This window comes from Clavelina lepadiformis, chromosome 6, assembly GCF_947623445.1.
Source record: "Clavelina lepadiformis chromosome 6, kaClaLepa1.1, whole genome shotgun sequence".
Lineage (NCBI taxonomy): Eukaryota > Metazoa > Chordata > Ascidiacea > Aplousobranchia > Clavelinidae > Clavelina > Clavelina lepadiformis.
In genome coordinates this window covers 2,469,607-2,589,534 of record NC_135245.1, presented here as the reverse complement: position 1 = coordinate 2,589,534, position 119,928 = coordinate 2,469,607, and the positions used below count along the sequence as shown (strand labels likewise).

Here is a 119,928-nt window from a genome sequence, read left to right as displayed (position 1 = left end):
CACAGTTCCGATACTTTTTAATAATTTTGAGACTTTGGGTTGGTTTGGGCAATTAGTTAGTTTTGAAATAACATGGGCCGCTATATCTGCACCTAAGCAGTAGGAAACAAGAAAACGACGCAGAGGTTTTGAGCAAAGTAAACCAAACGTAGTAATTTTCCTGTGTCACTAAAGAGACCGGTCTCTAATGAAATAGGTCTCAAGTCACGTGTTTTTACACTTTTGGTGGTGACGTCACGTTTAGTATGGTGATGGAATTTTTGTGAATGACTGCATTCTGTTTTTTTGAAACCAGTTCTGCATTTGGAAAACAAGCATGTCATAAGTTTTTTGCATAAAACGAAAAACTACAAATAAAAACCAAAACCCAGTATATGACCAGCAATCACGAAACGTCCTTATTTGCAAGCGCGGATCTCAACAAGGGCTGTGACGTGCGTTGTTCAGCAAGAGCAATGTTGTGCAATGAGAAATATATATATATGGTTATAACCGTGAATTCCCGTTCTTGTTTATCCTGTCAAAGTTAATCATAAGTCGACTTATTGTACAAACTTACAATGAGATTAACGACACTGGCTCCGACTCATTATTATAATAACCGAGTTTTTTTAATTGGTGAAAATATAATTAATCATACAACATGTACTTGATAAGTACTTTTTACTGAACATGAGTGGAATAATTACAACATGAAAGCAACATATAAGTATTTTAATGAAAATACTGCAATAAGTATTGTTAGACAGGAAACACAATTGTACAAAAAAATGTTTAGGAAAATGCAAAAGTTAAGCTTTATAACTGATGATTATAAACCTCAAGATACTTTTCGAAAAATATAATGTTACAAATTAATGAAAGCTTCTTTTATTCAGCCAAGAGGGTGATTACTTACATGCTACTTAAAACAAGATGAAGATACCTTGTAGGCTAACACACACAGTCAACTGTTCGATGGAACCCTATAAAATCAAAAGCAATTACGAGCAGGCAAGAATTAGGGTTAAATAAAGACCAAGCTCTTAACGACTAAGACTAAATTAATCCAAAGCAGATAAGGTCATGGCAAGTTAAAATAAACAATTTACGGAATTGTTTATGTTTAATTAAAGGAATTCATTGAAATTACATTGAAAAATTACAATGGAAAATACACTTTATCACTGAAAATTTAAAAGGGAAGAGAAAAACTGTAAAGAAGAAAAAGATAAAGATCTTTATACATTCTTGTCTTCATACATCTGCTTCTGAATTTTGTCCAAATGTTTGCATTGGCTGGCCCGGATAAGCTGCTGACTGCAACGCAACAAGGAAAGAAAAATGAAATTTCAACCCAATGTGAGGGCTAAGTACAGCTTCCAAATAACCTCACCTGTTGCATTCCACAGCAACAAGCACAGCAATTGTTTGGCGACGAGCAACATCCGAAGGAGGTGCTAATGATCAGAAGAATGAATGCTATGAAACCCAATACAGCCAGTACAACATGGAGCCAAGCAATGGTGGCCAAGGGACCAACACCAAGCTGAAAGGAAAAAGAACTTCAGCCCAGTTTAGCAAAAAACGTATACGCAAGAGACGAACAACCAAACAAAACACGTCAAGATCTTTATAACTTTTGTTTTGAACATACAAGAAAAAAAAAAAAAAAAAAAAATTAAGGTAAAAATATAAAAGCAAACGTCATTAAAATGAAAAACGATTTGCTCTATATGACTTACAACTGCTGCTAACAGCAAAGGACTGATGATGGCAGCGGAAGCTGTTAGTAACAGTGATAGGATGGCACCGACAACACCAAATCCAATATGGCAGTTCACCTTGAAAAAAGTACTTAATTTAAATAATGGATTTTATATTGTAAATTTTTTCACAGAGCAGCTCAAAAACCGAATAACTGCCCTGTACAAAGTATATAAAACTCACGAGACAAACTGAGGATCCACTGCCACCGGCAGCTACAGCCAAAGCACCGGATATGAGAATCTATAAAAACACATGTGACGTTTTCATGACAAATAAAAACTCAATTTGATTAAAAACGTGTTTCTTCAACATTGGTCCGGGGACGTAAAATTTTGCAGCATCTCATTGAATGTATTTGCTGGACTTTTCAATGTTTCAACGTTGTGCAGATGCAGGTATGTTAGCTCGTTAGAATGATTCAAATAGCGCAGACGAGTGAAAGTGATCGTCTTACCCAGATTCCACACCAAATTCCAGAACCGAAGTTGAATTGAGGGTTGCCATAAAATCCAAATGCATTGGTATTGCTTATTAGTTGTGTGCTACCTCGGTAGCTCACCAAGCTTGCAGATGGTGATGTACTTAATAAGGCAGCGACGGTTATTCCAATGACGATGCAGATAATTGCCACGATGATTTCTATGATCTGTGTTAAAAAGCGTATTCTTAGAAAGAGTATCATAGCCTACCTCCACACCATTCATATATTGTGTCAATGCAAAGAAGTTTTGTTTTTCTTTTAAAATATGACACTTGCAAATACATTTCAATATTACGTCAATATACAACACTCCCGTTTTATACCTGATTGCTATTACAGTTTTTACATCAGCAACAAAATTTTTTTAATATTATCCTTATACTATACATCATATCATGTCATAACAACGACATAATTTTGTAGCTACTTACTCCAAGTATTCTGATGGCCTTCTTGTTTTTGATCTCTGGTTGGACCACTGTGGTCACTGTAACTGTTTTGCCTTCAAAGGATGACATGTTTGTTTCAACTTCAGCAAATAATATCCTAAACCCTTGTAGAAGGACTGAGTATAAACAGAGACTATAGTGTTAGGTAAAACGCAAAATAATGAATGTTGTAAGTTTTCCGTATAGCTGTCCGGTGCCCATGAAAGACTTTGCTTATAAAACGTGACTATACCAGTTGTAAAAAAATACATAAGTTTTCCATTATTAATCTAAGCATCACGCGTCGATCGAACGATTTCGTTAATTATATTTTGCTTCGAGTTTTTACTTGTTAGATTTTAGCGTGGGTTCAGGTAATACAGACTCGTACATTAATCAGTACCGCATGGGTCTCTGCATATCTGAAAACTTTATGACTTTGAAATAGAAGATTTCAAATGCTAAAATTTTGATTAAAGTTGAATTAAACGGTTTACGTTCGAACAAGTGCAAATATATGGAAAACTTAATGTATTTTATTAATAGTTTGCTTACTTTAATGTCAAAACTTTTAAATTAAATTTTCTTCATTAAATATTTTCCCTATGATTGTTGTACGAGTCTTCCCTCAAGAATTCAATTCTCAGTTTCCTAAAATATTAACTCTAAAAGTTATCATCCGCTGTTGTAACACAATAGAAGAAAACGGATTTCGCTGAAAAACTGACCTGACTTATATAGAGTAAAATCTTTAGAAAAATTCCATGACGACATAAAAGGAACATAGAACTCAGAGACAAGTCGCATCACAAGACATGCCTTAGTTTGCTACAAAGTGTAAGACAACTGGAAATTACTAGGATTTTTTAGTTTCGAACCGTTAATATGAAACTTTTGCAGAGACGGTCTGCATTGTAATTTTCGACTTCTGCTCTGACAGAGGCACGACTATCGGAAATGACGTCACTGAGCGATGCCACGTTTCAATCGTAAGAATTACATATACGAATGCGACTTTTGAAATTATTGTGTCTGGGTGTTTTGCTTACATTACACAGAGGCGGAGCAAGACTGTAAAGGCAATTTTGCTAAACCGCAAGACAACGTATAGCAACAGCAACATTCCGGCCGTCTCTGAAACGCCGTTAAAATTAATTGTGCTATGGCTTGGTATAGTGATAAAATATATTTTGTTTGTTGGATTTTGGTCGCACCTAAAATAGATATTAAATGGTATTGCCAACTTTAAATGGCTAAAATAACTTTGGTCACGTTTTTACAAATCGTGCGTTCAAGATACGCGTAAAAATCTATATCACAACGAGTTCTTTTACTTCGGCAGCAATTAATCGTGATTGAGAGAAAGGACTTACTTGCTTGTATAGGCCTATCTGTAATGCTGTTATAAGTGTATCTGATCAGAATTTAGTTTTTGAAATTAACTGCATGGTTACAGAATTATTTGCAATCATTCCGTTCCGATTGCCTCATTCTTCTCCACATTATTATGCACACATTAAGAATATTCCTAATATATTTATGAAAACATTGTTAAACATGCATTTTTGATGTAAGCAACGCTAAACGAAAATTAGCAAAAATATAATTTTCCTGATATTTGCCACCATTTAGATTTTAGAGGAACAATGTTGAAGTATTTCATTTCGAAAATATTTCAAGTCTGTCAATTTGGCCAAAAGAAATGCCCAATCTTGATCCGACCAAGTCAGCAATTCGCCAGGAGATGACTATATACCTTAACGGTTTACGTCCAGAAATGAAGTTTGAAGTTCAACAAAACCAAAACCATGTCAGCAGCCTTCCATCTTAACAAGAGGGGTGCAAAACGTAAACATCAACGTTGCAAGGGTTAAATCTAAGTTAACATCAACGGGATTTGTCTGCCCTTCTTTTTACGCCCAAATTCATTGCTGGAAAAATTTCGGGCCGATCGCATTTTCTCTTGCACTAAAAATCACTACTCAGGAAACTTCTAGATGTACACATCTCGAGTCTGGTGGGCTCAGACTGGGGCCTTGGGCTGCTGCTCATCGTACAGCAGTCGTCGTTTAATCTATGCTTAACCGCTGAGTACTGTGCATTTGTCTGGTGATGCAGGACACACACCAACAAAATCGACATGGTCATAAACGATGCATTGCATACTGTGACTGGATGACTGCGTCAAACACCACTAGATAACCTTTCTATTCTCGCGAGCTTTCACCTTACCGGGCTTTGCCGCCATAACGCCAATTTTTCCCAGTTTTTGGGGTGATGAAGCCACTCCACTTACTCCACTCGAGATGTTTTGCTGCTGGAAAGAAACAATCTGGAAGTCTAAAATTAAGACAACCATTTGTGCATACAGGCCGCACTGCAATTGCTAGAACAAGCCGAAAACCCAGGCTTCTGTGCGGCTTGTTGAGCGGGTCATAAATTACACGTGGAATGGCAGGAGAGTCTTGCTAGGCTTTTTCATCATCGACGCCGACTCCCACCCCAACAGACTTTCTCTGCCCAGGATGCCCTGGGTATGACTTAACCGTCTGCAAATCGACGTTGGGCGCTTCAACTCAACCCCGTGCAAATCATGAGTGGCAAACTCTGTGACGTTTGAATCTGGCGCGGAAAAAACAAACGTAGACCATGTTATATCCGATTATTCTATATACCTCATACCCGTAACGGAATGAATGGCTTGCGTGTTTTGATAACAGCACGACATCATAGTTGTGCGACACGTGCCCCGACATTTTGCCTGGATTCCTGAATAATGTCTGGCTCATACGACGACCAGGCCAAGTCAGTGAAGTAATTGTACCACGTGGTAAGATGAATCATGTTCGGAGCATGTCTATTTAAAGAATTAGCAGTGCGAGTTTTATGGATACATATTATGGTTGTAGTAGGGCAGCAACGCCATCGTACGGTAGAGGAAAAATCAAGTAGACGGTCACAGAGTTTATGGAATAAAATATAAGGGTGTTGTAGTCCAACGAGAGCACAACAATTGTGTAATAGAAAGATGAAAGATGATTGTGAAATGATTGAAATGAAATGAAAGATGAAATGAAATGAAATGAAATGAAATGAAAGATGATTGATTGTGAAAGTGAAAGATTTTGACTTGTCAAAAGTTCTATCGGAGAATGGTTTTGATTTTGAAAACTTAGTATTTGCAACTTTTGCAGAATTAGTAAATTTTGCAACTCTCGTCTAAAATTTTGCCAAACGTTTAGTACTTTTAATTGCCACAACAACAACAAGGAGATGCAATTTTAGTTATACGAAATAACGAACATGGAGTTACGCATAATAAGGTACCGGCCGATTCGTGGACTTAAACGTTTTCCTGAGGCAATTGTGTTGACCAGTTGTTTTCAAAAGGTGACACTTTCGTGTGGAAGTTGTTGGAAATGAAATTCAAAAGATATAGTAAGACCTTGAGTATGAGCAGACTGCACCCGAAGGATGAAACGTTATTGATGGACGTTAACGATGAAATTGCCCAAGCTTTATAGCTATTCTCATTAAATGTGATAACTTGAAACCACAACACCTAACTTCCTTAACGCAAATAAATTTATTCATCAAATGATAAATCATATTGCTTTTATTGTTACGCTTTTTGCCTACAATGCCGAATGTTAGTCTACATATATAAGAAACGTCTTAGTCGGTTTTGGAAATGAGTTTTAAAAGGTTGCCTCCACGGATGTCCCTTGCAAGAGTAAAGTTTGTTCACGATATTGATTTTCCTAACTGGCATTTCTCCGAGATATAATTTTAATGAAATCTCTCATTAAAGTATAAACTTAAATTTCTTTTCAAAGAATATTTACGTTATAGCACTTGCTGTTTTCTTGCACAAGCATTGAAGTACGGTGAACTTGTTGGACCATCCTATATACCACAATGTAGCTAATGCAGCTTCAGGTTTCAATTAAGCGCCAAAATGCAAAAAAAACAGATCTTTTAAATTTCCTTCCAATCAAAGCCGGGTAGTTTAGTCTTATAGATCGAGATGCATTGAATTAATGACTCGATACATTAGCAAAGATTGGTTGACGATTATATTACTAATGGTATCTTTCTGAATTAGCCTGTAATCATATATATTTGTTATTGTTACACTTGTTTTTGCCCTGTATATGTTGCGTTTCACCTTTGCCGCCGATTGCGCGTTTTCGTGGCTAATTAAGCACATTTGTCTTTTTATCGACGTGTGTCCGACAAGTAGTTGCACGGACAGTTTTGTATTGGAGCTCCTGAAATAAGCTGGGTCAATGGGAGTTGACTTAAGTGCTTTTAAATAAAAGATGTGCCTGTAATTCTAAGAGTGAGGACAACAAAACGTAACAAATGCACTCGTTTCATTGTATAAAAATTTACTTTTTTTTCTCCTCCTTTTTGAAAAATGGAATGCCTCGCTTATTTATACATTTACGTAATTTCTTTGTAAGTCATAAATCTTTCTTCTGTTCATTTCGTTGTTGACTTCGAAAAGTTGCACCATCTTGGCTAATTTTGACCTTTCAACTCTGACGTATGTGTTTTCAATTGCTGTACCAGTTCAATCGAGGTAAGATCTGTTATCTTTGTATCTGATCACGAGATCTTCACATGATCCTTTCTGATGCATATGTTTTTCCACGCGTAGGCTTGTGACGTAACATAGAGTCACGTGGTTATGGTTCGATTGTCACACTCTAAAATCTCAATGGTGGCAAATATCAGGAAAATTATATTTTTGCTAGATTTTGTTTTACGTTGCTTACAAAAATGCATGTTTAACAATGTTTTCATAAATATCTTAAGAATATTCTTAATGTGTGCATAATAATGAGGAGAAGAATGGGGCTATCGGAACGGAATGATTGCAAATAATTCCGTAACCATGCAGTTAATTTCAAAAACTAAATTCTGATCAGATACACTTATAACAGCATTACAGATATACAAACAAGTAAGCCCGTTTTCGTTTTCTTCTATTGTGTTACAACAGCGGATGATAACTTTTAGAGTTAATTTTTTAGGAAACTGAGAATTGAATTCTTGAAGAAAGACTCGTACAACAATCGTAGGGAAAATATTTAAAGAAGAAAATTTAATTTAAAGTTTTGACATCAAAGTAAGAGAACTATTAATAAAATACATTAAGTTTTCCATATATTTGCACTTGTTCGAACGTAAACCATTTATTTCAACTTTAATCAAAATTTTAGCATTTGAAATCTTCTATTTCAAAGTCATAAAGTTTTCAGAAATGCAGAGACCCATGCTGTACTGATTAATGTACGAGTCTGTATTACCTGAACCCACGCTAAATTTTAACAAGTAAAAACTCGAAGCAAAATATAATTAACGAAATCGTTCGATCGACGCGTGATGCTTATTTTACAACTGGTACAGTCACGTTTTATAAGCGAAGTCTTACATGGGCACCGGACAGCTATATATAAAACGTACAACATTCATTATTTTGCGTTTTAACTAACACTATAGTCTCTGTTTATACTCAGTGCTTCTACCAGGGTTTAGGATATTATTTGCTAAAGTTGAAACGAATATGTCATCCTTTGAAAGCGAAGCAGTTGCAGTGACCACAGTGGTCCAACCAGAGATCAAAAACAAGAGGGCCATCAGAATACTTGGAGTAAGTAGCTACGAAAGTATGACGTTGTTATAACATGATATGATGTATAGTATAAGGATAATATTAAAAAATTTTGTTACTGATGTAAAAACTGTAATGACAATCAGTTATAAAACGGGAGTGTTGTATATTGACGTAATATTGAAATTTATTTGCAAGTATTATATTTTAAACCGAAAAAAAACTTCTTTGCATTGGCACAATATATGAATGGTGTGGAGGTAGGCTATACTCTTTGTAAGAAAACGCTTTTTAACACAGATCATAGAAATCATCTTAGCAATTATCTGCATCGTCATTGGAATAACCGTCGCTGCCTTATTAAGTACATCACCATCTGCAAGCTTGGTGAGCTACCGAGGTAGCACACAACTAATAAGCGGTACCAATGCATTTGGACTTTTTGGTAACCCTTACATCAACTTCGGTTCTGGAATTTGGTGTGGAATCTGGGTAAGACGATCACTTTCACTCGTCTGCGCTATTTGAATCGTTCTAACGAGCTAACATATCTGCACCTGCATCTGCACAACGTTGAAACATTGAAAAGTGCAGCAAATATATTCAATGAGATGCTGCAAAAATTTTACGCCCCACATCAATGTTGAAGAAACACGTTTTTAACCAAATTGAGTTTTTATTTGTCATGAAAACGTCACATGTGTTTTTATAGATTCTCATATCCGGTGCTTTGGCTGTAGCTGCCGGTGGAAGCGGATCCTCAGTTTGTCTCGTGAGTCTTATGTACTTTGTACAGAGCAGTTATTCGGTTTTTGAGCTGCTCTATAAAAAATTTAGAATATAAAATCCATTATTTAAATAAATACTTGCTTCAAGGTGAACTGCCATATTGGATTTGGTGTTGTCGGTGCCATCCTATCACTGTCACTAACAGCTTCCGGTGCCATCATCAATCAGCAGCTTGGTGTTGGTCCCTTGGCCACCATTGCTTCACTCCATGTTGTACTGGCTGTATTGGGTTTTATAGCATTCATTCTTCTGATGGTTAGTAGCGCCTGCGGATGTTGCTCGTCGCCAAACAATTGCTGTGCTTGTTGCTGTGGAATGCAACAGGTGAGGTTATTTGGAAGCTGTACTTAGCCCTCACATTGGGTTGAAATTTCATGTTTCTTTCCTTGTTGCGTTGCAGTCAGCAGCTTATTCGGGCCAGCCAATGCAAACATTTGGACAAAATTCAGAAGCAGAAGATGTATGAAGACAAGAATGTATAAAGAGCTTTATCTTTTTCTTCTTTACAGTTTTTCTCTTCCCTTTTAAATTTTCAGTGATAAAGTATATTTTCCATTGCAATTTTTCAGTGTAATTTCAATGTATTTTCCTTTAATGAAACATAAACAATTCCGTATTTTTTATTTTTTATTTGTGATAACTTAATTTGCTTTGGACTAATTTTAGTCGTTAAGAACTTGGTCCTTATTTAACCCTAATTCTTGCCTGCTCGTAATTGCTTTTGATTTTATATAGGGTTCGGTCAAACAGTTGACTGTGTGTGTTAGCCTACAAGGTATCTTCATCTTGTTTTAAGCAGCATGCAAGTTATCACCCGCTTGGCTGAATAAAAGAAGCTTTCATTAATCTGTAACATTATATTTTTCGAAAAGTATCTTGAGGTTTATAATCATCAGTTATAAAGCTTAACTTTTGCTGTTTCTTAAACATTCTTTTGTACAATTGTGTTTCCTGTCTAACAATACTTATTGCAGTATTTTCATTGAAATACTTTGCTTTTATTTTGTAAATATTCCACTCATGTGCAGTAAAAAGTACTCATCAAGTACATGTTGTATGATTATATTTTCACCAATTAAAAAAAACTCGGTTATTATAATAATGAGTCGGAGCCAGTGTCGTTAATCTCATTGTAAGTTTGTACAATAAGTCGTCTTATGATTAACTTAGACTGGATAAACAAGAAAGGGAATTCACGGTTATAACCATATACGTATATTTCTCATTGCACAACTTTTCTATCGATTAAAGTTGAGCTAAATTATATTGATCTTTGTGGCGTAACATTTGTATAATATCAAAAACAAACAACAAAACTACCAAAGCTCTTTGTGCTGTTATACCGCGTTTGTGAGTTTTACAATTGACAATTGTTTGAAGAGTTTAACCAGTTGGTCAGCGGCGATAGTTACTACACAAGAAAACGTTTCAAAGATTTTCAACTTTTGCATTAAATAAATCTTTTAAAGGAAATGTTCCAAGCTCTTTTAAACAAACAAACGGCCGGATTAAGCAAACAAATGATATAACTCGGTGAACAAATGATATAACCTGAAATGATATTTCTTTCATGCTGTGGTGTGTTAGGTTAAACCAGGCGTCACCAAACTTTTTTCACAAAGAGCCAGATTATCATGAATACTGACGATCGCGGGCCAAATTCCCACTTTGATAAATAAGCTGCCATAGAATAAGCTCATTTGTGATTCTGTGAGGTGGGACAAATTAATCTCGCGTGCCGGATCTGGCCCGCGGGTCGCAGTTTGGTGACCTCTGGATTGCACCAAAAGTATGAAATAGGGCCGTTACGTTTCCAAATATCCAAGAATCAATCAATGATGTCTGTGATGTTAGTTTGAGCTTCAAAGAATGATTGGCTTTTATTTTTTTGTTAGAATATTGGATGGTGAAAGCAATTTGAGGATGTACAGTTGTTTGTGTCGATCAAAGTGATCAGCATTTTCTGGATGTGAAAAAAGAGCATAATAACTCTTTAAATTAGTAATATCAATACAAATGGAAACAACCGCGTTTTCAAACTACAAATTTGGCTTCATGATAATCAGCTGTATTTCAATAAAAACCGTTTATGTTTTATCAGAATGTTTACTGTAAAAATAGCGGTGGCTAGATATGCTGGTCTTGCATGCATGATAATGTCTGTTACGTAAAACTTCTTAAGAATTCTGGAGCAGCTCAAGTGTAGGATATGTGCTTGCCCTGGAGAACTTACAGTTGGATGTTTGTTGCCAAGTAAAACATTTATCAATTTAAGGGCATCATAAAATTCACGTAACTTAGTCTTTTTCAATTTTTTGTAAGCTTTTTTCTATTGATTGTGTATTGCCCGCTGTTTATGTAGAACTTAGTAGCATTTCGAATACAAAGTTTGCTTTGAAACAAACATGTCATCCTTTCAAAGCATACCAGCTGTCGAACCAGAAATAAGGAACAGGAACGTCATCAAGATACTTGGGGTAAGTAGCCATTAAAACGTGGGCGTCACAAACGTGTAAAAGAAGGTTTTCTCTGCTGGAAGGTAGTCAAATAATTATTGCGTAAAAGTAGTGTAGAATTTGAAACCAACATCCTTTAAATTGACCAGGCCGTAATTTTTAATTAGATGACATGTACTGTATGCATTAAAGTCATGTCCAACTTAATAAACTATACAAATCTCTACAAAATCGATGTATAGATTATAGAAATCATCGTAGCCATTATCTGCATCATCATCGGAGTAGCCATTGTCGTCTTGTTCACCGTTACATCTACTGAAATAATTCGAATTGCCGGCAGCACAATAATAATTACTGCAAGTGTTGTCAGAGTTTGCCACTCATGATTTGCACAGAGTTGAGTTGAAGCGCCCAACGTCGATTTGCAGGCGGTTGAGTCATACCCAGGGCATCCCGGGCATCCCGGGCAGAGAAAGTCCGTTGGGGTGGGAGTCGGCGTCGATGATGAAATTGTGAAGCCTAGCAAAACTCTCCTGCCATTCCATGTGCAATTTATGGCCCGCTCAACAAGCCGCACAAAAGCTTGGGTTTTCGGCTTGTTCTAGCAATTGCAGTGCGGCCTGTATGTACAAATGGTTGTCTTAATTTTAGACCTCCAGATTGTTTCTTTCCAGCGGCAAAACATCTCGAGTGGAGTAAGTGGAGTGGTTCCGTCGCCCCAAGAGCTAGGAAAACATTGACTCTATGGCGGCAAAGCCCAGTAAGATGAAAGCTCGCGAGAATAGAAAGGTTATCTAGTGGTGTTTGACGCAGTCATCCAGTCACAGTATGCAATACATCGTTTATACCCGTGTCGATTTTGTTGGTGTGTGTCCTGCATCACCAGACAGATGCACAGTACTCAGCGGTGAAGTATAGATTAAACGACGACTGCTGTACGATGAGCAGCAGCCCTTGGCCCCAGTCTGAGCCCACCAGACTCGAGATGTGTACATCTAGAAGTTTCCTGATTAGCGACTTTTAGTGCAAGAGAAATTGTGATCTGCCCGAGATTTTTCCAGCAATGAATTTGGGTGTGGAAAGAAGGGCAGACACATCCCGTTGATGTTAACTTTAATTTAACCTTTGCAACGTTGATGTTTACGTTTTGCTACCCTCTTGTTAAGATGGAAGGCTGCTGACATGGTTTTGATTTTGTTGAGCTTCAAACTTCATTTCTGGACGTAAACCGATAAGGTAGGTAGTCATCTCCTGGTGAATTGCTGACTTGGTCTGATCAAGACTGGGTATTTCTTTGGCCAAGTTGACAGACTTGAAACATTTTATCAAAATAAAATACTTCAACATTGTTCTTCTTATGATAAATATTAGTTCGTTTGTATATCACTTGTGTGAAGTATTACACAACAAACACATCTGTCATAATGACCGCGTATGCTGGCGGCTTTTGTTACAGGATGAGCGAGGACGATTGATGGTTGATAATTTGTTTTGCTTCTGCTTCGATGGTATGAGTTCTCATTTCTCGAACGGTGTGATTATGCAGTTAGTTGCTTAATTCTATCTATACATATTACTATATGATAAAGTTCCCATTTTATTTATTATCAGAAACGAAGGCTTTCACCTTCGGGCAAAACTTACTGAATGTTACATTGCGCAGTAGTAACTAGTGAAATCGATAACATAAAAAGAAAGCATTGCAAACATAATTACATCGGTATATATATGGCACACCAGTTCAAGCGAGGTAATTTATCTGAACTTCATTACGGAGAATTCAAGTCCGTTCAACAATTGAATTGCAAGATCCCAAATTAAAATTTCAGCATTTCGAAAACAACTCGTGACTCGTGACGTAACCGTTACATAGCCTCCCTTCTCAGAGGGAAGCTTGCGTGAAAAATGAAATTGAAAGGCAAGCTGAATTCTACAAAATTATTTCTGTGGTTATAAACTTATAATATTGATCACAGTCATTAAAATAAGAATTTAGTGTAGAGTACATTGACAGAGCTCGGCAAATATAACAAATATCGATACACCATTTCACTTGATATACAAAACATGAGACATAAGTTTACAGAAGTGTCGTATTTCCCTTGCATGTCGAAGATTAAAAAAAATGAGCGATCACGTCGGCGTGTGTCTTTCCGCGGCTGTAGCAAGCCTTGTTTGCGGTAGTAAGATGCAGTTTGTTGCGATGTCCAATGGACTTTGTTTCTTGATGCGTAAAAAATATATACAATATTTTGCTCATGCTCTTGGAGATGTATAACACGTCGTCGGTTAGGCGATCAAAATTTTATCACATCAACCAGGTATCAATGCCATTAGTTCTGTTGTTTTCGAATTGGTCTTGTTGCTTATATTGGAGATGAATTTCCTAAAACTTCCTCGTTGACTAGCGTTCGTAGTTGGTTGATCTTGCTGCTGAAACTTGGTCATTAAAACTTCATAAATAGCTGGTAACATTCTTTCTTGCTCAATATATATGCATCTAACTCAGCAAATTCGAACTTATCAGGGCACCAATTTATGACAATTTAGGTTGGTTTCCTAGTCGTATTTGACATAATCATGATGTCACTATGACTTATTACGACTTAAGCAATGTCCACAAATTGTCACAATAGATAGCTGTCTTTGATTTGGCTATCTTCTTTGTCGGCTGATGAGTCTCTCTCTTCTGACCATGAAAGTTGATTGTTCGTTTTACATCAATATGTAAATGCAATTTAACGCACACTTAATTATCGATTAGATTGTCTGCAAAGAAATGAACACCACAGCAGCAAACAGCATACACTTTTATTTACAGCTTCCAGTCACCCGATAATATAATCGAGGTAATCACGTTTGCTTTGAATGCACTCGTTTCATTGTATAAAAATTAACTTTTTTTCTCCTCCTTTTTGAAAAATGGAATGCCTCGCTTATTTATACGGTTACGTAATTTCTTTGTAATTCATAAATCTTTCTTCTGTTCATTTCGTTGTTGACTTCGAAAAGTTGCACCATCTTGGCTAATTTTGACCTTTCAATTCTGACGTATGTGTTTACAATTGCTGTACCAGTTCAATCGAGGTAAGGTCTGTTATCTTTGTATCTGATCACGAGGTCTTCACATGATCCTTTCCGATGCATATGTTTTTCCACACGTAGGCTTATGACGTAACATAGAGTCACGTGGTTATGGTTCGATTGTCACACTCTAAAATCTCAATGGTGGCAAATATCAGGAAAATTATATTTTTGCTAGATTTTGTTTAACGTTGCTTACAAAAATGCATGTTTAACAATGTTTTCATAAAAACCTTAGGAATATTCTTAATGTGTGCATAATAATATGGAGAAGAATGGGGCTATCGGAACGGAATGATTGCAAATAATTCCGTAACCATGCAGTTAATTTCAAAAACTAAATTCTGATCAGATACACTTATAACAGCATTACAGATATACAAGCAAGTAAGCCCGTTTTTGTTTTCTTCTATTGTGTTACAACAGCGGATGATAACTTTTAGAGTTAATTTTTTAGGAAACTGAGAATTGAATTCTTGAAGAAAGACTCGTACAACAATCGTAGGGAAAATATTTAATGAAGAAAATTTAATTTAAAGTTTTGACATCAAAGTAAGAGAACTATTAATAAAATACATTAAGTTTTCCATATATTTGCACTTGTTCGAACGTAAACCATTTATTTCAACTTTAATCAAAATTTTAGCATTTGAAATCTTTTATTTCAAAGTCATAAAGTTTTCAGAAATGCAGAGACCCATGCGGTACTGATTAATGTACGAGTCTGTATTACCTGAACCCACGCTAAATTTTAACAAGTAAAAACTCGAAGCAAAATATAATTAACGAAATCGTTCGATCGACGCGTGATGCTTATTTTACAACTGGTATAGTCACGTTTTATAAGCGAAGTCTTTCATGGGCACCGGACAGCTATATATAAAACGTACAACATTCATTATTTTTGCGTTTTACCTAACACTATAGTCTCTGTTTATACTCAATGCTTCTACAAGGGTTTAGGATATTATTTGCTAAAGTTGAAACAAACATGTCATCCTTTGAAAGCAAAACAGTTACAGTGACCACAGTGGTCCAACAAGAGATCAAAAACAAGAAGGCCATCAGAATACTTGGAGTAAGTAGCTACAAAATTATGTCGTTGTTATAACATGATATGATGTATAAGGTACCTGTACCGAATAAGGCCCGGTCCCTAATAAGGCCCATTGCTCATATTTCGCAAACCCGTGCAAATAAATAAAAGATTTTGTCCCTACATAAAAACTAATATAAATTCATGATGGTTTACCAGATTTCATCCTTGTCACGTGATCAACCGATTCGCTAGAGCACAACAAAAATTTGATATTTGCAGTTAAGGTGGTTTTGTTAATTTAGAAAAAAAGTAAGTGAGAATTTGGCCGGTTAAATGAACTGTTGTCAGCCGGCTGAAGTTTTCATGTAACAACCAACTTAGTATTGAAAAGGATAATGCACTTTTTTTTGCTAAAATTTTTCTGATGATAAAAATGTGACATTTTTTTCGTGGATGCCACATGCGCCTAATAAGGCCCATACAAGATGCTTGGCTAATTGATGTCCAGCTGACTTCAAGAGTGGTTCCAGTCATCAGTTGGCAAATTGTTGCAGTTACTTTGATGCGCCTAATGGAATCTTTTTTAATGTTTGTACAACTTAAAATGTGAAATTTCTAAAAATGTTATATGTTGTCTATTACTATGATTTGAATCAAAATACTCACAAAATTGGTGGGCCTTATTAGGAGCCTATGCTCCTAATAAGGCCCATTTTTTGGAATTTTTAATTTCTTTATAAAAATTTTTTGGGGGGTTGTCAGGTATTGTGGTTTTAATATGTTGTAGTCATATACCCTCACTAATAGAATACGATTTTTCAGTCTATTCTCATTTATGGTTCTTGAGTTATTTTCAAAAAAGTGTTAGGTGGGCCTTATTTGGTACAGGTACTTTAGTATAAGGATAATATTAAAAAATTTTGTTGCTGATGTAAAAACTGTAATGACAATCAGGTATAAAACGGGAGTGTTGTATATTGACGTAATATTGAAATGTATTTGCAAGTATAATATTTTAAACCGAAAACAAAATTTCTTTGCATTGGCACAACATATGAATGTTATGGAGGTAGGCTATAATACCCTTTCTAAGAATACGCTTTTTAACATAGATCATAGAAATCATCGTGGTAATTATCTGCATCGCCATTGGAATAGCCGTCGTTGCCTTATTAAGTACAACACCATCTGCAAGCTTGGTGAGCTACCGAGGTAGCACATAACTAATAAGCAATACCAATGCATTTGGACTTTATGGCAGCCCTTACATCAACTTCGGTTCTGGAATATGGTGTGGAATCTGGGTAAGACGATCACTTTCAATCGACTGCGCTATTTGAATCATTCTAACATACCTGCATCTGCACAACGTTGAAACATCGAAAAGTGCAGCAAATACATTCAATGAGATGCTGCAAAATTTTACTTCCCCGGACCAATGTTGAAGAAACAAGTTTTTAATCAAATTGAGTCTTTTTAGCCATGAAAACGTCATATGTGCTTTTATAGATTCTCATATCCGGTGCTTTGGCTGTAGCTGCCGGTGGCAGTGGATCCTCAGTTTGTCTCGTGAGTCTTATATACTTTGTACAGAGCAGTTATTCGGTTTTTGAGCTGCTTTGTGAAACACTTAGAATATAAAATCCATTATTTAAATAAGTACTTGCTTCAAGGTGAACTGCCATATTGGATTTGGTGTTGTCGGTGCCATCCTATCACTGTCACTAACAGCTGTTAAGCTGTTGCTGTTAAGAGCGGTTGTAAGTCATATAGAGCAAATCGTTTTTTTTTAATGACGTTTGCTTTTATATTTTTACCTTATTTATTTTTTTGTTGTATGTTCAAAACAAAAGTTATAAAGATCTTGACGTGTTTTGTTTGGTTGTTTGTCTCTTGCGTATTAGTTTTTTACTAAACTGGGCTGAAGTTCTTTTTCTTTTCAGCTTGATGTTGGTTCCTGGGCCACCATTGCTTCGCTCCTTGTTGTACTGGCTGTATTGGGTTACGTAGCATTCATTCTTCTGATCATCAGCACTTCCTGCGGATGTTGCTCGTCGCCAAACAATTGCTGTGCTTGCTGCTGTGGAATGCAACAGGTGAGGTTATTTGGAAGCTGTACTTAGCTCTCGCATTGGGTTGAAATTTCATTTTTCTTTCATTGTTGCGTTGCAGTCAGCAGCTTATCCGGGCCAGCCAATGCAAACATTTGGACAAAATTCAGAAGCAGACGTATGAAGACAAGAATGTATAAAGATCTTTTTCTTTTTCTTCTTTACACTCTTTCTCTTCCCTTTTAAATTTTCAGTGATAAAGTGTATTTTCCATTGTAATTTTTCAATGTAATTTCAATGAATTCCTTTACATAAACATAAACAATTCCGTAAATTGTTTTTTTAACTTGCCATGACCTTATTTGCTTTGGATTAATTTAGTCTTAGTCGTTAAGAGCTTGGTCTTTATTTAACCCTAATTCTTGCCTGCTCGTAATTGCTTTTGATTTTATAGGGTTCCATCGAACAGTTGACTGTGTGTGTTAGCCTACAAGGTATCTTCATCTTGTTTTAAGTAGCATGTAAATAATCACCCGCTTGGCTGACTAAAAGAAGCTTTCATTAATCTGTAATATTATATTTTTCGAAAAGTATCTTGAGGTTTATAATCATCAGTTATAAAGCTTAACTTTTACTGTTTCTTAAACATTCTTTTGTACAGTTGTGTTTCCTGTCTAACAATACTTATTGCAGTATTTTCCTTAAAATACTTTGCTGTTATTTTGTAAATATTCCACTCATGTGCAGTAAAAAGTACTCATCAAGTACATGTTGTATGATTATATTTTCGCCAATTAAAAAAAACTCGGTTATTATAATAATGAGTCGAGCCAGTGTCGTTAATCTCATTGTAAGTTTGTACAATAAGTCGTCTTATGATTAACTTAGACTGGATAAACACGAAAGGGAATTCACGGTTATAACCATATACGTATATTTCTCATTGCACAACTTCTCTATCGATTAAAGTTGAGCTAAATAATATTGATCTTTGTGGCGTAACATTTGTAGAATATCAAAAACAAACAGCAAAACTACCAAAGCTCTTTGTGCTGTTATACCGCGTTTGTGAGTTTTAGAATTGACAATTGTTTGAAGAGTTTAAGCAGTTGGTCAGCGGCGATAGTTACTACACAAGAAAACGTTTCAAAGCTTTTCAACTTTTGCAAAAAATAAATCTTTTGGAGGAAATGTTCGAAGCTCTTTTAAACAAACAAACGGCCGGATTAAGCAAACAAATGATATAACTTTTCTTTCATGCTGTGGTGCGTTAGGTTAGACCAGGCGTCACCAAACTTTTTTCACGAAAAGCCAGATTATCATGAATACTGACGATCGCGGGCCAAATTCCCACTTTGATCAATAAGCTGCCATACAATAAGCTCATTTGTGATTCAGTGAGGTAGGACAAATTAATCTCGCGGGCCGCAGTTTGGTGATCCTTGGGTTACAGCAAAAGTATGATATAAGGCCGTTACGTTTCCAAATATCCAAGAATCAATCAATGATTTCTGTGATGTTAGTCTGAGCTTCAAAGAATGATTGACTTTTGTTGTTTTGTTAGAATATTGGATGGTGAAAGCAATTTGAGGATGTACAGTTATTTGTGTCGATCAAAGTGATCAGCATTTTCTGGATGTGAAAAAATAACATCATAACTCTTTAAATTAGTAATAACAATACAAATGGAAACCACCTCGTTTTCAAATCACAAATTTGTCTTCATGATAATCAGCTGTATTTCAATAAAAACCGTTTATGTTTTAACAGAATGTTTACTGCAAAGATAACGGTGGCTAGGTATGCTAGTCTTGCATGCATGATCATGTCTGATTCGTAAAACTTCATAAAAATTCCGGAGCAGCTCAAATGTAGGAAATGTGCTTGCCCTGGAGAACTTATAGTTGGAAGTTTGTTTCCAAGTAAAACATTTATCAATTTAAGGCTATCATAATTTTCACGTAGTCTTTTTCAATTTTTTGTAAGCTTATTTCTATTGATTGTGTTTTGCCCGCTGTTTATGTAGAACTTAGTAGCACTTCGAATACAAAGTTTGCTTTGAAACAAACATGTCATCCTTTCAAAGCATACCAGCTGTCGAACCAGAAATTAGGAACAGAAACGTCATCAAGATACTTGGGGTAAGTAGCCATTAAAAGGTGGGCGTCACAAACGTGTAAAAGAAGGTTTACTCTGCTATAAGTTGGTCTAATAGTTATGGCGTAAAAGTAGTGTAGAATTTGAAACCTACACCCTTTAAATTGACCGAGCAGTATGTTTTAAATTAGATGACTGTATGCTTTAAAGTAATGTCAAACTTAATAAACTATACAAATCTCTACAAAATCGATGTATAGATTATAGAAATCATCGTAGCTATTATCTGCATCATCATCGGAGTAGCCATTGTCGTCTTGTTCACCGTTACATCTACTGAAATAATTCGTATTGCCGGCAGCACAATAATAGTTACTGCAAGTGTTGCTGAGTTGTATGGTTACACATTTTACAACTTTGGTTCTGGAATATGGTGTGGAGTTTGGGTATGATAGTGTTTCAAATTTATTTTTTACTTTTAAATCACCTTAAAGATGTCATCTACAGAATAGAAAACGTCAAAAAATTCCCCGAAAAACTTTTCCTAGTATTTTGTTTAATCATGAGTAGCCATTGAAACTTCAAATTGAAATTCTTACCGAATATTTGTTGCCTTTGTTTCTGTAGATTCTCGTTGCCGGTGCTTTGGCCACAGCTGCTGGTGGTAGAAGGACTTCAATTTGCTTGGTTATTCAAGCGTTTTGTCATAACTTGCACTTTATACCGTTTCGATAACTTTACAAACTAACTCTGTAAATAAGTCATGTCTGCCATTATTCGTTATCATTTACTGTACTGTACAGTGATAGAGTGAGTAATAGTAATAAAGCCTTTATCTCAAGCATAAGTATACTTTTTCTCAGGTGAACTGCCACATCGGGTTCGGTATTGTCGGTGCTGTTCTATCACTGATACTAACTTTTTCAGGTTCCCTCGTGGCTGCAGTAACATTGATAGTAAGTCATTTATGGCAGAGTTTTGCCTAACTATAGACATAAAAGCAAGACTGAGAAAATAATTACAGATTTTGTTAGATTTTTGAACATTCATGCCGGTTGATCGAGTTTAGTAGAAAAGGTTCATGTGATTGTCACTTGAAAACTTTTTTGAAAATTCCGAGAAATACTAGCCTATGTATGAGCAAGAATATGAACTGTACAATAAAACTTATAAACGAATATTGTAGAAAGTGTTGACCATCAAAAATATGTTGTTGGTTTAAGTTTCAGCCAACAACATAAGTAACCGTATTTTTTTTGGTCTATATTGTATAGCCAGACAACTATTCTTGATTTTTGTGCCGAATTCAAAATGATTAATTTTTCTTTCAAATCCAATAGCGTGATAATTAGGAATTAAATAGAAACATAAAAAGCAGGTTTAAAATTTTAAAGTGAAACGAATTGGAATTGGCAACAGCGTTAAGTTTAGCATGGTTGAAAAATCGTGATACAATCGAAACAACCGAGCAACTATTTCAAACCGTTTTGAGATTGTGCGCCAATTTGCTTTTTGTATAATCCGTTGGAATATCATTTTCGTCTCAGGCATAAACTTGCTGATAAGTCGGATTGACTCATTTTCTCTTGACAGAATGGGATTGGTGAAGGTAATGGACCAATTATCACGTGGCTCCATATTGTACTGGCTGCATTGGGCTTCGTAGCATTTAATCTTCTGATCATCAGCACTTTCTTTGGATGTCGCTCGTCGCCAAACAATTGCTGTGCTTGTTGCTGCGGAATGCAACAGGTAGGATTCTGTATAGCAACCTTCAGGTGAACCAACAGTTGCTGTATTTTTTTAAGTATAGTAATTATTTGTGTGTTGCAGCCGCAAGTTGCGCACTACCCAATGCAAAATTATCAACAATATCCGACAACAGTGTCCTAAAAACAAAAATATGAGGAAACTTTCTTCTGAAGTCCAGCAAAAAATGTCGCTTTTAAAATTATGCAGTACCTTCCATAAACTCGGCTGTTTATAAGTCTAACGTTGTGTTTAGCTAAACTTTGTCTTGGTTTTTCTCGAGATCGACCAAAAATTTGTCAAGGTGTTGGACCAAACAACTTCTAATTTTTATAATTCCTTTCATTTTTTAACTTACTTTTTAATACAAAAATTCTGTATAACCATGCCTATGTGTGCTGGCAGAAATTGTCTTTGTCGATACATCGTTATGTTCACACAGTCTTCTGACTATTTTAACGCATTTTTTAATCTGAGTGCTTTAACGCAATTATTGCTATTCCCACATTAAAACCTTTCATTGTTCTCCTATCGTACATTTCTCACACTTAATAATATAAAGTATAAACATTGAAAACAATACTAATGTATGGTTGCTATGTCGCTTTAGTTCGTGAAATAAATTTCGTTACTATCGAGACCTTAACTCAAGTTTGTTTGTTGTCATGGTTTACCGTGAATGAAGAATTGGCCTGGTATATCACTGATGCAGCATTTCGTTACAATAACAATAAATATTACAAAAGAATAACGTTCGTTGGTTTTAACATGAAATTTACTTCGCTTTTGTGATTAGATTGAGTATATACCGTTTCAAACATAACTCGTTCTTATAGGAAGCTTTTAGGTACAAACTGGCTGCAGCAAAAGTTGTTGTAATCAGCAAAACACTATCATCTACGAATAAGAAAATTTATGTTTCACCAAAACTCACATGCAAGTAGTGTTTTTTATTTTCCAATAAATATCGTGACACCAATCCCACAAAACTACTGTAGCAAAAAATCTTGTGAAATCTATTGATAAGCTACTTGTAGATCAAGTTTGACAGACCAAGAAAGGTATGTTGCCTCAGGTAATAAAAATCTTTGAGCTATTAAACCAGATACGCAGTGTTGTTAAGATCCGGTACAACGAATAGTTTAAACAGAATAAAAAGTTTATAACTTGTAATGCAAATAAAAAATACAAAGTTCAGTTGTTTTAGGTTTTAAGAGTTCAAGGTTAAGCAATTTAGAGAATGAGGTCTAGGACATGATATTATAACAATACGATCAAGTAATATTTTAGGTTTGGCTTTTGCAATTTTTGCTACAAAGTGTGAAACTAGTTATTTTCTGTGCAAATCCTGGCGGTACATTTACATCTTGAGCGATTTGTAAACGAAAAACTACAAAAATCAAAATGAAGGTTGCCAAGGTTGTTCTTGTTCTAGCGGTAAGAATAACCTAAACATATGTTTTTCACATTTTCAGTTTTGCTTTGTTTACGTTCCATCTATAAACGTTGAGAAACATCAATGCTTATTTCAGTGTTTTACAAACATTCTTTTACAGTGAGTGTATACAATGCCGCCTGTGACGTGCGTCCTGCTTATGCTTACGTCCTCCTACATGTTTTAACGCAACATAAAGCGTTATTATTTTCTTACAAAATATATTTACTACTATTACAGTTGATTGAAATGACGTTGGCAGTAATTTGCGTCATTCTGAAAGGGTTCGGTGTCGCAACAGCATTGGAGAACACTCACATTTATCACGGTCAGGGCTTGGAAGAATTTTTCTCTAATGTACCAACAATTCCTGGACTAACGGTAATGCAGGCCTAAAACATAGCCAAAGTTTGTCTTAAAATCTTCTATCAACAACTCCTGATAATAGTTGACGTAATATCGGCAAAGAACTTAAAGAACTTTGATTACTATTTCTCTCATAGGCAATGACCGCCCGTGTGCTCGGACTGTGCATTGGCTGTGGAAAAAAGGCAACTGTATGTTTGGTGAGTTTCTGCTAAAGTAGGCTACATGACGTAAAGATATTCTGATGTGATACAAGCATAAGTTGTTGAATGTTGCTGTAGGCCTACAACAAATCAATAAAGAGTATAGCACATAGCTGACAACAATCGCAGCTAGGTTTCCAAGACAATATATCAAGCGATCTTTCCTGAAGAATCAAGCGATAACATAAGCAACATAGCCTAACTTGTATTTGAAATTTACAGTTTTGCTCCATTTTTTTATAACGATGAAGATCTCTGTTCATGTTGTGTGGTCAACTTATTATCAGTATTTGTTTTAATGGCTTCTACATAAAATTAATCACAACTGCAGCCATTAATATCGTTCCAACTTTTCAGATCAACACACATATTATTTGCTGCATCGTCGCAGCAGCGATATCGATCGGCGCGATTTACCGAGATGTCTTAGCTGCAATAACCTTATCCACGTCCACAAATGTTATCCCTTATCATTCAACAAAATTACTTCTCGGAGTTGATATTTGCTTAATAATCCTTCAACTGAACTCTTTTGGTTTGTTTTTGATGAGTGCTTATTTTGTTTGCCATTTTATCCCAGGAGCATGTTGCAGCTGCCGGCAATGCTGTGGTGAGGTACGGTCATAGACATCATATGTTTAAATATTGAAGCATAGTTAAACTTGTCCGTGGCTTGTTTGAGCTCCAATTGCAAAAATATCACTCGAAGCAAATTAGTTGTGGCAGTTTGATTAATTGTCCATGCTCTTTGATGTATTTCCAGGTTGAGTATCAGCAACTAAAAACGACCGATGACTCAACAATATAACTCCTTGCTGGTGTAATTACAGTACATGGAATTAAGCAGTAAGTAACCTACATTACTTATATTGTACAAAACGGTAATTTGAAAAGAACTGTGGTGGCCTCACACCTTTAAAGTTAACGTTTCGCATGCAAAAGCGTCCGAAAGTTTGGAACTGAGATGACCTAAATGGAATTAATATTCCAGTTGGACTAAACCAAAACTTAATAGGGTAAACGTTTTTATTATAAAGCAGTTTCGAACAGTGCTTGTTATAACTGTGTTTTTTGCAAGGAAGTGCAAAGTTGTGCCGCAAGGAACCTGAACGGTGAGATGGGAAACGGCATCTGCTGCCACCAAGCGTGTGCGTCTCAAAAGACTCGATGTTGATTTTCCGACGCTAGGTCGCGCACGTGAAACATGTACCAAACACAGACATGGGAGAATGTGCCAAGAACATCGTTGCGTTGTCACATTTTAAGTATGTAACAGATTACGTGACGTGACTGACGTACGCTGAATAAAACATCGCTCAAAATACCTCAGCTCTGTGGTAAATGCTATGAGACAGCATGTCTGAAAGGAAACTTAGTGTTATGTTTTTGCACCAGTGGTTGATGCGTCAACTTTATACCTCGACTGTGTTGTAATAATTACGCGTATGACGTATTCTGGTAGACCGCTCGGAGCTAAAAGGAAATCTTCTTTGCTTGTCTATCTCATTAAAACAAGCAAAAAAAGTTAGCGTATACCGTGCCATAGGATTTCCTTTTGGACGCAAGCTCATTTAGACCTAAATATGGTTTCGCTTAAGAAGGTCTGTCGTGAAATTTCAAAGTGCGATTTAAGTTTTACTTTAAAATTTAAATTCGAGAAAATGTGACCAACAACTTTCTGTAGCGTGATTGGTTCTGCGTTGTAACCCAGTTGGCAAAGGAAAGCGTAAGACAAGACACTTTAATGTCCAACAGCTTTATATAATCAGCAACTTTATATATTTTCTAAACATGTCTAACTATTCTAGACTTAGAAATTAGCAGCGGCCAAAACATGCTTAAATGGCAGATGTTGGATTCTATTCATCTGGTATGTTACAGAAAATAGAACGTAAAGAAATCTATTTTGAAAACGATTGCTCTTTCCAGCAGTAAGAAAAAGTTAATCGTTGCATGTTTTAACATTGCAAAATGCAACCGAATATCCCAAACCACTATAAAATGTCACGCTTTGAAAGTTAACTAAAGTTTACTCCGCTGAATTAAAGAAGCGTCAAATGCCACAACATTTCCTTGCAGCGTGACACGTCATTTGTCTTTTGCTCACATCATGTGCCAAACTTATAGTATGACGTCATTTTCAAATTTTAGTGCATTTGAAAATTTCGAAAAAAGATTATTGTATAATGTAAACAGGAAATGTTATTCAAGGCAAAATGAAAAATTGCCAAACATAACAATGATACTACATGAGACATGTCCGGTAATTTAGTTGCGCAGTTTATATAAACAGAACTGTCTGGGAGACGGTCACGTGACGGTAAAAACAAAATCACGTGACCGATTCACAAGAACTCGCGCGACAAAGATTTTTAAAAGCATTTAAAAACTTTTGAAATTGTTACCGACTCATTAAAGGTTCCAGTACTCGGCAATTCCCCGAATTCATTAAGGAAATTTCAACGGTGCAGACAGACCCGATCAATTTAACATGATGTGACCAAACAAAGAAATAGCAAAAGGCCCCGGTTTCTAGGGCAATTTCCTTTTGGCATTACCATCTGTCTCGTGTTATTTCAGTTCGGTTTGGAAAAACATGTCAATGAATATATAACGATCTGCAGCAAATCTGTCTGTGGATATTTCGCATTCGGTTCCGGTGTTGGCGAAAAAAAATATTATTATTTAAAACACTTTCACTTCTATAAATAGAAATGTTTTGGAGGCTGCAATTGAAGGCATTTGGCAAAAGAAGAGTGACGATGGGACCAAAGTCGTTTGTCATAATGCAAGTGTGACTAAATATGGCCTCAAGGGATAAAGAAATTTGATCTAATTTAAGTGTCGTGCACAGCTGAGTTTTGAAATATGATTCTGAATCATCACTATGTGTTTGTTTTGAAAAAATATTTCAAAACAACAAACTTTTGGCAATAAAACCTTATTTAGTTATATCACTGCAAAGTAGCTTGATATAATCCGAGCAACTAGTAAAGCAACTACTCAAATGCATCCACATCACGTGATCGCCTTTCGGAAATCGGAAACTCAATGAGAAAGTTAAAAGATGTTATTATTTTCACATCTCAACGAAACTGTGTCGTTTTGAATCTGACAATGGATGACGCAATCTAATTTAAGGCGTGGTCCAAAGCCACTCCCATGACAAGTCATAACTTTTGCCAGATTACAAGGATTTATCACACTGTAGCGCTGATGTTAAAGTGATTTATCTTCCTCAAGCGAAATGACTTACAGAAAGGAAATAAAATTAATCTTTTAACTCATTAAATTTTTCTTGATTACTAATTGGTGATGAGTGATTAGCAAAATTTGATTTCATGTAATGCCATTGTCTCAAGTTAAAAAATTTGTCCTAAAATTAACTGGATAATTAGCCGGGCGTTCACTTATTGGTCACGGATAACTTTCAAAATATGACGTTTCCTCCCACGTTTATGACGTAACATGCAAGATCAGGTATATGCGTAATGACCAAAGGTTACCAAGACCGGAAACGCAAATCCTGTTTTTCGAATTTTGCGCCAACTTTACCTCATTAATTAACAAATTCTATGAAAGGGTGAAATTGACCGTATACGGCAATAAAATGCTACCCTTTTGTGACGTAATAATGTGTGATAGTGATGCTATATAGTATATACCATTTGAAAAAGCGTGCATTGGATATGGTGCCATGCTGTCACTTATAATCGGAAATTGAAAAAATAAAAAAGAAAGTTATAAATGTCAGGATAAAAATAACTATGGCACACTTTTTACAAAATAAATCCCGATTTAAAGAGAAGATATCGCAAAAATGAGCATAAGAGTTATATCAGATAACGCCCAAAAGCTTGGGTGAATCAAAGCGCTTTAACGATTCACTAAAATTTCCTATTTGTGGTTGATCAAGATTTTAAACAAATTTAAAGCCTCAACTCTGACGCTTACCAGGGAAAATCCCGCCTGTGAAAATGAGAAAAAGGCTAAAGCATTAGTCTGTTACGTAAGCAGAGTATGAGCCAGCGCATATAACTCGTTGAGTCACGGATTGACACGACGTTATAAAAGACACGATTGCACGCAAGAGATTTCAGAAATCAACCATCGTTCTGAGGAACGCGATTATTGTAAGGCAGAGAAAAGAGAAGGTTGAATTAATTGTGGAAAAAAATTTAGGTTTGGATAAAAATTTAGGCATAAAAACTTTACGTTGATAAATTAGTATTTGAAGATAAATCATATATTTCTTGCAGAATTTATATTTATTAGTAATTCAGGTCGTGATGACTTTGAAAAGGATATTCTTGTCTTTTTTTGTTTTGCTCTGTTTTGTTTACGGTAAGTAAAATGTTTACAACAAAATATTTATAAAACAAAGTAAACAGGTTTGCAAAATTATCAGGTTACCGAATACGCGTGACGCAATGCCTCCAGCTAAACTGTGGCAAAGAAAACAAAAAACATAACCGTCGTAAATTATAAATTGCACCCAGTGATTTTCAGTATACTCTCCGCTGAAGGCTAAAATAGTTTTTCTGGAGTTTATAAAATACTTTATATTATTTTTTCAGCGTCGAAAGGCCAACAATGCCCCCGGCTGCGAAAAACAAATATTCTGGAATATTCGTAAGTTTAACGACTAAACACTCTACAGTTTTGGTCATTTTCGTTACTTTCATTACTGTTTCCACTAACAATTTATTGATGTATGACGTGATGCAGATGTTCGAAGGCAAGATCGCGCGGTTCGCGATGTTTCTATCGATGTTCCTATGGTTACGGACTCACTAACCCAGATGGAGATATGAGAATTTGCAGGTAAGAGCTAGACCTCAAGTACCTGTAAATTCAACTAAACACGAGTCTTTGTTTACAATGTAAACCGGTCTGTTTGGTTGTTATTGTAGTTTTTACTAACTGACGAGCACTTTACAGAGACTTATCTGTGATGATTATGCGTGAACTTTGAACTTTTGATTTCTTGTGGATCTCTCACAAAGTTTAATATTTTTTTCTGTTACTTAATTCATCAACAGATGCTACGGTAACCGTTGTTTTTGGACGGGCAGAGAAAATTATTGTTCGGCGACCACAACAACAAGGTGACATTACAAATACACAAAAAACCAGCGAAAGTGTCAACCGTCTTTGTTGCTTGAAATTTAAAGAAACATCGATTCAAATTTGGGAAAATACGAAAATAGAATACAAGTAGAATTAAAATATCCACGGAAATATCACGTATTAATTTCGGATATAACAGTAGACGGGCGGACCTTTTAACAGAAATTATAATAATTTCAGACTCGTGACAACAACGCGACGAACCACAACGACACCACGTCCAACACCGGCAGGTATAATGAAGAATACTTTTGTTTAAAATTGATATACAGTAACTTTTACTCATTTAAACGGAAATTCGTTTAAACTCATGAGATTCATAACCAATTTAAATGGTCGCTTATACTAACCTTATGTTGGTTTATTTGTTTTGTGTTGTATTCTTTACGATGTGCAATTAATTAATATTTTGCCAGTAAACAATCTTAAAATTAAGGCCCTAATATACGCCACCGTATAATATGACCAAAAATTCATATCTTTACAGCGAGAGCGAGTGAATGTTCATCTCTGACTATTCCGTCCAACCTTCGAGTTAGGTGAGCGTGAGAAAACGTGTCAAGAAACTAAAACATTTTAAAGCTTGTCTGACAACGAATACAACTTGACTTTAAGTATATGTCAATTAGTAGATGCTTGTAAACAAACAGGTCACATAAAAGTGAAACCACGAGAAAGATAGTTAGTTTTAATTCTTAATTGAGTTTAATTGTTTCACGTTTCTCTCCAGGTGTTCCCGGGGGCGGCGCCAGGGCTCAACCTGCTACTTCTCATGCCCGACCGGTACAAGGCTGAGCAACCCACTTGGTCAAAGAAGAACTTGCAGGTAACTGAAAGTGCAACTTCTGATGTCAATATAATCATCCCACAAAATAACGTGTATACAGTATATATACAAACTGTCTCTGAAAGACGTTGGACTTATACAGTCAATATACTTCTATAATTTACAACAATTTGTGATATCAACCGTGAATCCAATGCCTATTTGACCGGTTTTCTGCGGCATTGTTCTAGATGTGAAAGGAACAGATGCACCTGGAGTGGAGTCAGAACGAGCTGTGCTAGGTAAGAGAGTTATCAGGTTTCTCGTGCAATGTATCAACATGAAAAACCCACTCTGAAATTGGCAAGTATTTATACAACTTTTATAGAAATTAAACCATGATCTTGTTTTAGATCACGAGTGACCAACACAAGACCAGCCACCACCAGAAGACCACAAACCACAAGAAGAACCACTACAACCAGAAGACCAACAACTACGAGAAGAACCACCACAACCAGAAGACCAACCACTACGAGAAGAACCACCACAACCAGAAAGCCAACCACTACAAGACTGACAACCACAGCACGTACAACCACAACGACACTTCCAGCTACCGTTCCAACCACGACCAGACCAGGTTGAAAATATATCGAATAAAAAAATTAGGCAGTTCTGATCCTATCTTAACCGTGAACGCTTGCACTCTAAACTGTACGAGTTGGTGAAACTAATTTCTGAGTTGGGTGCAAAATAACGATTACTTATGCTAAAGGTAATTTATCTTTTGCACAATTATCGCAAAAAATCATCGATAAATAAGAAAGTGGCAGCTTTGTTCCGCTTCGGGCACGGTAATTGAAAGAGTGGGCAAAATGTTTTAGTTTTTTTTTGAATAAGGTATAACAACAAAATCGCTGTTTAGTTCGGGGATTTTCCGACTTAATCAGATACCTAAAGTTGTTTAATAATACTACAAAATTTGCCAGATTTTAGCAGGATTGGCCCTGTTAGGGGGAGTGCCGTGAAAATTAAAATTTGTACTTGCCCCATCACAAGAGATCTGTCGATAAAAGTGTTTGTTGATAAATTTCACCTCCGTAAATCTGCCCCTCCTGACAGATAAGACTTCAAACGGTCGCATGTAAAAATTACTCCTTAAAATTCAACTTTGAAACACTTTTACGCTTTACCAAAACATTGCGTAACCTTTAACTTTTTTACAGCTCAATCGGTACAAAACGAATGCCCTGTGCCGGACTTCGGAAGGCATTCTTATCAGGTGGGGAGAAAAAAGTCACAATTACCATTGAGATAAGAAAACAGTCTAATTTAAGCACCACGTTTGAACTTTCTAATGATGTTTAATGTTTATTTGAAGATCGTAGACACGTGGCCGAATGGTGCGGTGATTCGCATCGTCATCAAGAAACCTCATTTGGTTGTTGATCACGGTTGGTCGGTCATGCTCACGTTTGCAAAGTGAGTAATCAACGAAGTAGTCGACATTCGTTCCATTTTCGGCCAAGTAACACACATTTTTATTTGTCTTATTCAGGAATCTTCCCGAGCACGCCAAAGTGATGTCCTGGAACTCGGACATGGTCTCCATGCGTAACCGTTTCGTGAGTTTAAACAGCAAAAGTCATAACAGCGACTTAACCGGCCTTGAAGAATTTACGTTCACTATCGTCCTGTTGAACGCAAGCATACACGACATGGCGGGTTACACAGGTATGAAGTGAGTTTGTCTAAATGCCCGGGTATTTCTTAGCTTAATTGGTACCTTTCACTGTTGGTTTTAAATAATGTCTCAAGGACCGTTGACAGTGTCCGGACGCGTTAAGTTTTCGCTTTCGTTATACCAAGTTAAGCTCAAACAGACAGGCTTCACTTTCCATCACTTCGGTGCTTAGTTGTGCGGAAAACGACCGTCAAGTATCGGATGTTGAACCCAAATTACAAAGAAGTTCTTTTAAATATGGATCAGGTTAAACAATCAATTCTAACAAGGTGTTCACACCGATAAAATACATACCTTTCCACAAGGAAATCGTAACTAATTAAACGAAAACTACTTAATCCGTTCGTAACAACCACACACCGGTAATGTCATGAGTACCGCCAGTAAGCAAATCCGCCCTTGATCGTTAACGCTGAGTTGTAATGTCTCGTTTGTACAGATCAAACTAAGAATTGGTTGACAAAGACAGGCTTGTTCCAAAATAATGGATAACAGTAGCATACAGTGCGGTTAACCACCTTGACAGCAAAGTACATTGCATGGGAAGTTCCCGCTTTCAACGATGTATTACTTCAGGCCAATGGCATAGGTTTACGCCTAAGCTAACAAGCTCTGCGGTCAATAGCTGCAAATCATTTTGCGGTCGCTTATTAACCGTTTCCGCCTTGATTATAACCAATGATGATCGTATTCATACTTATAACCTTGCTAACCACCATGTACCTGTGACTAATTAGCCTGCCGGTTATAACAGTTAAATGATTGTAGTAGCACCAATTATACATTGATAATTTCTCGGCAATGATGAATCATCCCTTGTTGCGAACTGATAACCAGGGGTCACCAAATTAAGTTTTAATTCTAGGGTTGACCCTACTTCGTAATTTTCCGTTCTTGATGATTGATTCATATAAAAAAATTTTAAATACAGCTTTGGTTGCCTTTTATCCGGAACAAGTTCACAATGCTTCCTGCTTTGCTCTTAAAAACAACGGCAACCCTGGCAACGTACTTACGCGAAATCGGGTAAGGCAGAAAAGAAAGGATATTTCAAGGATTTCTTGGTTGTGTATATAAAGATCTAATATCAGACAACTCATGTGATTTTCATTGCAGGTTGTTGTCAGTGGTGTTGGAAGGTCCGGCGTCATAAGAAAAATCGATGACGGGTCAGAAGTTGATCCCACGGTTAGTTTTTTATTGACCAACCGCCTCGTTACCTCGATAGGCAAAGTTACATAGAGAATAGAATTATATTGTGTGTTAAAACTGGAACGGCAGTAGTTTGAGAGTTTAACGAATCCGTACACTCTAAAACGCGCAGCCAACGAACCCCCCTAAACCGACAACTACCCAAAAATCGAAACCAATCCAAAGACCCAAACCAACGCAGCGGCCCACCCAGAGACCGACCCAAAGACCCAGGCAGATTACACAACCACCAACACCAAGACCTACCCAAAGGCAAACGACAAGGTCGACGACCACGACAACAAAAGCACCCCAGACAACATTAGCGCCAGCCCAATCGGACAACGTCGAAATAAATGAAGCAGCTGTCAGAAGCCACAAAGGAAATTGCAACGGTAAGTAGCTTAGGGCAGAAATATGCGAGAAACGCGCAACATTCGTAAAAATTTGCAATCGAAAAGTGTGGTTTTTAGTGCAGCTAACGTACACATTTTCTCTTTGCAGTTCTGCGCAACAATATTCAGATACGAAACGCCGGGTATGAAGTGGTTGATAAGTCTTCAAATGGACCGGCCTTCCGCTTCAACGCAAACATCATGATCAAGGGCGAACGAAACATGATGAACGATTGGACTTTGAAAGTCGTTTTCTCCAAACAGATCAAAAACATTCAGGTAGACTTCTCGTAAAACTCACCACATATAACACGAAATCGTAAAATTACGTTTGAAAGTAGAAAGTTTACGCTTATCACAAGCGAAATTTCATCGGAATTTTAAGGCAGATGTTTATTGTAAGGTCTGGGAAGCAAGACTCGGTCAAAAGTCGCAAGACGGTACCGTCTATTTGTTCCATCCAAACACATGGAACACAAATTTAGAAGAAGACTTCAGTTTTCTCATCATACCAGAAATGGACTCGCCTTCCGTTCCCAAAGGTAAGTTAGATACTTCTTAATTAAATTTGGTTTCAAGATGGTTTTAACTTTGGAGGTGTGGTCTTGTATATTATATTGTGGTCGGTTGTTCACTGTATTTTATCGTCGAAATAATTGTAAATATGCTTATCTATAACTTTCTTTCTGATTCAATTTTTCTCTCAGTGGTGATGTTTTTGTGCCCGAGCGGCGAAACTCCCGATCTCGACGGAAGCGGAATTTTCAGTAACGGGCAGAATCAGAATCAAAATCAACAACAGCAGTCTCAGAATCAAGGCGGTAGTGAACAAAACGGTAAGTGGGTTGTGGCTAAGACCAACTTTGGTGGGTGTAACAGTAGGAGAAGTCCACAGCAAGAAACGGATACTTTACGTCTCAATCACGTGTATACGTAGAAAGTGAACGTGAAAGCTCCGTCGATGAACAGGACAAGGATCGCCAGAGGCAAGAGGAGTTGCAAAAACGTCAGGAAGAAATCGCGCGGGAACAAAGAAGACAAGAAGAAGAAAGACAGCGACAAATTGAGCGAGAACAACACGAGAGAGATGTAATACGATAAACTAAAGTCGCTTTGTCTCACGCATATTTAATTCTATTCTGTAACGAATACGTTAATGTGTAGACGCAAACGAACAGCAAAAGCGAACAGCAAGGCAACGATCCAAACCGACCAAATCAAAACAACAACAAAAATAATAATCAAAATCGTAACAACAACAATCGGAATCCTAATAACAACAAACGTCCTCCCAGTAACAACAGGTAACAATTTCAAAAGATACCATGATATTAAACTTGACGGGTCAGGACAATAAAACCAAGACTCTGCAACTAAAAGCTAGAACAACTACAGAATGAAATATTTTAAACCTTATCATGCACAGATCACCATCAAATTCTCCGAGGTGCAATAGACCGGACGGCGTAGTCCCAACTAACCCAGGCCAAACGAGACCCGCTTTTAAACCTTCCCCTCCCAACGGTGATTACAATTTTCTGGGACATATGTTTGAGCACTAAGCAGTAATATAGCTGAGTGGTTTTTTAAAGGATAAAATTACCAAACTAATCAACTCAAGTGATTACAAGATTTCTGTCTATACCAGAGCGAGTCCCATACGACTACAACGAGGTCATTTCCCTCTCCATCCTCTTCTACGAAGCTCAGAGATCAGGGAAACTTCCTCGAAACAACCGCATTCCGTGGAGAGGAGACTCTGGCCTTCGTGACGGATGTGATGTGAACCGTGACCTCACCGGAGGATGGTACGACGGTGAGCAAAATGAGTTTGATTGTACTGTACTTGAGTTTATTTTGAAATGCTGATTTAAATTTCAAAGACTTTGAAACTTGCTCTATTGACGTTTCGACGTTTCTACTAAAATCCATCATTTGCGCTGCTGTAGGCCTACTTTCCTGTAACTTGTAATCATTAAGCAAGAAGCTGTTATTGATTCATTGCCCAACTATATTACTTAACAACTGATACCAATCGCAGCCGGAGATCACGTCAAGTTCGGTTTTCCTATGGCTTGGTCGGTCACCACACTTGCCTGGGGTGTGATTGAATTCAAGGATGCTTACGTCGACTCTGGAGAATACAGCAACGTTATTAACTCATTGAAATGGGTCACTGACTACTTCATCAAAGCCCATCCAACCAAATACGAGCTTTATGGCCAGGTAAATATATATACAAGCTAACAAATTAACTGCCACATATCATATACACCGGTCGCAAAGGATGTTTCCGACTTGCTTAAAGCTTACGATAACGTTTCTGATCAAACTTTCTCAGGTTGGTAGCGGTCAAGCCGATCACGGATACTGGGGTAGGGCTGAACAAATGACCATGAGCAGACCTAGCTATAAGATCGACAGAAATAATCCAGGAACAGAACTGGCAGCTGAAACCGCGGCCGCCATGGCCGCTTGTTCGGTGATTTTCCGAAAAAGATACCCGGGATACTCGGATCTGCTCGTGCGTCACGCTAAAGATTTGTATGAGTTTGCAGATCGATTCAGGTGCATTAATGTTAAGAGAAAAACATATTTATTTATTTTCAACTTTATGCTATCATTGGTTATTTAATTAACTTGTAAATTCTCAAATCAACAAATTACAAAACCTCTTTCAGAGAGCAATACCAGCTGTCTATGCCTGCGGTAAACGCCTACTACAGATCCTACAGCGGGTATAACGACGAGCTCGTATGGGGTGCTTTGTGGCTGTACAAGGCTACAGGGGAGAGAAAGTATCTCGATGACGCAAAGAACAAATACGTCGAGTTCGGAGGAGGAGAAACTCCGATCATGTTCTCGTGGGATGATAAGAGAGCCGGATCACAGGTACGTTACACGATGAAGTTATAATCGGGGTCGAAACACATTCTTATTGAACAAATTCATGAAGAACAAGGATATGTTCTTTAATGAGAATCTTTTATTGAACTACGCAGGTGCTTCTTGCCAACTTCACTGGCGACTCAATGTACAAGGATCATGTTGCCGCTTACCAAAACTTCCTCAACGGCGGAGGTGCTCATAAGACACCGAAAGGACTTGTTTGGCTTGATCAGTGGGGATCGAACCGTTATGCAGGTGAGGATAAAGCCATCGAGCAGCAAACTTTAAGCGATGATATTAACATGTAAATAACCACAAGTACTGTCATTTTTCTTGACTCGTTTGTTCCGCTGTTGCAGCAAACGCCGCTTTCATCGCACTGGCAGCAAGCAAGGTTCCTTCGATGCCAAACGCCCAGCGTTATCGGAGATTCGCGGAATCCCAGATCCACTACATGCTTGGATCAAGTGGCAGAAGTTTCGTCATCGGTTACGGAAGAAATCCCCCGACAAAACCTCATCACAGATCAAGGTATAGTGACGTATAGTAAGAAATGGCGAAGATAGTAAATATCAGCAATCAACGATTAACCCAACATAATCCTTCTTGAAGTAGAATAAACCAACCCTTTCTAACTATAAAAGATTGCGATTTTTAGCTCTTGCCCGCCACCTCCGGCCGAATGTGCCTGGGGTTCATTTCACAGCTCAGCCCCCAACCCATATATGTTGTACGGTGCTCTGATTGCTGGACCCAGCAGGGACGACTCATACACGGATGATCGCGGCGATTTTGTCTCAAACGAAGTTGCCACTGACTACAACGCTGGATTCCAAGGAGCTTTGGCTGGTAAGTGAGGACAAAGTTTTAAACCTTGTAGATGTATTAAGTATCATAGTATATTAGTATTGCACTGTATCAAAAAATAAAGATTAAACAAGCATTTGTCTTGGTCATTTAGGTTTAAAATACTTCAAAATGCAAGCAAGAAGAGGAAACAGCAACAGCAACAACAACAACAATCAGAATAACAACAACAACAACAATCGCCCTCCTTCATCAAGCAGACAAACGTCCAACAGTCGTTCTCCTTCACCGAGCAGGCAAACTACTAACAACCGTACTCCGCCAAACAGGCAAAGTTCTGGCAATCGCGTTGTCAGCGGAAAAAATCAAATTCAAAACAAGAACAACAATAGACGTCCAGCTCAGCCACCGTCTGGTTCTAGGATAAACCCAGCTCTGGCTCCCAAGTAAGAGAAATAAAAATAGATTTTAGCTCGTATTTTTCACATGAAATCTTTGTCAACGGTCTCAAAAATAATCTATAATTATAGAACGGATCTTAGCTCGAGCAGATGCAGCGGCTCTGCAGGCAGGATGCCATCCAATCCCCGCCAAACGAGACCATCATTTAAACGATCACCTCCAAACGGTAAGAAAATCGACAAACTTTAACCGCAAGGTAGAGCGCAAGTTAAGCAAGATTTTTAACACTTGGCATTTTTCACTGGGACGGTATAGAGCGAGTCCCATACGACTACAACGAGGTCATTTCCCTCTCCATCCTCTTCTACGAGGCTCAGAGATCAGGGAAACTTCCTCGAAACAACCGCATCCCGTGGAGAGGAGATTCTGGCCTTCGTGACGGATGTGACGTGAACCGTGACCTCACCGGAGGATGGTACGACGGTGAGTGTCCTCTTCGGATTAAAACATTATTAACACGATGTAAATTTATGTGATTGAAAAACTAAATACTTTTGAATGATTTGTGTATTATGTATTTATAACATTTTTTGTTATTTGTGTAAGAATAAAGGCGAAAACGCCAGTTAATGTTTCAAATCATTATACAGCCGGAGATCACGTCAAGTTCGGTTTACCCATGGCTTGGTCGGTCACCACCCTTGCCTGGGGTGTGATTGAATTCAAGGATGCTTACGTAGACTCTGGAGAATACGGCAACGTCCTTAACTCATTGAAATGGGTCACTGACTACTTTATAAAGGCTCACCCTTCGAAATACGAATTCTACGGCCAGGTAAGATTGCAACGATATGAACAAGCGTGATTCTGTGATTGTTCCTGTCGCTTATGTCGTCGTTTCAACTTAGGTTGGAGACGGCAACGCCGATCATTCGTACTGGGGCCGACCGGAGCAAATGTCGATGAGACGGCCGAGTTACAAAATCAATCGCAGCAATCCCGGTTCCGAAGTGGCGGCTGAGACTGCTGCTGCCATGGCCGCCTGCTCCGTCATCTTCCGTGAGATAGACAGCTCCTACGCCGATCTGCTGGTACGACACGCGAAGGACCTTTATGAGTTTGCCGATCGATTCAGGCAAGTTTTGGCAGATTTCGTTTTTAATAAATTTTAACATCATCAAGTTATTTGAGAATTAAGACACTTGTAATATTATCTTCAGATTTATGTCGCATTTAGGCTTATGTAGTCTTTTTATATAGGCTTATACTATCTTTTATTCCCTTATTTACGATCATTATTCTACTTTTGCAGGGGAAGTTATCACAAATCTATCCCAAATGTCAACTCATTCTACAAATCGTACAGTGGTTACAACGATGAGCTTATCTGGGGAGCTCTGTGGCTGTACAAAGCGACTGGAGAAGGAAAATATCTGGATGACGCGAAGAGCAAATACAGGCAATTTGGAGGCGGAAATATTCCGTATATGTTCTCGTGGGATGACAAGAGAGCCGGATCACAGGTAAAGATAATTGACGGAAAAATCGGATATTTGATTGGCAGGAGCAGTCGCTTGTGACTTTTAATCAAACTATTCTTTAAAGAGAATAAAGAACTTTAAAGAACTGGACAATGTCTTTAATTAAGCAATGTTTTAAACATCACAGGTTCTTATAGCTAACTTAACCGGTGAGTCGCAATACAAAGACCACGTAGCCGCGTACCAACGCTTTTTGAATGGCGGAGGTGCTCGCAAAACACCTAAGGGTCTGGTGTGGCTTGATAAATGGGGATCAAACAGATACGCAGGTAAAACAATTGGAAACACTACCATATACGCATTAACATTTGAAAAGAAAAGCCTGAGAAACTACACAAGTTTGCTTTTATCAGTTAGAGTTCTTCAAATTTATGTGCTTTCATAGCTCTGTGTATGAAGCAGAGAAACTTATGAATAACTTGCGATAATTTACCTTCTTGCAGCAAACGCCGCTTTCATTGCGCTGGCCGCAACTAAGATTCCTTCGATGCCGAACGCACGAAGTTACCGAAGATTCGCCGAATCCCAGATCCACTATATGCTCGGATCTAGCGGTAGAAGCTACGTGGTCGGATACGGAAAAAATCCTCCGAAGAAACCACACCACAGATCGAGGTATAACGGCGTAACAAATAAAGATTGTGACGTCACGCTGACAGACACGTCATTTTTTTCTCCTTTTTGGCCGAAAAGCACTCAGTTTGAAAAATTTCTATTCTAGCTCTTGCCCGTCACCTCCCGGTGAGTGCACCTGGGGAAATTCCTTCCACAGCAACAGCGCCAACCCTTACACTTTGTACGGGGCTTTGATTGCCGGTCCGGATAAAGACGACGGTTACCAGGATGCCCGAGATGATTACGTCGCCAACGAGGTGGCCACTGACTACAACGCGGGATTCCAGGGGGCCTTAGCAGGTAAAGGTTCAGTCATCATCAATACATTAGATCATTGCGAAAGCTGTAGTTTACAAAAGCTTTTAACCAACTAATGTTGCATTAGATTACACCGTGATATCTGCATATTAAAAGGCGTCATGTGTCTTACAGGTCTAAAGTATTACAAGATAAAGGCTCGGCACTGAGTGCTTGCAGACGATCTTTCATCATTCTACTACCAACTATATTTATTGCGTTTAACGTTTTTGTTTTGTTAATCAGCACAAATGCCGTGAACTTCTATGCAAGTTAGTGGCAGGATCAAAAGCATTTAATAATAATAAGACGGTAATCTGCAAGCCATAAATTAATGACGTATTGACAAATGTGTATCGTCGATGATTGTAGTAAAATATGTTTCCTCCCATTAGGCTTACACAATTCCTTACTTGGTCAGTGTTATAGCCGCATGGTAAAAATTACTTTCTTAGCGCTTAGTTGCCCGTCGCTAATAATGAATGTGCTTTTTTAATTTTGTTTTGCACGCATTAAACTTATTGCTCTTAGTATTATCGTAGAACTTATGCTACATCGCAATACACAGGTCCAATGTGCGTACACAGTTATCTGCGTTTTTTGAAATAAACTTTTGGTTTTCACGTTACCTACGTCTATGAAAACCATGAATATAGTAGCAGCATTTAATCACGAAGTGCATCGACATTTGATGAACGTTACACGATAGAGAATTAGCAGAACGACGGTATCAGATTGGAACAGCACCTTTCAAGGTCTATTCGTGCTGTTTGCTACTGAAAGTAATTAGAAATTGAAAACGGTGCATTTAAGAAATAATAAATAAACTTTCGATAAATGATATATGAAACCAATATGAATTTTTTTAACGGTGGCACACAACGGAGCCTCACAAGCGAGGTACGAAGTGCAGACCCGAAACGTGTTAAACAAACAATCGATTCACTTAAAAACACTGAAGAATTTGGTTATGACGTGAGGCATCCTAACATTCGATGCATCAGTTGAATTTAAGGGGCGGGTGTTTAGTTTTCAGGGAGAAGTTTTTCGGGTCAAAAGGCGGACGAAAACCTGAACTTCGATTGCGGTCACGCGCACGATCCTGTGGCTTGTCTTCCTACAGAAAAGAAAATATTCTGAAGTGCGTGATGTGGTGTCTGACGCACAAGGCGGCGTAAACTATGCCCTAACGGTTTGTACACGCCAGCAGTGAAGAAAACTGCCGGTCGCCCGAAACCGTACCATACTAACGGAAACAGCAACATGCCGAGCATGCATGTTGTAGAGTCTTCCTTGCGTTAAAGGATCAAAGTCATTTGGGCTTTAACGGAGTACAAAACCTGCTAATTTAGGTGTACACTAGACATATATAATAACAATTAGGCAAAGGCTGGTTGGTTAATATTCATAAGAGTGGGAGTTACGGTTCTACCTTTCGGAGGCAAGCGGCCATGGATGCTAAAAGGCCTTCTTGGTACTCGGATCTTTTCAGACTTGTTTCGTAACATTTATGATCTCTGTCGTGGTGAGGATTCGAACCCGGGTTCAACTCCAGTCGTATGCAAGCTTCGTGGTACACGGTGCCGCAGCTGAATCAAGAAAAAAGTGATTCAATCTTTTTTCTTCATGTGTTTTGTTGTTTTTTTGGATGAAAAACAGCGAACTAATATGAATTTCGTTAAAAATCGAAAACATCGCCTAATACCGGTTTCAAAATAACCAAAAACAAAGGCATTGTCACAGACTGCAGAAAAGTTTAAAGGCTGACCTAAACACAACTAAATTCTGACGTTCCGAGCCCAGCAAGTGCAGAATAGAACGACGACACAGAGTACAAAACTGTGACCTTGGAGCCACGCCACGAGTGACATTGCGACGTAGATTGACCAGCGTTTCATGACGAGCCCTGAAAAACAAAAATTATTAAAGTTAAAGCTTGAACTTGTTCAACGTCTACTACGTGGGCACTTGCGAAGCACCGATGATTTCTATGACGTCATTATGAAGTGAAACGTTGGCTTTCTAGAGGTTTACGTCAGTGCGGAATCCTTAAAATTTTGCCGGAACATAGAGACACAGTCATTGGAAAAGCCAGCTAGGCTACTTCACTGCGCTAAAGCCGTAAAGTGACGAGATTTGTGCGCAAATATTAGGCTGGTGATTGGCTCTTGTGATTCAAATCTTACCTTGCCAATAAATTCAATGTAGTGCCCAACAATGTGCTTTCATATCTATACGTTTCCAACATGCCTAGTAGTAAATCTTTAATCTCGGCGAATTTTCCACCTTTGTACGCGGGATCCTAGAAAGTAGAAATACCAACACGTGATTCGGTAGAACAACCACGTTAGATTAAATGTAGATCGAAAATTCCAGCAGTCTCGGAAGAGAAATGAAATGTCTTACGAAATTAATGATTTTTCACTTGATTGCAGGCAAAATTTTTAAAAATGGAAAAAAGCACACAAAGTACATAACAATGTGGCCAATGACACATGCTAGAGAATATGGTAGGATGGTCGACCTGGATTATTTTCTGCAGGACAGCGGGTAGGGTCATGTGACCTATCATTGACGTCAGTACGTAACGAGCCAATCGCTTAGCAATGACGTCATCGGCATTGCGTGCTCCGTGGAGGGATTGGAGCACAACGTCGAGAAGAGAAAACCAAAATTTCTGAAAGTTAAAAGAAAACTTGTAAATATTAACAAATCGAAATAATCTCGCAATGAGACAGATAGTAGCACATAAACCAAGATTTGTCAAAAAATAATGTCATTTTCAGATAATTCTGAAATTTCGGCGTTAGTATTGCATAAATCGGCAAAAGATTTTTAGTTATTTGTCTTATTACAAAATCTGCTCCTCTATGGACTATTGTCTCGGTAAAATCCACTTCCTCCACAAACATACCTCCCGTTGTTTCTCCAACAGCTTACTTGAGTTCCTCTGACACAACCTCACAACATCTCCAACGGCTGACATCACCTCTTCCTCCAACGCCATAGTTTCTGTGCATGTCAAAATTATCATGGGGGGGTTTGTCCAGCAACGCGTTTATTATATACTTGTAAGTCGTAAAAAATTATCCCAAATCTTGTTGCAGCGTGATGGAATAAATTACAATTAAGCAACTGCCACAAAAACATCCTTGTGATAAATTCAACCATCTGTCAGCAGCAAACAACACCCAATGGTACCTTCTTCAGCATCCAAAAGCTTCATTTTATCGCGAGTCATGGCAAGTAATATGTTAAAGGCCCCAGTGATGTCACCACTCTCTTCAAGAAGATAAGCGGTTGCGTCATCAACACGATGACGTCGAACAATCTAGGAATGACGTCACAACTGTCTAACGCTGTAATCAAAAATGCTAATCAAACCACTTCGTAAAGTAACGTTGTTAACTTACCTCAAGCGCTCTGTGACGTCTCATGACATCACAATCCTGGATAAATGTAAGCACTTGGTCACGGTCGAACTGGCACATGAGTGACAAGTACAGCTCGCATGTGTCAGGGTCGGAAGGCTGTGATGTGTGTGTGTCGTCATCACCTGTGGATAAACAAGACTTGAAATAGCAAAACTGGGCATAAAATCTCTCTACGCAGTGTTGGTGCTTGGAGTACTAATACATTGCGATGTACTTGAAGCGTTAATAGTTTTAACTTACCAAAATAAGAATCTGTTATAAAATCGTTAACGTCTTGTTTTTCGTGACTAAACAATCCTTGCAAAAATGTGAACAAGATGAACGGCTCATCCTGAAATATATTTGGAAATGAGTGATTTTGGCGGAAGCTTGTAACTGCATTGACAACAACAACAGCAAATAAAAGACCCAATTACAGCGTTGAAATCTATAAAAATTTACAGGTTAAATCATGAAAGAAATGCTTACATGAAGCTTGGCAGCAATGGTCTGTATCGATCCTTGCAACACTGTTGTTACTAAACTGGCCGCTTGCTTCCCATTTAAAGAGATAAGATCCTGCAAGATTTTGAACAAACGTCTAACTAGGCGGTGATATTTATGATTTTTAGTTACTGGTTCCGTAAAACCTCTTTAAAGGAGCAGGAGCCATCAACATTTTAACAACTGGTTGGCAGTTAGTTTGTTTAGTAATCGATTCAAGCAAACTGGAAAAATCTCACAACTAATTGCTGGTTTCTAGTAGTTGCAGAACACGGTCAAAATTAAAAGAATTCTTTACAAACGATACTTCTACTGCAACGTATTTATTGTCTGTATCCTGTACAACCAATCCTTGTGTTACTTTGTTTATATGTAAACAAATTTGCCTGAATTGACTCTATACATCAAGCAATTACCTTTATGTGTTCTAGAACCGTATCCTTTGTCTTCTGTTTCTCCACATCACTGTAAGCTGAGCTTCCAAGGACATCACGGATGAAAGTAAAGACATGATCCTTCAAGATATGAAAACTGGTGAAAAAGTATTACAATATTTCTTGATTTTTGTTTCAAGTTTTGGATCTAATCTTACTCCTTGATCAAAATATTTACTTTATTGCAGCAACTTTGACTTGACCATTCTGTCATTTCAAAAAGTTCTCGTGACACTTCATTAACTAACTTTCTGTCTCACCTTCTGAGCCGGATCTCTCAGATGAGCAAGAAAAACGAGATCGTATCTTCTCCTCTGGCTGTTGAGAAACCTCAGGACTCTGTAGAACGATGCTCGTTCCGCAAGAGTGATCAAGCGCGAATTATCACTGTGTGCCAGGATACCGCACTGCAAGAGGTCAACCAAGGCCTGCAAGACATAGATATCACACAATCTAGTGTCAACAAGCATGTTATGTCGTATACTGTGAGTAGATCACGCAAAACAAGGATATGCATTGAGAGAGCAAAGCTTTGTTGTTTGTAACCATATGTAGATGATAAAACACTCCCAATGCCCAGCAACATAGCACTAATAATCTGGTATATTTCACTGTACAGTGTACCTGTAAAACGCGTAACGTACGTAAAACTGACATTCCATGTATAAATAGCCTGTATATCTCTGCAAATATGTCATATCATTTTTTATTTGTTCTATAAACATGGGAAGCAAGCAATATGCTCAGCTTAAGCTCAAGCACTGAAGGTACCTGCTGTCTCTCCTCGTGATCTGTGGCTTGATCACCAGGGGTTGTCAGAAACTCCACAACCTGATTCTTGAGAGTTTCGTTCAACTGCAACCTTGCACCTTGTCGAGCAGACTGGCGCGCTAGGAACGTGAAAAGGGAACCCACCTGGTCCGGCTACAAAAATTGTCCAAATTGAAGAAAAACTTAATTAATTTCGATGTCATTTGATGTAACGTCATTTGTTAGTTGTGCTTCACTCTGTTTGCTTCATACCTTGAAGCCTTCATTTTCAAGCATGACTTGCAGTAGAACATCGACAAAATTTTGAACTTTTGAAATACCTTCGCTGTCTTGAAAGTCAGGCTCGGAAAATGACTAAGAACAGATTTACATCGCATTGTTGTAAATAAACAGTACTACAGTAGTAACCTTCAAGCTTTGATGAGATGAATGCACAAATACATTATCAGCTAATAGCAGACACAGACTTACCAGTGACAAGACATTGAGAAATTCTTTCGTAGAAAAGCGCAGCAATATGTTTATGATGGGATATAACCCACGCATGTTCTTTTCGTTCAAATGAGGCTGCACTAAGCAACTGAACATCTGAGAAAAATTCAAATTCAATTTACTTGCTCGTAAAAAATAGCAAATACAAAATTGGTAATGTGCAAATGGACTAAAAAACAATGGCGCCAAGAATGAAAGTGAGAACTGCAATAACAGCAAGCACAGGAAACAGTAATGAAACTATTGAACTGAAGGACTTGAATTACAATAAGCTCTTGCCTGCTGCTTTACACGTTTTGATGTTTCCTGGTCCATAATGCCATGGGGATAAGCCAGTCCAGCAAGACAGCAGCTGACATAAACCAGTAGTTTGTTGCCCAGGGTTGTAATTTTATCTGTAACATGAAATCTACTTCCTTGTATATTGCATAATATTGGTGGATATAACAAAGTAACTGGCATTAACACATGATTTATTTGGCACCAGATAACAGTTGATTTTAAAACGTGGGAAATTTTAATATAAACACAAAGCCAAAACATCCGGACAAAAGAATACATCTGAATGTTAAAATCTAAACACTCAGAACATTTACCGCTTAATGGTATCCCAGTATCAAGCGCAGATTGCAAAAGAACCAGCAATTCACACAGTGGACCAATGAAATCTTTCATTCCCCTGTTGTGGATGCTAATTATTGCATCATAAAGCCCATGGGCCCAGCACATATGCATGACCTGTAAATCATTAACGACACTGGTAATGATGCACTTCGTGTTGTAAACAACACGATATAATCAGTGAATTAGAGTGTACGTTACTTCAAACATGAAAGCTTGATTTGTGGGTTATACTTTGTGTGGAAATGTGATTATACTTATGTTAAGTACATAGACAATTAAGTTTATTACAGATAGCACAAAATTGTTCAGGTATGTTACCTGATTGAGGTCCAGACTTCTCACATCGAGATGAAGAAGACAATTTTCAACATTTGACAACATATCTTTGAAAAAAAAAACATGTGTACAGGTGATAGATGATGAGATAAGGTAATTGAACAAAACCGAATTGTAATCAAGAAACATAATTTGATATATAGAAATAATCAATACAGGGCATTGCAATAACGGTATGATTCAGAGCAATTAGAATGCTATAACATTGAAACAAACCTATATTTTTGTGATTGAAAACTCAGCAGTGGCTTAGTAAGATAAACAAGATCTATGTCAGTCTACCATATGCTATACTTTGAAATGGTCTGAATAGTAAGCAAATTGTCTAATCGCATCCAAAGCACAAACCGCTATAAAACTCACGCTTAGCTTGAAAATGTTCTATAAAATCCTTCATTACTACGGGGCTGATTTCTTTTAACTTGTCTTTTAAGATGTAAGGTTCTAGGCACTCGAGAAATGCCCCATGTGCAATGCAATCAGGACGAAATCGTTCATAAATTCTGAAATAAAATCAACCCTTAATCATAAAATTATGAACACCTTGATGAGTTTTCTGACCTAAATAGTGCTTAGAAAATATGTTAATTGTATCGGTTGAAACGTTGTTATTATTTACTGGTGACAACGTATGTTATTGAACTATTTTACAGCAACCCGTTCGTAACACATACTACTGTACAATTACAGAGCGCACATAATTCATACAATACATGTGCCTAATTCATATCAATTGTGGTAGATAATATTGTCCTTACCTGCCAAACAATACATCCACCCTATTCAATCGCAGGCAGTGATCAACACAAATAGGAACAACATTGCGATAGAAATTGATAAGCACCTAAGAAGACACCCAAGCTCAGTAGAACGCAAAGATCAGCATAACACAATTAAAAGTTTACAATAAAATGATGCCAGCAAAGATATAAACCTGAAGTTTTCCACTATCTGGACATAGTTTTGTCATTGCAAGGTCAACGTATTCAACTAGGATGTCCAACATCTAAACGTAAATTTTACATTGTATATCCATGTACTGTACAATTACACATTGTTATTAACTACAAAAAGGTAGAACTTGCTATACTTATTCTGAAATCTACACTGCTGATTAATTCAGTATGTTTGCTAGAAATATCAGTTGTATTAAGTTTGAAATACTACGCTCCATTAGAAAACATAACTTTGTATTTTATTGTATGTGTATTATTATAGAGTTCAAGGTCTCTTTACCACATCAGATATCACTCGTTTTCTCTCGTTTGGGTCTGCAGGCAAACCTAAAGTTGAAGAGTTGCAATTAGTGGGAGACTTTTTACGTCAGTATTTTATTTGGGGGGGGGAGGTTACCAACGATAGCTTTCGCCGATCCATCGTAGAAGGTGAGTGCGAGCTTGAGCGCCTGTTGGTGGCCACTTCTCAATGCAATGTTTATTCTTTCTCTCCATGTGTTGATTGTCGAAGTGAAAACAGCTTCAATTCCAAGAAAAGCGACACCTTTGTTGAAAGGAATCATCGACTGATAGCAAGCATGTTCACCGATCATTGCCTGCATGAAAAATGGTTCAATTCTCAAACCATCAACCATAACCAAAATCCACTGCACAAAATTATAAAATAACTCATTTATATTACTTCCAATGTCATATTATCATTTCTATGTCAACCATTAATATGGGATAGATTTTCAAAGTTCATTAATGCAACCTCTTCAAATAGATTTTTAATTATTGATAGTTCTGATACAAACACATGGCACGGCACTGGTTGCAGAAAAACAAACACAAAAGCTGAGCAGGATGTTCCTTAGAACAGGATGCAGCTTGCAACAATTCCCAGCAAAAAGTCACAAATAAAACAACAACAAAAACCGCGAAACTGAAGAAGTTGATATTATCTCACCAAAGCCTGACTGACATTTCCACCAGTGGCAATCGATTTGAATGTTGCGCTATTATAAACCAAATTGATGTGATCAAGCGGTTTTGTTTCTAAATTTGTTTGGGAATCAACATCTACAACATGAGCCCTTTCTCGGATATCAAGAAGTAATACCGTGCGATGATTCAGCCACTGCATAAGCAATAAATTAATTAACTGATGCATACCGTACAGAAGTACCAGTGGCAGCTATAGAGTTGCACACATTCAGCTTGAGTGCACTTAAACACACATGTACTTACACACGTGTTTATTAATTTATAAGTAAGGTTCATTGTCCTGAGATGAACAAAATTGAAGACATCCCAGCTTTGGCTTTTGACCTGAAAATTGAGAAGTGTATTACAAATAGTGGGGTCTTAGCTGGGAGTTGCTTAAGAAATCAAAAACAAAATGTTACACGCAAAATGATAATAAATGTTGAGATTGTACCTGGAAGAAATAGATAACGTCGCCACGAGCAAACATGAGGATCACATCCACAGAAAAGTTGCCGTCTAAACGAATTACAGATAATTGCCATGCCAACAGCGGGACGCATGTTGGGTTGATCTACGTCAGCAAAGAAAAAAAAGAGTTGGTATTGCAGAGAAAAGAGTTGAATTGAACTAGACTTAAATGTGATTCCAACTGCAAACACTTACAGCGAGCTTGTGAGAAAAGAGAATTTTGATTTGAGGTCGTAAGGTAACAACCAGAACCTATTAACAAGAACAATGTTCAGGTAATAAAAACATTTCCTAGCCACATACAAAAGGAAATTGGAGTCGAGAATGGTGTTGAAACTACTGATGTAGTTGAAGTAAAAACACTTAAATTGATCTTTAAATATTAAAAAGTTTGCTGCAAAAGCTTTTTTCAGTATATTTTCAAACATACCTTGGAAAGGGTGCCCATTGCAAGTAGATGTCTATCTCTAAATGGGTGATCGGCAACGTTTTTGCCAAGATGGAGGGTTTCTATGGCACACACCTCACCCCGACTTTGAAAATATTTGTTAATGTTAGTAAATACGTTTAGTTTTCTTCCTTCATTTGTAAATAAATTAACGCGCTGATATTCACAGATAATTAAATTACAAGTAGTCACCTTCCTGAGAAAAGACATCTTGACTCACACGATCGTACGCCCATTACACGGCTGAAGAAATGAATAGACACAATTCAAAATAAATTTAAACTCAAGTAGAAATGAACTAGCTAGTGAAAGAAGCTGTTCAAAACCGAAACTTACACGGAAAGTAATCAATATTTAAGTTATTAAAAACAGTAAGGCTTCGATTTAAAAGGAAAAGGAGAAAAAATTTCAGAAAATATATTACAAAAAAATAGTTGCAATTTGACATAAAAAGCTCTGCTGTTTCAGATTACCCGTGTTAATGCACTCACCGAAAGTTAAGTTCAAAAACTGAGCCTCCACTGTCATTGCACACTGCTAATGTCGGGTCATCTGTAAACTGCAGACAGAATAATGCTGACAGGCAATCAAACAACAGCAACAAAACAACAGCCAATATCAAATATAACTTATTTTAAAAGTTTAACAAGTTGCGACAAGTATACAACTGGCCAACTGCGCACCCATATCAAAGAGGTCTTTATACATGATTATTGCGATATGGTATTTTATGATTCTCAGAAATGTATATGTATACTTGACTCAACAAGTTTCAAACAAAGACAAATAAACTCACTTTAACATGCAAGACAGCTGACCCAGGGGGGTGGGCATCAGTTATAGTTCGTAGAAGCTTTCCTGATGTGATGTCATACATAAGAATCTATGAATTCACAAACAATTTACAGCTTGACACTATGTTATATAAGATTGGAAATACAGATATTTGAAACATCAAAACAATACTTGCACGAGGCAACATAAGTGATTGTTAAAACAGTGATTGTTAAACAAACACAACACAAAACAGACAACATATGCTTGTAAAGCAATTCACAATGCAACACATTAGTTGAAGAAGAACATTTCTTCCTATCAAAGTCAGAAGCACAGATTGTTTGTAAAAGCTTTCAATGAATTTTTGTGACTTGTCAATTATTTACAAATGTTTGTTGCAATCTCGTGGCCACTGCTACATCTTCTTGCCATAGATTCCTTCTCTATTGACACGACTCATCCAGTTTTTAAATTGCATTGTGATTGCATTATGAATTGCTTTACAAGCATATCGTATTTTAACTGACTTAAATTATCTCTTTCACAGTTGGTTATAAATGACAAACTATATTATTCACCTCCCCTTTGGCATAACCAACTAGCATTCTGGTGCTATCTGAATTAAAGGTTAAAGCAGTAACTGAGCCGTATTTTGACCCAATCTTTGTACTACCAAGACAGAATTTCATGGCTTGGGATGCATCTGTGAAAAATAATAAGCTGTTTTCCAAACTTATTCAACATAACCATGCTTAAAAACATACAATAACTACCACACTTCAAAATAGTTGAGCATGCAAAATATAATTTATTTCAAACCTGTGGAAAACTAGGAAACGAAAACTTTAAAACTAAGAGTAAAATCAGAAATTCTTTTCAAGGGGAATTAATACACAGAGAAGATAAAGCAAATCAGCCCTGGATTAACTGATAGCTCATTTTATAATCAAGGACTTACCAAAGAGAAGAACGAGGCCTCTCGCAGTTCCAACAGCAAACATGGCCGAGGCTGCCTTCAAAAAATGTAAATCACCTGACTTAATAAGGCATCAACATAACCAGTGTTTACATAGCACAAAATTAATGGTCTCGCTTCAAGTGTAACTCACAAGTGTGGTTGGACGTCCAGCGTTAACCCGTTCCATCGCATCGAGCATCTGCCGCGATAGACCTTGCTCCTTTGTCAATGAAAGAACACTGCCGTGTTGATCCGCGTCAATTTCTCTTTAAAATAGTCAAAGGTTAAATACTTGAATACAAATCAAGAAGATAATAACGAAAAATGTATTGCAGTATGCTGTTCCTTTTTTGTGGTGGGTGTTATATATATTCCGCATTACCTAATTTCAAACAGCTTTTGGTAGCATGTGTTAACGGCGAGCAATAACAGTAAAATAATTTCACCGTTAAAATGTACAAATAGTTTAAAATAATGGGTTTATGAAACCTTTTTTTCTTGCTATCAGTGCTTGCAATTGATGTTGTTTCCCAGTTTTTTAGAACATTCAGCTCAGGAAGTGTTGGGTTTTTCGCAGGAGACACCAATGTGCTTGGGTCTTTATGCAAACACGTTCATGTTATGAAAACAGAAACGGATATTAATCAAAAAGAGATGATACATACGCATGCATTACATATATATATAGGAAATAATACAATCAGTATCCTGCCAACACAACAAACAGGAAAACCAGGAGGTATTTAATGCACCATGCATGTAAATACCAACACAAAGCACTGCAATGATAGATGGTACAGTTTGCAATTACACTTATGGATTTTTAAACAGTTTTATCGTACAATCTAGTGATCTTTAATTGTTTAAGATAGAAATCTTGCAATTTGTCACTGTAAAAAACTTCATATTGTAATTAAGCCACACCATTGTCTGATGGATTCAAGCCCTGGTCTGTTACATCATCCAGCGATATCAAAGGGTCATCATCATCGTCTGACTGTACAAATAAATGGAAGTTTAACCCTTGGTTCATTTAAGCAAGACACAAACATTATTAAGCAATATAGAAAAGCTTCTAAAATTTATGAAGGCAAGGTTCGGTAGCATTATCAATGACTGGAGGAATGATGTGAGATTTTAAAAGTGAAAAATTACTTCATTTAAGATGCTTTCCAATGTTGGCGTTTCAACTTCAGGAATATCAAATTCATCAGCATCAAGCTATGAGATTAGAAGAAGACATTAAAATAAAAATACTGAATAAAAACATAACAGAGCGAGGTTTTTTAAAAACTTTTTCTTTTCGTTTTAAAACGATCCTACCATTAAACAAAAATTATTTCATATAAATTTCATATTATTTGTAAATTGTAATCATCACTTTGCATATACCTCTTCCAAATCATCATTATCTAGTATATCCATGTCTAAATTCAGCTTTTTTCACAAAGATATAGAGCAGGACAAGAAATAAGCACACAATCACCTTATCCAAATTACATTTTAATGAGTTAATACAGATCTGATGTACAACTAAATAAAGATGGGAACTCAAAATAATAAAGTATGAAGTTTTAGAAGAAGTTCGTTCTCGAATACAAAAAAATACATTCATTTGAAAACCTGGGCGTTCGTTAGAATACACGAATGATGAAAACAATTGAATCAGTGCACTGCAAGCATCTTTGCCTGACAAACAGGATTAAATTTGCTGAATAATATGAAGCATACATAATTATGAAAGCTTGCATATACTTTACCAATCCACAATTTTACTCAGCTGAACCCACAGTACAAACAAGTAGTTAGAAATCAACCAACAAGACTTAAACAGGATGATACCTTTAGAAATGTACATGTAGGCATCAGTTCACTTTTCACGCATATGAACGACGCACCATTCACAGATGTTTTTCCAAAAACTTAACAATCGGTAACCTAGATTTAGTCATATTGTCCCAATATTGGAGAAGCAGACACAGCATATGTAAGTTTTATAAATCACACAAAGAAAATAAAACAAAAACAAAAACCTACTTTAAAAGTCTATTGGCATACAATCAATGCCAAACTCGTTTACAATAAATACTATAACCACTTATGCAGAAATAGACAAAACTTGTGATGGATTTGTTAGAAAAATTGCAGCATAAATACATCAACTCACATACTTGTTGGTTACATAAACACAAAACTTCAAAAAATCAACACAATTTGTACCACTCAATCACAAATCCAAAACACTACCTCTACTAAATAGCACAATATTCAATGGCACGTGAGCACTACCTGACACGTTGTAACAACAGCCACTAACATCAGTTGAAATAATAAGACATGTACTGGAGGCAGATTGGAGATAACATCCTAAGCAGTGACAAAAAATTATTTGAGAAAGCAGCACAAAAATGAGTGAACTGAGTATATAAAAAAATGATGACTTATACAACTGTTGTCCAACACTAACATACCATGGTACTGATATATTGCGATATATATACCAAATACACTGATGACTATGATAACTAGCTTCCCTTGTCATAAAAAGATATGTAAATTGAGTTCAATGTCATGCATTAAAAAGGTAGAAATAGAAAATTGGAATAAAAGCCAAAATTATTGCCATCACTACTACCCAACGTCCATAAGATGTCGAGTTTATTGTTTTCATTTTTTCTTCATGTTCAATACTAAGCTTTATGTATTGTGCGGACGCTTGCTGCAATTCAGTGTCTTTAAGTTGCAGAGCATTTTCCCATCTGGCTTGCTCCTTGGCTGACAATTCAGTCAGTGCTTCACTATGTCCAATTTCCTGCTTCAACGAATCTTTTAATCTCACTGTTTCATCTTCTAGAACTTGCAAGTCCTTCTGAACAAGCAGTTTTTCCTTTTCGGCTTCAACCAAGTTATCAGCTAGAGCACCAATCTCTGATTCCAAAGCACTTTTCTGTACGTAGCAATGCTCCAACTCATGTTGAAGTTCAGTCATCTGATTACTTGTTTCATTTAACTTTTCCACCGCAGTATTCAACTTTTGGGTGGACTCTTTCTCCTGCTTTTCGATCTTATCAACGTGAAGTGCTTGTTTCTCAAACCTAATTCTTAGTTCTTCGGCAAGTACTGTTTGCTTTGTAGCTGTAGCCTGTTCTTCTGCCAACTTGTTCTTTAAGAGACCCAACTCTTGTCCTGCTGTTTGAAAACTTTTTTCAGCACGTTCAAGCTTGATTGTGAGGTTTCGACAATCCTCTTCCCGGTCACGTACGGATGATTGAGCAGCGTTTAGCTCATCTTGTAAATGGTTTAACTTTTTCGTAGCCAGCCTAGATAGGATTACTCCATCTTGGGCTTCATTGAACTCACTTTGTTGAAACTGAATATTTTTTAATGCTTTTTGAGCCTCTTTTTCAGCAGGTGATGCTATAGAATTAGAATGAACTGCTTTAGATTCTCCGATGTGGTTAGTATTTGCTTGCTGACAGAGAGAAGAGTCTTCTACAGCAACAACATTAGAGCTAGGGTGTTCTACAATTACACTTCGTTTGGACTCAAGTTTTTCTTTCAGCTGGTTATTTTCCAGTTGAAGACTTTCAATATGTTGATCAGCTTTTCTTAATTTTCGATGTAATTCTTTAAGTTTAGCTTTAACAATTACCAAGCTTGGTGAAGAAATTTCAGTTTCATTATCCGATTCATCACTCTCACAGCGTGAAGTAGACTCGCACAGCTGTAGTATGCGTTCACTTTCTTCCACAACAGAGCGCACGTTCTCTTCCCGTTGCATTAAGTTCTCACGATCATTTAAAGCAGCCTGTAGCTCCTTGCTGGTTTCAGTGAGGGCAATATTTTGTCTTTCTTTTTCCTCTTGCAGTTTTAGTAGTTCTTCTTCAGCAAGTATTCTTTTTTCCTGATCCAGTAATTTTTCAGCATGTAGCTGATCCAATTTTGCTTCCATATCTGTCAGTTGAGATTTTAGGCCCTCAACACTGTCATCTGGGTCAGTGGTGTCACCATCTTTTATTTGACTCGCTATTTCCTGCAGCTTTTCATTTTCTGCTTGCAAAGTCTCTATGGTTTGCAGCTGCTTCTGGCCACTTTCAAGCAGCTCATCTATTTTATTTTGCAATTCGTAATTTTCTTTTTCCATACTGGCCTTCAATTGAGCATGCTGATGCTCTGCATCCTGAAGTTTTGAAGACAGTTCTTGCAATTTTGTTTGGTGAGACGTGGAGAGAGACTTAAGCTCAGTCTGTGTTTGCTCATACAAAGTACGTAGGTGTGTGCACTCATCCTCGGTATTGCTTAAGGAACGCTCCACGCTTGCAAGCTTTCTTGCAGCTTCTAGTTTTTCCTGCAAGGCTTGGCGTAGGGTTTCTTTGGAGGTGTTTTCATAATTGTATTTCTCCTCCTGTACTTGCTGAAGTTGGGTTTGCAGACTACCATCAGTCTGGCCTTTATTGAAAGCTTGCAGCTGATTCTCTAAGAACTCCAAGCGAGAAAGAAGACGATCCTCATCAATTAACGCTTGCCAGCCTTTTTCAGAAGCGTCGTGAGATGTGATCACTAAACGCTGGAGTAAAGCAAGCTTTTGTTCCAGCATTTGTTCACGGTGTAGGGCTTCTTGCAAATACTGGTGCAACTGATAAAGATCTTGTGCTTGGACAGAAGGTTGGACTTGACTAAATGGGACTTTTTCAATAAGCTTGTTCGTCCAAGAGCAGTTGCTCTGCTTTGCCTCCTCGCCATTTGGTAAGTAAAGTCTTAATTGTGAAACAATGCAGCCATGAGTCACTTTTCTTGCATTGTCTACAACGTCAACACCGAACTGTACAACATCACACGAATTCAGTTCTATTGCTGGACTTTCTTCAGATGCTTTACTTAGTCTTTGATTATTGACAAATGTACCATTGCTGCTTTTCGTGTCTTGTAAATAAAATTTTCCATTTTCAAACCACAACAATGCATGGTTACGGGACAGCACTTTGCAGTCAAACACAGCATTACTTGTGGATGGTTTGCATCTTGCAACGGACCTGCCAATTTTTACCGGATCACTCAGTGAAATATGGCGATCTTGAAATGGATATGAATTGGGGCAACATGAAAAATGAGCAACGGCAGTCATTATATTAATAAAACAAACTTGACATTTCTACATGGGTATAATCATAAAAATTATGCTGGAAAACACAGCTACCACATTATTACTAAAACTGATATTCTACTGTTTATATAAATAAATTAAATTATATAAACTGAGCAATTTGTAAAAAATTAACTTGTTTCATTGAATGTTCAAGGATAAACGACAATCTCCTTGGACACTAACAAACTGAAATTGGTAATGATCAGTAATGGCGATCAGCCACTTCTTTTAACTTTTTTGTCATTTTACAGTTTGTCAGTATTATGTAACATCTATATAAAGTGCCATAGTGTAAAGTGTGGCACCTGCACGTAGTAGATCTATCAACGTGAATAGCTAAACGACGAACTTCTTTATCTTTACGTCAAGTTATAATAGATAAACAAAAAAACAAAGGTTTCAATGCACACCATCGTGCAAAAAATTGCGTTTTTGCACACAAGATTTTTTCGTCAAAAACTGCCATATTTTGCAGTCGATAAAAAGCATGGCACACAAACATGGGGATACTATATTTTATCAAGTTCACACCTATTACAATAATTGTATTGTCTACAGTATTTTATGCCTTTAACTTCAAAAATTACAATTGCTAGCTTTTATAGGATAGCTAGCACAATAAACAACATGCACACATACAATTAAGGAACGGTAATAAGTGGTAAACGTTCAAGGTAAAGTAGGCCTAAAAAGTAAGCCTAAAAAGCTTTAATGCTCGTTTATAAAAAACTGGTGGCCAAGAACACGTTAAAATTCTAATTTTAACCTCTGCACACACAATTTTTCATAAAAAACTGTCATACTTTCCGGTCTGGAATCTGCATGGTGTATGACTGCCATAGTGCCATAATGTTACCTTTTTTATTACAGTGAAAGTAATGAAAAGTCGCAGACTGCGACAGATCAATGATCAAACGCACTATCATATTCTCCATAAAGGCAATGTTTAAATACGTAATTTGATAAAGATGAGAATGGAGCAGATGGTAACTGGATGAGAACTAGATCTCATCATGGTTTTATAGACGAGCCTGAAACGTGAACACTATTTTTCAGTTGCAGTCGGCTGAAATCTTTGTCTGAGGTTGGTTGCTGCCTGAGAGCAACTTACCAGTTAACACCGGCGTTGCTTTAGCGCACAAGATTGCCTTTTAAACAGAGCAAATTATCTTACTGAAATTGTTTGGTTGCATCTAAATGGAAATACTGTTTGGGTAACTGTGGACATAATATTAATTTTTTTTATAACGCAATTTGTTTATTTTCTTGTCATACAGAGTAATAAAATTAAAATTCAAAAGGACTTTTACATATAATAAGATGTTCGTATGTTACGCAAACCCAATTTTTGTCACGAAAGACTTGGACGCTGAAGTAACTTAGGTGGATGCCGTCATAGTTTTCTTAGTAATAAGCACATTTTAAAATTGGGCAGGCTGCACAATATTCGACGCAACGAATTTTGCGGTCCTACACCATTTTCGCGATTAAGTTGATGTAATTGAATTTATATATACCGATAATTTTGAAAACGTCCGACACCTCTGCCTCAAAGTAAGCCATGTTGTAAAATAGCCCAATTTGCCTCAAATACTAGAATTCTAAAATGGAAACTCAAATGTGACGTCATTTTTTCATGCATGAACAGTTCTTCAGTAAGCCTGGAAGAGTGTAAGGTAAGCAGATTCTTCAGGCTGCAGTTGCAAACAGTACACTCTTAACTATATAGTACTCTGTCGGTATGTCCTGTGACAATGCGCATTTGAATCTGTGCATGTTAAAATAACTTGTGTAAGTGACATGAGTGACCTTGTCTGTTTTTCGTTTGTAACCCGCGTCATGACAATAACAACCTTTTTTTCACACTTGAAATATAATTGTAGCATGTAGAGTTTTTGGAAGTTATTTAGCCAAAAAAGTTAAACTATAAATGTTTCAAACGTTTTTGCTTGTTCATATCAAGCTGTTCTATCTTAAATATTTCAATTTTAAAACTAGGCGAATAGCAATTATCTAAACATTTTGAAATAAAAATTAAGGCTAAAATTTGACATGTCAACAAAGTTATCTAGAAACTGTTTACTCTGGCTTTGCAATACATAAAAAACTCTTTTAGTTTAGGATTATCGGTCAATAACTCTGGGTATTCACGGTTTATTCAGGATAAATTTTGCTTTATTTTTCTATTTTACACCGTAGTTTGTGCCTTTAATTATATGGACCAAAAAGTTGGCCTGAACGTACAAACATATGAGTCAAATGAATACGGTAACTGCATGATAACAATAACATTATAATAAAGTTCTTTTATGAACCTTCTTTTTAAAAAAGGGGTACCATTGAAGGGACTCTTGTACTTTTGCACTTGGATTTGAAGGCCTGAATGCAAATTAGTTATAACTGAGGTAATACAAAAGAAATTATGTTGTAATAATCCCTCAATACTTGATCATGATATGGGAGTGCAAGGTAAAAGAGACTCAAACTGATTGCATTCAAAGTTATCATAGGAGTTATAAACCACTTAAAGTTTATTTTTTAGGCGGAGCATGTAACTTAACTCCCAAGTAGTGGCACCTCTAGCTCTTTTGGGTGGCATGGCCACCCCAGTGCACACCCATTCAGACATTTCAATCATTGAAAATTATGCTGCCCAAACCTCAAAAACTTTACATTCCATACTTACTACCTACCCTTCATCAACGTTAGCGAAATGCATTGCAGCATCATTGGACTATTAGGTTTCCATGGAAAACTTTGCACAAATCATCTTCTTTAACATTTATTTTGCAGTTTGTTCGTTATGACTGTAAAGTACAGAGCAGAGTAGTGCTGCACTAAGCGGCCAGGTCAAGGTAGATACAGATAGTGTGATAGTGTTCCTGAGAAGAAGCTGAAAACAACCCAGGTGATGGCAAAATTGAAGACAAGAAACAAATCGCTCATGATGTTGTTATTGTTTGTGGAAGTAGTGACTATGAGTTTGTAGCCAACAATTGTATTCTTACAAAATATTCTGACTATTTAAAGCCATGTTTTCAACTGACATGAAGGAACAAAAAGAATTTGAGGTTAAACTGAACAAAGCTAGTTTTGAAAGGAGATTTTAATGGAATATACGTACAATGCCTCCATTCACTTTACTGCTGAGAATTATCAAGACATATTTATGGCAGCGGATTATCTCCAAATGTCTGCTGTTAAAAAAGAATGTCTATCTTCATTAGGTAATAACTTCTAGCAACTGCGTATCCATACTGAGTTTTGCTGAGAACAACAACATTGAAAAGGTTTTCAAAAAATTCGAAAAAGTTACAGCTTCTCAGTTTGAGCTCATTCTTCAAGAAACTGATTTCAAACAACTTGGTATTGATCAGGTGTTAACTTTATTAAAAACCAAAAACAAAGTTGCTTTATCTGAGAAAAATATCTATTATGCTGTCATGAAATGAGTAAAGCATAAAATGTCTGATAGACAAGAACATTTAATCAAACATTTTGCCGTCATTGAAGTTGAAAAGCTGCCTGCTACATTCGTGCTGGAAGTGGTTTTACGAAAACCACTGATCTCAGAAGTGTTATCAAGAAAAAGTCTTCAAGATTTAGTTGATAACTACATAAATATGGATGGGGGTAATTGCAACTTTATATTTCTTTTTGGTTATAAAGTTCAAAAGTATGATGTTACTAGTAAAAAAGAGGTTAAAATTACCCAGCTCCTATTGCAAACCACCAAAACCTCGCATTGCTGCAACTAAGGTAAAAAGCAATGTGTATTTGATGGCAGGATATAATCATAATCCTTCTAATACATTTGACAGACACACATATTGTTTTGAAAAGGTTGATTTTGAGAATCCCAAATCAAGATGGACTCTACTTCCTTCAATTGATGAAAGCAAAACATCACCAGCAGCTTTTGTTTTAAACAATCAAATTTATTTGACTGGAGGTAGACCTTTCTATGGTTTAAGAGGTGTATTTGAAATGTATGATACATCTAACCATGAGCATCCTAAATGGTCCAAAATATCTCCCTTGAAAGAACTGAGAGAAGCACATGGCATGGTCACTCTACATGATTGCCTTTATGCAGTTAATGGAATAGACTGGGTGAAGAAGTAAAAAGTCCCCTGAATGTGCTTGGGTTGCCATGTAATTGTAATTTAGCCATCTTGTAAAATTAAGTTAAAAGAGGACTTACAGCAAAGTTAGGTAGGCTAGCAACATAGGTAAATACATTTTCGGTATATATATTTAGGATTCATACATGTCCTCTTTGTTTATGCATCAATTAAACTTTTTCATCAGTACACAATTTTACTTTTTTGCTCATACTTTATTTCACAAAGAACTTTATCGAATAACATCCTGATACTTATTAACAAAATGACTGTGTTTTGTTCCAAATGCAATTTGGTGTATTTTGCGTGTGATATCTGCAAATATTTTGCTGTTCCTTTTATTTGTAAGAAATCTTCTTAATGTTCATTTTTACAAATTGATCATCATGTATGCTTTGTTATAGTAATGGCAAATTGCAAATTCTTAGTATAATTTCTATTTTTGTGATTGTTTCATGCTGATACGTAGAATATGTCAGCAATTACCTGATGTTGATCATAGTGTTTATTGTACCTCTGCCATATAGTGTTTTTGTTCTGCCTAAGTGTTGTTGTAAAAACTGCAATAAAATAAAAAAAAAGTTTAAACATTGGCCATTAAAGGGCATAAATATCATTTATAGATATGTTATTCTATACAGGTGGTCAATTTCTAAGTACAGTCGACTCCGCTTAATTCGGACACTTTGGTTCCGCTCACTTTTGGCCGAATTAAGCGGAGAAACGGCTTTGTCCGAATTAAGCGGAAAATCGATTATTCATTTCATGGTCATGCGTAAAGGCAAACAACGCATTTAAAATACTGTACTGTTGCGTAATAAATGAATTGCAGCTGCGCTATACTGCAGTAATTGGCACTGATCGCATAAAACGCACAAGAGTACGAGTAAATGAGTACGCATAAAACGCACATTCTGAGCCGCTTCCTCTCTGTCTTTAAACCTCGTCCACGAAGCATAGTCTCTTCACGTTGTTCACGCAGATTTGCATCATTTTTCTGCCAATCTTGCAAAGTACGTTTTGATATCCCCGCCAACGCAACTAACTGCCGAACTGTCAAGGAAGCGACGTCATTTTTTTCTTCGTTTACTTTAGTGAGCAATTTCACTTTTTCTTCTAAACTTTTCTGTACCATTCTGTTCTACAAGATGGTCGAAATGGTACCGAAGTAAAAGCGACTATGAAGCTGGCACGGCGTTATATGAATTCATTGTCGATTGTTACCGCATTAATCGTCATTGTTTCACCATAATCACTCATAATGCAACTGCATCTTGTGTTAAAACCAACCAAGTACTGTTTATTGTTTCATAACCTAACGATGTAACGATAGGAATTGCGAACCTGTGTCCGAATTAAGCGGAGAATTGTCCGAATTAACGGGAGTTTTTTACGTTCAATTTTTACTTTTGTTCCGTTCCCGAGCATTTTGTCCGAATAAAGCGGTTGTCCGGGTTATCCGGTGTCCGAATTAAGCGGATTCGACTGTATGTAGTATTTAAAATATATTCTGCCAATTTATATAAATTAGGAATTAATTGGATGCATAAAGACCTTAATGGATTTGGGGCATACAATATTTTGTAACAAGTTAGAGTTCAATAACCATCTGGTATTTGAAACATTAAATAAACATTTAAAGAATGTCAACAAACTATGGTGTAAAAACGAAGACTGACAATCAATGTTCCCTCTAAGTTGCGCACTGCTGACACGGTCTATGCGTACAAGAAAAAAATCCAACCCGAATTGAAAATAAAATAAACGCGTAATAAATAATAACCACAGTCCGCTTGTCTGATGTTGCTCACAGTGGTCCAAGGGACCGCTCAGGGAGTTAGTGTGTTTGCTCAGACTCGTGAAAATATTAGAGGGAACATTGCTGACAATGTATAAGTGATTTCTGCATAAAAGGATATGTGCATATTGTTTAATGAATTTGTTACAATGTTTTTATGAAAAATATGAAAAAAAGTTTTTACCGTGGATCGGATTGCCATAATTTTGCCTTGCCAATCTGTAACAATTTATGCAACACAGCTAACATACATGCAGCAAATTTACAATACCGACATGATCTAGACTTTCATTGTATTTTCTTTGCGTATGAGTCAACTATTTTATTGAACCAAGTATGAATAATGAATAGTAAAAAGCTACGTAGATGATTTCATATCAAATTAGATTGTTGGCTCAGCAGGATTTCTTATGATTAGACTGGGTTGTGAATTTACTGAGAAGGAAGTATAACAAACACAGTATTTGTTTTTTTGGAGTGGTCAGGTGAATAATTAGGCCATAATGAAATAATATTTTTGTAACACTGATCTGTCTTACTAAGCACTCAAGTTTATTGTCACTAGATTTATCCCTAGGAAACAAAATAAGCTTTAAATCAATAATGCATTCCATGAAGTTTACCAGCAATCATGCACTAGAAATATTGAGTAAATTAAACACTGAAAGAAAAACGACTACAGCTCTCTGCGATGTCACAATCAAGGTTGGTAGTGAAGGATTCCCTGCACATCGTTGTGTGCTGAGTGCTTTTTCTGATTTTTATGCAAGAATGTTTCTATCAGAAATGAAAGAAAAATATGAACCTGAAGTTTCTATCAAAGGATTAAGCAGTGAAATAATGGACTTGATAATGGATTTCATATACACTTGCAAAATAAATTTAACAAATGAAAATGTTTTTGAATTATTGGCAGCCTCTGAACAGCTACAAATTCCGTATATTAAAGATTACTGTGCATTATTACTCCATAAAATTGCAAATCGCTCAAACTGTATTCATATTTTTATGTGTGCCAGACTCTATCAACTAAAAACTGTTGTCCAAAAAGCAGAAAAAATTCTGTTTGAAAATTTTGAATCTATAGTAAAAGAGGAACAATTTAACCTTTTGGAATTAGAAGATGTGACTGCACTCGTAAAATCCAATGGTCAGCATGTAAAAGAAGAAGATTTGTATCTGGCTTTAGTGGCTTGGGTGAAACATGACAGAAACCAGCGTGAACAGTATTTTTGTCGATTATTTGGCAATTTGTCTTTGTGCAAGTTATCCAAAGCTTTTCTAAAGAAAGTTTTGGTCCATGAATGCTTGGTGGCTGATTGCTTGGATTGCTCTAAAGCTTTAATGAAAGCGGTTTTAGAACATGCACCAGAGCAACAAGATGCTGATTCTCAGTCAAGTTTTGTTGTAATGGGCGGTGAAGGTGATGAGGTCACAGATATTGTTACTTACAATTTGATGGAAAAGCAGTGTTTGATTGAACAACCATTTTTGCATCGAAAGTTACCTTTTGGACATACTGGAGCGTCAGCTGTTTGCATTGAAAAGACCGTATTTCTAATGGGAGGTGGTGAATCACTTACTGAAATAATCGACACAGTCAAGAGTTTCAATGCTGAAAACAAGTTGTCTCCATGGGTAAAACAGCCAAAAATGTTAAAAAAGCGTCAGTATTTTTCCTCTGCAGTTATCAATGAATTAATTTATGTTTCTGGTGGCCTTAAACCTAACGCTGGTTCAACAGCATCCTGTGAACAGTTTGACACAATGAGCAAAGTTTGGAGCGGAATGTACAACATGATTCAAGAACGTGCATTTCATGGAATGGTTGCTTTAAATCGGAAACTTTACGTTGCTGGTGGTTTTGGAGGAGGAAAACGATTGTCCTCTGCTGAGTGTTATGATCCCTGTTCAAAGAGATGGAAATTTGTTGCTTCAATGAAAGAAAAAAGAAATGAGCTAACCTTGGTTGTTTTAAATAACAGATTATTTGCAATAGGTGGTTATAATGGGCAGAATCGTCTCTCTTCAATGGAGATTTATAATCCCCTAACAGATTCCTGGGTTAATGGCGCCCCATTAAATATTTCACGTTCTGGAGCCTGTGCTTGTGTTATGAAAGGTAAAATATATGTGGTTGGTGGTAAAAATGAACAAGGGCCTGTGCTATCAGTTGAAGTATATGATCCTGCTTTAGGAAATTGGGAGATAAACTGTAAACTGGCAACTCCAAGAATGTACTCATCTATAGTTACTGTTTAATAATAACATGCATTTTTACATCTGATTGCAAAAATGATTTCTTATATGTACTGTATAATGGTGGGACTATAATTACAGTGATGCTTGTGACTTTTTCCAGTGGATAGTTTTAGCTGATTCCATATTTTCCTATGCTGTGCCACAAAATACAAAAACTTGATTTACGGACAACGTTTTTTGTTACCCTGATATTGCTTTCCAGGCACGAGCCGTGAACAAAATCATGATAACTGTCAGTTTTTCACATTGAGTTTCTAAATTAAAATTTACTTTAATATTATTTTTGTGCATGTGTAATTTGTTATATAATGGACTACATAATACATTTTATGTTGAGTGATTTATTATTTGTATGTTAGGTAATAAGTAGCATAACGTGTTATTGCATTTTTGTACATCCCAATATACAGTCGAATCCGCTTAATTCGGACACCGGATAACCCGGACAACGCTTTATTCGGCCAAAATGCTCGGGAACGGAACAAAAGTAAAAATTGAACGTAAAAAAACTCCTGTTAATTCGGACAAATCTCCGCTTAATTCGGACACAGGTTCGCAATTCCATCGTTTGGTTATGACACAATAAACAGTACTTCGTTCGTTTTAAGACAAGATGCAATTGCATTATGAGTGATTATGGTGAAACAATGACGATCGATGCAGTAACAATCGACAATGAACTCATATAAGGCCTTGCCAGCTTCATAGTCGCTTTTACTTCGGTACAATTGCGTCCATCTTGTAGGACAAAATTGTACAGAAAAGTTTAGCACAAAAAGTGAAATTGCTCACTAAAGTAAACGAAGACGTTTTATGCGATCAGTGCCAGTTAGTGCAGTATAGCGCAGCTGCAATTCATTTATTACGCAACACTACAGTATTTTAAATGCGTTTTTTGCCTTTACGCATGACCATGAAACGAACAATTGATTTTCCGCTTAATTCGGACAAAGCCGTTTCTCCGCTTAATTCGGCCAAAAGTGAGCGGAACCAAAGTGTCCGAATTAAGCGGAGTCGACTGTACTCATATAATTGTATTTATTCCCAATGTGCTGAAAAAAGTTAGCCTTTAAAAAGTTTTTAATCAACATTGTTTATGCACTTAATTGTTGCTTTTTACTTGCTTGTCACTTCCCTGTGTAATGGAATTGTGTTTTTTTTCTGTTTATAAATGTTCGTGTTGGTGAAATTAACAGAAAAGTTTAACTGCTGAGAGTTGATAGAGTTTATTCCTACTTTTAGAATTATCTTTTCATTTCTATAAAACGACAAAGTCATGAATATTACAAAATTTCTAGATTTTAAAGCATCAAATGATCATCTAGTTAAAGCATCAAATGATCAGGATGTTGTAAGAAGTTCGTGATTGATACAATCTCTGTGCTATGTATGTTTGTGTTTTGATTAAGAATTTTGGTGTTGAATTTTGATGTGATTTTGTTGTATTTTCTGTAGTTAATTTTCACAGATGAGTACTTAACTCCTAATCATATGTGGGAGAGAAAACCGCACTCTGTGATGTTGTTGTTAAGCATTTGCAACGGCCATCTTGAGCTGCCCATTAGGCTAGGAATAGTATGAGGTTGCTTCTGACAATGTCAAATGTGATTGTGCCTGAAAGTTTTTATTTCAAGTTATGTTACATTCTTGATGTATTGTATATGTAAAAAATTAGCAATTTGTTGCTTATTTTTGATATGTTGAAATGGTTTAGTACTGATTTGCCTATCCTATGCTGTAATGACATTTAATTTAGGTTTTGATATTATAAAAAATAGTCTTCTTCTTTAGAGGTGCACTAAAATTTTAGCAGGCTGCATTAATTCAGTTTAATCAATTAATTCAGTTTTTCTTGTGACATGAAATCTAAGTATATATGTCATTTATTTACCTTTCTGTTACAAGTTACAACTATGTTGATGTTAGTTCAACTGTCGTAACTTGTAAATTCTTAATTATATAAGCTACAGTTAGTTTATAGGCACTGTTTCATTCACTTTTACGTTACAAAAACTTGCAAACTAGTTTACAAGTTTCAGGAGAAATATTCAGTACCTTATCTAAAAATTCAGTTTCTGACAATCCTAAAAACATGATTACCCACCCCTTTCATATATCACCAATTTTAAACAAATCTGTTTATGCAATGTTTTTGTGTTATTCGGTAACCACTTTAAGTGCAAGTCTTTTATTTGTGCATTTAGATTTGTTTTAATGAATGCATATTTTTTAATTTCTGTTGTTAATTAAATTTCATTTAGAGCTTAATCTACAAAAAGTTAATAATTATTTGATATAATTTGCCATTATTGAATTAATTGATATAATTTGCCATTATTGTGAAAATGAGTTTTGAGTCAACCATTCAACAGCAATCCCTGGATTTTAGCAGTAATCATGCATTGGAAATACTGAATAAAATGAATGTTGAAAGAAAATCCACTCAAGCTTTCTGTGATGTCACAATCAAAACTGATGATGGAGACTTTTCTGCACACAAATGTGTGTTAAGTGCTTTCTCTGAATTTTATTCGAAAATGTTTTCATCAGAAATGAAAGAAAAACTTGAAAATGAAGTTTCCATTAAGGGAGTGAGTAGTGATATAATGGATTTAATAATGGAATTTATATACACTTGTAAGATAACATTGACAACTGACAATGCTTTTGATGTATTGGCAGCATCTGAACAGCTGCAAATTCCACATATAAAAGATTATTGTCAGAAATTTCTAATTTCTAATGTAAATGAAGATAATTGCTTGCAGATTTACAGTTTTGCAAGGATGTATCATTTAGAAGGGGTTACAGAGAAAGCAGAGCACTGCATCTTTAATAACTTGTCCACAGTTGTAGAGCAACTACAATTTAAATCACTTGACGGTAAAGATTTGTTGGCTCTTATGCAAGTGAAAGAAAGGGAAGTTTCTGAAGAGGCTTTGTTTTGCGCTGTGATTTCGTGGATTAATTATGACAAAACTAATCGTGCATCTTCTTATTGTGAGTTTTTCAAAAATTTCTTGTTCATCAAGTTCTGTAGAAAGTTTCTTAATGAAATTGTTAAACCCGAATCATTAGTTATGAATTGTAAGGAATGCTTGAAAACGTTGTCAAGTGGTCTCATGCAAACTGTTCCTCAACATAGAGACTGTGTAGATTTATCTTGTTTTATTGTTGTGGGAGGCAAAAAGGAAAATGTAAAATCCCTGTTGAAATACAATGTGGTTAAGAAACAATGGGTTGACATGCCAGAATCTTGCTGTCAACTTACCTCAGCCCATGTTGCTGGCACATCAGTTTGTGTAAATAAAACTTTGTATCTAATTGGAGGTGAAGTTGAGAGTAACGGCCAAACTGTTAATTCTGTTAAAAGATTGACCCTTCTGAAGGATGCTCCAAGTTGGCAGAATGAACAACCGATGCTGGAGAAAAGAAAATATTTTGCATCTGCTGTTTTGAATGATTTTATCTACGTTTCTGGTTGCTCTGTAAATAATGGCATGGCTTCATGTGAGCAATTTGACAGAAATAGTAACAAATGGTGTCGGATTGGAAACTTGAACCAAGGAAGGGGTTTTCATGGAATGGTTGCTTTAAATGAAAAACTTTATGTGGCTGGTGGTTCTGGAAGAGGAATGCAGTTGGCTTCTGCTGAATGTTTTGATCCTGCAACAAATGTGTGGGAATTTGTTGCTTCAATGCATGAGAAAAAAATATCACTTTGTCTAGTTGCCTTAAATGACAGAATATTTGCTATAGGTGGCTATTCTGGCTCAAATTTTCTTTCCTCTATGGAAGTTTATAATCCCAGCACTGGTTCATGGGGTTATGGTGCTCCATTGAATATTCAACGTAGTGAAGCTTGTGCTTGTGTCATAAAAGGAAAAATATACATTATTGGCGGTAGAAATTATAGCGGACTATTGCTCTCAGTTGAAGTATATGATCCAGCATTAGGAATGTGGGAAATATTTTGTAATTTAAAAAACAGTGGGAGAGTGTGTTCATCTGTTGTAGCTGTATAAGTTTTTCCTGTAAGTGATGTAAATCTCATACTAGCTGCTAATTTTGTGCCATGTTATTGTAAAAAGTGTTGTGAAAAACAATGCCATAATGACACGCATTTTTCTTGTCTATGTTTGTTATATGCCGACATAGATTATATGGTCTGCAACTGTGTTGGCCACTTTTTCTACTAAGACAAGTTTTATGAGTGTTGCCTATTTTTCAAAGAATATTTCATCTTGCAACAAGCAGCAATGTCATCACATTTTTTGAAAGATCATCGTTGGTGTGCAACTGCTGTACAAACTAGAGCTCGTCTGTACAAACATATGGCTACTAGAAACCAGACTTCTGCCTAGGTTGGGGTTTCTTTTATCATGGTGGTTTTTCTTTTCCCAATCTGTTTTCCGTTGTTATTCAAACACCTGTTGCTTAACACACCAACTGCTCATCTGCTTAAATTTTGCTTTGGTTTATGTTAGTGTTGCACGTAACTCAAAATTTAGTTGAGTAGTTTAAGTGCCACATGGCCATAAGTAAATATATAATTTTTCCTACTACATCTTTGGTTGTTTTTATTGTTGTTTATTGGCAAAGCAGGTTTATGTCGCAAGTAATTACATATTATTGAGTTTCAATGTTGCAAAATTTGCATTTCTTTTCTATGACAGGTGCTAGATATTTCCCCCCAAAAAAGTTGTCTGATCGCTACATTTTCCATACTCTGTTTATGGCAGTAGTTACTATATATAGGGCAGTTCTTAGGTCACTTTATGAACATTGTTTTTTGTTATTGCCCAGTTTTCAAAAACAGCAATGTGGGTCAAAAGCCAAGCGCAGATATTTCAATTGCTTTAGATAGTGATTACAGACCAATACAAAAGCTAGCTATCGATGTCTTCTGTGCATAAAATATACCCAAAAGTAGTTTGGATAATAACGTAACTTGTACTAAATGTTTGTAACAGCAGCCATGTTACGTAATTGCATAATTTTTGTAGTTATTGTCAATTACGAACAACACTTGTTTATGTAAAAAGTTTCAGCATTAATTGCTTTATTTTTGGGTTTAGTGATCATGTTTGCTTGTATCCATTAGGATATCACCATTAATATTGTCATACACATTTTAAACATTTTCGGTTTTGCCACTCTTTTTACTTCCACTTTTCGACACAAATTATCAAGGAGTGCATTTTCTTTTATCCCAAATTCAACTTCTTTTTTCAACTTCCCAAATGGCTCGACTTGACTCGAGTTCTAAAAAATGACTTGGTTACAGCACTGGCTGTATTTGGCTGATTTCTTATATGTACTGTATAATGGTGGGACTATAATTACAGTGATGCTTTTGGCTTTTTCCGGTGGGTAGTTTTAGCTGATTCCGTATTTTCCTATGCTGTACCACAAAATACAAAAACTTGATTTACGGACAATTTTTTTTACCACCATACAAGACACTTTGTAAGTATGTTAATATACCAAACATCAAAAGAGTTTTGCATAGAAATTGATTGGTTGCATTTTGTCATTCTTTGTTATTTTTCTGTCATCTTTCCCTACTCAATAGTTTTTCCTGAAAAAACTAAACGAGTGGCATTCCACTGACTGCTGTCAACATTTTTTGTTACCCTGACATTGCTTTCCGGGCACCAGCCATGAACAAAATTATGACAACTGTCAGTTTTTCACGTTGAGTTTCTTAAATTAAAATTTACTTTAATATTATTTTTGTGCAAGTGTAATTTGTTATATAATTGACTACATAATACATTTTATATTGAGTGATTTATTATTTGTATGTTGGGTAAATAAGTAGCATAACGTTTTATTACATTTTGTACATCCCAATATACTTATATAATTATACTTATTCCCAATGTGCTGAAAAAACTTAGCCTTTAAAAAGTTTCTAATCAGTATTGCTTACGCACTTAATTGTTGCTTTTTTACTTGCTTGTCACTTCCCTGTGTAAAAGAATTGCTTTTTTCTGTTTATAAATGTTCGTGTTGGTGAAATTAACAGAAAAGTTTAACCACTGAGAGGTGATAGAGTTTATTCCTACTTTTAGAATTATCTTTTCATTTCTATAAAATGACAAAGTCATGAATATTACAAAATTTCTAGATTGTGTTAAAGCATCAAATGATCAGGATGAGCGTTGTAAGAAGTTCGTGATTGATACAATCTCTGTGCTATGTTTGTTTGTGTTTTGATTAAGAATTTTGATGTGATTTTGGTGTATATTCTGTAGTTAGTTTTCACTGATGAGCACTTAACTCCTAATCATATGTGGGAGAGAAAACTGCACTCTGTTATAGAAAACATTCAGTTTTGCTTGTGACAGGAAATCTAAGTATATATGTCATTTATGTACCTTTCTGTTACAAGTTACAACTAAGTTGATGTTAGTTCAACTGTCGTAACTTGTAAATTCTTAATTATATCAGCTACAGTTGGTTTATAGGCACTGTTTCATTCACTTTCACGTTACAAAAACTTGTAATACTAGATTACAAGTTTCGAGCGAAATATTTAGTATCTTATCTAAAAATTCAGTTTCTGACAATCCTAAAAACATGATTACCCACCCCTTTTGTATATCACTGATTTTAAACAAATCTGTTTGATTGTTTGTTATGCAATGTTTTTGTGCTATGTGGTCACCACTTTATGTGCAAGTCTTTTATTTATGCATTTAGATTTGTTTTAATGAATGCATATTTTGTAATTCCTGTTGTTAATTAAATTCCATTTAGAGCTTAATCTACAAAACTAAAGGTGATAATTAATTGATATAATTTGCCATTATTGTGAAAATGAGTTTTGAGTCAACCATTCAACAGCAATCCATGGATTTTAGCAGTAATCATGCATTGGAAATACTGAATAAAATGAATGTTGAAAGAAAATCCACTCAAGCTTTCTGTGATGTCACAATCAAAACTGATGATGGAGACTTTTCTGCACATAAATGCGTTTTAAGTGCTTTCTCTGAATTTTATTCGAAAATGTTTTCATCAGAAATGAAAAAAAAACTTGAAAATGAAGTTTCCATTAAGGGAGTGAGTAGTGATATAATGGATTTAATAATGGAATTTATATACACTTGTAAGATAACATTGACAACTGACAATGTTTTTGATGTATTGGCAGGATCTGAACAGCTGCAAATTCCTTATGTCAAAGAATATTGTTCAAAATTTCTTCTTGATAACATGAATGAAACATTATGTTTAAATGCTTTCACATTTGCAAGAATGTATCACTTAACAGAGGTGGTAAAAAGATCGGAAGAGTGTATATTTGACAACCTGTTAGTACTACTGAAGAAAGACAACTTCAAGTCCCTTGGTTTAAATGACCTCCTGGCTCTTTTTCAAGTAAACGAAAGACCTGATTGCGATGAGGATTTGTACGATGCCCTAACTTTGTGGATTAAACATGACTTAGAAAATCGCAAAAACAATTTTTGTGAGTTGTTTAAAAATTTGTGTTTGGAAAATTTGTCGTTTTGTTTTCTTAATGAACTAGTGGTTACTGAGGAGTTGGTAATGAAATGTCATCGATGCTCAAAGGCACTGATATCATCACTTATATCACCACCAAAAGACACAATTGAAGATTTGTCTAGGTTTGTACTGATGGGAGGTGAAGTCACCAATGACGTAATTATATGGGACATGCAGACTCAACAAAGTTCTATAGTACGAAAGTTAAATTGTAAACGTTGCGCATCTGCCGCTATTACTTTGGATGGTAACCAATTGTGTTTGATGGGAGGAAAAGCAAACGGCAAAATAACTGATTTAGTTGAAGGTTATTATTTAGAACCAGAATCATTTGAATGTGTGCTACATCCATGTATGTTAGAAAGACGGAGTTACTTTGCCGCATGTGTTTTGAATGATATCATTTATGTTTCTGGAAGCTCCAGTGCAGAAGGTTCATCTTCTTGTGAGCTGTTTGACAGAAAAAGTAACAAGTGGAGCAAGATAGGAAAATTGAATAAGGGCCGGGGTTATCATGGAATGGTGGCTTTAAACGAAAAGTTGTACGTTGCTGGTGGTTTTGGAGGACAAAATCTGTCTTCTGCCGAATGTTTTGATCCTTCCACTAACGTTTGGAAGCAGATTCCATCAATGAATGAGCGAAGGCAAGGTCTATGTTTAGTTGTTTTTCTTGGAAAAATGATTGCCTTAGGTGGTTACAATGGGAATTATCTTTCTTCTACAGAAATTTATAACCCCAAAACAGGCTCATGGCTCTATGGTGCTCCATTAAATGTTGCTCGCTACGGAGCTTGTGCCGGCGTTGTAAATGGTAAAATTTATGTGATTGGTGGTAAAAATAATCAGGGTCTTTTAACATCCGTAGAAATGTATGACCCTGTGTTGGGTGCATGGGAATTATTTGGAAATATCGAACCTGCTAGAGTGTTTTCATCATTGATATGTATTTAACATTTTACTCCATCAGTCAATCTTACTGTAATCAAGAAGACTTGCTGTTCTCTTTTGCTTGTGGCTTTGCCAGCATATACATTTCATTATATGGTTGCAATGAATAAAAATACATGAATTTTGAGCCTCATGTAATCAGTTGACTGTTTTGTTGTGATGCGATGTCTGATTGGTGGATATTTGTGGCTTCCTGTTAATAATTTTTTGTTTTTATGCCTTTACATGAGTTTCATTCAGAATTGCTTGTTTTTACACATATTGATTTTATAGCATATATTCGCCGATAGAGAAGTGTTTGTTAGACCTGGTTCTTTCAGAAATGTGGCTAAACGTCCCAAATTGGGCGTTCACAGATCTGTCCCCAAAAAAATGAGCACCAATGATTATAAAAACCAACAAAATAGTTATCATTTTTCAAGTCTTTTTATTTACCGATCTTTCATCTAACTACACGCTAAACGTAACCTTACTGTATGTGCTTTAACCTTCTTATCTGAACGTATTTTGGTAGGCTATTGATTTTAAGCCAATAACATGTTTTCACATTGACTGTCTGAACTTTTATGTGGCACTTTTCACGCAGGTAAATTCAAAGTTTTTATGTCATTTACTAATGGAGGGACTTAGTCTTCAGTCAAATGTAAAAAAATTTCAAATATTCTGTAGAGTTAGAAGCAATAACGTTCTTGGATTTGATATGCATTCTGCACTTTTTACTGAAAAAAACGCAGGTCACGTGAGTGGTCTTGAGACGACTCTTCGCACTTGAATTCCGAATTGAATTTCGCATGACTAAAGTTTTTTCTTTGGTACTTTTAAGATGTAAACCTTTGTTTTATTTGTTAAATATGTTTCATAAAGCAGTGCATCCATTGCCATTTTATCCATTGCCAGTGCAAAAACCTAATAAATTGTTCTCATTAAATAAGGAAATAGAATGGCACGTTGGACAAGGAAATTTCTCAAATTTTTTTCACATCTAGTGTATGTGACTGTAATTACATATCATGTTTTTTCCAAAAATATCAACATTACATTATTTCCATAAGTATTATGTTGTGATATAATGGCACATGCTTTTTTGTAGGAATATTTAGTCAATCTAGACAATTGATATTTACCATATACTGAAAGACGAAGTTTTAAGGTGAGTTCTGAATGAACAATAATGGAATTCAAAACAATCATACATTGAAAGTATTAAATAAAACAAATGCTGAAAGAAAATCTACCCAACCTTTCTGTGATATCACAATCAGTGTTGATGATAGAAAATTACAAGCTCACAGATCTGTTTTGAGCACTTTCTCCGAATTTTATTTAAAACTGTTTTCATCATGATAGAAAAATTTGTAAATGAAGTTTCCATTAAGGGAGTGAGCAGTGATATGATGTCTTTGCTAATGGACTTTATATACACTTGTAAACTGAGGTTGAATATTGAAAATGGTTTTGGTCTCTTGGCAGCATCTGAACAGTTGCAAATTCCTTACAAGAGTGAATATTGAAGAGAAATTCTTACTTTCCAATGTAATTAACATAAATTGCTTGCAAATATATACAGTTTTAAAGAAGAATGTATCACTTGCTTTAAGTGACAAAGGAAGCTGAAGGTTGCATTTTTGATAACTTTTCCATAGTTGTAGAGTAGCAATAATTTAAATTGTTTGATGTAAATGATTTTTGGCGATTTTGCTAGTAAAAGAAAGAAATGTTTCTGAAGAGGATTTATTTTCTGCTGTGATTTAGTGAATAAATTGACAAAACAAAGATGCCCGTGAGTTCTACTTTTGTAAGTTAAAAATTTTCTGATTATGAAGTTCTTATAACTGAATCATTGGTTGTGGAATGCCAAGATTGTTTAAAAGTTTTGATGAGTACTCTGATGCAGATTGTTGCTCAATTGTTATGATGAAATATTCCCATGTTTTCTTGTCATGAGTAGCGAAGAGAACAATAAAAATTCCATTCCTAAATGTGATGTGGTACAGAAACAATGGCTTGACCTGCCAGAATCATGCAGGCAACTTGTGCTAGCAGGTTTGGGTGCAACATCAGTTTATGTAAATTATGCTTTGCATTTAATTGGGGGTCAGTTTATCCTTCAGGGTGTAAATTCTGCGTAAACTTTGGCGCTTCTAAAAGATTGTCCATTGTGGTAAAAAAGAGAAACCAATGTTGAAGCATAGACAATATTTTGCATCTGCTGTTTTGAACAATTCAATTTATGTGTCTGAAGGTTTGGTGTTTAATAATAATGTTTCATAACGTTTTTATTTAATAATAATGTTTAATACTAGTAATAGAACACTTAATTGTAATTTACATGTGGTATTATCAATTCACTGTTCTATTGTTGTTCACTCTCCGTAGCAATCCACAAAAGTATTTTTAATATCGGCGTACCCAAATTTGTCTGCTGGCTGTTTTTATTACTGAAGCACATTATTTTTAATGTTGTCTGAACCGTGTTAACCAAATTTGTTGCAAAACAAAAAAAGGAAATAGTTTGGCACTCTGAAGGGTAACTTTATTTATACTTTCCTTCAGGAGCTTTCGTAAACATAAGCTTGCTTTTTCAGGTGTACTGCAAAATGGCTGATTCTTCAGATAGGCAACTTGTGCAAAATCTTTTTGACCTTTCAGAAAAAATAGTATTGTTCAAGTCTGTATTATGTGAGAAATGATACTGTTGCATTGTTAAACAAACATCTGGAGGTACATTACTAACTTCCAAACTCACTGCTATTTTGGTTTAATGTAATTAAATCTGATATACAATGCATGATACCATTTTACATGTGTTACCTTGGTATCTTTTGTTACCAAAAAGGTTTATGTTTGATTTTATTTATTAAAACTATACCATCTTGTTTTGTATACTTTAATGTTTAGGTTAGTATATATTTTAATGTTTCTAGAACTTTTTGTGAAAACATAATTATGTTTTTTTCCCAACAGGCAAATGTTTTTCGCATTGTGAATGCATTTATTGTTTTATATTTTGGAGTATTGTGAGGACATAACTTGTACTAGTTTACTGTAATTTTTGCTTAATAATCATGATTTTTGTTTAAAATCCTTTAAAACTTGATTTTAATGGAGTGCCGCTTATAACCCAGGAGACATAATCAAATTTGAATATACAAGTAAAACGGTTTGCGAAACATGAAAACTGAGTTGTATTTATGTTGTAGTCTGTATTATTGTGGATAATGTGTATTTTATTTCATAAGTTTAATTTAAACTTGATACCAATCCTAGCAAACTGTTAATTTTAAAATATATTTTAATTGTGAAAAAACAATAATCGTATGGGAGCAAATAATCATGGTGTAGTTATGTCTTACGTTAACAAAATTTATTATCCTTGTCATTTTTAGGATTTTTCATTTTTATTTTTGTAGTAATCTTTTATGCATTTGCCACATAGAGGTAGATTCTAGTGTGATGATAATTCAATATGATTCCAATAGTTTTACTTCCCTGCATTATTAGTGAGATTAAATATTATTAGTAAACTGATATTTTACTATAAGTTTACTGACTGTATACTTGTTGCAACATTTTTTATTTTTACAAAATGAGTTCTGAATCCACATTGATACAGTAATCCGTGGAATTTAGCAGCAATCACTCAGTGGAAATTTTGAGAAATAGGAATGTTGATAGAAAGTCTTCCCAAGCTTTCTGTGATGTTATCATCACGAGTGATGATGTAAATTTCTTGCCCACAAATGTGTTTTTAGTGCTATCTCTCTGATTTTTATCCAAAGATGTTTTTAACACAAATGAAAGAAAAACTTGAAAAGGAAGCTGTGCTATCAAAGGAATAAACAGTTGTGTATTTAAATATAATTCTATGCAAATTTTTCTGCAGTCGAAAAGCTTTTTGATTATTTTTATTTTGTGTATAATTTCCATACCCTGATAATAATATGAAGCATTCAGCATCTTTGTGTATGTTCAATCAAGTCAAATGATGTGCTCGAGACAACCAATAACCTGGCTTTAAAATCCAACTGGTAGCATGGGAAATACCACAAAAAGACATAACAAATTGTCTGGTAAAGAAAATATCGCAAGCTGCAATCGTGATTGGAACAATAAAGAGATTACGCAAAACCATGGAGCTTTTGATGTTGTGATAAAATGTGAAGCTCATAAATTTCATGCTCATAAACAGCTCTTATCCAGACATTCAGATTATTTCAAAGCAATGTTTTCTTCCAACATGCGTGAACAACATCAACTTGTAATTAATCTTGAAATCACAGAAGCTCAGATGGAAATAATAATGGATTTCATATACAATTCTAAACTTGCTGTAACATCTGACAACATCAGTGATGTCATATCTGTGTCTGAGTATTTCCAAATTCCACACATCAGAAACAATTGCATTTCATATTTTAAGGAAAATGTGAACCTAAACAACTCTCTACACTTGTTTCATTTGTACAATTTTTACAACTTAATCCATGAAGTCATGAATACTTCAAATTATATTTGTGAACATTTTGAGCCAGTGATTAAACAAGAAGACTCCAAGTCTCTTTCCAAAGATGATATTGAATCATTGTTGGCATTACCGAACAAAGTTGTTTTTTCAGAAAAGAATCTTTACGATTTGATAATAAACTGGGTAAAACACAAAACTGAAGAGCGACAACAACATTTCAGTCAGCTTTTGAGTCATCTCAACTTAAACAAATTGCCCACAACAGTTTTAAAAGAAATGCTTCTGAATGAACATCTTGTTCAGAACAATACTTACATAAAGGAAGTGGTGGAAGGTTTGATTAAAAGTCGAATGAATAAAGATGGATCTGACTATTCTGATATTCTGGTCATAACTTCTAATCGCATGACAAAATATGATACTCTATGCAAAAAGTGGCTTCATATACCACCAGCCTATAGATTATTGATATCGAGTCGGTCATCTGCCACTGCTATTAAACTTGAAAATAAATTATATGTAATGGGTGGTTATAAACAACACCGCAAAATACAAACAAAAAATGTTTTAACTTCTGTGGAATCATTGGATCTAAACGACCAGTTGTCAACATGGAAAGAGGTAGCTGACATGAAAAAACGTAGATGTGCCCATGCCTCAGCTGTTTTAAATGGACGTGTTTATGTTTCTGGTGGTTTGGCTGTTTACAAACAGCAGACAACGTATGAAGTGTTTGATCCAAAACAAAACAGATGGTGTCTTTTGCAGCAGATGAAGGAAGGCAGAATGCATCATGCTATGATTTCATATAATGGCTTGCTTTATTCTGTTGGTGGAGTTAATCAGCACACTGAATGCCTTCAAACTGTCGAGTGCTGTGATCCCATTTCCGGCAAAATTCTGTTGATTTCTCCAATGAAGGAAAGAAGGTCTTTATTGGCCTTGGTTGTTTTGAATGATGAAATGTATGCCATTGGAGGAACTAATAATACTGAAGGATATTTATCAACTGTAGAAAAATACAACTTTTCGAGTAATTTATGGTCTTACATCACATCATTGCCAAAATTCCAGTATGGTGGAAAGGCATGTGTGGTTAATGGAAGGATGTATGTGTTTGGAGGTCGGAATGCTGATAATACTTTTACGAATATAGTATATGACCCTATAGAAGGACAATGGGAAGAAATAGAATGTTTAAATAACAATTTTATTGTTGGAGCTGTGCCTGTTTAGTTTTTCAGAATGTTTGCTAAGCGGTATATGGTAGTCACTTCTATAGTTTTTGTGAAGAATATGTCAATGTTTGTTTGCTTCTTGTACAGTCCAATTATACTTCTGCGCAACAGTGATATTACACCGATGATTGGCAGAAATGCTTTATTTGCGCAAAATACTTCACTTTATTACCAACCATAGATGACTGAGTACTTTTTATCATGTTTCTGTCGTTCAACTATACTGTTTAGTTGTCCCAGTGTTCCAAATTAGGACACATACATTCCAGGATACAATAAATATTAAAATATAAAAACATGTTATTGGAATTTGAACAAAGACAAGCTCGAATTCTGGGGCTCGGACATTAAGAAATGGTGCAGAGACTTTCCAATGCGAGTTTAAAGATCCTGATATCATGTTATGCTATTGTTTCATTACTTTGCGTTATTTTACATTGTTCTTATTTGATACATATCGAAGTTTGAAAATTATTTGTGTTTGTACTCAAATGTTGTCCCTGCGTACAGCTCTGGTAATCAATAACAAGCCATATTCAATGAAAGATGTTTTTCTAAACAAATACTGCAACTAGGATTCGATTTTCACTGAATTCATTATCTCATCGTTATCTTAAATTGTTTTTTATCAATTTTTGGAATTCTGTTATGAAGTTAAATTCTTCATCAAACCTTGATGCTTGAACCCAGAAATGTATATTGTTGCTGGCCTGCATTAATAATTTAGAGGAATCATTGACATTGTTCGCTGAAATTTAATATTGCATTCGAACAGAACACTTGAACTTGTTAACACATACTGGTTAACAAATACTACTTAGCAATACAATTTTAAACTTGCTTACTGGTCACAGCAAAACCTTTATGGAAGTGATGTCGTGCCAAATATTGACCCTCCTCTGTGATGTAATAATTTTTTTCATTCAATAAGCTCTATATACAAGTAGCCTACAGAACTTACAGGCAGAAGTAGGCCTATCCGGTATTTTGTTTGCCTGTAAGCTATATATGCATTCGCAAAAGGTATGGTACCATACTGTTCGGCTACTGAATAGGGGCAGGTTTCCTGCAGAGTCAAATCATATATCAGAGGATGAATTTATTATGTCACAGAGGGGTCACTTTCTGGCACTACAACGGTTTTGATGAGGCAAGAGGGACTTTTCTCCAGTAGCAAAATTATTGACTATAAACTGACATCTTCATTCGTTTTCCATGATTGGCTTTTACGTTTTTATTGATGCATACTTGTTTACGACTACTTTATACTTCACTTATCAACCCAGTAAAAAATAAGCGGTTTAGACGTGTTGTCACAATCCTTTTATACGTTGTTGAAAAATGGAATGCTATAAAATGCGAGCAATTTTACATGAAAATACATTGTATTTCGAGGCATTTAAAGATTCTTGCGCAATTTTATCCATCATTGACCTCATGTTTCATAAAGCAGACGTCTGAAAATAGGAATTCTAAGTTCTATTCGATTTGTATACTATAGCCGAATATCCCTTTATTATCACACCACACTGGGTAAATAAATCGGAAAAAGGAGCTAATTTAAGCTACCTTAAGGAGCCGTCAAACACCAAAAAATGCCATAAAATCTTTGTTTGTTTTATTATACAGTGAATTAACTAAAAGACTGATTACTCGAAAAATCCTCCATGGGGCTCTTTGAAATTTTGCATGTCAATTTAGTATGCTTTGAACTACCATTCCATAAAATGCCATCAAAAAACCATTTTTCAAACTTTTTTTTATAGAGGCGCAAAATAAAAAGTACAAGTTTTAGCCTAATTCTGCACGCGACCTGGGACATTGAAGCGCGCCAACTGCTAGGGTAATTCCCAGGTTTGAAAACAACACCAACCATGCTGCATTCTGATTGGTCTAAATAGGTTTTTTAAAGCTATACGTTGGACGTCAAACAAACTCATAGAGATCTTAGTTTTAGGTCTTTGACGGCTCCTTGACGTTTAACATTCACACAATGGACCGATATACAGCATTGAAGCAGTTTTCATTCATCAGCTGCTTGAACACACCACCTGCTCGTCTGCTTAATTTTCAACTTATGTTTTATGGATTTCACTAATTGTATAGGTTTAGTGGCCGTGGTAGTTGTTACCAGCAAATATTAACGTTATTTCTCTTGAGCACGTTTTGAGCCTTTTCGGCTTTTTCCTGTTTGTTGGCGCGTGTTAGTAATAATTGGCTTGATTTTTCGTCCCCACCGCGCTTTTGACGAAAAATAAAATGATTGATGGCACTAATCGCGTATTCAAATTCGTTAAATGACAAATTGTAATTTGGGTTTACTTTAGTCACACGAATGACATATTGCTTCTTTTGTGTGTTTGGGAGAGTTCACAATTCTCTTTGAGGCATCAACTTAAAAATTTAAGCAGCAATTTAAAAAAAAATCTTCAATTAGATCCGTGTTATTGAATCAATCATTTTATTTTTCGTCAAAAGCGCGATGGGGATGAAAAAATCAAGCCAGTAGTTACTGGCATGTGCTAGTGAACGAGAAATAAAAACAAAGCCAATAAGGCTTAAAGCATACTCGAATAGCTGGTAAGAACTAGCACAAACAACAAACTCATAATTAGTTAAACCCAAAAATAAACTGGCTAAACCATAGAAATTAAAAACCACAGGACAGCCATTGGTTTTTACATTTAAACTCCATTCTCGTTACGCTTGACCGAAAATGGCAACACAGTTTTTCCCCCATGTTGGGAAGTCAGTTGGTGTTGGCATGTGTTTTGTCTGTGTCGCGAACGATTCGAGTTATTAGCCTAGCATTACTTGTTTTAGAAAGTGATTTTACCGCAAATGGTGAAGTTGTGTAAAGTTGTTACTGATAACCTTCTACAAAGAGTCTAAAGAGCCAACTAACAGCTAATACAAGTCAAGTTACCGGTAGCAACTAGGCCTATATGTACACTGCAAAAAAAAGGCCTTATTGTTAGGTTGAAAAAGAAGTGGCTATTTTGTCCTCGTTTTTCGGCTGCATGTTATCCACAATCGAGGCTAGTTATAAGCCGTTAACAGATTGCTAATTGTAAGCGCCTTTCGTTTGCCTAACAGATAGTTTAAAAACTGGCTGACCCGTAGTTCTGCTAATGCTATCCTTAAGCCAAAAATACCCTAATAGCAATCCATAATTTTCTTTTCTTAGCGCTTAGGTAAATACACTTGTTAATAATAAGCCAGTTTTATTTTACAGCACGTTTTCACAATGAGAATATGCAATGGCCAGAAACAACTTTTAAACAAACATCAATCAAAAAGATTTTGATACACTTTCTGAGTTGGCCGTTTTCCAATGCCAAAAACGTGAAACTCAAGCAAACGATACAAAGATGAAGCTTGTGTTGGATACTCATAATCAAATACAAAGTACACAGAAAGCAACATCAAAATACATTCAAAGCATGAAACTTTACCGATCGGAATGTACGATTGATTAATTATTGATCATTAAACAACAGTTACCAGGAAATTATGGAACACCCATACACATTATAAATGGTTGTTGACGAGCTTTATCTTTTATGTATCTTCTATGCAATTTTTTAAGGATCAGCAAAATCTTGTCTAGTGAGCAACAACATCTTTAACTTCATAAGATATTTTTTTATTTTCAGCAAAATATCGGAACCTATAAAAAATTCTGCAAAACTTTAATTTTTTTTATAACTGGTATATTTTGTTATTTCTGTACGTAATATGAGTTCTGACTCTGATTCAGCATTGTCACCAAAACGTACCAAATTCAACAGCAATCATGCATTGGAAATATTGATTAAAATGAATGCTCAAAGAAAATTCTCAAAAGCTTGTTGCCATGTAACCATCAAGACAGGTAATTCAGAATTCCCTGCTCACAAATGTGTTCTAAGTGCATTTTCTGACTTCTATGCAAAACTGTTTTCATCAGAAATGAAAGAGAAATTTGAAAAGGAGGTTTCCATCAATGGATTAAGCAGTGACATAATGGGCGCAATAATTGAATTCATGTACACTTGCGAAATAAATTTAACAAAGGAAAATGTTTTTGAATTATTGGCCGCCTCTGAACAACTTCAAATTCCTTCCATCAAAGAATGCTGTAACAAATTTCTAGTTACTTGTGTTAGCAAAGGAAATTGCTTGCAGACTTACAGCTTTGCAAAGAAAAACTGCTTACATGATGTTGTAAGAAAAGCCGAAAAGTGTATTTTGTGTAACTTGTTTGCTGTCGTAATACAGCCAGAATTTATGTCTGTGAATGCAGAAGATTTGTTAGCTATTCTGCAAGTAAAGCAAAGAAACATTTCTGAGGAGACTTTGTTTCATGCAGTAGTTTCATGGGTAAATTATGACAGAAGTTTGCGTAAAAGTTATTTTTGTGACTTGTTCAAGAATATTTTATTAAGTTATCTTTGCAGTGATTTTTTGCGTGATGTTGTGCAAAATGAATCTTTGGTGATGGAATGTCACGGGTGTTTCAGTTTATTGCCAAAGACCTTAATTCGACATGCTCCAGAAAGTAGTGCCAGTGATGAATTTTCTCATATTCTTGTGATAGCTTATGAAGGTAGAAATACATTGGAAAACTTTAAGATGGTTGAAAATCAGTGGATATTAATGCCAACATCAAATTGTGATGCTATGTCTGTACGTAAAGGTGCAACGTCAGTTTGTGTGGACAAGAAAGTATATTTTATTGGGGGTGGGTCTGATGAAGCAGTAAATTCTGTAGAAAGTTTATCGCTTATAGCAGAGAATCCAGTTTGGCATCCTGAAAAGACATTGTTGAGAAAAAGGCATTATAGTGCATCTGCCGTTTTAAATGATATCATTTATGTAACTGGAGGTTGTGATGGAGACGTCATAGGTACTTGTGAACAATTTGATATAAGAAGGGACGAATGGAGTTGGTTTCAAGAAATGAGTGGAAAAAGAGGAGGTCATGGGATGGTTGCCTTGAATGGGAAACTTTATGTTGCTGGTGGTCTAGAAAAAGAAGTGTTATCAACTGTTGAATGTTACGATATATCAACTAAGCAATGGACATATCTTGCATCTATGAATCAGAAGAGAGTTATGCTATGCTTAATTGTTTTACATGGTAAAATGTTTGCAATAGGTGGCTTTGGTGGAACTAATTGTCTTTCTTCCATGGAAATATATGACCCTGAGGCAGAGTCATGGGTTTATGGTGCTCCATTAATTTGTCCTCGTTCAGGAGCTGCTGCTTGTGTTGTAAATGGAAAAATATATGTGATTGGTGGAAAAAATGAGCAAGAACATCTTTTATTAGCGGAAGTATATGATCCTGCATTGGGTGCTTGGAAAATACACTGTGGACTGAATGGTCCAAGTGTTCGATCGTTTGAACTTGATGTGTAATATCTAAAGTAGTCAACCTATTGATGTCATCGCAATGTCTCTTAACCATGCCTTGCCTTTAACTAATGATCCTTTGTAGAAACACTTCTATCACTCAATTAAAGTTGAAAATATTTGATAGAGTTTCATTTGTCATGGTGTAAAATTTATTTTTGGAAAGATAGTAATTTAGTATCCTGTACTCAACTGAAAAGCATATATATACTGTTTGTAATGTTTTAGGTTGTGGACCTTGTGTCCTAAAAGGGAAATAATCTACATGTGTATGTGTGTCATGTCGATAAAAATGAACAGATCTTGTGTTTTTGGATGAAGTATATTATTTTGAAACAGGAATGTAGAAGATGTCATTTTATTTTTAATGTAAGTATTCCAAGTCCGAAATTATGGCGCAAAGAACTTTGATTTTCAATTTAGGCATTTCTTTTTTGGTTGGTTTTGTTTTATTTACTGGATTATCTTCATCATTGTGAAAGTTACTTTTACTGTATTTATGCAAATTATAGTGTTTACTCCATTACTCGTCACCTGTTTACTCTTTATGCACCTTTATTTAAGCAACATACTGGTAGATTGTTCAATTTCATTTAAAAAGTTCAAACTTACATGCCTTATTACCAGTCTATGTTTTGTTTTGCATTCCTTGCCATTTGTATTTTCCGTGCGTGCAATATAATTGTCACTTTCCATATAGCATGTGAGACAAGGTCCTTCTACATTCCTTCAATCACTTAAAGCTGACATGTTCTAACTTTTCACAAACTTGAATAGAAATTGAAATTTGTGGGGCATAAACCATGCTCATCAATTTTTTCAGTGTGGAGCAATTTGTAATTGCACATTAGTACTTTAGGATGTTAATTGATTTAATTCCCAACTATATTTTTAAAAATGGAAACCAAATTGAAGTTGAGAGTTTATTTTTCACATTTATTGCTGCCAAGTAGTTTCTAATTAATTATTGTACAATATTTAAAATGTTTAGCTGTTGGATGTTTGTGCAAACCCCCTATTTATTAAAAATTGACTGCTTACAAAATTTAATAAGATCTTTTTTTCTCATTTAGGTAAGTTGATACATACTACTCAACTTGGTTAGCCTTTGCATTAAGTTTACTACTTGTTTGCACTGGTATTGAGCAAGATGGTTTCTGAACTAACCTAACCCAACGTACCAGAAGCAGCCTGTAGAATTTAAAAGCAATCATGCATTGGAAACGTAGAAAAGGAATAAAATAATTAATCAAATATAAAGCACTACTGGTAAACACAGAACTTTACTGTCATTACTGTCAGTCATTTCATTAACTCATGAAACGTTAATGATTATAATTGCTGGTGGCAACCATAGAGTAGAAAATAAAACCTACAATGAATTTTGCAATATGAAAATTAAAATCGTTTTGTCTTATTTGTTACTTTCCATGTGTAGAGAGAGATAAGGTCCTTTTACATTTCACTGTAGCTTCAATCACTTAAAAGCCAAAGTCTTTTTCTAACTTTTCTCAAACTTGAACTCAACCTAGATTTTTCATGTTATGAACAATGCTTGTCGATTTCTATCAGTTTAGTGCAACTATAAGTTGCAACATCATTTCTTTAAAATGTTCTTTGATTTAATCCTTAACTGTATTTTTTCAACTGGAAATCAAGTTGAAATTGACAATTTATTTTTCACATTTTTTGGTGCAAAATTATTTTAGATTAAAATTATTATACAGTATTGGAAATGCTTACCTGTTGGATGTTTGTGAAAATTTATTAATTTGACATATAAAACATTACTGTTCGATAATCGTTTTTTTTTAATATAATGAAATGTATGGTTTCAAAGAACGGTTTTATTGTTGGAGCTGTGCTTGTTTATTTTATCAGCTTTTCTGTTGACTGTTGCGTAATATAAGGTTGTGACTCCTATATTTTTCTGTGCAGAATGTGTCAATATTTGTTGCTTTTTGCATGTTAAACTTCCACTTTTGTTCAAAAGTAATTTTGCAATTAATATGATTCGTACAAATGTCATATTCAAATAAAACACACTTAGTACTTTTTTATCAATTATTTGATTAAATTATGTACACTTGTGTCTTATTGTGTAGTTCGTTCAGTCGTCCCGGTAAAGTGTTTCAAATTCGAGCAACACATTACAAAACTGATAATGCAAACCCTTTGTTTATTGGAAATGACATGAAAACAAGTATGGGTAACTGGGGCTCCAGTAATGGGGAAATTGTGCCAATACATTACTCACTATTGGTCAGAGGATAAAGATTCTGATAACATGTCATACATACCATTGTTCCTTTAATTTCTTTTGTTTTACTGTTAAATAAGGAGAGTACTTGTAACTGTTTTAATATACATTGAAGGTCACAAAGTACTAATCGTGTTTGCTGTCCTAACTTGTTCTTGCATAGTGCTTCTGTGCTTGATAATAAGGTGTAGCGCCACCCCATCTACAAGATAGCGGTAGGCTACCTGGTTTATTTGCCAAAAAAGTCATTTTTGTTTTTCTTTAGTCATAGTTCGCTTGTCGACTTTAAGACAATGAAGCCCACAGACCCTTTTTTGAGACATCTCAACGCGTCAAGTTATGCATGTGCTTGGGAACATGCTAATTGCCAATAAAACAATATTAAGTTAACTGCAGCGGTGGATTGGGAACAACTTAATAACGTATTTTGTATAACGCAATGGCTTTTGTTGCGCTATAGTGCCATATAAAATCAAAGAAGATATATTCCTAAACAAATGCTGTAATGGTGGTTCGCATTTCACTCTACCATTATTCTAACTTTAAACGGTAATCTAATTTTACAAACTCTTGTAATAACAAATCCATTTCTTAATTTATGAAGAATTTATAAGAAATTTATCACTATCCAGAATCCCTTCCAGCATTGGATGATTAAAGAAAACTACCCTTTAAGCAATAGCCTACTGCTAAAATTCATTTTTATTGACGATTGTTTTTTGCCTTGAAGTCTATGAAAAAAGTTAATTTTTTTTCACAAAACACGTTTTTAAAGAGTGTTATTTCCTCGTAAATGTCCATATGTCCACGTGTAGACTCATTTAACTTTAAAAGAAACCATGGTATATTTTTCCGACAGTAACGTTTATTGCTGTCAAATTGTTGATCAGTGAGGTAGCAACACAAGATCAGCATTGTAGATTCAAGTTCCACCTTGATTTGTTTACGCCAAAACGGGAGCGAATAGGGTTAGTTCGGATATCAATAACATTTACCAACCGGATACTGTATTTCTGTTTTAGGTAACCGGATAATAAACGGTAAGCACAAAGCAACCGTTTCATCCTAATTTCTAACAAAACATAATGTGTCGATTGTAAAAACGTTCAAATGTTACGTAGTTTTGTTGTGAAAAAACCAAAAAGGTCTATGGATTATGGCAATTGGCGCTCCTACAGACGTGCTTTCTAAGGATCTGACACGCAAAATGCGTCTGAACAGTGAACACCATGCTAACTTTGTCAAATTGTTTGCCTCTCGCAGTTTTTTTTCTCATCAGAAGCAGAAGTAACGAGGAACCAATCACAGCCTCTTCCGCACAATCTTTGTTTCGTCGTGTGTGACGTGCAAATCGGTTCGTTGCCAGCCAAGGTATGCACCAACCGCTACCCCAGCATTAAATATTACATAGAAACACACAATCATGCAATTTCAAGTATAAATTTACTTAATGAAAGGTTAGTTGTTTTTTTATATTTGTAAAACAAGTAAATTTGGTCAAAATAAACCTAATTTTCTACTGAAAGGAGTACTGTTATGAGTTAATTGGTATGACATTAATGCTAATTGTTTGACAATGCCATATTGTAAATGTAAGCAACAAGAGGAGAGATTTATTGGTACATTGCACATTACTTTCATTCAAAACTATCTGATTTCTTAATATGAAAAAAATAAATGAAATCTGTGAAACCATAGCCATAACGGTGATTCCCCATTTCTATTATTCAATATTCACGTGGAGAAACTCCAGTTAAGAGAAGCGGATTGTAACAGGAGCCTCGTCTCCCGACGATTGGACAATTTTACAGTTTCATAATTAGACTGGACCAGAGCTTAACACTCAAGTGAAATACTGTGTCTAGATACCCATAGTCTAGATGCCTGACTGAAAAGTATGATAGTTTTTAACAAGAAATCATTGGTGCATTAACTATAGTTGACGTAATGACGCTCTGATTCTTTCTAATTGATTATAAAATGGCATTCAAGCAACCAAATTTTGCGCGGTTTGTTTATTAATAATCGGCATGAATTTTTAAAAGTTCGGTGTGCGTTCTGTGCAACATTTTCCACTAGGCCTACACCAGTATGGCCTACAACTGTACAAGCGCTCACAATGTTTACAACTTTCCCAGTATTAGCCAAGTTTCTAATTGTATTAGGTGTTACAAAACATTGTTTCAGTCAGTCAGTGTTACTGGTTTTCTAACATTGAAGTTACAGAGCTGTGTGAAGATTGGTAACGCTGGGTACTTGAAATATTGGTACCTTGCTAGCCTATGTCTGGGTAATATGGCTAAAGTTAGTAGGCTATATAATCTAGCCTACAGATCTATAAACCAGAGGTATACACAAGCCTTTTGGGCAGAGAACCACAAAGCCAAGTTATTGAGCCGAACAAACCAGTACCATAAAGTACAATAAGATGATAAATCACTGCATTGTCCACAACGGAAAGTGTGGCAGCTGCACGCACGAGATGCAACAACGTACACGCCAAACTTTTTATTTTTACGCCGATTTATAATACACAAACAAAGAAAAAACTGGTTATTTGAATGCCAATTTATAATGGCAGCATCTACTTCACCAGCAGACGGTTACCGAATTTGGAAAACGCTACTTCAGTAAACAGTTAGCCGGTTACACAATTGGTATTTTCTTATTTTGGTAAATAGCGGCCGGTGACGTAGACAATTATTTTACCGGCGCCTTGTATTGAAGTAGGAAAGTAAGAATACGTTAAACGGCATTTACGCTAGTTAGTAAATTGAAATGCATGTTATTTTCAACTGAGAACCACATAATAATTTTTCCAAAGTGTAAATAAACCTGAAACCCCACTGATTCAAACTCTCACTTCTCTTAACTAAATTACTAAGCTAGCCTGCAAAATGAAATAAACAACATATTTCAGCTAAAAATCATATTTTTCCAAAGTCTAAACTAATTTGAAACTTATCTCCTCCGACCCAAACTCTCACCTCGCATGAATAGACCTAAACTAAATTAAAAATAAATTTAAACAAAAAAAATAAAACAACAGCAAGAATCGAACCTGGACCTCTAGCCTAGCATACAAGCCCCAACGTTAACCATTTTGCCACCGCAATGCCTTCTTCTCACGGTATAAAACGAGATTGATAAACCCATTAGCGAAAATCTGCCGGTTACCGCATTGTGATTCTGCAACTTTGTCGAATGGACTCCGGTGAAATTGTCACTTCGATTTATAATTGAGGCTTCCCTGCGCATCAGAAGCTGCGTCTTTGCGCTCACGATTTCTCGTTAAAAACTGCTGTACCTTCCAGTCTGATGTATTGTGAGGTCATAATGGATATTTTTGTTTTGTTTGCCATTTTTTTGGCGTGAAAAGTTTGACAAATATAAGTCTATAATGATCACTGATCTGAATCAGGAAATTAGCAAAATTCAATTTTCTCCCACCAGTTATTTGATAGTTAGTATTTTTGAAAACTGCATTTACATTGCAACTTCAAGCGACACCAGTTTTCAGCATAGTATAAATGCTTATCATTAAACTTCACCAATAACTTCAACCATCTTCACGCTGCCATCGCACACTAATGTTTTTTCAGCACATCAGCCGCTTTTGTGCAAAAGAAATTTAAATGACCCTTGCTGTCAATTGACATATATCGAATTTTGCTGAATATCTTAGGTTTGGTATATATATATATATGTGTGTGCTTGAGGTTTTTATTCTTCAACTGACACTCAAAAACTTAAGTTAATTTATATATGTTTGTTTTATCATAAATCAGTCTTTCCTTGAATTTTTCGTGTTAATTGCTTGCACATTAGCAATAAGTCTGCAGCCTCATTAGTCATTACCGACATAAAAAAGTGACATTGCATTTCGATGACCAGGTGGTAAGTTTGAAATAGTGTAAGTTAAAAGTTGAACATTTGAAAGGACAACTTCACGTAGTTTACACAAGTTTCGATTGGATAAAAAATGCCAATACCTGAGGCTTTGCTTAGCCTGGGTGATAATCCGTACTTTGGAGCTGGATTTGGACTTTTTGCTTTGGGAGCCGCAGCTACTGGTCTGAAGAAAGGAACAGTTTTTGCCACTCATTTAATGCGTCGTTACTTGATCACCACTCTTGAAATACCTGCGTCTGATCATAGCTATAGTTGGGTGTTGGAATGGATAGCTCGAAGGCCGGACATGAGTTGTCACTTGAGTGTAAAAACTGCTTTTCACCAACTTCACAGTGGAAAAATAACAACGGGATTTAATTTTTCACCTAGCCCTGGCTCCCACTATATATGGTTTAACAGGTTACCAATCAAAGTGGAGCGTGTTCGAGAAAAACAGATGATGGATGTGAATCGACATGTTCCTTATGAAACGGTCACTCTTACAACACTGGGTCGAAACAAGGAATTGTTTGAGCAAATTTTAAACGAAGCTCGTCATAAGGCTCTTCAAATGCAACAAGGCATGACGTTAATCTTTAAACCTGCTGGGTCAGAATGGAGACAGTTCGGTGATGTCCAGCGGCGTCGACCACTGCAGTCCGTTGTTTTAAACGCTGGACAAGCAGAAGGCATACTGGATGACGTGCAGCAATTTTTGAACTCCCAACAGTGGTACATTGACAGAGGGATACCTCACAGACGTGGCTACTTACTGTACGGCCCGCCGGGGTGCGGTAAAACCAGCTTCATAACTGCTTTGGCTGGTGAGCTTGAATACAGCATTTGTATACTTAATATTGGAGACTGGACTCTGTCAGACGATCGCCTGCATCATTTTTTAGTGACCGCTCCTCCACAGAGCATTATTCTGTTGGAAGACATTGACGCTGCCTTCATCGATCGTAATACTGTCATGCAAAAGGATTCAAAATATCAAGGAATGAGTACAGTTACATTTAGCGGCTTGTTAAATGCTCTGGACGGCGTTGTTTCTTCTGATGGAAGGATTGTTTTCATGACTACAAACTACATAGATAGATTGGACGCTGCTTTACTGCGCCCAGGGCGTGTAGATGTTAAAGAACACATAACGCATGCTAATAAGGAACAGTTGGTCAGAGCATTTAAACATTTCTACCCCAGTGAGAGTGATGATAATGCAGAATGCTTTGCTCAAACTGCCATTAGCAATTCAAAATCGCTTAGCATGGCACAGGTGCAAGCCCATTTCATGTTGCATAGGTCAGACGCACTTTCTGCAATTGATTATGCTGACAAAATTCAGTAAAAAAGCTTCACTACAAGCTACAGTTCTTTCATATGTTCCCCTGAGTTATACTTCTAAGGTTTCTTCCTTATGATCAGGCTTACTGTAATCTTTTGCTATTAGTCAATTATTTATGAATTTTATATATGACAGTGAATGTTATTCTTGTTTGATTTTGCCATTTTGTAAGGTTTTTGCAGAAATTTGTTTCTAAACACGAGCAATGGATCTTGAAATTGCGAAACAAAAATTTATTGAATTCACTTCAGGAATTAAATCTGAAGATTTGTGCGATTTCATAAATTGGATAACAGAATCAGACGAGTTCAGTTTCAAGGAATCTTCTGACATTGTCTTAGAAAGCATTGCTGAGGATATACGAGGGGTTGTTCCTTTTGAAGCAGTTCTACCAAGTGAAAGTACTTATATACCTACTACTGGCAGAGTAAGTGAAAAAGAACTGCCATTATTGCCAACTAACAAGCCAATATTTCATCATTACTGGTACATTTTTAGGATTTAATGGAGTCATTGTTGCTTGGTGCTACAAGTTTGTCAGTGTTCTGTCCCATGGCTTATATTTTGTTACTTACTCACCATTTTTGTTGATAAAACGGCATTTTTCTTACCGAATGGCTGTATTTTGTACACAGAATGCAGATTGCACCAAAGATTTCACTATACATGTCGATAACTTTTTGTTTACCGATGATTACTTGGATGATATGGTGGAACAAGGAAAGTTTAGTCGAAACTATTGCACTGCCTGTGGCTCACGAGACACAAAACCGTTAAGTAATATATCGTTCATTGTTTTAACTTACTTGTAATGTAATAGATCTATAGTGAAGATTGAGTGAATACGTGACAAACTGGTACTATCAACTGTAGACATGTTATGTCATTGCATAAGACAAAGACGACATACATAGACACATAGCTCCCATTATAAATCATGACCACTAACTATTGTTTTTGCAATGCAATATGTAACATCATACACACTGTTGTTGAAACATGAAGGAGCCAAATGTTAACTTGAATGTTCTGTATTTTGCCAGCGTTTGTATCCCACTCAGCATCGCCGTCAACACTGAAGTTTATATTCAAAAAAGCCCTTCCAGATTTATCAAATAAAACTGTTGTTGATATTGGCTCACGCCTAGGCTCCATTCTGTATGGTGTGAGTTATGCCTTTTCTTGCATTAAAGTTGTTATCAATATAATGCATGATGATACAGATACAAGAATATTGATAAAACTCAGTACACTGGAGTATTGTTGAGTTCTTCGTTGCCAGCAGGGTTTATCTGTTTTTATTCCAGGCGCATCTGTACACTTCATGTCCAAGAATAATAGGAATTGAAATAAATCGAGACCTGTGTGAAATACAGAAGGGAATTATCGAGAAGTACGAGATGAAGGAAAGAGTATCTGTTATTAACGATGATGTTAACAACTGTAGTAATGTTCTAATGTCAGGTATAACAGCATAAATCAAAGACCATTCTTGTAATTGTTCCTGCTTTTGTTTCATACATATATTCATTGCATTCTTTTGTTTTTGTCTTATCCATCAAACGTTGCTCTTTTGCCTAGCTGATGTTGTTGTGATGAACAATGTTTTTGAATTTTTTGCCGACACTTGTCGTGTTTTGGAACTCTGGAAGTTTATAATCTCAACTGTGAGAGGACCAAACAAACTTCTTTTAACAATACCGAGTTTGGAAGAATCATTTGAACCATTGGGGGTAATGTTGCATGCTTGATTATAACTTTAGTTACATTTCCAAGACAAGCTAGCCAACACAACACAATCACTCACGCTGACCAATGCAATAAATGAATGCTTTTTTTATAGATGACGTCACTGATGGATAGCTGGGTTGAAAGCGAGGTTTTTCTTCCCAAAGATGACGTAAACGTTGATGGTGATGACATAGTGGATGTTCATCTCTACAAACTTAAATAAATTTTAGTTTTATAACCATAAAGTGTACTAAAGAATCACCAACACCTTCTATTTTGTCTGGCAAAAGTTGCTTTTTTCCTACCTACAGTACACTAAACTGGGGTAAGATTCAGTGAATATTTTACAGTATCAGACCGTACAATAGCTTGTAACTTGAGTACCAGAGATTGCAAAGAATATTTTGAATCTGACCCAACAACAACCACCGCTAGAAATAACATTACTTTTAAACTGAAGCAACCAACTGCAACAACTACGGATTACTTTCAATCGACGGTCGGAACATTTTCTTTAGGAGGTTTTAGGAACACTTTTTTCTAGGTGGAGAAAAGAAGCCTGTCTTATCATAATGTGTGGTATTAGAATCTGTCTTTCTAATGAGGACTTGGTAAACTGGCCATTGACTTGGCCTTGGTTATGTTACAATAATCTTTATCCTCGGATTGCGAAAAGTCTTTTTGTACATCTTGACTTAGTGTGGATTCGTCACCTTTCAAATCCCGATTAACGAGCTTGTCTCTGTGTTTTTCGACAAATCCGCTTTTTAGTTTTTTATGTATATGATTGCAAGTCTGGTGATCTAACCGATTAGCTTTCACCAAGCTTCGTTATTTTTGCTAGCCAGCTTATTTGTATGCGTTTCTATTGCCGTTTTCGAATTTAGTCAGGTTAAGTTAAGGATTGCCAGCACATTTCTCTGGCAATTTTCGCTAGTATAGAATAACAAATAGTATTTCTTAGGGACAGTTTAAAACATTGTTTTAGTGGATAAGGTTGCCTACTTTTGAAACTTGGCGTATGTACCGGCTCGGCAGTGTATTGGGTCGACTCTGGTTCGAAGCTCGGCTGGGCGATCGTTGGAGTACCTTTATGTAGGCTATTTAAGACATTTAACATTAAATTGGACAAGACTACAAAATAATTTATCAGACAATGGACGCAGACAAGCAAGCTATGCAAAGTTTTTCCGCTGTTCGATCACAAAGATTTCGATACCATACTTTATAGGCCAATGCATGACTAGCAGCTGCACGCATTACCTTTTGACTTGTCTGATTTTACACCAATACTAAAATAATGACTGTTCTGGTGTTCGCTGAAAGAAAGTTTAGTTAAATTCATAACCACATAAAAAAATGTTACAAGCACTTAAGCCAGTGAAGATTACGTATTAATTATGTGCTCGACAGACGTCACTATAGGGGCGCATTAAACTTTTAGTTCTACTGTTATTAAACTTGCAAGAAAATATGTCATGCAAACTTTGCCCTCAAGCAGCTACTGCTTTGTCAAGCGATGTAGTAAATCTGACATCAGCTGTTCTACTCACAATAGAAGGTTAGTATCATTGGTATGACGTGTTTAAAATATCATCGTTTTCAATCGAGCCTGGTTTGAAATGACTATATAAGTCAAGCATTCCGTTGCTGAAAATAGTCGATTGGGTCAGATTTGATTTGAAACACTTTTCATCAAAGCTCTTGAGAACATTGCACAGGCCTGTTTTGGGGCGTGGAAGAGAAAAGCGACATTAAACATTGTTCGCTTGACATCAACAGGAAATTTCGGTTTCAGTAAACTGCTGTTTGAAAAGTTGTTGCGGCTATAGCTAAGCCACATGAGTATGTTGCCTAGTTGCGATCAGACAGTGTGTTGCCCTTATAAATAGAAGGTATATATATGCTATACGTGATTGTTTGGTTTACGGTTGAATTTCAGCGGCCATGGTTTTATCCATATTTTCTGCCATAACATGTAACTCGCATAATCTTAGTTTGATTTTTACAGGTTTCGCGCTTCCGTAAAAATTAAGTTAGTATTAGGTAACCAAGCCATTTCAGCATTTTAAGCCTGAAGTTCATGAAATGAAGTAATACAAAATCGTTAGTCAGCAATCGTGAGTTACTGTTTCGCAAGTTTGTAGAAAGGTTAATATTATGTGGACACAGCGTACTTATCAAGCACAGGCAATAAAGATATTATTTAAACATTGCCCCCAAACGCGAGGCGAGATTTGAATGTGCGGAAACTGGCATATTTGGTTGACATGATTAAACAATTGAAGCAATAAGCTGGCAGGCATGGGTTGATTCACGCAGCACTGTACTGAGCTAAAGGTTGTTTTGCTGCTGTGGTAACCATGAGAAACCATAACATTATTGTAACAATGCAACGTTGAATGGATTGTGCATTAGTTTAGAGTTGGCGTTTGAATACCCGCGCTAGGCTACAGGTTTTTTGTTTTGCGTGGCTTCTTCAATAGCCTACTATAACGGTATATTAATATTAACAGAAACGGGTTCACAATTTATTGCAATATCAAGCAGACTAGACAGGTCTGAAGAGCATGTAATTTTAGATATCGTTTATCTGTAGTCTGTACAATTCTGGTGCTGTTGTCCTGGAACAGTTAGCTGAATAACATGAAGTTGATATTTATTTGTGTTAACTTGTGGTTAATCCAATTGTCAGTGGGAGCTGCTATTGAAAGAAATGAGCAGAACACTTCAAGTTTAATTGCTTTGAAGCAGCAAGATCACGATGCTTCAGAATTTCCTACGCCAAACGTTGATAAGATCTTGCAAGCAAATACGTCAAACCAAGAAATTGATGACGTAATTGAAAAAAATATGGCAAACTATGACATAACACAAGATGTAAGGCCTGTAGCGGATCAGTACGAAGACAAGTTGCCCAATTTATCAAACGAAAACAAACCGTCTTTGGAAACGCACAAAACCGACATTAGCGTTGGCAGTGACAACGTTAAACTTGAAGAAACTGTTGCTGATGATGTAACTGCTGACAACATAACAACGAACGATGAAGTGAAAAACACCATATTGGACGCTAAATTAGAACATAGCGATACACAAAATAATGATGTTGACGTATCATCAACCACAAATGAGCCTGAAAAAATGAAGGTTTCATCTGTTGTCGAAATAATCCCAGATAGAAGCAAATTGAGCGATCAGGTGAGACTGTTAATTAAATTATATATGTTGTCGATGGCTGTACAGAAATCATTTGCGCAAGCCGGAATGCTGCCGAAATGTTTGCGTAATCATTGCAATGTGTTTGTGTCAGTTTACCAACTGGTCAAAGTCTGATTAGTGACAAGTACGGGAAAATAAACACACATGACGCAACATCTAAATTTTACAAATTGCGTAAATGGCCGAAGGACAATGTTGTCCAAACTTATACACAAGAAAGCTTATTGCGCGTCACCTTGTTTGTTTAGGATCCCGCACACGAAGATCAGGAGGCTTGGAAGGAAAGCGAACTGGACTTGGTTGGTAACGATATCCATAATAACATTGAAGACGTCGATATTTTCAGACCCCTCAACACCGGTGAGAAATATGTGAAACCAGTCAGAAATGCTGAAGAGAATTCCCTTGTGCGCGATGTATTAGCGACGCTTTTCGTTGTAGTCTGTATCGTTCTTTTTGTTATTTTAATGAGAAGAATGATATGGAAATCTGTTATATCGCTTCGCTTTTGCGGTGCTAAAAAGCGAAAGCATTCCGGATTTGAATATCGTTATGGAAAACTTTTATCATGATACTTACACAAATCTTTTTGCCATGGAGACCTGTGGTATTGTACGTTTTTATGCAATAGTTATGCTAAATTATTTGTTATGCAAAACGTTGTCAAGATTCAAGTTTATGGTTTATGATTAGTATGCTTGGCGGTAGATAACACCTTTGCAAAGAGACGCCAGTGGCTTCATTATGATTATTACGTCTAAATCAGTGGTTTGTAACGTTTTCTTTTTGCTTTTCTATGTTTCTAATTTCAAATGTTTTCAAATCCTCCCCAACTTAAATTTACAGTAACATGAAATATTGAATATATTGTGATGTAACAAGGGAAGGTGAGGTTCACTCGGGATTAAAATTTACACAAATGAACCCCCCCCCCCCCCCCCCCATAAATGCAACGAAAAAATTACTAAATTTTTTTTTATACAAAGGGAATATACACATTTTGCCCATATTTGAGACTGTATTCGCAGTTTGAAGAAGTGCTGTTAAATGATATTTATGAGTAATATGATATGACCGCAGAAGCAATAAACCCACTATCCTTTCCTGTTTTCTCAATTTCTCCCTCGGCCAAATTCCCTTCCTTAAAGATTTATATTTCTCACTTGGTAAGCCGAGTGGCACGTGTTGTCAATCACGATCATCTCAATGTTGCCGCGCAGTGACTAATATCACAACATAATTATACATAAAATGAAAGAATGAGAACGAGAGCTTAGGAATACACATTTGCGTTGCATTTACTTGTGTTTTGGTCGTGTACTGTATTATTCCTACTCAGAATTAGAGGCCGCTCCGAATATTAGATGCACCGAAGTTTGCATAGAAATTTTACTGATTACACCAATCGTTGTGTCTTTTGATTGGCCGGATTTGTAGCGTCATGACAATAAAAAACTTGGAGTCTTGGACGTATTTAAAACAACAATGTGATATATCTTGTGCCCAAAGTTTCGAAATAACTGAATTTTAAACATTCGATTAAAAAAAAACATAAACCGTTTTCGACTAATTCTTGTGTCTGCCGCGTAAGATATTTAGTTTTCGCAGGCGGGCAATTTCATAAACATTTGTGACTTCAAAATTTTTTGACGTCATTTGATCTTGTTTCTGCGTTCTAAAATCTTGAAACTTTTTATCGGTGGCGGTAGATAATGGTAAGACAAAGTTTTACAAGCAAGTAGTCTATATCAGTACATTTCGAAGACTTCTATTTTGGGGATGATTTTTCCCATTTGTTTGTCAAGTGTAAAACGCTCGAAACTATCACAAATAGGTCAAAACTTTTTAGAACATTCAAGATAAAACATGTACAAATACGGGCAGATCAAAATTTATGGCAAGATTCTATTAGCGTTTTAATGTATGACCAACAGCATGGCTTTCCTTAAAAATTGATCGATAATGCTGACAACAGGAAACACGCAACCATCGCGCATTAGTTATAGGGCAACGTATTTAGAACATAACTTGTTTATAATTAAATCGAATGACAAAAACTTTCTCAAAAAGTCGTTTGAGTCAACGCATGGCGTGTAGTGATGTCTGTGCGGCAAAAGGACTGTCAGTTATGGTAAAGAGTAACGTTATGGTCAGTCTGTCAGTTATGGTTATGTAACGTGCAGGTGACAAATAACGGGATGACATCAGGTCCGAAGAAAAAGCCATCAATTACAAACCATGGCGTTCTTTAAGGCTAGTTACACGCTAACCTAATGACGATAACTTCCTGGGGTGCAACTTTTTAGATGCATGAGTTAAAATTTATTCAGCTCCTTCGTGAAATCACGGAAAATAGAAGATGTGCTGAGGCGTGATATGAAGTAGGTGCCCACAATAAACTTCTTGCGGGATATGCTACGCTTAGCATATTATCAAGTTGGTAAAATATTGTAAAGTTATTTGATATAAATGTTTAGGTCTATTCTTCAGATACATAGGAAGTAAGCAGAATTTTAGACAAATGCCTGTTGGCAGGATAAGTCAAAGCATTTCGTCGTAACTTTTCGTCGAATAAGATATAAAACTTGTAGGAGCTATACAGCTAAGACGTATACAAAAAATTTAGTGATCATTAAATCTATAAAACCGACGAAGACTTTTTGGAGAATCTGCCCTTTACTTGTGTTATAAAGAAACTGACCAACCTCTGATAAACTCACTGCTCGTTTGCCATGGCCTTGCAACCTAATTCAGGTATAAACATTTTAACTAGTTATGTACTTACAATTTATTGTAATTATTGTAAGTACTGCATATACTTTTAAATTATTATTTGATTTTGTTTCCATTTGTTTCCACTATAAATGTAAAATGAAAGCTACTTTTAAAGCATGGAAACACTGAACGAATAGCTACAGTGGGAATAACTTGCTAACGAAAACGTGATAATAGCATGTATAGGCTAAAACTGCCAAGCGATCTGCAAAACCGTTGCGTCTCTTATAAGGTCACACAGTATGCAATGTCGTGTGATAAGATGAATATGCAAGTTTTGTTGTACATTAACTTATAAGTTTAAGTCTAAGCCTATCGGGTTTGCTATTTTTATTTCACTCTACTGAATAATGCAACGTTCTTAAGGCACACATAATTCGTCGACCGAGGCAAGTCTAATGGATGCTGCGACCACGATTCTTCAAGTATTTAACAAACATGATGTCGATGAAGGGGGCACTCTGCAATATAGAGAATTACGTAACCTGTTACGTCAGTGCGGTTCGAAGGTCACTTCGAGTCAATGCGAAGACATAATTGGTGATATTGACTACGACGGAGACGGTAATCTATCATTCATATTTTTCAAATAATAATTTAATTTGTTAATGAGCATTTCTTTGCGATGTTGATATCGATCCTTAGCTTATAAACCGATTTATTTTCATTTATATCTTGAATAGATTTCGCTTCGTATTTCTTCACACTGTATATTTTGCCTGCACATATATGAACTATAGATGCAATAAACAATAGATTCACTATATTTTATGTCTGCTTTAGGTGAAATGAATTTTTCCGAGTTTATGGCATTTTTGGGTCGACTTTATCAGCTGCAATTCTTTGGAAGTGATCCCGGAAATTTTTGGAAATCGAAACAAAAACCGTCGCATCTTCGAGAGCCGAAGCCTGCTCCACGCGCAAGCAAGGAACAAGAATGTCAAGTACCAGCGACAGCGGTAAAACCCCACAAGCCTCAAAAGCCTCCAAAGCCCCAGTAGCCTCAGTCAGCGGCCGTTAGCGGCCATGAAAAGTTATTATGGCATCGATAAGTCCGTCTTTGACAACTTCTTTGTTTTGTTTTTTTTGTACTACTTAATTGTGTCACGATAATTTTATGTCTGTTCTTCCCACGCCCATGGCTTATCATTTATCGTTTACATATACATAGCTTTAATAATTGACCATGCATGTATTGGAGACTTTTTACGATTTACAGGTAGGCCTACTTGATTGAACACGTCTGCACATAGTGTTAATATAATTCGATATATATATGTGCATTTCAGCTTTATGTTTTAGGAGTATTAATGAGGTCCACGTATGTGAGGTTTTAAGCTGCTTTTATAAGCTTAGTCATACATGCACCTATTGCAATGTCAGAACCAAGAATGCCTTCGCGCTTTATAACTTCTTCGCATGCAAAATGCCGGCCAGCATGATGACTGCTGATAACTCGACAAAACTTGGCTTTTATTTGTTATAATTGCGCCGTTGGTTTCTTTAGCTGTAGTCCATCCGGCCGGCATCCATCCATCCATCCATCCGGCCTTTAGATTCCTTAAGAAAAGATCCTGATTTGTTTGTGCTTTTTGCTGACTCGCTGATTTTTGTACGCGTTAGTCCAGCAGGTGGTTTAGTTTAGTAAACATTTTCAGCAAACGGCGAATACTTTGACATATTCTAGTGCATAGAACTTCAAAGAGATTCTGCAGAACAGTTACAAGCGGGATGAATCAAATAAACTGATACCGACTGAGTCTGGCGTGATCCTAGCCTGATACATTGTACAGTGATTTTACTGCGCAGGCCTTTCGCTGAATTAATGTTTAAACATCTTAAATCACCATCAACATCTCAACATCATTATCAACATCAACATCTAATTGGGAAATGAGAGAAAACCTTTTCCGCAAATTTGTCCGCAAAGCTCACCAAATGTTGACTTATATATAGAGAGTTATTATAGGCTATGATATTATTTGTATCCTTAATTGGCTTTTTTCCATATAAAGCCATTCCTTGTATACAGAGGTTTTTCTTAAGTGGCTGTTTGATTTTACCGATCTCACTTGTAAAGCTTTCGCGTTTGGCTTGTTAAATCAAATGCAAAATTCATTCACTAGTTTGTGGATCCAACCTGCAGGCCATAGTTTTGATTATTTTTAATAAACTAAAGCTATAATAGTTTCTATCAAAAATATTCGCTTTTGAAATGTTATGTCTAATTACTGTAGCTATAGACCGCTCCCTCTGGCCAATATCAATAAATTGGGGATTTATGATGTTGTAGTATCCACACAGCACAGACGTATCGCTGAATAAATTGGGTTTGGCTAAATGCTTTAATACATTTGTAAACAGTAGAATACGTTTGGGCACAAAGGCTTAAAAACCAAATAAAAATGCTAGACCCAAAACAAAGAGGTTTTAATACGCGTCTGTTGCAAATTTCATGACGATGCAGCTTTCAACAACGACGACAAACAGTACAATATTTAATTGAAAAGTATACAGAAAACAAAAAAAAAACAGACAACAAATAATATATTAATCATAGGCTTTTAAATCTTCATTCCCTTGTTGAGTTTGTTACAATCAACATTTGAAAAAATCATTACTCTTTTCGCATCCAAGCCACTTGAATTGCTACTCGTTTGAATTCCAAAAGTTGCTACGGTAGCCGGTACCTATAAACCGGTAACCTACAAACTTTTTCCTGAGCTCCATGTTCCAAACGAGTGACCGAGGTTTTCTCAGTATTTAGGCCGACCAAAGCCGTGTGGTCTCGTTTTGGAAGGTGGTTGTGGGGCTTTAAACAGCGGGGGCGAATCTTCGCACATTTCTGCCTGACTCCAGGAAGAATTTTTGGGCGGACGCGGAGGCGCACCCGGAGCCGGAGCTCCCGGCGTTGGCCGATTCGTACGATGTTCGTGCTCTGATCTTCGCGTGTGGCTTGGTCGAGGAGGAGGTTGTGGTGGTTGATCTTGTGACGTATTCCAAAATTTTCCAGGGTCATTCCCGAAGAACTGAAGCTGATAAAGACGTCCCAGAAAAGCCATAAACTCCGCAAAGTTCATAACGCCTAAGTTTTAAGTTTTTAAACAAAATTTCAGTACGTTTGCGATAAGTGGGAGGTTAATTTCTTTAACTGTAAGTTTTTGTATATTTAGATCTACTGTTAAACAGAAAAAAATAAGCATTTCTACATAAAGCATGCACGAAACTTTTTCTTTTGTTTACAGTCATTCGCACGATGTGACAAAGTGTAAGGCTATGACGTCCGCATAGAAACATGGTATCAGTCAAACTAACTGAGCTAGTTTCGGAAGTTAGTCATTCCTAGCACGGGCGCCATTGCCAGAAAACAATGAACCAATGAAAGCAGAAAAAAGTTCTCGAAATTTGGTTGATAATTCCCTACCGTCGCCATCGCTGTCAAGTTGTTCTATGATGTCGTCACACTGTTTTGTGGTGAGCCTCGCACCGCACTGACGTAGCAAATTACGTAATTCCCTCTTATGAAGTGTACCATCGCCATCCGTGTCGTATCTTCGAAACACATCCAGTACTAAGGTAGCCGCGTACTCAAGGTTGGCCTCCGTTGTTGAAGAAGACGATCCTGTGAGAACAAAACTTAACAACGATAGACGTCGATACACAAGCAGGTCTATTTCTTCCTCTCTGAAGCGTTAACACAACCGAAACATCACGCCAATCCTAAATTGTCAAGTTTTAGTAAGTTAAGTAAGCCAGAGGGCCTGAGGAAATCATTTTAACATACAATTTATACAAAGTATTACCGGCAAATCTTGACATGACTGTCTTCACTGCGTGTCTAGTTGCCTGATTCTTAGAGTGACATTTAGCGGTATGATGATATCGTTGTCGGGCGCTACTCTATATGAAACCTTTGCTTCTTATTTTCAATTGGATGCTTTGGTTAGCAGCTAAGTGCTAATTGCACTGACCGACTTAACGCCTTGAAACGAAAATCGTGGTCCAAAAACTATCTGCCTCTCCAAGAAGCAATTATGCTGGAGGTCACGTGATCAGTCCGACCAAACAAAAATTGTCAAAGTGAATTATCTCAAGCAGTTACAAACAGTCTAAAAATGAAAGAAAACCCGGAATTGGAGTAAGGTATACCTGAAATAGAAGACGCTTGTTTAGTATATTATGAACTGTAGCATGGCCGCAAACTTACGCTGACTAGTGCTGATACGTTTCTGCATTCTCGGTCTTACAGCATCCAAGCCTTACGTCTTGAATTAAGACTTCAATCTCGCAGCGTTGCACAATCCTGGCAGTCCATAAACTTTCATGTACTGTATTACGTACGCTAGCTGGCCCCTCCTACGCTAATTCCACCTTTGTCACTCGCAGGAATGATATCATAACACGACCATCGTGACACAATAAGCGGAAACAATCCAACAAAGCTGATGTTCCCGAGCTAGTTAGACAGATAGCGGAAGCACAATGGGATTGTATGCAAACAGTGAGCTCAGCACCAGCCGATTTCGTTCCGTTGAACAACCTCGGAAAAACACACGATTATGTTGATGAAAAACATGATTCGAGAGTGTCTCTAAGTTGGAATGTCATTGAGCCGTTGCCCTCTTGCGACCCTTCACCTTAACGTTAAGTCAATTGTAATTCAAAAGGAGCAATTGTTCACCAAAATCACCATTAAAACAATACAATGATCTAAAAATAAATTGATTGCAACTTACTTTGGTGCAGCAAAAAGCGTTACAATTTACTCCAATGCACAGTACCTAACACATACTTAACGAGTGTACTGGAAAAGTATAACGCAGAATTATACACAAAAAAAAGACTCCTTTCAAAAAGTAAGCAGAGAAATTTTCCCAGACACAGTTAAAATGATATTTCTGAACGAGAAAAATCATTTAACGTGAGAACATATGGTAAAGTGATTAACATTATTCGGTATGAACAGGATGGGTCTTTGGAGAAGAACTTGCGCGGCTCCCAGCAAAAGTATAGCATGCTTGTATACAAATGGCTGTAAAAAGTTAATAAGATATCATATTTTGTCCAGAAGATTACCCAAAGAGCCTTCGTGATGTAACAACACGGGCATACCTCAATAACAACTTGAAAATCAGCACAGAATTGACAGTGATTACTTAAAAACAGTGATTAAAAAGAAACTTGATACAGTATGAACAGCAGCGGGAAATTAAAATGATTTGCAACGATAAATAATTCCACATATCAGAAACCTTTCAGCGATTTGCAGCAATAACGATAATACGAATTTAATTTTATACCACACTACAAAATACGAGATAACTAGCTAAAAGAAGAAGATTGATCATTAGATTGCAGTGAGATCACAATGTTGAACGAGTTAAGGAACTTCTAAAGATATAAAGAAAATGGAATTACAAGTAAAATATACAGGAGGACATAGTGTAAAACACAAGAAGAATGCATAACTGTGGCCGCAGGTAGCATTAATTCAAAATTAAGCCGGACATTTGACGTGGTGTCTGCAGCCAAAATTGTTGCCTTTTGCAGAGCATTCAGAATAACGTCACTTCTGATTTTTTTTGTTCTTTGATGGCTTTCAGTTGTTCTAAAATCTTCTTCCTGGGCCCGAGAGGAAGTCCAATTTCTTTTAAATCTTCATCGCCGCAGAGGAAGAGTGCCTCCATGTCCATTTCGTGCTCCTGCATAGCAATAGATAACAATGCAGCAAGAATACAAAATTACATATTTCTACTGGGAGAAAATAAAAATTGTTTAAATGAAATATTTAGCTTGAAGCATAACAATTTAGCGTAGGTCACATGTCGGTGGAAAATAAATTCAAACAAGTTTATCTTGAAAAAAAAACAATTACAAAATACAAATTTCATTATGCTGCTTTATGCAAGTTCACAAAATAATGCACGATTAAAAACAAACTTGCTTAAAAGCATCATCTACTTACTTAGAAGTGTCATGTACTTACTTCAAGTAGGCGACGGTAATTGCTGAGCTTTAGCGAGCCAAGTAATTCGACAAGAGGATCAACTTCTTCCTCCTCTTCACTTACCTCTTCGTCTGAGTAATTGATGTATTCATCCGCTTGTTCTTGGAAAAGAGCACACAACCACGCAATTGAATCAAATTTTTTCATAAAAAATGCAAAACAAGGCATACGAGATGTGTTGCATATTATGACCAAGAACTACGCTTTAAAACTTAGCTGGTGTGGATATTATATCACACTGTGATGTTTTAGTGTACCTGAGTATATAAAAGCTATAAAAGTACTGGGTACAAAGCATTATAACATATGGCAACATTCAAGCGTAGATAATACGGTTATTTATGAGGTTGTGGTAGCCTGTGAAACGCTTGTAAATAAATTATTTACCAAATGTAAATAGACTTAGCACGTGGTTAAATCCAAATTTAAGAGGGCGAAAACACAGCATCTACTTCATGCACAAAGACAAGTTTTGTAAAATTTTTACATGCATGGAGATTCTTAATATAGCACACAGCAAAGAAGAAATAAATTTAACCGACAAACATTTGGCTGTAGAAAAAACATACACAACTTATACATTTACATGGGTTTAAACTTTAAAGTAATAAAATCAAACTACTCAGCTTGTATCAGGAAAACTTTCACAAAAAAAAAATGTAACTGATTAGCTAAAAGTCCAGAGGAAACTCCATATTAACACCTGATTACGAAGTCAAAGTGGTACCTGGTCTTTTGGCAGAAGGTTTTACCGACTCCTCTTCGTCTGATTTTTCACTTTCATCATCCTCGGCAAGACGATCAGCTATTCGTAGCGCAGAGTACATGGCACTTACACTCTTCAAGTTGGGTCTGAAAAATAACGACCAAACACACTAAAATTATTTTTGTACACTTTATAAATTTTGCTTGATATATGCAGAAGAAATGCATTAAAAAAAAGTTGACCAATGCACTGATACTTAATTAGAGGGTCTATGGCGGTAAACTTTTTGATTTTTAACCAGTGCCACGTTTCACAATATTTACTGCAACATACAAAAGTGATTTGTGAACTTAGTTTTCCAAAAACACTTTAATTTTGACGTATAAAACGATTTTGTTTGCTCTCTGGCGTTTCTTTTACATTCCGAATGTTGCTTGCTAAGTTACTGGATAAAATACCGTAAGTCCATAAAGTTACTACATCAAACAATTTAGCAACAGAATTTGAACAGCCACAAAAATGAAAAAGGTTTTCTGCAATTTCTCATTCCTCGTCTTAAGTGCGGGCTAGATTTGTCAGTACACTTTAATCATGATGATGCCTCAGACAATGTGCGGCTTGACATTTAAGCAGCCGAAAGCCACAACAAATTGTGAACCAAGTGTAAGATCAAACTAAAATAACCTCGTAATGACAGATCTAATTTTCAAAAAAATGGTTTAAATTTATTATTATAAATGGGTTGAAATTAAATTCATCAAATTTAACTTGATATCAAAAAATTCTCTGCATGGGCATTTTAATAAGACTATTAAGGGCACAACATGTACAATATAATAATAAAATGAATGAATTTGGCACTGGTCAAGATCTGCAGAGGTTTTGCAACAAAATATCACAAGTTTAAAACATGAGTCGGCACAAAAACTTTGGATCGCAATCCATTGCTTGAGAACTCATGACATACAGGGAATACACAGTTTTCTTGATATTACCTTAAAGCCATCGAGCCGAAATTGGGTCTCCGGTCACGTTCCTCTTCATCTTCTTCATCTTCCTCAGGAAAGAGTCCTTGCACTGGCAAGCGCCGTCCCGGGGATTCAGTTTCTTTAACGACCGACATTTCTTCAGTTTGTTTATAAACGACATTAACATCCTGCGCATAAAAATGAGCAGCATGAAGATTTGTCAAAAACTTTTTAAAATGTATATTGTTGGCTTGGTGGTGTACAAGTTGCAGCAGCTGAGTCAGAATTAAGCAATCAGAGTTTGGACCTGGTTATGTTCCACTATCGTAGCAATGTATTTGGGCAAGGAATTAATGACAATTACATGTTTTAATGGTTCCAGTGAAATTTACCATATTGGGGCAAGACTGCATACAAAACTAAAATACCCTATTAAAAATGGCAATTTTCGTAACTGAGGCTCATTTGGTGAAGGGCCAGCATTGAGTTCAAAACACACAAACCCTTTTCTCGGGTTGAGCTTAAAGACTTCAATAACGCGCTGTTTTGGATGTGTGGCAGACAACGTTCATACATTTGGCAACATCCATCAGCTGTTAATTTACACAGAACTACGATGAATGCTTAGTGCTCATGTATACCTGTTCAGATGGCACTCCAATTACAGCTTCAGATACTTTTCTTGTAGGTTGCTCAAACACTGAAAATTTTTTCTGCAAAAAAAGTTATGTTTCAGTTTGCAATATTGCAAAGTTGTTTAGAAAACAAAAAACAAGTCTTCAGTATTTTTGTTTATTTAACTTTTATTTCATTTATACTTAACATTTGTATTTTTCTGCTTTTTTATTTAATTTACCTTGTTTTTTTTTTATTCACACATAGAAACCAGAAAAAGTTCCAAATTTTATTTCAAAATTAATCAACTTCAATTAGAATGAAACACGTACCGTTGACATGAAACCTGATTTTGCTGGCTTTGAACCGAGAGTTGCAAAATGTGAGAAAGTGATTCTACGTTGTCTCTCAGCGGTAGGATTTTGAACAGTTGATAACCTGTGACTGTCGAAACTGGAACACACAACACAACCTCATTAAAAATACATTGCATGGTATTAAATGAACATAAAAAGAACTGAACATCTGCACACCCGTTTGGCTGTTTTAACATCTTCTTTAACTGTTTCGCTTGTAATGTTTCAAATTTCTTGTTGCGCTTGTTTGCTTTTTCTTTTTCCTTCTTTTCAATCGCTTCTATACGAGTCTGTGAGTAAATTATCATTTACCGCTGAGCAGATTCTCCCCTTGAAATTTTGAAGTTATCACGAAATGACAAAAAAAGCTAAAACTCACCATCTGGCTCTTACAAATAAATCGCACATGACTAGCCAACAACCCATTACGAAAACAAAAAATTTACCTTTGACCTTGAACTTTTCTCTTTGTTCATTACTTCGTCAAGATATTTAACAGTTTCGGTTTGGTTGCGGATACCGGCGGATGCCATGGCAGTGTTGTAGTCGTTATCAAGTTGCCAAACATTAGCTCCAAATTTAACGAGAAACGCTACTGCTTGGAGATGTCCATTTTGTGCTGCAAGGTGTAAGCTGGAGTTCCCGGTGTGATCACATTTGTTTGGGTCTCCGCTAAGAAAATACAAGCTGAATTAAGTACCTAATTTCATCATTTCCCATCATTTGTAAGACTTACCATCATGCAGATTACAGAACAATATAGGAACAATAGTCGAAGAAATACATAACTAATAACATTCCCAAAACTTCAAGTATGTACTCGGCATTACTTTTTTGCTGACTTCATTTGACTATCAATGATTTATAGATAGATTTTGGCTTAGCCATGTTAACCTCTCAGAATAAACATAAAAACAATAACCAGATATCGTACCACCTTCAACGTTAAGTAGTATTTATTCAACTTTACATACTTAGCAAGTTTAGGTGGACCAGGTTTAATGATAGATCTGCGTTACAAATTGTCTTCACTTTTAAAATGTTTTGCTACCTATTTAATATTTATCAAAGCTTACACATCGCAAACCTTGTATGAGTATAAGTTTAATTTTTAAATCTAGCTGTCAAGTCAAGCAAATACTATTTTTGAGTATAGCAAAGTTAACTGAAATATAAAAATTGACGATATTTTAATATTTAAGTCAACTAGATACGATACCTTTTGGCATATCGACATTATTAATTTATAACAGATAAATACTTGAGCAAAGCCAACATTAACTACATGAATAATGTAATACATTAAAAACAACTCGACTACAGCATCAAAAAATCAATAACTTAGTTCTATCTCCTGGAAAGATCAATCTTCCCACTTTGTTTTACCATTTATGTATTGTTAAAATTGTCATTAGTTAAAATATCATACCATCAGGCATAAGTAGGTTTCCTTGAAATGCACATAGTAGGATCAGTATTAACAATCACATGTAGTAAAAAGTAAATATTATGTAATAACTTACCCTCTTTTAATACACAGTGTGAGAGCCTCCAAATTGCCATGATAAGCAGCCCATAGCGTGGGAGTCATGCCACTATCATCTTTTTCATTCAACTGGGTTTTGAATGCCTTTAGTAGATCAAGAGCTTGGATTAAAAACTGTTACAAATTGTTGGTTTCAAAGTATATACGTATATATAAGACATGAAATATAACCAACATCTGCATAGGCTATAGGTGTGTGTGGCTAACTCAAAATATGTTTAAACACTCTAAATTAATTGTTTAAACACAAACCTGCTTTAAAATGTCAAGGCGGCCATCCTTGGCTGCTCTGTGGACGTGATCATTCATTTAACGGCCTGTGCCAGCTTACATCAGTAAAAAAAAAGAAAATCTAAGCTTTGTTATAAAATTTCAAAGTTACGAAATAAGTTTAAAACGTGCTTTCCGGTCCTAGAAAATTTGCAAAGTTAGCAGCAGACGTGAATTTTTTCTGGAAACTGTGTAGATAGTAGCTATTAGATAATTAAATGTGCTCCAATATTCTAAACTATTATCACAGATAAGAATTCACTGTGTTTCAAACCATACATGTGGGTGTGAAAAGCATAAATTTTATCCAAAATATGAACTATAGACTGAGTGCCAATGGGAGTAATATAAGCAGCTGATAAATCAAATACCGGAAAAAGCTCAAATCCATCTTAATGTCTATTAGATGTAGTCATGTTCCATGCCATACCTGTAAGACTATAAGTGTATGGTTGGATGGGTAACATTTTTCATCGCCCTACCGTTAACTGGTGCAATATACAGATAGTGAGTAAGTTTGGAGGCGTACTAACTGTTTGACAACTCTACTTAGGTCTAACTAATAAAGTAACATGTTGTACCTCACGTTTTACTGTTTTAGGTCTAAGAACTTTGTCGCTTTCCCTGTTTGCCCAGTTTAGTAAGGATGTGTCTTTTTGTGCTTGTAAAAACTATAACAATATATGAAACATCATATTGCTCCCGACAGTAAGCCCAGCTGGAAAGTACAGCAGTTATCAACAAAAAATCCTACAAGCAAAGACGCAAGTTTTGGCGTGATGGGGTGCACTGAAGCCTTAATTATTTGTTTATTTATTATAAATTGGCAATCAAACAACCAGCTTTTTTGTCAGTTTATTGTAATTCGTTGTGAAGATAAAAAAGTTTGGTGTGCAAGTTGATAAATCTCGTGTGTGCAGGTGCCACGCTTTCCACTAAGGCAATATAGGTAGAATAGTATCAAAGTATAAATGTCAAATGATATCACTAAAAATACCAGGATACGTCAGTGTGCAACCTATACTTGCTACAGTCCAGATTATAAAATTTGCTAAGCGTACAGAGGATAAAAATTAATTGTGCCTATGGCTATTGTTTCATCTTGATTGCTCGAGGAATTTCTCATCCAAAATCAGCAAACTTTCCAAGCTGGTCTACAGTAAGTTACGACTGAAAGGCCTTAAGCTAGATATAAGTTATAACTAGCCTATTTTAAACAATAGGCTAGCTTTACTGCAGTAGTATTAGTGTAGTCTATAGCCTAGCTTAAATTCAACACTCCTGTTCTGATCTCTTAACCTTTATAGGCTAGGCTATAGGTAAATAGGTTAAACGAATAGCATGAACTTACAACGTTAGCTAAATTTGACAACCTTAATTGCATTTTTGGAAGTTTCAAGCCTTCTTTTCCGTTTTTTTTTCTTCTGGAAAGCTTGTATAATGCACCGGATTTCTCAAGTGCAGAAATTTGGCTTAGCTTGTTAATATTGGCTATAGACCTATGCGCCGATTTTCTGCTGCAAAATTGTCGTTTTGCCCTATATATTATATTATATTTACATAATTGTAATTAAATTTTGGCATTACATTTATTGGCATATTTACCCAGCGCACCAAAAGCAAACTTTCCAGTATGGTTTTTTCTTGGCTAAAGTTTAACTACAGCCTATCCCTAGTCTGACTTGAGTTTAAAATAGAAAAGAGTTATGTTTACAAAATGACGTCGCATGGCAATAATTGTTCATGTGTGACCGTAAATATAAATGACAATTTAAAAACATTGAAGGGTAAGAGCTTTGCTTATTGGTTTCGTCAAAAAGAAGGTATGTAGTATCCATACGTTTAATAATGAAAACCTTGACGCCTTGACACATATTTTTCAGGAAAAAAATTACACAATTAGGACATTATTTTTGATCAAAGAATCGACATACCTTCTGAATAGCTTACAAAAATATATAAACTAAGATCATATTTTATATTTTTGCAACATTTTTTAAATGAAGCTTATATTTTTGTAATTGGCTAACATGAGTAACGTAAAAATTATTTAATACAAACCTCTTAAAAATCCGATATTCTACAAACATGGTCAATAGGCACTTGAGTGTTCAAAGGGCTAAATTATTCCACTTGAGAGATATTAGGTCACATATAACGCCGAAATGTTGAAAAACCTAACGAGGTTTCTTTTCAGAATGTAGTATGGCGCATAAAGTTACTTAGTTTGATAGAATTTTAGTTTATTCTCATTGTATGCCAATTTTGCGGTTTTACAACATGAGGGCTTGCAAGATTGAGTTGGTTTTAAGATTATTCTATGAGCATTTATAAATTTTTTTCTTTCGACTTTTCAAGTCTTGTATTTAAACCAATTACATCGTAATTACAGTAAACCAAAAGACTGCAGATTAACATTGTAGTATGACGTAAAACGTGCGGTCTACATCATAGGATGTATTATCGTGTGACCAGAGAATATAGTTGACAGCCAACAGTAGGCCTACTTGGTGTTTGGACAAGCTTGTTTCGAAGCGGCAGGCCTACCGCCTACTTCTACTATACTTACACCTAGGTCACGTTTTTCCTTGAAAACCGTAAAAGCCTGTTCAAGAAATCGCAAAAGGAGTAGGCCTATTTCCCACTTCGAGCGCTGTTGCGTTAACAAGCCACTAATATGAGCTATCGATAGTAATAGTCGATACTTATCGCTCAAATTTGGACAAGCTCGCTCACAGCAAAAGCTTTCTGATATCGTCACACAATAAAGGCAATCGCTGCGATTGTTTATTATTGCCTTCAGTAAGTTTATGTGGGGGAAGGCTTATATGTGTATTAAGTGGTTGCAGGCAGTCGGCGTCCAATTAATTGGCATGTTTGATTGTATGGAAAACGCTACGCAGAACCTTACAGAGAGCGAACGACAGGGCTTTTTTAGGACTTAAGGCGGTAATAAGCTTAAAGACTTACTGTATACAGATTAATCGTAGGCTGTTACAAATGATAGTGATACCGTACTGATATGAAGTTTGAGTTAAATTTATTACCCATTGTATTCATACGCTTACATTATTTCGTCACAAAGATGTTAAGGACAATATTATGTTTAAATGTATAAAGTTTTGAGGGAGAGGTTTTACCGTATTAGTCTGCTACTACGACATAATACTGAAGTACCGCATTGCAGCATGAACAAGAAACTGGTGTTCTTGTTTTGTCTTGTTCATGGAATCACTGGAGACTTTCAATCAGGTCCGGTCGTTAAAGAGATGCCCCTGTGTCACTACGAACAAAGACAAGCTTGTAGAAACAGATTTGATTAGAAATCAATTTATTGCATACTTGTGTAGATTCGCGAGCAAACCAACTAAACGTGGAATTCCAATACGCCAAGTCAGAAGGTTGGAACCACGCAGTTGTCGAGAAATTTCGACAAGTTTTGGCCACGTATTCCTCAGAGCATTGCGGGCAGAATACGTCCGATTGCAATATGGGAACATTCGAGTGGGTATTGCCTATGGCTGTGCATTGATTGAGGAATGTCTTGCATAATTTATTCATTCAAAGAATGATTCCATTTGGTTGTATTGCTGAGGCGTAACTGCTTCGAAATATTCTGGATATTGTTATGTTTATCATATTACGATATTTTTTTACGTACATTGATATTTTCGTAATGTGTTCTCATTATTTCAGCAACTTTACCGAAAGCGACGTGAAAATTCTACCGAAATATCCAAAAACAGTAAAAAGCACTGATTCTGTTCTACTGTTTTACGTCATGTTACCTAAGAACACTTCACTTGACAGAAACAGTTGTTTTGTGCTTCCCAAGCAAACTGCGGGAGGTGAGTGTTGGTTATTGTAAGTATTTCAGGTATCGTATGTTTGGGCGGAACCATCCTAAACACCAAGGAATGAAATGACTTTTAGTAAAAGGAAAATCAACCACGTTTAAAATTATTGACCAATATTAATATGTTTTGATGATCTGCTCAAAAAAGCTTTAACCCTAGATCGATTTTAATCGTTGTCACGGGATAAACAAACAAATTTTTGAACTCAAATCTCCAAAATGTTGGGGTACAAATGTTGAGGTAGCGACCGGCTCTGCGTCCCAGCAGACCTCTTATGAATCTTATGATACGATACGGTAACTGTATTTAGCGTGCATTGTTTACATTCTTGAATTATATATCTGACAACGTTATAATAAGTCATATGTTCATATTCATCCATAATTTGAAAACTTTGTAAATTTCCTTTGTTAGTTCAATTCATACCTATTAGGTTTAAGATACAATATTTTATAGACGCATCGCATTAGGTATAAGACCTTTGAAAAATTAGAAAATTAAGCAGCTATCACAGGTACCACAGCAGGTAGTGTTTTGAACAACTGTTTGATGCATCGTTAAAGCCATTAAGCCGAAAGCGTCATTCTTGTTTATCCTATTTTGTCATAATTGACAAATTTGAAAAAAGCAGCAGGCCTGAATTTAACCACGTATTTCAAATTCAACTGCTCACGATAAATAGTGTGTTTCAGAAAAGAGTTTGGACTACAATAATATCTTAAAGTCGTCACTAATGTGTAACGCGTACGAAATGCAGTACACCAAATCGTAAATACCAGTGCTAGGAACTACTGGATGCAGGTGTGAGATGTTCAAGCTTGTTTTTACCAAACGTTATCATTTTTACTGTCTTCCCAGCTGTAAAGCTCGCATCTTGCGCGCTGCTAAAAACCCAATCTATCAAAGACAGCATACGTTTAATTTCTTGTCATAGTTGAGTTTAAATGCCTAAGTGATTTGATCATATTCCTAGGCATTTTCTGTAATTGTTATATTGAATTTAATGCAGGCTTGGTATTCGGGTGTCTGTCCGTCTCCGCTTGCCTTCTTTGTAAACACTTCTTAAAGTGGTTTCCCTATTTAGCCTTTAATTTCTTCTATTGGTTATAGATATTGTAGATCAGAATCGGGCGCAACTAACAAGCGAACTGCAATCGTCATCGGAGTTAAGGCACGCTTTTGCGTTCAGGGTCTCGTATATAAACAACGTACTTGCGCTTGATCCGGACGACGATACACTGAATATCATCATCACTCCCATCGCTTTCGGAGTGGTTCTGCTCATGATTTTGATCGTTATAAGCCTTGAATTCAGCAGGTAAAAATGAAATACAGTAAGTTTTGGTATTTCTGTGGCTTAATGTTAAGGTACTAGTGTTGTGAATTGCGATACGATATTTATAACACACCTTTAAGGAGACCTTGCCGTTTTTGTTGGTTCAGCCAACGGACGACTAAACTCACGGCAACCCAACCAGCATTTGTACTAGGTTGGATGGTCCTTGGGTTAAATTGACGTGGGTTAAGTTGTACGTTGGTTGAATTGCACTGGATTGAATTGAATGAACAATGTTTTCAATGCTTCAATGTAGTTTATCCACAACCGTGACAGTTCCTTACGTTAGTTTGTGAATGTTAGATCAAAACAACGAAAGCGCGAAGTTAAACTTATTCAGGAGGAGAAACTTCGCCAGCGTGAGGTCTCGGAGCACTCTGTCCCTAAAAACGGATCTCCGTTTCAATCAGGATCGAGCTCCGTTCTCCAGCAAACAGTTTAAATTCCAATTTCCTATCTTACTTTCATTGCTAAACTCGAATTTGCTTCCTTATAGGAGGTTTTATTTCAATGGTCATAATGTTGATATTTTTCCGTCATCCGTTCTTATTTTTGTCTGCTTGTTATCTGCGGAAGAATCACCTCTGTTTTTGGCAAGATAGAGCGTTGTTTTTGAGATTGTGATGCGGAATGTCTCGGGAATGAGCTTTTGTGTTGGCTAAAATTTACCTTGTTGAGCTTAGAACCTATTAATTTTGAGGTAGTTTAAAATTTGCGAATCTCATCAGCAGCGCTAATTAGATTTCATTGGCCGACGGGAGGTGTTTATCATGAATATATGCCCTTCCAAAATTTTATTGCTTGATTACTGACGAGCACCAATATCATGACCTAAGTTATTTTATAGGTTCGCCATGAATTTCGCTTTCGTTTTATTTGTTGGTGCAATTACTGTTGGTATGCTTAACGAGATTTCTTTTTCATTTAGTATATTGGTCACATTTGTTTTCATATGCTATCAGTGTTAGTAGAATAATTGTGCAAGCAAGCGTCGGTGTGTCCTCATCTACACGGGTCAGCGTATTATTTTCATCAAAGGAATAAGTTCACCACGAAACCATTGACGGATTTAATAAGACCAAGACCTTATTGGTTAAGTATATCAGTATAGCGAAAATATACAGCAACCCATTGCTTTGATGAAAGTTTTTAGGCCGTTTTGAACTTATTCCAGTGATGATTATTCTGTTTTAAATATAAAAACGCATCGCCATCGACACAGTATATCGCTGTTTTAGGCAAATTCCTGTAATTTTAATGTGGTTTCACTTTTGCGTATTCGATTTCTGATGTTACCAGAATTTTAGGTCATGTTCGCGTTGTTCACACGACAGGATTGTTCAATCTATTATTGATGATATAAGCTAAGGACACAATTGCGACCTTTATGGTAATTTAGTGTTGCAACGTAATAAAATTTATGACGTCAAAGACAGCTGCTGTGGTTCACGTTGCTACAATAGAAGTGGACTTTCCCTTTATGCGCTAATCTCTATGGGCGATTCTATTTTCCGATCTCCCGTAGGTGAAATTGGATTGAAGTGTAGTATGAACAACGCACAGTTATCCAGTATATAGGGGTATACTTTAGGAGTTAATATTGTCGGAATTAATCGCTTAATAACAGGTCTATTTGAATAACTGCCTAAACTGTACACCTTTTAAAACTTGGCGATCTGTTAAGAATGGTGTTTGTGCTTAAATTTTGTTTTATACTGCGTACGTACCTTAATCAATCATTTTATTTCCTAAATATATTGGCTAACAATCTTTTCGTTTTATTATATGTGTTTGTTATCTAATAACGAGTTTTATCGATTTATCGAGGTCGGCTTTGTTTGCCTGGAGAGACCCAAGACTGGGAATGCTACCGTGCCGACATTTTGAAACCTTTGCAAGTGCCAACAAATTAGAGTCGAAGTGAGCTAAATAGTCACGTGGCGAGTGACGACATATTTTTGGTACCAAGCTCACACTCTCAAAATACAGTCATGTTTAAAATACAGTACAGTATTATCTTTTGCTGCCATTCTTTAAAAAAGTTGATTAAAATTACTGTTGCCATGTTTTTTCTAATCTAGTCACAAAACTAACTTAAGCTAAGTGCCGGCCGGTAAATCTTGAAGATACTGTAACCATCGATGACATGTCATTTTAAAAAGCTTGGTGGCAGTTGCCATCGAAACCATCACGTGGCGTCACCTTGTTCTTTGCTGATTCATAACATACAGCGGCAGTCGAGCAAAAAAGTATTAATCAACGTTATAGGCTACATAACTGGGCAAAGCCAGTCCTAAAGTGCGGGACCCAATTCAAGAATTGATGCCTGATGGCGGAACCCATTTCCTATTTTAATTAACTTAATGTAATAATGATAATGACGTAAACTAAATACCAACGTTTTGCAAAACAGCTCCCATAAAAGCCTTGCGTCGTGATATATTTTCACCAAAACACTTACTTTCTCGAAAAACAGCAGCAACACATACAACAGCAGCGTTCCTTAGTCATTTGGCGAACCGATCGACGTTTTGCAGACGCACTGGGTACCGTTATTTTATTAGCCCAGATGTGCTTAATAAAATCCTTGTGATACAACAATGGAATCGCACTGAGACTCAACTATAACGTAATCTGGAGATTTTCGTTAAAAACAAATCGATGATGCTAGTCCCATTAAGGTTATACGTTATTGCATTTTAGACCAGGCAAAAACGAAATTGGAAGGGTATGGTAGACCACGATTTGTACTGCGGTATAGCGCAGTATATGGTACCAGTTTTGCACTAGATTACAGTTTTGAAACACTGGTAACGCCAAAAATTCTGTATGGTATCGTAACATTTGGTATTAAGATGAAGTCGTGTTGGAATTATGTAGCCCCACCCAGTTGCTCACTCCTAGCGTTACTGTGTCACATCTAATAATGTGCGCTCATTCTTTTTCTTTAAAACTCTTTCTTTACAATCTTATTATTAAGTCATAATGAAAGCGAATTGGAAGATACAGCGCATAAAGTGGATTATTTTTTACCTTGTGATTGCAAAAAATCAACAGACTAACTGGCAGTGAAATGACTTCGTAAATATGAAGTAAAATGAATGGCGCACCATCGGGATATTTCCAGTAAGTTCGCTGCTGAAATTAAATTATTTAAGTATTTAAATGTAAGTAGTTTACTGTTTTACTTGAGAGGAACTAGGAAAGGCACACGCCACAATTTGCTTTCTATGATTAGTGTATGTGTAGAAGAGCAATTAGGTCAGAATTTATTCATTTTAACTTACATTCCTTAGCCGTTCTTTCAAGCCAGTTCATGCTGGCCTACTACTAGGTGAAATTGTAGGATAAGTTTTGCTGAATTGCTTCAAAGGCCGATCAAACGCTTTTGCAATTGATTTCTAGCTTATTGCTGTATTTGTGTGCGACATGGAGTGAGTTAAATTAGGGTTACCCCAGGCAAAACAGCTGTAACATAAATGCCAAAGCGATGCTTGTTTGGATATTTTTTAGTTTCGTTCATCTCTCTTCCTGTCAATCCGTCTCGTCTGCCGCTTGGCAACAATGAGTTCAAACCTGCAGGAAGCTGTACAAGTTCAGGTGATTAAAATTGAAGCATAACTAGGTCAATTAAGTATCGTACTAGGTTAACTTGGCATACAACGAAGCCGTGTTGTACCGGTGCTTCAATTGTCAGGGACGATTGGTCAGGGAGGCAGACCCAGTCGCATGTAGAAGTCCATTGCCCAAGCTTTTCACTGCATGCTGTGTAACGTAGCCTACTGTAGATTGATTGGTCAAACTCAGGCGTTCAGGACAATCAAATCGTTTTAGTCTCACATTGGAAAGCACTGTACGCCTACATTTCCTGTCTTGCGAAGTGGAATCTAACGAGTCATGCAACATTTGCTCTGTTTCAGCAACATCTCAAACATCACGCACCAAGAAGAAGCAATGTTTTTCGTATGAAACCAAGTCACTGGTAGCCGCTGCGTTTGTGGGCATCGCTTTCGCCGCAGTTTGTTTTACAGCTGTTTTTGGTATCTTTCTCTTTCGGGGTTTTGCAAGCTTTACAGTTACGTTGCTAATATTTAAATGGAGATGCCACGTTAATGCTTAATTTACAGTGGGTCCCTGTATCCGGCGTTCTACTCATTCTCGGAGAAGGCCAAGGATTTTCAACTTCAGCCAAGGTAGGCTAGAAGGCTTTGCCCTCACTGAGAATTTTTGTGAGTTCATTTTGCGTTTATTAGCCTGCTTGCGTGGATTAAAGTTTAAAGCCGCGTAAAATCCGCTGGCGAGAAACATATCTAAAGTGTGGATCCAGCCTAACTCACCTATTGCTTAAATATCGCTAAATACTACTTACCCTGTTTGCCGTTTGGTTATAATTATAAGCAAACCTTATAATAATTGCGTGTTTAATTTTATAGACGCCTACGCTTCTTATGATAACGAAACCAGATCCAGACCATACGGCTTCGCAGGAGGTAAAACGCATATGTCATTTATTTGTGGTCCTTTGTCGAAAATTACACACCTCACGGATTTTTTCCTGTTTTCTTTCAGGCGTGAAGCATTTTATTTTCGGTGATCTCCCCACCATGAACGAGTCAAGACTTACCGAACCAAATTCAAGCGAAGCCCTCTACCTTCAGTATGAGTGCGGAAAATCCAGTAAAATTTTTGATTCTGGAACCAACTTTACATTAGGTAGAAGTTTACAAACTGTTGCTAACTTGTTATACGTAATTTTAGCTACATACATAAGTGAGCGCAAAATGCAACGTTTTTCAAAATACCAATTTGAAAAGATGTTACACTCCAGGGCTTTATGAACCGGCACAGTCGTCCGCATTCCCATGGTTGGTCCGTATAGTGGCTAAACAAAACACTACCGCTGACGATGGGAATGCATCTTGGAATGAGGTTGGTATATGCGGGGCGGTGCTGATCAGACCACTGTGGGTAATGACTGCCAGACATTGTTACGAAGACGACGGATTTCGCAGGTCGCCGATCACAAACTAAATTTATTTGACACGATAATTAATCATTTAAATGTCGTGCTTGTACACGTAACACGCTACAGTTACATACTATTCACTGTAAGTTGAATTTTGGATTTCAAGATAATGAGCTTACCTCTCATTCAGATGTTTCTGAATTTTTAGGACGGTTGTGGCGTATGGACCAGATGGTCACGTATCAAGATCAACGGAGCATGACCGACTGATTGGGTATCCCGGATACGATGACGTTTTCAACCAGCATGACGTTCTTCTGATCAAACTAAAAGTAAATGAGTTTCACATATTCTCATACAACTTGGGAATACTAGTAATGATGCAAGAGTCAATTAAGCACGTGACGTGTTCATTTCGTTTCAGGACAGATTAGCTTTAACTGAAATGCCGCTTTGTCTTCCTAACCTGAATGTTATCCCAGAAACCGGTCGGATTTGTATGTACGCTGGATGGTCTGGAGGTGACGTAGGTAACCGTAACTGTTACTAATAAATTATTCGTTAAATACTTGCAATACTAGGTTGCATGATTCGGCCGAAATGGTTCGGTTTTCGATCGAATTCAAAAGAGCAAGATTCGGTACACCTCTACAATTTTTGTTACTAATAAGCAAGTTGAGTCTTATGCTGTGTCTTTCAGA

General features: G+C 36.3%; 20 protein-coding genes and 1 long non-coding RNA gene across 26 annotated transcripts in view; 16 read left to right on the top strand and 5 right to left on the bottom strand.

Annotated features, from left to right (window-relative positions):
• Window positions 1-1,175: 1,175 nt before the first annotated feature.
• Window positions 1,176-3,095, bottom strand: LOC143462466 (uncharacterized). Its single transcript, XM_076960651.1, has 6 exons — window positions 2,662-3,095; window positions 2,204-2,395; window positions 1,930-1,989; window positions 1,725-1,823; window positions 1,376-1,528; window positions 1,176-1,299 (listed from the first exon to the last, which is right to left on the bottom strand). Exons 1-6 carry the CDS (start codon window positions 2,746-2,748, stop codon window positions 1,237-1,239), a joined length of 654 nt encoding a protein of 217 aa, XP_076816766.1. The 5' UTR covers window positions 2,749-3,095; the 3' UTR covers window positions 1,176-1,236.
• A 5,046-nt stretch (window positions 3,096-8,141) lies between these two features.
• Window positions 8,142-10,115, top strand: LOC143462366 (uncharacterized). Its single transcript, XM_076960500.1, has 5 exons — window positions 8,142-8,317; window positions 8,579-8,770; window positions 8,991-9,050; window positions 9,155-9,391; window positions 9,468-10,115. Exons 1-5 carry the CDS (start codon window positions 8,231-8,233, stop codon window positions 9,531-9,533), a joined length of 642 nt encoding a protein of 213 aa, XP_076816615.1. The 5' UTR covers window positions 8,142-8,230; the 3' UTR covers window positions 9,534-10,115.
• Window positions 10,116-12,715: 2,600 nt separating this feature from the next.
• Window positions 12,716-18,503, top strand: LOC143463320 (uncharacterized). The gene is made up of 6 exons (XR_013118292.1): window positions 12,716-15,688; window positions 16,762-16,953; window positions 17,159-17,218; window positions 17,323-17,409; window positions 17,593-17,745; window positions 17,822-18,503. It is a non-coding gene; the product is annotated as an uncharacterized LOC143463320 (long non-coding RNA).
• A 587-nt stretch (window positions 18,504-19,090) lies between these two features.
• On the top strand, window positions 19,091-22,195 carry LOC143463420 (uncharacterized). 2 transcript variants are annotated; one of them, XM_076961883.1, is made up of 7 exons: window positions 19,091-19,622; window positions 19,727-19,841; window positions 20,058-20,243; window positions 20,425-20,484; window positions 20,661-20,753; window positions 21,391-21,549; window positions 21,631-22,195. In XM_076961883.1, exons 2-7 carry the CDS (start codon window positions 19,770-19,772, stop codon window positions 21,688-21,690), a joined length of 630 nt encoding a protein of 209 aa, XP_076817998.1. In that variant the 5' UTR covers window positions 19,091-19,622; window positions 19,727-19,769; the 3' UTR covers window positions 21,691-22,195. The 2 variants fall into 2 exon arrangements, with proteins under 2 accessions (XP_076817998.1, XP_076817997.1); XM_076961882.1 differs by having other exon boundaries at window positions 19,091-19,841.
• Window positions 22,196-22,363: 168 nt separating this feature from the next.
• LOC143463421 (uncharacterized) lies at window positions 22,364-24,874 on the top strand. The gene is made up of 6 exons (XM_076961885.1): window positions 22,364-22,983; window positions 23,222-23,362; window positions 23,485-23,547; window positions 23,908-24,165; window positions 24,314-24,396; window positions 24,629-24,874. Exons 1-5 carry the CDS (start codon window positions 22,951-22,953, stop codon window positions 24,356-24,358), a joined length of 540 nt encoding a protein of 179 aa, XP_076818000.1. The 5' UTR covers window positions 22,364-22,950; the 3' UTR covers window positions 24,359-24,396; window positions 24,629-24,874.
• A 2,927-nt stretch (window positions 24,875-27,801) lies between these two features.
• On the top strand, window positions 27,802-39,958 carry LOC143463513 (uncharacterized). The gene is made up of 38 exons (XM_076962010.1): window positions 27,802-27,894; window positions 28,128-28,182; window positions 28,279-28,374; window positions 28,593-28,658; window positions 28,861-28,913; window positions 29,168-29,219; window positions 29,411-29,506; window positions 29,698-29,748; window positions 29,860-30,089; window positions 30,676-30,731; window positions 30,831-30,931; window positions 31,008-31,183; window positions 32,125-32,219; window positions 32,310-32,381; window positions 32,518-32,779; window positions 32,889-33,058; window positions 33,183-33,321; window positions 33,487-33,615; window positions 33,717-33,868; window positions 33,944-34,083; window positions 34,206-34,303; window positions 34,428-34,595; window positions 34,821-35,005; window positions 35,121-35,347; window positions 35,461-35,671; window positions 35,782-35,923; window positions 36,028-36,199; window positions 36,327-36,517; window positions 36,630-36,921; window positions 37,006-37,103; window positions 37,193-37,360; window positions 37,528-37,712; window positions 37,786-38,012; window positions 38,190-38,400; window positions 38,546-38,687; window positions 38,862-39,033; window positions 39,140-39,333; window positions 39,466-39,958. The coding sequence occupies exons 1-38, from the start codon at window positions 27,840-27,842 to the stop codon at window positions 39,498-39,500; spliced, it is 5,364 nt and encodes a 1,787-aa protein (XP_076818125.1). The 5' UTR covers window positions 27,802-27,839; the 3' UTR covers window positions 39,501-39,958.
• A 23-nt stretch (window positions 39,959-39,981) lies between these two features.
• LOC143463514 (vacuolar protein sorting-associated protein 8 homolog) lies at window positions 39,982-52,013 on the bottom strand. Of its 2 annotated transcripts, XM_076962011.1 has the most exons (38): window positions 51,873-52,013; window positions 51,636-51,701; window positions 51,405-51,477; window positions 50,970-51,078; window positions 50,632-50,746; window positions 50,481-50,535; window positions 50,101-50,225; window positions 49,542-49,628; window positions 49,237-49,304; window positions 48,938-48,988; window positions 48,728-48,830; window positions 48,493-48,549; window positions 48,281-48,400; window positions 48,091-48,171; window positions 47,810-47,980; window positions 47,258-47,456; window positions 47,141-47,187; window positions 46,839-46,910; window positions 46,663-46,748; window positions 46,268-46,407; window positions 45,887-45,951; window positions 45,541-45,682; window positions 45,224-45,339; window positions 44,924-45,040; window positions 44,705-44,806; window positions 44,453-44,605; window positions 43,942-44,109; window positions 43,664-43,762; window positions 43,233-43,322; window positions 43,005-43,095; window positions 42,744-42,886; window positions 42,532-42,661; window positions 42,245-42,342; window positions 41,855-42,007; window positions 41,517-41,632; window positions 41,099-41,236; window positions 40,763-40,919; window positions 39,982-40,447 (listed from the first exon to the last, which is right to left on the bottom strand). In XM_076962011.1, the coding sequence occupies exons 1-38, from the start codon at window positions 51,903-51,905 to the stop codon at window positions 40,331-40,333; spliced, it is 4,053 nt and encodes a 1,350-aa protein (XP_076818126.1). In that variant the 5' UTR covers window positions 51,906-52,013; the 3' UTR covers window positions 39,982-40,330. The 2 variants fall into 2 exon arrangements, with proteins under 2 accessions (XP_076818126.1, XP_076818127.1); XM_076962012.1 differs by lacking the exons at window positions 50,970-51,078; window positions 51,405-51,477; window positions 51,636-51,701; window positions 51,873-52,013 and having other exon boundaries at window positions 50,481-50,531; window positions 50,632-50,739.
• LOC143463515 (uncharacterized) lies at window positions 52,014-56,107 on the bottom strand. The gene has a single exon (XM_076962013.1). The coding sequence runs from the start codon at window positions 55,603-55,605 to the stop codon at window positions 53,050-53,052; it is 2,556 nt and encodes an 851-aa protein (XP_076818128.1). The 5' UTR covers window positions 55,606-56,107; the 3' UTR covers window positions 52,014-53,049.
• Window positions 56,108-60,510: 4,403 nt separating this feature from the next.
• LOC143463070 (kelch-like protein 12) lies at window positions 60,511-66,072 on the top strand. Of its 2 annotated transcripts, XM_076961433.1 has the most exons (2): window positions 60,511-62,253; window positions 62,333-66,072. In XM_076961433.1, exon 2 carries the CDS (start codon window positions 62,335-62,337, stop codon window positions 63,808-63,810), a length of 1,476 nt encoding a protein of 491 aa, XP_076817548.1. In that variant the 5' UTR covers window positions 60,511-62,253; window positions 62,333-62,334; the 3' UTR covers window positions 63,811-66,072. The 2 variants fall into 2 exon arrangements, with proteins under 2 accessions (XP_076817548.1, XP_076817547.1); XM_076961432.1 differs by having other exon boundaries at window positions 60,513-66,072.
• Window positions 66,073-66,080: 8 nt separating this feature from the next.
• On the top strand, window positions 66,081-70,576 carry LOC143463066 (kelch-like protein 12). The gene has a single exon (XM_076961428.1). It carries the CDS (start codon window positions 66,156-66,158, stop codon window positions 67,833-67,835), a length of 1,680 nt encoding a protein of 559 aa, XP_076817543.1. The 5' UTR covers window positions 66,081-66,155; the 3' UTR covers window positions 67,836-70,576.
• Window positions 70,577-70,635: 59 nt separating this feature from the next.
• Window positions 70,636-73,369, top strand: LOC143463071 (kelch-like protein 12). Its single transcript, XM_076961434.1, has one exon. The coding sequence runs from the start codon at window positions 70,636-70,638 to the stop codon at window positions 72,277-72,279; it is 1,644 nt and encodes a 547-aa protein (XP_076817549.1). The 3' UTR covers window positions 72,280-73,369.
• A 142-nt stretch (window positions 73,370-73,511) lies between these two features.
• LOC143463067 (kelch-like protein 12) lies at window positions 73,512-79,725 on the top strand. The gene is made up of 2 exons (XM_076961429.1): window positions 73,512-74,319; window positions 74,862-79,725. The coding sequence occupies exon 2, from the start codon at window positions 76,310-76,312 to the stop codon at window positions 77,975-77,977; it is 1,668 nt and encodes a 555-aa protein (XP_076817544.1). The 5' UTR covers window positions 73,512-74,319; window positions 74,862-76,309; the 3' UTR covers window positions 77,978-79,725.
• Window positions 79,726-80,486: 761 nt separating this feature from the next.
• LOC143463068 (kelch-like protein 12) lies at window positions 80,487-85,433 on the top strand. Its single transcript, XM_076961430.1, has 2 exons — window positions 80,487-81,853; window positions 81,929-85,433. Exons 1-2 carry the CDS (start codon window positions 81,718-81,720, stop codon window positions 83,380-83,382), a joined length of 1,590 nt encoding a protein of 529 aa, XP_076817545.1. The 5' UTR covers window positions 80,487-81,717; the 3' UTR covers window positions 83,383-85,433.
• Window positions 85,434-89,493: 4,060 nt separating this feature from the next.
• Window positions 89,494-91,044, top strand: LOC143462455 (mitochondrial chaperone BCS1-like). Of its 2 annotated transcripts, XM_076960638.1 has the most exons (2): window positions 89,494-90,351; window positions 90,430-91,044. In XM_076960638.1, the coding sequence occupies exons 1-2, from the start codon at window positions 89,619-89,621 to the stop codon at window positions 90,873-90,875; spliced, it is 1,179 nt and encodes a 392-aa protein (XP_076816753.1). In that variant the 5' UTR covers window positions 89,494-89,618; the 3' UTR covers window positions 90,876-91,044. The 2 variants fall into 2 exon arrangements, with proteins under 2 accessions (XP_076816753.1, XP_076816752.1); XM_076960637.1 differs by having other exon boundaries at window positions 89,494-91,044.
• Window positions 90,918-93,912, top strand: LOC143462456 (uncharacterized). Its single transcript, XM_076960639.1, has 6 exons — window positions 90,918-91,299; window positions 91,508-91,649; window positions 91,916-92,037; window positions 92,180-92,336; window positions 92,454-92,605; window positions 92,716-93,912. The coding sequence occupies exons 1-6, from the start codon at window positions 91,078-91,080 to the stop codon at window positions 92,824-92,826; spliced, it is 906 nt and encodes a 301-aa protein (XP_076816754.1). The 5' UTR covers window positions 90,918-91,077; the 3' UTR covers window positions 92,827-93,912.
• A 1,202-nt stretch (window positions 93,913-95,114) lies between these two features.
• LOC143462454 (uncharacterized) lies at window positions 95,115-97,386 on the top strand. Its single transcript, XM_076960636.1, has 2 exons — window positions 95,115-95,804; window positions 96,074-97,386. Exons 1-2 carry the CDS (start codon window positions 95,250-95,252, stop codon window positions 96,395-96,397), a joined length of 879 nt encoding a protein of 292 aa, XP_076816751.1. The 5' UTR covers window positions 95,115-95,249; the 3' UTR covers window positions 96,398-97,386.
• A 576-nt stretch (window positions 97,387-97,962) lies between these two features.
• LOC143462621 (calmodulin-like) lies at window positions 97,963-99,980 on the top strand. Its single transcript, XM_076960847.1, has 3 exons — window positions 97,963-98,579; window positions 98,967-99,164; window positions 99,384-99,980. The coding sequence occupies exons 1-3, from the start codon at window positions 98,558-98,560 to the stop codon at window positions 99,599-99,601; spliced, it is 438 nt and encodes a 145-aa protein (XP_076816962.1). The 5' UTR covers window positions 97,963-98,557; the 3' UTR covers window positions 99,602-99,980.
• Window positions 99,981-101,009: 1,029 nt separating this feature from the next.
• LOC143462758 (uncharacterized) lies at window positions 101,010-102,901 on the bottom strand. The gene is made up of 3 exons (XM_076961018.1): window positions 102,404-102,901; window positions 102,025-102,222; window positions 101,010-101,685 (listed from the first exon to the last, which is right to left on the bottom strand). The coding sequence occupies exons 1-3, from the start codon at window positions 102,417-102,419 to the stop codon at window positions 101,357-101,359; spliced, it is 543 nt and encodes a 180-aa protein (XP_076817133.1). The 5' UTR covers window positions 102,420-102,901; the 3' UTR covers window positions 101,010-101,356.
• A 337-nt stretch (window positions 102,902-103,238) lies between these two features.
• LOC143462757 (ankyrin repeat and SAM domain-containing protein 4B-like) lies at window positions 103,239-110,285 on the bottom strand. Its single transcript, XM_076961017.1, has 10 exons — window positions 109,051-110,285; window positions 108,776-108,882; window positions 107,699-107,924; window positions 107,430-107,542; window positions 107,229-107,349; window positions 106,923-106,994; window positions 106,309-106,469; window positions 105,335-105,459; window positions 104,587-104,708; window positions 103,239-104,302 (listed from the first exon to the last, which is right to left on the bottom strand). Exons 1-10 carry the CDS (start codon window positions 109,105-109,107, stop codon window positions 104,156-104,158), a joined length of 1,251 nt encoding a protein of 416 aa, XP_076817132.1. The 5' UTR covers window positions 109,108-110,285; the 3' UTR covers window positions 103,239-104,155.
• A 1,861-nt stretch (window positions 110,286-112,146) lies between these two features.
• LOC143462337 (uncharacterized) lies at window positions 112,147-115,936 on the top strand. The gene is made up of 5 exons (XM_076960465.1): window positions 112,147-112,320; window positions 112,419-112,572; window positions 112,765-112,916; window positions 114,036-114,243; window positions 114,565-115,936. Exons 1-5 carry the CDS (start codon window positions 112,179-112,181, stop codon window positions 114,701-114,703), a joined length of 795 nt encoding a protein of 264 aa, XP_076816580.1. The 5' UTR covers window positions 112,147-112,178; the 3' UTR covers window positions 114,704-115,936.
• Window positions 115,937-117,246: 1,310 nt separating this feature from the next.
• LOC143463506 (mastin-like) overlaps window positions 117,247-119,928 on the top strand; it is a 3,189-nt gene continuing 507 nt past the window's right edge. Inside the window, exons 1-10 of one of the 2 annotated variants that reach the window (XM_076962001.1) lie at window positions 117,247-117,387; window positions 117,775-117,861; window positions 118,182-118,301; window positions 118,389-118,454; window positions 118,695-118,751; window positions 118,831-118,974; window positions 119,090-119,273; window positions 119,436-119,559; window positions 119,652-119,757; window position 119,928. The exon at window position 119,928 is cut by the window's right edge and continues 154 nt beyond it. In XM_076962001.1, the coding sequence (XP_076818116.1) occupies window positions 117,363-117,387; window positions 117,775-117,861; window positions 118,182-118,301; window positions 118,389-118,454; window positions 118,695-118,751; window positions 118,831-118,974; window positions 119,090-119,273; window positions 119,436-119,559; window positions 119,652-119,757; window position 119,928 (914 nt within the window). In that variant the 5' untranslated portion in view covers window positions 117,247-117,362. Of the gene's footprint in view, window positions 117,388-117,656; window positions 117,862-118,181; window positions 118,302-118,388; window positions 118,455-118,694; window positions 118,752-118,830; window positions 118,975-119,089; window positions 119,274-119,435; window positions 119,560-119,651; window positions 119,758-119,927 lie in introns of those variants that run through there. The other variant, XM_076962000.1, reaches the window with a different exon arrangement.

What these genes read in the sequence shown, in the direction of transcription:
- LOC143463070 (XM_076961432.1), top strand. Translation starts at nt 62,152, where the DNA reads ATGCATTCCATGAAGTTTACCAGCAATCATGCACTAGAAATATTGAGT.
- LOC143462466 (XM_076960651.1), bottom strand. Translation starts at nt 2,748, where the DNA reads ATGTCATCCTTTGAAGGCAAAACAGTTACAGTGACCACAGTGGTCCAA. An exon ending in AGGCCATCAGAATACTTGGA is followed by an intron (nt 2,396 to 2,661) that starts GTAAGTAGCTAC and finishes TTTTTAACACAG; the next exon opens with ATCATAGAAATCATCGTGGC. An exon ending in CTTTGCTGTTAGCAGCAGTT is followed by an intron (nt 1,529 to 1,724) that starts GTAAGTCATATA and finishes TTTTCCTTTCAG; the next exon opens with CTTGGTGTTGGTCCCTTGGC.
- LOC143463515 (XM_076962013.1), bottom strand. Translation starts at nt 55,605, where the DNA reads ATGACTGCCGTTGCTCATTTTTCATGTTGCCCCAATTCATATCCATTT.
- LOC143462757 (XM_076961017.1), bottom strand. Translation starts at nt 109,107, where the DNA reads ATGAATGATCACGTCCACAGAGCAGCCAAGGATGGCCGCCTTGACATT. An exon ending in AATCAGGTTTCATGTCAACG is followed by an intron (nt 106,995 to 107,228) that starts GTACGTGTTTCA and finishes CTTTTTTTGCAG; the next exon opens with AAAAAATTTTCAGTGTTTGA. An exon ending in TTCGGCTCGATGGCTTTAAG is followed by an intron (nt 105,460 to 106,308) that starts GTAATATCAAGA and finishes GTTATTTTTCAG; the next exon opens with ACCCAACTTGAAGAGTGTAA.
- LOC143462455 (XM_076960637.1), top strand. Translation starts at nt 89,619, where the DNA reads ATGCCAATACCTGAGGCTTTGCTTAGCCTGGGTGATAATCCGTACTTT.
- LOC143462366 (XM_076960500.1), top strand. Translation starts at nt 8,231, where the DNA reads ATGTCATCCTTTGAAAGCGAAGCAGTTGCAGTGACCACAGTGGTCCAA. An exon ending in GCGGATCCTCAGTTTGTCTC is followed by an intron (nt 9,051 to 9,154) that starts GTGAGTCTTATG and finishes ACTTGCTTCAAG; the next exon opens with GTGAACTGCCATATTGGATT. An exon ending in GTTGCTGTGGAATGCAACAG is followed by an intron (nt 9,392 to 9,467) that starts GTGAGGTTATTT and finishes GTTGCGTTGCAG; the next exon opens with TCAGCAGCTTATTCGGGCCA.
- LOC143463071 (XM_076961434.1), top strand. Translation starts at nt 70,636, where the DNA reads ATGAGTTTTGAGTCAACCATTCAACAGCAATCCATGGATTTTAGCAGT.
- LOC143462456 (XM_076960639.1), top strand. Translation starts at nt 91,078, where the DNA reads ATGGATCTTGAAATTGCGAAACAAAAATTTATTGAATTCACTTCAGGA. An exon ending in ACGAGACACAAAACCGTTAA is followed by an intron (nt 91,650 to 91,915) that starts GTAATATATCGT and finishes GTATTTTGCCAG; the next exon opens with CGTTTGTATCCCACTCAGCA. An exon ending in TAGTAATGTTCTAATGTCAG is followed by an intron (nt 92,337 to 92,453) that starts GTATAACAGCAT and finishes TCTTTTGCCTAG; the next exon opens with CTGATGTTGTTGTGATGAAC.
- LOC143462621 (XM_076960847.1), top strand. Translation starts at nt 98,558, where the DNA reads ATGGCCTTGCAACCTAATTCAG. An exon ending in GGCCTTGCAACCTAATTCAG is followed by an intron (nt 98,580 to 98,966) that starts GTATAAACATTT and finishes AACGTTCTTAAG; the next exon opens with GCACACATAATTCGTCGACC. An exon ending in TATTGACTACGACGGAGACG is followed by an intron (nt 99,165 to 99,383) that starts GTAATCTATCAT and finishes TGTCTGCTTTAG; the next exon opens with GTGAAATGAATTTTTCCGAG.
- LOC143463421 (XM_076961885.1), top strand. Translation starts at nt 22,951, where the DNA reads ATGAAGGTTGCCAAGGTTGTTCTTGTTCTAGCG. An exon ending in AGGTTGTTCTTGTTCTAGCG is followed by an intron (nt 22,984 to 23,221) that starts GTAAGAATAACC and finishes CTACTATTACAG; the next exon opens with TTGATTGAAATGACGTTGGC. An exon ending in GCCGGCAATGCTGTGGTGAG is followed by an intron (nt 24,166 to 24,313) that starts GTACGGTCATAG and finishes ATGTATTTCCAG; the next exon opens with GTTGAGTATCAGCAACTAAA.
- LOC143463514 (XM_076962011.1), bottom strand. Translation starts at nt 51,905, where the DNA reads ATGGATATACTAGATAATGATGATTTGGAAGAG. An exon ending in CGGTTCTAGAACACATAAAG is followed by an intron (nt 43,323 to 43,663) that starts GTAATTGCTTGA and finishes AAAATCTTGCAG; the next exon opens with GATCTTATCTCTTTAAATGG. An exon ending in GCTTTTGGATGCTGAAGAAG is followed by an intron (nt 42,343 to 42,531) that starts GTACCATTGGGT and finishes TGACATGCACAG; the next exon opens with AAACTATGGCGTTGGAGGAA.
- LOC143462337 (XM_076960465.1), top strand. Translation starts at nt 112,179, where the DNA reads ATGTATAAAGTTTTGAGGGAGAGGTTTTACCGTATTAGTCTGCTACTA. An exon ending in CACTGGAGACTTTCAATCAG is followed by an intron (nt 112,321 to 112,418) that starts GTCCGGTCGTTA and finishes ATACTTGTGTAG; the next exon opens with ATTCGCGAGCAAACCAACTA. An exon ending in TGCAATATGGGAACATTCGA is followed by an intron (nt 112,573 to 112,764) that starts GTGGGTATTGCC and finishes TCATTATTTCAG; the next exon opens with CAACTTTACCGAAAGCGACG.
- LOC143463066 (XM_076961428.1), top strand. Translation starts at nt 66,156, where the DNA reads ATGAGTTTTGAGTCAACCATTCAACAGCAATCCCTGGATTTTAGCAGT.
- LOC143462454 (XM_076960636.1), top strand. Translation starts at nt 95,250, where the DNA reads ATGAAGTTGATATTTATTTGTGTTAACTTGTGGTTAATCCAATTGTCA. An exon ending in GAAGCAAATTGAGCGATCAG is followed by an intron (nt 95,805 to 96,073) that starts GTGAGACTGTTA and finishes TTGTTTGTTTAG; the next exon opens with GATCCCGCACACGAAGATCA.
- LOC143463420 (XM_076961883.1), top strand. Translation starts at nt 19,770, where the DNA reads ATGTCATCCTTTCAAAGCATACCAGCTGTCGAACCAGAAATTAGGAAC. An exon ending in GAATATGGTGTGGAGTTTGG is followed by an intron (nt 20,244 to 20,424) that starts GTATGATAGTGT and finishes TTGTTTCTGTAG; the next exon opens with ATTCTCGTTGCCGGTGCTTT. An exon ending in GAAGGACTTCAATTTGCTTG is followed by an intron (nt 20,485 to 20,660) that starts GTTATTCAAGCG and finishes ACTTTTTCTCAG; the next exon opens with GTGAACTGCCACATCGGGTT.
- LOC143462758 (XM_076961018.1), bottom strand. An exon ending in ACTTGACAGCGATGGCGACG is followed by an intron (nt 101,686 to 102,024) that starts GTAGGGAATTAT and finishes CTTAAAACTTAG; the next exon opens with GCGTTATGAACTTTGCGGAG.
- LOC143463068 (XM_076961430.1), top strand. Translation starts at nt 81,718, where the DNA reads ATGAGTTCTGACTCTGATTCAGCATTGTCACCAAAACGTACCAAATTC. An exon ending in CCATGTAACCATCAAGACAG is followed by an intron (nt 81,854 to 81,928) that starts GTAATTCAGAAT and finishes TGTTTTCATCAG; the next exon opens with AAATGAAAGAGAAATTTGAA.
- LOC143463067 (XM_076961429.1), top strand. Translation starts at nt 76,310, where the DNA reads ATGGGAAATACCACAAAAAGACATAACAAATTGTCTGGTAAAGAAAAT.
- LOC143463513 (XM_076962010.1), top strand. Translation starts at nt 27,840, where the DNA reads ATGACTTTGAAAAGGATATTCTTGTCTTTTTTTGTTTTGCTCTGTTTT. An exon ending in TAAACCTTCCCCTCCCAACG is followed by an intron (nt 34,304 to 34,427) that starts GTGATTACAATT and finishes TGTCTATACCAG; the next exon opens with AGCGAGTCCCATACGACTAC. An exon ending in ACAAGAGAGCCGGATCACAG is followed by an intron (nt 38,401 to 38,545) that starts GTAAAGATAATT and finishes TAAACATCACAG; the next exon opens with GTTCTTATAGCTAACTTAAC.